Source organism: Leucoraja erinacea, chromosome 21, assembly GCF_028641065.1.
Source record: "Leucoraja erinacea ecotype New England chromosome 21, Leri_hhj_1, whole genome shotgun sequence".
Taxonomy (NCBI): domain Eukaryota; kingdom Metazoa; phylum Chordata; class Chondrichthyes; order Rajiformes; family Rajidae; genus Leucoraja; species Leucoraja erinaceus.
The window spans coordinates 7,508,072-7,652,250 of record NC_073397.1 but is presented as its reverse complement, the minus strand read 5'-3'; the positions used below and the strand labels follow the sequence as shown (position 1 = coordinate 7,652,250).

At 43.2% G+C, this 144,179-nt stretch overlaps 2 protein-coding genes across 3 annotated transcripts; both read right to left on the bottom strand.

Annotated features, from left to right (window-relative positions):
• Positions 1 to 335: 335 nt before the first annotated feature.
• stx16 (syntaxin 16) lies at positions 336 to 34,254 on the bottom strand. Of its 2 annotated transcripts, none has more exons than XM_055652031.1 (8): positions 33,591 to 34,254; positions 16,975 to 17,082; positions 12,588 to 12,728; positions 10,045 to 10,207; positions 6,008 to 6,096; positions 3,197 to 3,340; positions 2,512 to 2,592; positions 336 to 744 (listed from the first exon to the last, which is right to left on the bottom strand). In XM_055652031.1, exons 1-8 carry the CDS (start codon positions 33,711 to 33,713, stop codon positions 640 to 642), a joined length of 954 nt encoding a protein of 317 aa, XP_055508006.1. In that variant the 5' UTR covers positions 33,714 to 34,254; the 3' UTR covers positions 336 to 639. The 2 variants fall into 2 exon arrangements, with proteins under 2 accessions (XP_055508006.1, XP_055508007.1); XM_055652032.1 differs by having other exon boundaries at positions 33,633 to 34,253.
• A 25,779-nt stretch (positions 34,255 to 60,033) lies between these two features.
• Positions 60,034 to 143,952, bottom strand: vapb (VAMP (vesicle-associated membrane protein)-associated protein B and C). Its single transcript, XM_055652030.1, has 6 exons — positions 143,800 to 143,952; positions 101,468 to 101,620; positions 70,197 to 70,300; positions 68,967 to 69,047; positions 61,965 to 62,138; positions 60,034 to 61,181 (listed from the first exon to the last, which is right to left on the bottom strand). Exons 1-6 carry the CDS (start codon positions 143,855 to 143,857, stop codon positions 61,023 to 61,025), a joined length of 729 nt encoding a protein of 242 aa, XP_055508005.1. The 5' UTR covers positions 143,858 to 143,952; the 3' UTR covers positions 60,034 to 61,022.
• Between the last annotated feature and the right edge of the window lie 227 nt (positions 143,953 to 144,179).

Genomic DNA, 144,179 nt, shown 5'->3' with positions numbered 1-144,179 from the left:
CATTGATTGCTGTGCAGTCAAACACTCAGGCAACATAGCAAGCAAGATGTACAACAAAGCCAAACAACACATACCTGCTTGAAATACTTTCCCCATTAAGTCCCAAATTATTTTGCTTTACATGATCTACATTTGATGCAGTTTGATTGCAAGCAATTTTCTCTTGGAACGATCTCATTATTCAAAAACAGAATTTAGTTGTAATATATAGAGCAAAGGAAAGGAAAGGAATGCAGAGAAACCAGCCGTGTTGTAGTTTGAGAGTCTCTTGTCCAGACTTGACTTCATGCCATTGAAATTGAGAAGGCTTTTTGTAATCATGAGCCTGGTCTTCATTGTGTTTTCTTTTGGGTACAGGCCACAGGCACATCATCAGCTGAAGGTAGAAACTGGAGAGAAGCAAATCCGAGTGCTGCTCACAACGACACAAGAGAGCACACCTTTCCCTTGTTGTTCCTTACACCACCCCACACTCAATTTACAACACAGCAATCACAATATGTTCCTGATTTTTGATAGAGAAAGAATTCAGAGAGGTCTGACCCTGTTGCCTAGCCTTCCCTTAAAAGACAATATTTCTTCACCAACCCCGTTGAATTTTCCTCACGGTTCCCACCGCAGCAGCAAGGTTCCAGCTGATCACCTTGATTTGACTCCTATTAGCACAATGATGAGAACCACCACTATCACAAAGAGGATCACAATGATCAGCATCTTTCGATTCTTCTTCTGATGTTGCTCGGCCTGTAAAGTTAAATATTATTACACCATATGGTTTAATAAACTTACATGCACAGCATCCTACACTTCAAGTCACATCATTCTATGCATTGTGCTCTACAATAAAACCACACACTCACGTATATACATTGAATGGAGTAAGGATCAGCCTTATGATTTAATGTTAGCAAACCAGGAAGACCATATTTCCTTGAAAGCCACGCGCTCCTGAATTTTAAGGAGTGACCCAAATAGACTTTTGCTTCCACCTTCCAATTAAATCGAGTTAGTGATTAGTTGACAGTCGATTAGGCAGGCAGACCTGGTATATCAAACAGTAGGCAAGGTGTTGATAGGGAAGGAACAATTGAAGATTGCAGAATCTAATGGAACGGATAGGAATAGAGAACATCAGAGGCATGCATTTGGCAGGAACAGATGATCTGAATAGCTGGTGTGCGTGGAGGAAAAACACATGGTTAGGGCCGGGAATGGGAGAGGGGGTGCATGGTAAATCTGACACATCAGGGCTGAGGGATTGGAGAGAAATTAGAAAGTGGCTTGAGGAGGAATGAAACGCACAAGGCTTTGGCAATGTGGATGGATAAGAAGGGTTAATTAATAATAAAATGTCATCATGTTTTAGGGTGTCCAGTCTCCTGAGGTAGTTAAATCAGAATTGGGCAGAAAATTGCAGATAGTCCTTTTCTCCTTTCAATTCCCATAATTTGAGAAAAGTGGTCACGCAATGCAAAATTTCCCGTGGTAATTCATCCTGAGGTACAAGGCCTCATAATATTATTTAAACAACCATTGAGATGTAACCATTGAGAATAATTGGAACCAAGAAGGATTCGAGAAACGTAATATTCCTTTTCTCCATTGAGAATAATTGAGATGGATGTCTGAAGAAGGGTCTCGACCCTAAACGTCAAATATTCCAATTTCTCCAGAGCTGCTGTCTGACCATTTGAATCCAGTCAATAATAATAATAATAATAACTTTATTTATAAAGCGCTTTTAGACAACATGAAGCCACAAATGCTTTAAGAAAAATAGAAATTACAAACTACTAAAACCATTACTCCACAAAACAAAAAATTAAAAGAAATTAAAAGCACTGGAATGTCTCAGCCACAGTGATAAAAGTGAGTTTTTAGAATTTAAAGATGGGCAGTGAAGGGGCCTGTCTGATCTGCAGCAAGGTAGAGTGTAACAAAATCTATCCCCTCTGAGCATCCGCTTAGATTGGTGCTGGATCCCTGACGAAGGCACCGGGCAGGAGCATATAGGCAGCAGCTCAGAGAGGTAAGGCGGGGCGAGGAGATTTAAAAACTAAAATAATTTTGCTCGAAAACTGGGAGCCAGTGAAGGGAGGCCAAAATGGCGTAATGTGTCCCTGCTGGTTCCGTTAGGCGAGCGGCAGCATTTTACCAACTGAGTTTCCACTCTCGTGAGACTCCAGAGTAGAGTGCGTTACAGTAATCGGAGATGAATAAAATTACTAAAATTTGACTGCCGCTCGAAATAATTCTGGCACAAAGGTGAAAGAAGCTGTCATCCTATTTGTTTATCTAATTTACCTAACCGTCCATCATAAAACCCAGGTTTAAAACTGTTGACTTTACGAACAATTTATTCCACGAGTTCTGTGGTGCTAAAATGGCTAGTGATGTTGCTGGTTGTTAGAGCATATGTTATCTGAGTTTCCACTCTGCTCATTACACAGAGCTATATAATTAATGTTTGACAAATAACTCTGGCACAAACTGTCATCCAAAGAGTCTTACCTTCTGGAGTTGCTGCAAACCTTCTTCCGTTTTAATACAAGATTGTTCGACATTGTAATCAATTTGATCCAAGATGGTCCCCTAAAGTGGGCATAAGAGATTGAGATAGCCACCAGATTATTGAAGCTTTTGTTATAACAGTCAAGTGATGCATGCTCGGTCACAGTTTCATGCAACGTACTGGCTAATAGGAAGCGCAGTCTTCAAACAACATCTTTCTTTTTCAAGAGAGTTAGATTTAACTCTTTAGGCTAAAGGAACCAAGGGATATGGGGAAAAAGCAGGAATGGGGTACTGATTTTAGATGATCAGCCATGATTATATTGGCTCGAGGGCCGAATGGCCTACTCCTGCACCTATTTTTCTATATTTCTAAAGCAATGTGTTGAAAAACAATTACCGTAATAAGTCAAACAGATTGGGAAAATTATTTCCATGGAATGGCTGAATTTGGGGGCGATGTGTTGCCACTTCCATTCTGCTCATGATTCTTAATTGGACTTCCTGGCATCAGATCCGCCTGCCTTTCTCAAGGGAGAATATTTGGTATCTGTTCAGTCTCTGCATTTTGGAGAATCAGTGGTCTATAAAGGAGAGTTTGTTATGGAGTTGGTGTGGAAGAATGCACATGGCTCTTCTAGTTGCAAAAGGACCTCATTTTAAAACATTACTCCAAATTACCCACCTGTTCCACTATCATGGTCGCCAGTTCTCTGAAGATTTCATTCAAGTCTGAGATTGACTGCATGATTTGTCGAATCTCTTTCTCTCGTTCTTCCACCATCAGAGTATTCTCTTCCACCAAAAGTAACTGGTCACTTGTAAAACCCTGTCAGAACAACTGAGAATGAATAAAAAGCCAGTACATGAAACTTAAACTCACACGTTGTAGCGAGGCACTTTTCTAAACATGCAGTTTACTGCTTGTTTAGTACTTTCTAAACATGCAGTTTACCACTTTTTAGTACTTAGTACTAAAGGTAGTACTTTCTTTAGAAAGGCTTCTTTCTTACTAAGAAAATACGTAAGAAGTTATGTACATAAGACTACCTTCCAAATTATTTAAACAGCAAGGTTCTGAAGGTAGTATCAGCAGTGTACACACATAGGCACAGCTTCTATTAACATCACACTCATTAACACAAACTGAAGATTCATCCAAAAGTTAGCACTTTTAGTCTAAGTTCACATTGAGCAACTGAGCATTCAAGACAATCCTAAAATTCACATCTACTCTGACAAAATTATGAGTTATCCAAAATTCTGAAGGTCGGACTTTTGAGCAGATTTCTCCTGAAGCCGCAAAGTGCATTACCTGAACCTACATTTTGATGATTTAAGTCTTTGTAAACCTGACAGACATGCTAACCCTATGGAGCATTACACAGTCTGCCTGAATGACCAGAACAATTATTACAATGGCCACACCAACTTTATAGTAGTTTTACGTCACCACCTCAGCTTTCTCTTTTCAGGTCCAAATGCATAGGACAGGTGCGCACTGAAGACAAGTTGTTTGGGATTTGCTATTCACGATGACTACAATTTTACTGTATTTTGTAAGTAGCCAGGTTTTGCAAAGCCCACAGCTCTATTTTCACAGCAAGGCAGCAAATCAAAACATGATGATTGCAGAACTCATCTCAAACAACATAAAAGCAGCCAAGTTTATGAAAACTCCATCATTACACAGACCCTTGCCACACAGGGTCTCTGTCATGGCACTCAAAGAGCTGTGTCAGCAAGTGTTGCTAGCATTCTCTCTTCCTTATCATAAAGTTGCAGGCAACTCTCATTCAACTTGAATATGAAACTCAAGCCAACACCTCGGTTCATTATTGAGAGAATACTGCATTGACAGAGTTTCCATCTCTCAGTTGAGGCATTACAGGAAGAACCCATCTGTTCTCTCATGGGCACAAAAAATCCTACATTTTGGCCCAATAGACCCTTGAATAGCACCATGGTCATTATTGAACTGCTATGTACAACTTTACTGTGCTCAAATTAGTGGCTACATTTACATCATTACAGCAATGTAATTAAATGGCTGCAAATTGGATTGTTCTAAGGGCCAGCACACACAATGAACTGAATAGCCTCCTACGGTGCAAAAAATATTTGAAAATATTTAGGATGTAGCATGTTGTAAAAGGAATAGGAATGGTGTGCATAAATCCAAATTTCTCTCTTACAGAAGGCAGTGGAAAATTATGTGTGCAGGCCTTGGATGAGATTTGCTCATTCTACCCAAGTTAAAAGTTAATTGTTGAGGTCAATGCTTACATAGAGTATTTTACAGTCACTTCTTATGCAAACACTCCCCGATTTTGTAAAGGTTACGTTTCGTAAACCCATACCAAAATCAGATTTTTATGCAAGTCGGAATCATCTTAAAACAAGGTAGATATAAAGAACTGCAGATGCTGATTTTTATACAAAATGACACAGTGTTAGATGCTCCGTGGATCAGGCAGCATCGCTGGAGCACATAGATAGGTGATGTTTTGGGCTGGACCCTTCTTCTGACTGATTCATGTTGAGTTACTCTAGAATTTTGTGTTGTTTCACCTTAAAACGAGGCACCGATGCCGCTGGTCTGCACTGGCGAGCCCTTCGTCACCAGCTGCTGCGCCGTTCGGTTGACACGGCTGTTGTAACGGCTCATGTTGTAGGCCTCGGTTGACAGCGCATTCTTCAGGACACTGACACTGAGATGATGCGCTCAATCATCATGGGGCCCTCTCCCCTCTCACCAGCTGCCACTTCTTCCCGTCAGCCGTCACTTTGTCCGCTTCCCCCCCCCTCCACAGTCACCTCCTCCTAATTCACCCCCACTGTCACTGACATATTCCATCTTGGAATATGTTTGTGTCTCCAAGGGAGGAGGAGGAGGAGGAGGAGGAGGAGGAGATGGTGTTGGAGGGGGGAAGCGGCGGAGCAGCAGAGTGGATAAAATGATAGCCAACAGGAAGAAGCAGCAGCTGGTGAGAGGGGAGGGAGCCCCACGGTGACCAAGTGCATCCTCTCAGTGGCAGCAGGCTAAAGAAAGTGTTGTCAGCCGAGGGCTACGACATGAGCTGCAACAACAGTCATGTCAACCGGACGGTGCAGAAGAAAGGCTCTCTGCTTCTTGTGGAAGATGTCGCGACTCAGCAAAAACCTCCCTCTTTCTCACTCGCCTTCCCAATGTCGCACCGACAGTGGCCAAAACTAGAAGGCTAGAAGCCCTGGCAACGCTTTTATACCTATGAGGTGGACGGGAAGTTCTCACCATCCTCCCATTTCAAGCACACGGATTATTCAGGAAACGGGACCACCTACTGTGAATAGTTTACGCAAGTGTGAGTTTACATAACACGCCTATTAAGTAGGCCGGGGAGTGTCTGTATAAGCTTTCTTATTCACAGATTTTTCTTAAAACTGAACTCAAACACTTGACCAGCGCTGATGGGATTTGAATGTACATACTCTAGATGATAACCTATAGGCCCACCTTGTCATAAAGGCTGTCGTCTTCATCATCCATTAGCGGCACCGATGTGTCAAAAAAATGTTTCGATCGTTCTTCTCGATTCTTCAAACCTATGGCATGAAACAAAAATCCTGTTACTGGAATTGACCAAGCTGGTAAAACAAAAGAAAACATGATGATGCAACTCCAAAGGACTTTGGTTAGGCTGCATATGGAGTATTATATGCAGTTTGGTCGCCCCATTATGGGGAAGATGCGAAGGCTTTGGAGAAGTGGTTTACCAGACTGCTGTCTGTATTAGAGGGTTAGAACTACTTAGACTGGTTGGATAGATGGACTGTTTTCTCTGGAACCAGAGGTTGAGAGGCGATTTGATAGAAGTTTATAAAATTATGAGAGGCATAGATATGATAGACGGTCAAAACACTTTTTTCCTGTGTGGAATTTCCCAACACCACTGGGCATAGCTATAAGAGGGGGGGGGGGGGGGGGGGGGGGGGGGGGGGGGGGGGGGGGGGGGGGGGGGGGGGGGGGGGGGGGGGGGGGGGGGGGGGGGGGGGGGGGGGGGGGGGGGGGGGGGGGGGGGGGGGGGGGGGGGGGGGGGGGGGGGGGGGGGGGGGGGGGGAGTTTAATAGAGATGTGAGGGCAAGATTTTTTTAACTTACAGAAAGTGGTGGAGGCCTGGAACACATTGTCAGAGGTGGCGGTGGAGGCAGATACTATTGTGGGGTTTAAGAGGCTTTTAGGTAGACACATGGAGGTGCAAGGGACAGAGGGATATGGATCATTTACAGGCAGATGAGATCAATTTAACTTGGCATCATATTCGATACAAACATTGTGGGCTGACGAGCCCATTCCTGTGCTGTACTGTTCAATGTTCTATATGAAATTAGGGAAGAAATTTTGGGAATTGCTGGCATGTGAAATATTCTCTGTGGAGACAGAACTGTCAATATTTTATGTTAGTGACTTTCATTAAGACTGAAAGCATTTCTGCACATTAATTTGCTAACATTTTCAGACTTTATATTTAACATTTCCTGCAAAGGCATTTTATTTGTTTGGAACCTATTTCATCCATTTGATGAATCAGGCCAGGACAGTCTGAAGAAGGGGTTTCGGCCCGAAACGTTGCCTATTTCCTTCGCTCCATAGATGCTGCCGCACCCGCTGAATTTCTCCAGCACTTTTGTCTACCCAAAAAAAAGAGCACTCCAGACTCCCCTTGTTCAAGTACAGTAAACCCTTATTGTAACGGACAATGGGGCGTGGGTGGGGGTGGTAATGGTGTCCGTTATTGCCGATTGTCCACTATAACCAAGTACGTTATATCACTATGTGTGGTTGAAACAAAGAACCATAAAATGGCTAATACACAAAGTGCTGGAGTAACTCAGCGGGTCAGACAGCATCTCTGGAGAACATGGAGAGGTGACATTGGGACCCTTCTTCAGGCTGATTCAGTCTGCTCAGTTAGTCCAGCACTCTGTTGTTTCACCTTCAAACTAGGTGCCGATGCCGCTGGTCTGCACCGGCGAGTCCTTCTTCACCAGCTGCCGCACAGTCTGGTTGTTACAGCTCACGATGTAGCCCCTGGCTAGCAGCGCCACTACTAACAGAACACATTCGGTCACCGTGGAGCTCCCTTCCCTCTCACCCGGTGCTTTGTCTCCTCCCAATCCACCACCTCCTTCTCTACCACAGTCTCAACATCTTCCAAAGTGGAATATGTCCGCAACTCCGGTGCAGAAAGAGGTGTTGGTGATGGCTGAGGTGCAGAGAGGCCAAGTAGACAAAGCAATGGCCAACACAGTGAAATGTCAGCTGGTAAGAGGGGAAAGAGCCCCTTGGTGACCAAGCACGTCCTGTCAGTAGCGACGGCCTGAAGAAAGCGCTGTCCCAGGGGCTATAACCCGAGCCGCATGAACAGCCATGTCAACCGGACATGACAGTGGGTGAAGGAGGGCTCGCTGGTGGACCTTACGGGCTGGTGTGTCGTCAGAAGCTGGGGCTGTGGAGAGGGTGCGAGCCTGGGAGGCGTTGGCAAATCCATCCACTATATTCAAAATCCGTTATAAGGAGGTCCATTACAACAAGGGTTTACTGTATCCCCAGCTCACCCAGAGAAGCTCAGTATTTCCGAGATATAAATGATGGTGTCATGCAATCCCTCACCTGTTCTCATGTGCAGTTGAGCGATACATGTCGGAAAATCATTCTACTGAAAGCTGCTTCATAGACAAGCTTATTATGTCGTTTGTCAACTACATACACAATCTACGGAAGGCAGTGGATAATGAAAAATGCAGACCTTCGCTGCTATTTCCTGCCCACCAGCTAAATCCAGGGAAGTACGAAATCAGAGGCTTTCACCACAAGGATAAATCTCCAGACATGCCTCATACCAGATGTTATTAAAACACAGCAATAATTGTGGGGCTGGAACACACTATCCCCATCACTCCTACAGATTTTATTCAAAACCCCAACTATGTACGTTGGAGTCATGGGATTTAGAAACTGAAGAATGGAGCATCAAAAGCAAAAACAATGTGGTATCACCATAAGCAAAATAAAGCAAGTCAGCAAGTCAGGCAGCATCACTGCAGGGGATGGATGGGCAACGTTCCTGTGTATAAGCTACTAGTGTGAAAACCAAAAACTGCCGGTGCTTGAAAACCTGAGACAAACAGGAAATGCTGGAAAGGCGAGAGACAAACAGAGAAACAGGCGAGGTTTGTCAGGCGAGAGACAAACAGAGACAGATCCTTCATCAGAACAGCTCTGACAAGGAGACCTCTGACTTCAGGTGTTTCACTTTCCACTGATACTACCTGATCTGTTGAACGTTTCCAACATGTGTTATTGTCATTGGCTGGAGCAGTATGTTTATTGCTGGGCATCAGACTTTAAGTAGCCTTGGTGACAGTACAAAGCAGACATATATGAATGGGCGGATAAACAAAACTTCAGTGGAGAGATTAAATTTGTTTAGATTATCTAGCCTCGTGGCAAAGATTTAATGGACAAATCAAATGATGGTTCACTAGCAAGAGATCGGAGATCTGCAGCTGGGGAATAAAGATGTAAAATAATGAGCAAAAAACAGATGTAAAGGTGAGGGGCACTTATAATGATTGTCCAAAAAAATAATCAGCACGGTCAAAAATACCTCCTGAAGACAGAATATTTTAGTTAAGAAAACAGGACAAATTAATTTGGCGTCTGCTTTAGGATTCAGATGCCTATAAAATCATCACCAGTCCACAGTAATAAATATGGTACACAGTGGTGGCAGAGAATACCACGTGCTACTGCTGTGCAATGAGTTTAGTGCTACAGATCAAAGATGAATTTCACAGCATTTGCCAATGCCAATTCACCTTGGAAACTGTTAAACTAAATAAAAGATCTCACTAAAGCATTTTGCCTGCTTGTCAACAGTTGGGCTAACACAATCAACCGCAGCCAATTTCTAGTCTACAGGTGACATTTGGCCATGCCTCTATTCTGAGACGAAATTCTAGTCTACAGGTGACATTTGGCCATGCCTCTATTCTGAGACTGAGAAATACCAGTGAATATCATCCTTCGTATTGTTTTAGTAGGCATTGTTTGCACTTTACACAACAAGAGGTAAATTATATCCAAAAAGTGTTATTTGGATCAAAGAACTTAGAACTTACACCAGTACAGTGGAGGAACAGACACTTCAGCCTATGATGTCCGTATTAAACAGGGTCAAATTCTGCCTGCAGATGTTCCATATCCATCCATTCTTTATATATTCACATGCTATCTAAAAGCATCCCAAACTCCACTATTGCATCTACTTCCACCACCACCAGTGCATTCCAGACACTTCTGCATTCTGTCTAAAAAAAACTCTTTTAAACTTTCTTCCCCTTACCTGAAGGTAATATTTGACATTTCCACATTGGGAAAAGCATTCCACTGTTTACCCTATCTATTCCTCCCACAACTTTGTAAACTTCTCTCAGGTTTACCCTCAGCCTCTGACACTCCATCGTATTGCCCCATCTTTGAATGCTTACGTTTGAGGTAAGAAGACTGGGCATGTCGAAAGGTGGTTGACAGATCCTGAAGAGCTTGTGCAAGAGAAGAAACAACATTTCGAAGGACCCGCTCTTCCTGCTCTGTGCAGCTTCGTCCTTTGCTCTGCAGGTTCTGCACCGAGCGCTGACACCTGTGGAACATCTATAGGGGGGCAGGGAACAATGGTAGAAGAGTGAGGACTCACACAACCCACAGATCACCATCAGAAAACGTTTATACTTTATGCTTGCACAATTGTGGCTCTACTTATTCTTTACCTCAGTTATTGAAGCATGTACATAGGAATAGGAATACTTTATTGTCACATGTGACAAGGCACAGAAATTCTTTGCTTACATACACAATGTATCCAAATAGCAGCCACCTGTGGCACTGACAAAGTTACAAAGCACGTCGCCTCCTCCTTTTGTCCCCCACCCCCAACAGTTCCCCCCACGCGGGGTCCTCCATTGTTCCTCCCTTCCTCAATGTAGTGAAATGTTACATTTTGCATAATTAGAATGCAGGTGTGCACTTCAATCTAATATCTCTGTTACACTCAATCTCTATGGGAGGTAGAGCTGTTACCTCATATCTCCAGCAAACAGGTTAAATCCTGACATCAGGTGCTCTCTGTGTAGGGGTTGCGTGTTCTTATTGTAACCATGTGGTGTCTCCCTTGTGCTCCATTTTCTTCCTACACCCCAAGGTTTGTAAGTCAGTAACTGAATTCAGTACTGTAAATTGCCATGGTATCATGGTGAGATGGTAGCAACGAGGAGGAGTTGCTAGGTACATGGGTAGAGTAATGTGGTGTTCGTGTAGTTGGTTGCTTGATGGTGGGCCTCTGCTTGGTGGGTTGAAGGGTTCCTTACCATGCCATATTACTCGATTATCCCAAAGTCGCAAAAAGACAAACCCCAGCATGACCTTGTCCCATGTGAAATCAGGTTCTCAGCATTGGTATTTAGCAGCTGGATAACAATGTAATCCGCCTGCTTTCACAACCCCACCGTTTATCATCAATTCTTTGTGTACTAGTCATGTCTCTACTATTTATTTCATTCCCCTTACATGTTTTTCCTCTAACTGCTAAATTTTTGTAAGGTGTCCTTGAGACTCTTGAAAGGCGCCCATAAATAAAATTTATTATTATTATTATTATTATCAATTAAATATGGTTTACTTATGGTATCCCAAGTACCTTTCTTGAAGGCAAGGATTGTCTGCTATTTCGTAATTTAAACATTAAAACTTGCCATTAGTAGTTGTTCAAAAAAAAAAAAATAAGCTGTTGATAATGGAGCTGATCAATATTCCCTTTTTTCTATTCACACTGTTTTTGTTGTAAATATTGTTATATTAAAGGAAGCTTTGGTAACCTTAGTGGAAATTATACAGGATATTAATTCATTCTGATGCAGTGAACACACCAACAGTTTGCTTGGTAGAAGCACTCATATCTTGTGACAAAAAAACAACATTTCCTTAAAGCTTTGTGTCCATGTCCTTTCACAGCCATGGCAGAAACGCAGGGTTAGTTATTTTGAACAAAACCCCTTTCTGCTTATGTTAAATGTTGGGGAAATATGCCATTTTATGATCCTTGCCATAATGTCCAGGAAGGTCCTACATTCAAGGACTTCCAGCGTGCAAGCTACAAGTACATCAAGCCAGGTCTGAGAATTAAATTAAACAAAATAATCACCATGAGTGACTACTACTTATGGGTACTGCCGATGAAAGGTGTGCATCTCACTTACTAATAAATGGCATAATTGAGAAACACCAGCAGCAAAATAAGCGAATTGAGAAAAAGCACAGGTATGGGGAAATGGAATATGATATAGAGATGATGATTCCACATGTGTAGATGTCCAAAACCTCTTAATTAGAACATAGAACTGTACAACACAAGTTCGCCTCACTATGTGCTGAACATGATGCCAAGACCACCTCTCATGTATCTGCACATAATCCACATCCTTACATTCCCTGCATATCCGTATGCCTATCCAAATGTCTCTTAAACGCCACTTTAGTATCTGTCTCAACCACCAACCCCGGCAGCACTTTGAAGGCACCACCATCCTTTCCTTTAAACTCTGCTGCCCTCTCACCTTAAAGCTATGCCCTCTAGTATTTGATTTTTGCCTCCTGGGAAAAAGGTTATCTGCCTCATAATTTGATATTCTTCTATTAATCCTCCCCACAACCTCTGGCATTCCAGAGAAAACAACCCAAGTCTGTCCAACATTTACCTGTAGCCAATACCCCCTTATTCATTCTGGTAAACCTCCTCTGCACCCTTTCCAAAGCCTCCACATCCTTACTGTAATGGGGCGACTAGAACTGCACACAATGCTCCAAATGCAGCCTAAATAAACTCTTATAAAGCTGCATCATGACTTCCTGACTTTTATACTCAATGCTCCAATCTATGAAAACAAACATTGACTTTTCAATTGAGGGTCATATTGTGCTCCCTTTTCTCGCCTTCTAAACATTTCCTCTCTGTTACAGCTGCCTCAGTATTCCCTACCTGAGTTATTTCTTGGGTGGTGATCTCTATCGCGTGCTCTTCTGCAGTGCTGTCATCCAATGTAGGTCGGTTCAAGTACTTGTCATGTAAACTTGCAAGTTCCTTCATCTTCTGCTTTATTCTAGTGATATCAAACTGAATCTAAAGGGGGGAGAGAGAGAGAGAGAGAAAGGAAATAAACACATCATTAAATGTCAACTCGCAGGCACTCATCCTGACAGATCCATCAGGGGCACTGAGGTGGAGGTGGTCGCCAACCACAGGTACCTTGGTGTGCAGCTTGACAGTGAGCTGGACTGGAAGAGTCATATGGAGGCGGTGTACAGGAAGGGACAAAGTCGACTGTATTTTTTAAGGAGGCTAAGGTCATTCAACATCTGCCAACCCCTACTGTGCAGTGTCTACCATTCAGTGGTGGCCAGTGCTCTGTTTTTTGCTGTGGCCTGTTGGGGAGAAGGCGCCCGCATAGCGGACAAAAACAGACTGGACAAGCTGATCAGGAAGGCCGGCTCAGTGGTCGGGGCTGAGCAACTAACGGTCCAGCAGGTGGCAGAGGCCAGAACTCTGAACAAACTAGGTTCAATAATGACCAACCCCACTCACCCACTCCACGCCCTGAAGGTGATCAAGAGCAGCATCTTCAGTCAGAGACTGATTGCACCAATGTGCAAAACGGAGAGATATAGGAAGTCTTGTATACCAGCTGCTATAAGGTTTTATAATGCACAAAAATAATTTTTATTTTTTTTAGTATTCATTCATTGTATTTTAACATTAAGTATTGAAGCTATCTGTGGAAATGTGTGGTGTTATGTCTGTCTTGAAGCTGTTGTGGCACTGTAATTTCCTGTAAAGGATTATTAAAGGTTATTCAAATTCAAGATCCCCTCTGTTGATACATGTACTGATGTGAACTTCCCAAAACAGGTTTCCACTCTACCGACATACTGAAATAAGCTTTAGCAAGTGGTATTTTATACGACTATTGCCAAGGTAGAATATTTCTCCTAACTCTTCTCATCCTGCCTACAGCTTACAACTGTTGACCACACCATTCTCAAATAACCCTCCACTGTTCAGTTTCAAATATTTTTCTTGCCAAATACCATTCTTTCCCATCCACCCAAAGTTACAGTATATTATTTTTTTTTTTTTCATTCCTACTATTATATCCGAGAACCCCAGATTCGTCACTGCCTCTCTCGTTACTCACCTGCAATATCATATCATAATTCCATATCATAATTCACGAACTGACCAGGTTCCATCAGTGCTGGACACTAGTTCTGTCCCACTACCCACTCTTTCCAAAGCTTCAAGTTTGCCTTGTGTGACATGCAACAATTAATAAACAAAACCTTGTACCCCAATTATGAGAAGGGCCTAAAAATTGCACTCTCAGCAAACACTATTCTCACCACCATTCCCGTAAAGACCCTCGGGCCTCGACTTGGATTGAAATAGAAAGAATTATAAATAGAAAGACTTTCTCCAGTTATGCAAAAATCAATGAAAGCCAATGTGGAACCCTTACAGGCTGAGGCAGGAAAATTCAAATGCAAAATAAAATATGGATATGCATAATAATGAGTCCAAACATGAAACTTTTTTTGCTTCACAACTTTTTGTGTGGCACAGATATTTGTATTTTTTTCCACAGAAGCCAAATAATCTACCAGATATAGTAGGAAACCAAGGATTTAATGAGAGTAAGGAACAATTGTTATAGACATTACTGGACCTAATCATGGAAAGATCATTGGATTTGTAAGACTGAATTCATGATTCTAAAAGAGATGACAACAAATGTAATGAATGAATTTCCCAAAACTCTGGAATGGTCCTAGTGAATAAGAAGGTGGAAAGAAGGAAGTCATAAAGCAGAGAGTTGTAATACATTCAGTCTGGCAGAAATTGCCTGGAAAATAATGAAATCCATATTAATGACAAGGTAACAAAGCACATGGAAAATCGTAAAACGATTCTGCAAACAAAGCACAGTTTTACAAAGGGAAAATTGTGTTTGAATTATGTTTAAGGATCTAAATAACATGGTAAATAAAATGAGGAACGAGAGGTTTGGATTTTCAAATGGGATCTAGTAATGTGGTACAGAAAAAGCAGTTAAACAAAAAACGCATCGTGTTTGGGATAATGTATTAAAATGGGAAGAAGATTAGGAGAGGCTACAAGCAGCAGAAACTCTTGTTGACAGCGGTGCTAGCAGGATGCTAGATCAGGTCAAAGATCAGCTATAGTCAAGTTCGACAATCCTCTACTCCGATATTCAGAAATCCAAAATGATTCAGCACCTGGATCACTGGCTGGTGTTCCAGCTCCTGACTCCCTTTAAACTCACTGAGCCTCCAATTCAAGGTTCTGCTTACCAGCCTCCATTTACCGGCCTTGTTTCCTCACTTTAAACTCATTAAGTTCCCACATTTCCTTTAAACTGGAATCTCTGGAACATTGTTATTCTACCGTGTGACACGAAAATAAAACGAATTGAAAGTGTATTTTAGTATTAATGGAAATATTCCCAATCTGAAAAAAACTATGCTCAGCTCCAAAGTCATGAGTGGACCCGATTAAGGACGTTTTATTGTATTTACAATCTATATCAGTTAACTTTGATAAAGAGACTAAGTGCAATCATGCTTGCTGACAATACAAAGAAAGGTGGAGGCAAAACGACCTATGAGGATAGCATAAAGAAACTGGGTAGGAATAGAAATACGTTTAATCAACTGGCCAGGAGATGGCAGATGGAGTGTATGCGGGGAAGCATGATGCATACATTTTAATACGAAGATGTAAAATCAGAATTTTTTAAATTACATTAAAAATCCATTAAATATTAATATTCTGAGGCACTTGAATGCACATGCACAGGAAAAATTAGACATGTTCACACGGGAGGGCTGGTCCCCCAAGGCAATATTCCACCTCGCCACCAATTCCAATATTGGTGGCCAGTGGGGGGGGGGGCTTTCTGGAGCGCTAGTATAGGTGTTGTGGGCTGAAGGGACTGGTTTCCAGTGAGCTAGTATGGACAATGTGGGCCGAATGGATTCTTGGGCTGGCAGCTCAGTCACTCAAGCCTGGTGCGCTGGCAGCTTACTCACTCATGGCTGGTGGGCTGGCAGTTGACTCACCGCTATTCCTTGAAATTCCATTTCATGCATAGTGCAAGGCCAGCAAATTCAAATGCAGTTTCCTACCATTTCAAGCAGGGTGCAAGGCCACCAAATTCAAATGCGGTTTCATACCATTTTAAGCAGGGTGCAAGGCCACCAAATTCAAATGCAGTTTCATACCATTTCAAGCAGGGTGAAAGCACCATAAAACCACCATAAAGCCACACTCACAGCTCAGGCTGATAGTCGTGACTGCTCCCTCCACCATCTTGCAGAGACTGAGCCACGCCCACACGTGGTTTTTATAGTCCCTTCCCCTCTCCCACTGGAAGGGGCCTGGCCTTCATGGCAGTGATTGACGGGAGAGAGAATCTCAACATTTTTAAAACACTAATAACTCCTTTATTTTACATCGATGGGAAAATCCTCGGCACCTCTGAGTAAGATGGCCAAAAATCACAGCCGTGATAACTTTATTTCTAAAATCAATATACAGTGCAAACAGGAAGTGGTCAAGTTTAGACTTTTAATTATATGGATGTCAGCAAGCAATTATGAAGATAAATGTTATGCTTTATTTCAAGTCTGTTTAAATACAAAGGTAATGAAGCTTCCTCCAATTGAGCAGAACTTTGTGAAACCAGTCAGGTGTACTGTGTGTAATTTAGATCTCTTCAGCCAAGAGAAGGCACACTTCTCTCACATATGGTGCAATGAAAGTTATTTAGATTAACTTCTGACATGAGTAGATTGCTGACAGAGAGATCTCAGCATATATCTGTCTATATTCTCACAGGTTGAGAAGAATGAGAGAAGCCTCATTAAAATGTTGACATTTCTGAAATGGTGCAACAGGTAAAATCCTTCCTTCGCTTGGGTGTCGAGGACAGGGTGCATTGTCTCAAAATAATAGGAAGACCATTTAGAACTGGGATTAAGCAAGATTTATTCACATACAGTTGCAAATCTTCATTCATCTACCCTCAGGGAGCCGTGGGTACTTTGTCATTGAGTACATTGAAAATTACGGTATTAAAGAGAATTGAAGATCAGCCGATGAAGGGTCCACATGTGAAATGTTAACTGTTTCTCTCACCACAGATGGTGCTTGACTCACTGAATGTTTCCAGTATATTCTGTTTTTATTGAGAGATTAAGGGGATGTGGTTGAAATGGAATTGATGGATTCACCCTCCAACTTTCTTAGGAAAGCAGAGGCTGCATCAACCAGAGATGTTCTTGTTACTTACTTGCTCTGTTCCATCCACCCATTTTGGAGGCAGTCTCTTGCTGACACTAATTGCAGCCTCTGGATCCAAGCCGATTCCAGACACCAAGGCCATGCGATCATTGGCAATCTGTCAACGAGGCAAACATGCAGTTAGTGCTCTCTTCCCACACATCAGACAAACATCAGTGCTTTCCGGCTGCACATCATTTTCAGTGTTTTCGGGCCTTGGGTATTATTACTCAAGTCCTTTCATGTGCCTCTACCTTCCTTCAACCTAATCAATCTATACACAGGATTAATGGTCTCTGTGCATACAATAAGGTTTACAGCACAGAACATGCTTTACAATACCAACCACTAGCAGCTGATATACAGTCCTCAATTTCAAGATCAATGGACGAGGATAGAAATGACAAATGTCAAAACCAACCAAGTTATAAACTGCGCACCTCTCACTTCACAGGGCGGACACATTCTGTAACAGGAGCTCCTTTGTATCAATTTGCAAAGAAAAAGTGAATGTCCTATTTAAGGGAAATAATATCAGTTTTGTGAAATGGATAATCAGTGGTTTGGTTTGTGGCCAGGCATGACACTGAGTGAGAAAACTGGAGTGTGCTTTCAGAATACAACCATATTTTAATTTGGTGGCCAAGGACAGATTGGCCATACCCTGGGAACAATGTTCAATCCTCCACCTTCAAACATTTTAATTTTGCAACCTTCTCAGTAGTATAATTCAAAATGGCACTGCACTGTAACCCCAGATTCCAAGAGGCCGTGCCCTCCACTTTTCCCATAAACTACAGATGAATGTGGTATCTGATAGACCATGATATCTGATTCATTGGAAGAGTCATAATTTGGTCACCTACCAATAATCCCCAACATTCACACTTCTGTTGCACAATCATTCCAATTATAGAATTGATTTAGAAGAATCCTTGAGGTGTTTCAACCGAGTGAAGATATTTTTATTACAAGAATGCTTGCTCTTAAATTAAGATAGACAAAAATGCTGGAGAAACTCAGCGGGTGAGGCAGCATCTATGGAGCGAAGGAAATAGGCAATGTTTCGGGTCGAGACCCTTCTTCAGAATTAAGATTGCTCTTTATTAATATTTGTTTTTTCTTTCCCTTCTCTGTACTGCTTAATACAAATTCATGTCCACATCACCCAACTCTCTTCTCTCATGACTGGAGGAAGGTCTTATTTTTCATCAATACCCAATTGTCTTTATTTGGCTTTGGTCTTTTCCTCATTCTTTACAACATTTACACGTTATTTTCAAAGCAAGGCAAATACAAGAGAATTCAGAACTCCAAAACAAACCACTAAGCAATCTCTCGAAAATTCACTTCCAGTCAGTCATGAATTCCCAGACAGTTTGAAGACTCCATTATTGGTCCACCATCGATTTTCTGGCAACTGAAGGCTGAGCATCTGCTTTGATCCATACAAAATCATGAGAAAGCACTTGATATCCTACCCGAAAGTCCCACTGAAAATGTGGCACCTAGGCCGGGTAAGGGAGCCTATCTTGACCGCATGAGGACTTCCGCCCCGATGGACAGGTCAAATTTGCCCCATGGTTGGGACTGAAACTCCAGCCCGGCCAGAGCTGACAGATCCCTGAACCGACAGATCTGTTGCCATAGTCATCTTTTCAGCTGATCGGCGGGTCGAATTTGCCCCCTCCTCTGGCTCAGCCGGAACCGGCAGGTCCGGTCCCATAGCCGACTTTGTGGGCCAGTATCTCGGCTTCCGTTCCGGTACTGTTGTGCTCCTCTTGGAGGCCTTGACCTCTGTTGGTCCAGCAAAATGGATAATCCAGAAAGGCTCTGGAACCAAGGGTGCCGGAAAATCGATGGTGGAAACGTAATACACTGCAAGATTCATTTTCCCTCTTGTGCACCATTGGCTGTTCATTCTACTCAAGCACTCTTTCACCGCATGGGAGAAATAAAGACCCCATTAAAATATTGCTCTCTAATGAAAGTGCATTCAGCAAACCTAAACATCCTCATACAAGCTGGAATGTAACAACTTAATCTCAGAAAATAATACTACAGAAAGTCACAAATGTGTCATCAGTCACAAATATCAGACAAGTTAATATTCTAAGGGGAGGGTGGGAAATGACAGACTGGCAAAATAGTTCAAAGATGTTACTAGTCCAACAATGTAAAAAGGGCACTGAGGCCGAGTACGGATTCAAGAAAGCACAATAGGTCACATTGGAAAAAGTTGTCAAAATACTCTAAATAAATTAAAATGAGACTGAAGAGGATTTACTGGGGAGATTTCAAAGGGCAGAGAAAATGCAGTGCGTTAGACATAGTTGCCATTGTGGCATTGCGGATAATAAAGCGGTCTCAAGCTGCTGCAACCCCGGTTCAATTCTGAACTTGGATGCCATGAATGGAGTTTGTACGCTCCCTCTGTGATCCTGCCAACCCATTCCAATGGGACCTATTATGCTTTCTTGCATTCGTACTCAACAAGTTTCCACCAGGTGCTCATATTTCCTCTCGCATCCTGAAGATGTGCTGACTAGTGGGTTAGTTGACAACTGTACAGTGTCCTCAACATAGTTGGGTGAGATAACAATCAGGAGGGTGTTAATATGCATGTGTAAGAGAATAAATGGCAGGGGAAAAGTTGGAAGAACAGGACGGCTTGGAATCGCCATTGATCCAATGACCTCATGCATTACAAGAAAACATGAATATGAATAAATGTGAATGCAGGAGAGGATCCTGGCTACAGAATTATGATAAGTAAACTACAAAAGTATATATCTATTAGGACATCGTATCTGACAATTCCCAGAAGAGCAATATCATCAGTCCCTAATCCTTGATCTTTCTCCCCAGCCTTGCAATTTATGCTCGTTCAAGTGTTATACATTCCCTTTAGAAAACTCCGATTCAGTTTATTCTTTCTACACAGCGTGGACATAGCTGGCAAGGCAAACATTTATAGCCGATTAGTTATCTTCTCAAATTGCCATGATCACTGGAGGGGAATCGCAGGTGGTGGTCTTCCATTGTCCCCTGCTGCCTTTGTCCTCCTTAATGGTAGGGGCTGCATTTTGGGCAAAGTAGCCTAGATGAGTAGTTGCAGTGCACTTTGCGATATGGTACCCACCACAGCCACGATCAGGCAGTGGAGGGAATGCATACTTCGATAGTGGATGGATTTCGACTTAAAGCTACTGCTTTGTCCTGGATAGTGTTGAGCGTCTTCAGATGTTCGAGCTACATTATCTGGGCAAGAGAAGAGTATTATTTTGTAGCTTGTAGATGGGGTAAGTCTTTGGGATGTCAGTGGGGTGGGGGGGGTCACTCATTGCTGATACTAATCTCTGAACTGTTCTTGAAGCCACAGCATTTATGTGGCTGGTCCGGTCAAGTTCTGGTGAATGATATCCCCAGAAAGTTGGTTGTGAGGGAGTTGGCCATGATAATTCCATTGAGGTCAAGGGTAGTTAGACTTCCTCTTGTTGCAAATGGTAATTTTTCTGGCACTTTTCTGATTCAAATACTACTCACAACTTATCAGCTCATGCTTGTATTTTATCTCTGCCTTGCTGTATGCAGGCATAAAGTGTTTCAATACTGAAGGAGTTGTGAATGGAATTAAATAGTATGTGAATATAAGCATACCTCCCCACCTCAGACATTGTGACTGAAGGAAAGTCATTGATGACACATCTGAAGTTTGGACAGAGAAAACGTATCTCAGTTCTTTCATTGTTTCGGGTCTGAATCTTAGTACGTCCTGAAGAACCAGCATCCCTGGTCTATTCCTGACAGCCCAAAATCTATATTTTCTCTTCCTGAACTATTACTGACCTATTCATTGTTTTAACGGAGAATATAGAAATGTCACTACCCCTTAAGAACCCCTGAACTAGGACTGGGATGATTAACCTCCAACAACCACCTTCCATTGTCCAAGATACAACTCCAGCATAGGTCACCATTGTCTTTGGTTTTACCAGCATTCCTTGACAGTGCACTCAGTCAATGCTGCCTTGATGTCAAAAGCAGTCACTCTCACCATATGTTTGGAATTCTGCCTTTTGGTCCATGTTGGGGACAAGGCTGTGATGAATTCATGGTCCTGGTGAAACTAAAACTGGACATCGGTGAGCAGGTTATTGGTGAGTAAGTGATACGTAATGGCATTGTTCACAACACCTTGCTGATGATAGAAGTTGAAGGTGTGTCATTTAGTCAGTATTGGATACATTCTGTTTTTTTTTAACGTATTTTTCGGATGCCATTGCTGATATTGTACTGGAACAATATGGGAAAAGGTGTGGCGAGTACAGGAATACAGGTCTTTAGTACTACAGTCAAGATGTCCTTTGTCCCATTGTCTTTCCTGTCTCTACTGCTCTCACCGGTTACATATCACATGGAGTGAATCAACTGCCCGAGGACTGGTTTTTGCAGTGGTGGGATCTCTTCTGGCTGAACGTGGTTGTGAATTTTTTTTTCACACTCACTTGGCCCGGCCCCGTAATATGGATGATGGGGATACCTCGTTTTCCATTTGCTGTTTATTGTTCTTTGTTGTTCACAGCAAGATACGGTGGAATTCCATGGTTTTGTGTATTGCGTGCAGTTTTTGCAATTTAGCATGCATTCCATCAAAATTGCAATTTGGCATCTCATTTTCATGTACACATGATTCAGCCTGTCCTCCTGCACTCCTCACTGAAGCAAATGCGGAGTATGGGCAGTGGGTTCTACATCATAACCACATAGGGTAAATCTTTCTCCTAACTTTTCCCTGTATTTTTTGCACAAAAAGTTAAATCTGCACCCGGTGATCCTTGAACCATGAAGTAAAGGAATCAGTTTACTTCAATCTCGCTTAAATATAAGAGAAATAATCTCCTTTTAATCTTCTTTACTCCAAGAACAATATCAGCTTCTCCAGTCTACTCAATTTCTGAAATTTCTCATCACTTGATGATTTGCAGGCTAATTCTCAGGATATACAACCGCACAAGCACAGATTCAGGTTTCAACGGCAGAAGTCAAAGGAGATCAATGGTCATGGAACTGGTTGGAACTGACCAGATACAAGGCTTATTCAAAGTCATGCAAAAGACAGGGTGAATTTTCATCAATTGGGTACACCATTGGAAATAAATGAAATCAGACTTTACTGTATGGTATGACACTTTGACAGCTATATATAAATATTGACATTAGAGATACAGCGTGGAAACTGGCCGTTCAGCCTGCCAAGTCCACGCTGGCTAGCAATCACACTAACATTATCCTGCACTCTTGGGACAATTTACTATATTTACCAAAGCCAATTAACCTACAAACCAGTTCATCTTTGGAGTGTGGGAGGAAACCAGAGCACCTGGAGAAAATCCATGTGGTCACAGGGAGAACGTACAAACTCCGTACAGACAGCACCCGTAGTCGGGATCGAAACCAGGTCTCTGGCGCTGTGAGGCAGCAGCTCTACCGTTATACCACTGTGCCACCCTATTGCACAAATATTGCACATTATTGTTGGTGCATTGTTTCACTTCAAAGGCTATTACTGTTAAGGAAGCTGTGTTTCAATAGAAATCCAGAATCAATGTCTGAAGACAATTTAGGAATTTGTGTTAAGTATGATTTTTCAGCACAAAATTAGTTTGGGCTCTGGAACCAAAAGGCTCATTCTTTGCAGTATTAAAATGATAAATTGGACAGTACCTCATCCAACTCCTGTAGCGATTGGTAGCATCCATCAACCCAGCCAGCCAAGAACAGAGAACAGATACAGATTGTCAGATCGGGTGGCAAGAAAAAACACAGTTGACAGTGAATTAACAGATCCAGCATTCCCAACAACTGTATCACTACTTGTACCCAGTGTAATGCCAAAGGACAGGCAGTTAACATTTTCCAGAGATAAACAAAATTCCTCTGAGCAATGGCATCGATCCTGGAGCTTTATTTCGTTTCAACAGCAAAAAGGAGTGGAAAGAAAACTTTTTATGAGATTAGATGAAGTAAACTAACTAACACATTGAAGAATCTTGGTGGAAGTATGTGGTGGGTGAGAATCTACTGTAGTGAGCCAGCTGAATTTGTCTGTAGAATGAAAGCTGTGCTGATAATTTAGTCATTTGCCACGGCAGGTCTAACTCATTATCCCTTCATGGATTTTCACGGTAAATAATTACTGCTTCTGAGGGTTAACATTTCTGAAGCAACTAACACTTCTCAGAAACATTCATGATTTTTTCCATGTGCTTTTGAACTGCAGGTTCTATCATATGTGCAAATGTAACATCCATTTTACAAACATCAAGATCCATCAAAAGCCCAAGACAAATAACCCATGGAACCTATTTTCTGATGTTGATGATTGAAGCTGACATGTTGACCAGAAAATCTACATTCATCCATGGCTTTAATTATCAACTCAGGAACTCAGAGAGCAACACTCCCTCTGCAGTTATGTTTCAATCCAGATTATTTAGTAAAGTTGTTATGGAGTAACGGTAGCTTAAACATTTGCACCTTGAAGAAATCATCTGCAAACAAGGGTGCTAATAATACCAAGCTAGTGCCACTGTACTGGCGCCACTAACCCAACATCCACCATGTCCTCTGGAAAAACACTATGATGGCCCATCTCAACATCCCCATATAAAGTTTTACAATGCATCTCAGTGCACATGACAACAATAAACTAATATTAATACCATAACCAACTCTACACCTTAGACACCGACTCACTTTTCTTCCTCAGTAGACATCCAACAGATTGCTAGCAACTGCCATGGTTTATTGTTCCCGAGCTGAAATCTCCATCTCCTCTCCATTAAAAATTCTGCCCACCTCCATCAAGGCCATGGCTACCCTGCACCTTGCTCCTGTTACCATTGAGAACCTCACTGACCCTTCAGGTCCCTCCAGGCCTGACTATTCCAATTCTCCCCTGGACTGGCCACTCAACTCCTCCCAACATACATTTCACCACGTTTCCATTTACAGCTGGGCCCAACACTAGAGACATAAATTTAAAAGACAAATTAGCCCAATTAATTCAGTAAAAATATTTCTATCCAGAGTGTGATGAGAACACGAAACCTTCTACCACAATGAATTATTGAGAAAAATAAAATTAACGCAAAATAAGCAAAAGAAAAGTGGGGAAAAACAGTGAAAAAAGATGTACAATGTTTATGTGCAATGTCTGCAAATTCAATTACATACATCTCTTGCAGTGTGTGAAATCCTAATCTAATAACCTTATGAACTTGTCACTTTAAATGTTTGATGGTTGCGTTTAAATGCCTTTGAGTTCTACTTTTCCTAATTCTGCAACATCTCGAATCCCTCCATGTCCGACCTGAATACATAAGTTCTCTCGACACTGAGTTTGTGAAATTCTTCACTTCTCCCCACAACTGTCAGCATTGCAGTCAACGACATCATCTGTGCTCTCTCATCGCCAATTTCTTTCATCCTCCTTTCTGTTTCCAATATCTTCTTAAAACTCATCCCTTTTTAACACCACACCTTCCACTTCACCCTCAGTCAATGAAAGGCACAATGCTAGTACGTTTCCTCATTATCTAATATATATATCTCACAAGTACATTCCACAGCATTGCCCAGAAACCACATACATCCTTACCCCTAAAAACCCTAATGTAAAATTCAATAAATAACATGTAGTTTCATCTAAATTACATAGCCTCAAGATCTATAACAAAACCGCCTCAAGATCTTTGATTCTACCTACATTATTCTTCAACTAACAGCACTGTGACCCTCTTCCACAATACATGTTATCACCCTTCTCTGTGAAGAACTGGAGACTTGAATATAAAATTCAGGCCGAGAGGCTAAACTTCTCCAGTGCAGGGCTGAGCAACACAGCGTTGTTGGAGGTGCTGTATTTCAGAGCAGACCCATCTTGGATAGGCATGAAAATCAGGGTAGTTTTACACAAATGTTGCCTATGTACATCTCTAACACCAAAAGAGGTTAACAAAACAAGGTTAATTTCCTCAAAGTTCGATTTGGGAATTTGCTGTGCATTAACTGAATAATGTTCTTCCCCACTTTATGACCATAATTCCATTTTCAAAGTTACTTTGGGAGTGCCTTTTGGTTGTGAAAGATGTTGTGTAAATGCACTCCTTTCTTTGAAGCTCCCGTTTTCTCAGATCTGCGTAAACAGAATCCTGTGGAGTAATGCAAGAGGAATAAGCACAGACCAGACTGTTAGAATTTTGTACCACATGCACATAAATAGTAATAACAACAGCTAATGTGTTCATAGCCCTTCGTGGAATTAAATGATGAAAAGGAAAAATGTCACATTTTGAAATGACAGAAAATATACCCTTTCTTCTGCACACGGTGAGACCAAGCACAAGATTGACACTGTGAATTCAATAGATTGAGAATTTTAGTAAATCATTCAGGGCCGCCCCCTGTCAGCACCAATCCATTTTTTGTTGTTGCTGCTTAAGTGTACTCAGTGCGAGGAATGGTTTATTTCAGGCACCCAACATCAACCATTCGGTAAATTGCAGAATAATTCCCACCACATTGCCCTCGCCCACATTTTCGAGTGCCCATTACTGTCTTGGGTGCTCTGTCACCCTGACAGGCTGTGGCCTTCCTAAATGGAATGGTCAATGTGGTGACTACATTGGAGCTTTTGCCATCAGGAAATGAGTGCAGACAGTCCCAACATCATTCACGCTGGGTCCAGAACGGTGTACAAATCCCCAAACCAACACATGCAGCATTCCGTATTTACACATCACACCCCACAGCAACACATTTCAAATGGCACGCCAACACAAATTGCATTTTCCAATATGTAGTTAACTCTCCAACAAATGCAATATATAATGTCAAAGTTATGTCATTAATCGCTGCCAGTAATGATCTTTTACATTTCTCCCCATTGAATTTAACAAGCAAGAAACATGTTTTACAGCTGATGATAAATATCACATTTAAAAGCATTGAAAATAAACTTCCCCTTGGAATTTTTATAATACAATTCTCTTTTCTGATTAATTTTTGAAGAGGTTAGCACCAACCTGGGACGGCACCAGGAGTTTATATGGCTATTCAGCTCATTTGAGCTCACTGTATATTCACCAGAAAAATGTATCACTAATTTTCTCCTCTTCCTAACCCAAAGACTCCACGGCCAATGTAATGTTCCCCTTTCCATTGGTCTGTTGTGATATTGCGACATAACGAACCCTCAAAATTTCCTATTATTTGCCATGGTATTAGCTCACTTCCATGGCTGGATATTAATTTTGCTGATTATGTATGTTCATGTGAATGTGTAGTCTCATAGAAATTGTTCTGAGCAAGGTTCACAGATCATGAGGAGGGAACAATCAGCTGTTCCTTGTTTCTACACTGCACACATTTCATGTTAGGTTCTGAGCCCAGGTCCAACGCTGGAGCATATTATTTTACGTGATGCACAAGGTTGCTGCCACCAGCAACAACAAACTAAATGTTTTTACAAAGTAATTGCAGGCAAAGGACAACACGGCAATTAGAGAATATTGCAAAGGTGTGAAGTAAAGTTTCTCACAGATCCTGCACCGCCTCAAATACATCACTAATCGCTTTTCATAGCTTTAATATCAGACCCCAGCTCTAAATCACTGTCTTCCTGTAGACTTAAATCCTTTCAAACTCTCCATCGCAGTGAGCCACTCCCAATCAGAACCAAACCAAAATGTAGCTCTTCATAAACAAACATCTCAAGCGTTTTTAATACTGGTGACTGTTTCATTAATATTTATTGGGGTTTTCGTTTTAATATGGTGGTGATTATATTAACATTTTTGTGGCTTCATAGAACATTGAAAAGTACTGCCCAGGAACAGGCCCATCAGCCCATCCTGTGTGCGCCAAACATAATGCAAAGATAAACTAATCTCACGTGCATGCACATAATCCAATACCCTTCCATCTGCTGAGTATCCATGCGCCATGAGAAAACTCTTAAATACCTCTCTCATATCTGCCTCGACCACCACCGCACCTTGCAGCGCATTCCAGGCACCCACCACCCTCTGCAAAAGACGTGCCCCGCACATCTCCTTTAAGCATTGCGCCTTCCACCCTGGGAAAAAAGTTATGCGTCTCTACCCAGTCTATGCTTCTATTATTTTATATACTTTTATCAGGTCTCCCCTCAAACTCAATTGTTGCAGAGAAAACAATCCCAGGCTGTCCAACTCTCCTTATAACTAATATCCTCTAATCCAGGCAGCATTCTGGTAAACCTCTTCTGACCATCTCCAAAGTGTCCATTTCCTACTTGTAATGGTTTCTGTCCTGTTGATTATTTTCACCATTTTGTGTTTTTACGTTATTAAGACTGGTAATGTATACAGTTGTTTGCAGAACTTGGTTACATTTTATTTTAATTCAGTTCTAGGACGTGGGCATCACCAACAGGCTGACATTTAGACATGGCTGAGTCATGTTGGCAGAGAATTCCAGCATTTATATAGAACATAATAGTGGTTCTTTATATTGTCACGTATATATTGTCATGTATAGAAGAGTAAAGCACAGGTTACTGCCCTCGTCTCATGATGTCTGTGGCGAAGATGATACTGAATTAAACTAATCCCTTATGCCGGCACATGATATATATATATATATATATATATATATATATATATATATATATATATAGATATATAACTCCATTCCATGCATATTCATGTGTCTTTCTAGAAGCCTCCTAAACACCCCCAAGTGAATCCGCTTCCAGCATCACTCCTGACATTGCATTCTAGACATCTATCAGTCTGTTTAAAACATCTCCTTTAAAATTTCCTCCTCACATTTTAAAGCTACACCCTCTAGCATTTTACACAGCCAATCTGGGAAAAAGATTCTGACCGTGTACCCTATCTATGCCCCTTATAATTCTATCTATGCCCCACTGGGTGGCGCCAGCAATGGCTGCCTCATCAACAGTCTGTCTGTACCTTTGTTGTTTTTTTAAGTATGTGTTAAATGTATGTTTTTAGTGTTCTTTAGCTTGTTTTCTGTGTGGGATGGGGGAGGGGGGAGGGGGGGGTTGGGGGAAACGTTTGCTAATCTCTTACCTCGATGGAGATGCGATTTTTTCCCATATCGTATCTCCGTCCGCACTGCAGCCTAACAGCGAGGAGTTGGTGGCCTTTGCTGGAGACCGACTTTGAGAGCTCCACCATGGAAGCCTGTGGACTTACCATCGTGGAGCCCACGATCCCTTTGCCAGGGATCGACCCCTGGGCTCCAACTGCGGGGGCCTGTGGACTTTAACATCATGGCATCCAGAAATCCAAGCCGCAGGAACTTCGACCGCCCGACGGGGGCTTCGATTGCCCCAATGTGGGAGCTTCAATCTCCCCGATGCGGGGGGGCTTCGACTGCCGGCTGTGGGAGATTCGATCGCCCCGACGGATGGTTCAACTGCCCCGACCGCAGGAGAAAAATGAGGGAAGATTATTATGTATTGCCTTCCATCACAGTGAAGAATGTGGGGAATCCACTGTGGTGGATTTTTATGTTAACTTTTATGTAGTTGTGCGTCTTGTTGCTTTTTTTAGTATGGCTCTATGGTAACTCACATATCACTGTACCTTAATTGGCACACGTGAAAATAAAAGACCTTTGAAACCTTTAAAATTCTCTCATCACCCCTCAGCCTCTGATGCTGCAGATGCTGCAATATATTTACAAGTCAGCGTTATAGGTTCTTTTTTTTCAGTCACTGCCTGGCACTGAGGTGCAAATGTTATTTGGAATTGAACGCTGTTCAGTTCTTGGCAAAAAACTGCCATATCTAATCCCCATATCTAACGTGACGCGGGAAGCTGGATGTGTTCTTAATAATCAACATGGAATTGTGAGCAGAAGAGGCAGTTTTTGTTCAGCTTTACTGTGTGACAATTGACAATGGGTTGGACCCCAATTGTCACTACAGCCGATGGACTTGCTGCAACAATGCCCAGGGGCTGAGATGACTGACCTCCAAACAACCACAATAATCATCCCATGTCAGATGCAGCCAATGGAAAAAAACAATTCCCCTTGGACTTAAATTTCACGAGAGCTACTTGAACCTGCACTCAGTTAAATGCTACATTGATGCCAAGAATAGTAACTCTCACCTCATTACTGGAACTCACCCGTCTGGATCATGGCTGTTAGCAGATTTGCAGCCAAGTGATCGAGATAAAACCAAAACTGAAATTAAAACTCAAAATACTGGATGCACTTTGTGGTAATAATAATTATATTCTTGTTAACCTCTTTGCATACAGTTACTGAATGCTTTCTAATTTGTAGACAATTTGTTAAGAAAGATAACCCTATATTTTGCCTGGTATTGTTATACAAATGGAGTTAGACAGCGTCTGTTCAGAAAATTAAAGCTCAACGGCAGAAAGTGAGGTTCCAATTCCTTTTAATTGCAAATATAGCAAGTAAATGGATAATCCATTTGTAAAATCACCGCTTATCTGAATTGGCGAGATGACCAGCACATCTAGCATCAGATACCATGTAATGTTAACAAGATGGCTTTCCAATGTTATTTATTCTCAGCTGCTCAGATAAACAAAATCATCATCCCACTTAATTGATGAGCAAACAAGGAGTACCTCCTACTGGAGGCCATCAAGCCTTGCCCTAGCCTCGCTCAATGCCAGACTTACCTAATACTCTGCTTAATATAAATCCAAGGAAAACCCTGCCTGAGACATAACAACCTTGTTCCAACACCAAGCACAATACCCACCCTAAGGGAAGTCATATTATTGTGATGCCAGCACTGGGGTGATTAGCTATGAGATAGGAGGTTGGCCATACATTTCAAAAGAGACAAATACAAATCTGAATTCACCTTGCAGATCCATAATATAAAAACAATAAACTCCTCTGCTGCAAGCACTCAATCAAATTCAGTTAGGTACTTCCCATTCACAATTTGTCATGCTGTGCAAAACAAGCTGGCTCCATTACTAATAAACATTTCATGATTCAAGCAATTTCTAAGCACCACTCTGGCGAAGGGTCTCGACCTGAATCGTCATCCATTCCTTCTCTCGAGAGATGCTGCCCATCCCACTGAGTCCAGCCCAGGGGTGGGGAACCTGTGGCCTTAAGGCCACATGCGGCCTTCTAGGCCATTAAGTGCGGCCTTTTGAATGAATCCAAATTTTGTAGAACAAATCCTTTTATTTTTATTAATATGTTTTTGTTTGTCTTTTATTATTTTTATTTTAATCTTGAAATGAACGTATTTAAAATACTAAAGAGTAAAAGAAAATTCAACAAAATAATCCTCCCCGACTGACGGCCACAATTAAAACATTAGTAAGTCATGAGGGCTATTTTAACAAAATAATGTACATTTTGAAGTATATCTAATTGAAGTTTCTTGGATGTGGCCTTATTAGATTACAGCTAACTTAATGCGGCATTCCATCGTGAAAAGGCTCCCCACCCCTGTTCTAGCCTTTTATGCCTATCTTCAGTGTAAACCAGCATCTGCAGTTCCTTCCTGCACAATTTCTAAGCACCACTTTGATATGCTTCCTCATCCCTTTCTCACCTATATTCCACACAGTACCCTTATCATCTGGCTCCTTACTTTTGTCTGCACTAGAAATAACACATTTGTAAAACTATCGATCCAACTACAATCGTTCCATCTCAATGATAGACTGCGAAGAATATTGCATCACAACATCATAAAGCAAGGGAGAGAGATGTCTCTTTCATCGTCAGCTGCAAAGCTCAAAAGAACTCATGCAGAGGCCGGTACAATCAGCAACCGATGCCTATGCACACATTTATTATTAGCAACTAAAGACAACTTTCCCCCAAATTGCTTCAAACTAGAAACTATTCAAATATAATTTTTGAAATTAAATTTAACAATGAAATAATTTTAAGTATTAAAGTAAGTAGGTAAGTAAGTAAATGTTATTTATATAGCACGTTTAAATCAACTCGCGTTGAAACCAAAGTGCTTTACATAGAAAAAAATAATTACGTTTCCATACATCCATAGAAACATTTAAAGAACTGCACAGGATAGTCACAAGGGAATGAGGGAGACAGAGGCCTGATGATGTGTTAGGATTTCCACCCCTCCAGATCTGAGTCAATCCAAATCCATTTCTCAGTTCTGATGTGTCCCAACTGCACATCAGGCACCCAACAGAATTTTCATTGCCATGAAGAACTACTAAAGACAAAAAAATACCAGGATTGCGAGAAACAGCGAGTGTTTCAACTGAACGTGAAGACTTCACTGTGCAAATATTTGGTCTCAAATGTAGAGAGAGGAGACGTATACAATGCCCACCTACCCCATAAGGGGATATCAAGTTCTACAATGTCACTCACGAGAGCCTGATAGCTACACATTGTATAACGGCATCGTGCCCTCCAACAACTAAGTCATGGATGTGGAAGGAGTAGATAAAGTCCCGGTAGAAATGGGAAAGGAAGTGAAATTGTAAATATTGCAACCATTCATTGGGTCAGTCTGCATCTGAAGACACCAAAGTAGGATTAACCTTTCAGGTCAATTACCTTTTATCGAAACGAATGGAGAGGTTAAATCCTTGTTAGTGCAATGTATATATTTCACTGGACAATTTTTCAGCCACATTCCTGCACACCCTTTGACTTTCCATGTGTATATGTGGATGTTGGTGAAATAGGCAGGTAGGTAAGTAAAACTGTACATTAAAATAGATTTTGAAAAGATTGAAAGGAGGCAATAAAGCCAGTTGAAGTTCAAAGGGGTAAAAAAGCAATAACAGATTGGTCTTTATTTTCCTAATATGGGATAATTATGTAAAATGATATAAATTGGCACATAAACAATACTTTTGTTTTATGAATTATTCCTTTTAAATGTGTCCATTAACATAATTAACATTGTTTGTTACTCTGAATGAACACACTGATATTAATGGCATGCACTGCTGATGTATGAAAGTGCTGCAAATGCACACAAGTGAATAATGTGCATTTCGGCTGCAAGTGGCTGTGAAATGACAGATGAGGGGCAAGGCTGGCTCTCATTGCTCTAAAATTAACAGGTGTGCAAGGCCATTTCAGAGGGCATTTAATGGTCAACGTCACTAGAGCCACATAGCGGTTAGAATGGGAAACATGACAGATTTCCTCTCCTAAAGGATTTTTCACAACAAGCTAATAATTCCTAATCACTTTAAACAAATCTATGTTATTAACTAAATTTAAATTCTACAACTGGCAGAGTTGGTTTGGAACATGGGTCACTAGATAACCAAGTAACCAGAAACCCAGATTACTAGTCTGGTAATTCAACCACTAAAAAATGTGTCACCACCATAGCCAACACAATAATCCCAAAACCCTGGGCCTGAAGATAACGGAATACACAATAATCCCAGAGTCCAGACCATTTGACTATGCTGATTTTCAGTGGTTGAATGGTTGCTTTATTATCACGTGTACAAACGTACAGTGAAATTCTTTCTCGGCATGCAGACCAGTAAGATTCTTGCCTTACACAAGTAGAATAAGCACAAAATACCTAGAAACTGTCCACTGAGTCTATATGCAAGAGTCGCCAAGTTTTGGTGGCACTTCACAGTCCCAATTGCAGTTGGCCATAAATGATATATAGTAAACCCAGGTCACAGAACTGTTGGTGTACCAACGTGTCCCTGTGCATTGTTCCTGTGCATATATTGATAAAAAAAGAACCCCTGTGCACCAACGCAATGATATACTGATATACAGGCACACCAGAGCCCTGACCCTGGGAATGTAACATGATATATCAGTACATCAACAGTACCGTCAGTGACTTGGGTTTACTATATATCACAACACATGAATGACAACTTACTACTTCAATAGAATCCCCTGGTTATAGTCCTCTTCTTGCGTATGGCGTGCACAGCCTAAAGTTGTAAGACAACTTGTTCTATTTGATCTTATTTGATTGTGCATGCCAGGTTGATTGCATTCGTCAAAACAGGGCGGACTACATGAAGGTTGCAATCTCCCATCCCCTGGTTATAGTGATATTTAATAATTACAAACCCCTATCACAGTGAATATACTGATGTATGTATACCAGCCCCAGAGACCTAACTCTCTGGATATTTATAAGCCTAGAGCCCAGACTGTGAATATATTGATCCATAACCCCAAAACAGTCACCACGGATATATTACCTTGTAACCCCAGGGGGTTAATTGTGGATATAATGATATCAGAGCCCTGAATTTGAATTTATATTTATATATAATAACCCCTCAGGCCTGACTGTGCGGATACATTGATATTGTGAACTCAAAGCCCTGGCATTCTGGATAGATTGATCTTTAGTGGATGTGCATCTACCGTGTAAAACACAACTTGACTGTGAATGGATTAGACAGCATCTGCAGTTCCCTCCTACACATTTTGTCTGTGGATAGATTGGTGTATGTTAAGCCCAGACCCTGGTCAGACAGTCATTGCTGCTCCAGTCGTGCCGGCCCGAGTTGCTGCTCCTCTCCCGCAGTTGACGGCACTCTGACGGGGACTCACCACAGCGCCGTCGCCCAGGGCCGCATCCGGCTCTTTACTCACTTGCTCGGCCTGCAGATGCCGGCTCTGGACCGCTCGGTTGCGCATCAGCACGAACGGCTCCGTCAGGCTGCGGGTCGCCATGGCGGCGTCGCGCCTCACTCACTAGCAGCCGAGCCCCGGCCTGTCGTCAGCAGAGAGCCCCGGCCTGGCGTCAGCAGAGAGCCCCGGCCTGGCGTCAGCAGAGAGCCCCGGCCTGGCGTCAGCAGAGAGCCCCGGCCTGGCGTCAGCAGAGAGCCCCGGCCTGGCGTCAGCAGAGAGCCCCGGCCTGGCGTCAGCAGCGGGCCCCGGCCTGGCGTCAGCAGTCAGAGCCCCCGGCCTGGCGTCAGCAGAGAGCCCCGGCCTGGCGTCAGCAGAGAGCCCCGGCCTGGCGTCAGCAGGGAGCCCCGGCCTGGCGTCAGCAGCGGGCCCCGGCCTGGCGTCAGCAGCGAGCCCCGGCGCCGCTCCGGCCCCCGCCTCCTTCTCCTGGGGGAAGAGAAAGGAGGGAGAACCCGGGCCGGGCGCTATTGAAACCGTGCAACCTTCAAATCCGTCCGACTGCGAGAACTAGCGCCTTCCAGCGGCTGGTGCTGGAATCGCGCCGCTTCTCTCTTTGTCTCTGACCCTGGACTGGACTTGAAGCATTGGCTACTTCTCTCTCCACACATGCTGCCTGACCTGCTGAGAGATTTGTATAGACTGGGAAAATGCTCCTTGGATATGAGGAAGGACATTATTGCCATAGAGGGAGTGCAGAGAAGGTTCACCAGACTGATTCCTGGGATGTCAGGACTGTCTTATGAAGAAAGACTGGATAGACTTGGTTTATACTCTCTAGAATTAGAAGATTGAGAGGGGATCTTATAGAAACTTACAAAATTCTTAAGGGGTTGGACAGGCTAGATGCAGGAAGATTGTTCCCGATGTTGGGGAAGTCCAGGACAAGGGGTCACAGCTTAAGGATAAGGGGGAAATCCTTTAAAACCGAGATGAGAAGAACTTCTTTCACGCAGAGAGTGGTGAATCTCTGGAACTCTCTGCCACAGAGGGTAGTTGAGGCCAGTTCATTGGCTATATTTAAGAGGGAGTTAGATGTGGCCCTTGTGGCTAAGGGGATAAGGGGGTATGGAGAGAAGGCAGGTACGGGATACTGAATTGGATGATCAGCCATGATCATATTGAATGGCGGTGCAGGCTCGAAGGGCCGAATGGCCTACTCCTGCACCTAATTTCTATGTTTCTATATTCCCACGGCGAATTTCGGAAAATATGATGCGCTCTATGAGAATTTGGCTCCCTATCCGACAACATCTACATTCTAAAGCTGCCATCGCCATCTCGTATTCCCTTCATGACTTTGTAGGAATGTTACAACATTTTGAGATTTTGAAAATCAAACCTGTAATTTAGCCCATCAGATAAAGCACTTTAATTTGACACCTAATTCACTTTCATATCTACAGTATTAAAAAAGTTATAGCCATTTTCATAGGCGGAAATTAGCATCTTGTTCCCTATTGCTTTTCCATTGACTTCACACAAAAGCTGTGATTGAGGACAGTCAAAAGCCCATAACGTCCTTAAAAAATAAGGGAATTGAATGAAAATTACAGTTATTGTAGATTGAAGCATTCTGAAACAAATATAACACATCTTACTTGGATTACCTGAAATTAAAGCATATAATTAGTTAGTTACCTAATTGTAGCTACTTACAAAATTGACGGAAATAGTAATAAACACCCAAGCTGCCTTGAAAATTCAAAAATGTGACATTCTCAAGATCAGAACTTTAATATTATTGTATTATATGCCGTAAGTCCGTAACAGATAGGTAAATAAATTATAATTTCTAGCAATAAACCAAGTCTTTATGGAGAAGATCAGTTGCGAGCTGGTACATTGGCATATCATAATTAGTAGCATCATCATACTCCTCAGATTTCTACCTGCTAAATTTTTGTAAGGTGTCCTTGAGACTCTTGAAAGGTGCCCATAAATAAAATTTATTATTATTATTATTATTAGATTGTAACCAATAAGCAACTCTGTACACCTTGTTTTTCCTCAACTTTTCAATTTTGGCATTGTAAACTGCAGGTTTTTGCTCTTCAAACCACGCATGACATGCCTTTCTGCCCACTACTTTCCCATTAAGAATTTCCTGTAGATCACCACATTTGGAGTAGTCCAAATTCGGATAATCTCTGCGAATGCTGTCTAAATCAGTCTCTTTTGCTGGGCATTTGGATTGACAATTTTGCATTTCTTCTTCGGAGACATCTGTTTAAAATGTAAAGGTAAAATAAACACTGAACAGCATTAACAGAAACAACTTATTATTTTCAGTTTTAGATAAAAGGTAGAAATGATAAAGTTAAACGCTAAAACAAATAGTAAATACCCAACAAAAAATTCATATTCATCAGTTTCATTAAATCATTAAATTCATCTACTCAATTAAATTCATCTAAATTTAATTACTAAATCTAAACATCTATCCATTTCTTATGAAAAGGCTAAAGTTTTTAAATAGCCTAAGTATCCAAATAACAAACTAATCCCATTTACACAATAAATCACAATATAACATGATTTTTAAATCTCACTGTCATGAACTTATATGCCAAATGGAAAGAATTTAATGTTTAATTCCCAAAAATTAATCTAGAAACATCCACTCTCAATATAATCAAAATTATTATTTTTTGCACAATTCATGTCACTAAAACTGTTGTGGATATTTAGTATAAAAATATTGATTTTGGATTGACAATAACCCAAAATATAGACAATTTAGATGCTCTTATGACATGATTGTCCAAAAAAAAAAGAATTTTAATCATCTTGTAAGTGGGTGTTTCTGGAATGTGATTAATTGGAATGTTGCCGTTGCCATGAATTTTAAGCCCATATCAGCAGGCAAGACATGGCCGAATCGTTTGGGGACTAAATAACATTTTTGCTTCGTAAAATCAGACTAAAGCCACCCCAAGAAGCAAGATTATATGAGAAGGCAGAGGGTATGGAGAGAAGGCAGGTACGGGATACTGAGTTGGATGATCAGCCATGATCACATTGAATGGCGGTGCAGGCTCGAAGGGCCGAATGGCCTACTCCTGCACCTAATTTCTATGTTTCTATGTTTCTATTATATGTGAAATAAATGACTTACTGCTTGTTTTGTCCTGATATTGTGATCCGTGGCGTTGAAGGCATTGAGAGCGTTATGTCGCTTTTTACTTTAATCCAGCGATTAAATTGTCCAGCGATTTTTAAAAAACGTTTTTTTCTTCAGCGACTAGCAGCCCGAGGAAATCCCTCTCCGACAAGCAATACGAACCTGCATTTTAATCCCACCCCCGCCCCCACCCGAAAGGCTCCGAAGTCGCACACACAGTCAGTGGCAGATCTGGAGCGCTGTTGAAGGTAAGTTTTGTAACATCCCTAGACTTTGCCTCTCCCTAAGCTGAAAGTTTATCTTTGCCTTCTGAGATATCTGATCTCCTCATTAATGGCCACCCACACATTCTTAATTTTCATATCTCCTATAAATTGGTCTCCACCTTCAGTTCTCTCATCTATGCTCTGGAATTATGTCCTAAACCTCTCCAGCTTTCCCTTTTTGACAAGACTTTTTGTCGCCTGTGTCATCATCCTTTGTGGCTATTTTCTGTGTGGGATTTTCTTTGCAGGTGTGGGACTGAATGGGAATATTTTACTATATTAGAGGGATTATATAAATCAGGTTGTTGTTGAGTCATAATATGCATGATAATATTGGACTGCAGTTTCGGTTTGTAATGTAAACTACAATCTTAGTTTCTCATTTTAATTTGAATATTACTTGGTAAAAGCAGTGAAGATTGTAGTGTAAAGGGGCTGTCCCACTGTGGCGACCTAATTGGCGAGTTTAGAAACGTTTGCCTTCGACTCATACTCGCAGCATGGTCGTCACGAGGTCCTAGGAGGTCTTTGTAACTCTCCTTCATGCTCGAGAGTAGTCCTCGAAGCCTCAGCTAGGTTGCGGCGTTTTTTTCAACATGCTGAAAAATGCCCGCGAGGAAAAAAAGGTCGCCATGGAAAAAATCTATATTTTTTTTACTCGTAGGTTTAGTCCATGTAAGTCGTAGTAGGTCGCCATGTCAGTCGTAGGTAATCGAGGGTAGTTGAAGGTAGTCGTAGATAGTCTTCATCATAGTCGAAGGGAGGTCGAAGGGAGGTCGTCTTCACTCTCCAATTTTCCAATTGTCCAAGTGTCCAATTTTCCCGATTCCAACATAGTCGAAAGAGGTTGAAGGAGGTCTTCTACATAGTCGAAGGAGGTCTTCAACATGGCACTTTTTTCAAACTCTCCTAAACTCTTCTAAACTCGCCAATTAGGTCTCCGCAGTGGGACAGCCCCTTTAAGCTGTAATTTTGTTTAACAGTAGTGCACTGTGCCATTGGATTGGAATATGGATTCTAATGTTAGATTAGGAAGCTGGCCAGGAAGGGGTTAAACTGGTTGAGCCTGGACAGATGATTGTATTAGATTACAACATATGTTGGATTGTAACAAGAAACCATACCGTCCATTGACTAATTGTAACATGAGTTGCAATTAACAACCCTTGGTGAAAAGCAAGTTTTCCTCAACTCAGTTGTACATGGTTGACCCCCTTATCCAGAGAAATGACCCTGGTTCTTGTCTCCACTCTGAGGGAAGTACCTTTCAGTTTGTGCATTGTGAACAGTCTTCAAAATGTTGTATGTTCCCAAGAGACTATCCCACTTCCTTCTGAATTAAGTAATCTGTGCTTGAAGTATAGCCTTCAGCCTGGTATGTGTAAACCACACTGCCCCAAGACAAATTGGTTCTTTCACAGATATGGAAACCAAGAATGCACATGATCCAGTGGTCTCACCAAGGCTCTGTCCCATTTGGTCTAATCTAAGTCCAAGAGGACCTGAGCAAGGTTTTTTTTAATCAACATCCCAGATTCTTTAAAATAAAAACCATTAGGCCTGTCACCTTTTGAATTGCTTGCCCCGCCAGTATTTAACTTGAGACATTTCATGTATTAGTGCATCAAGAACATGATTTACTATATAGATATACACAAGAGATTGAAGATGGTGAAATCTGGAGCAAAACACAAAGTGCTGGAAGAACTCAGTGGGTCAAGCAGCACCTGGGGAGGGAATGGACAGACACCATTTTGGGTTGATTTAATCTGAAGAAGGGTCCCGACCTGAAAAGTCACTTGTCTATTCATCTCCTAGATGGTGCCCGACTCACTAAGTTCCTGCAGCACTTTGTGTTATGCTTCATTATGTACTGGCTTCTTACCATTATATTAGTATGCACAGGAACGGGCCCTTTGATGCACCATGTCTGTACCTACCCTGAAGCTAATCTAACTAACCTCATCTGTCTGCACATGATCTGCATCCCTCTGTTCCTTGTCTGTCGATGTGTCTCTCTAAATGCCTCTTAAACATTGCTATCTTGTCTACTTTATGCCACCCTCTCCTGACAGCACATTCCAGGCACGTACCACTCTATGTTAAAAAAAAGTTACCCTTTTCACCTGTTCCTAAACCTGTACCCTCTTGCATTTGAAATCTCCAATTTTGGAAAAAGCACTGTTTAACCTATCTTTGGTTCTCATCATTTTATAAGCTTGTATCAGATGCCTCCTCAGCTGCCAATGCCGCAGAGAAAATAATCCAAGATTGTCAAATACCCCTGACCCGAATCGTTACCTATCCATGTTCTCCAGAGATGCTGTCTGACCCATTGACTTACTCCAGCACTTTGTGTCCAAGTTTGTCTAATCTTCGCTTACAGCTCGTGCAGGTGATCACTGTGTTACAGTCATTCAAGTAACAGATATTCATTCTTACAGAATTCCCAAATGAATACTCAAAATTCCTCTCATTGAATTTGTGAAAAAAAAAGTAAATAAACATGTTTTTTGACACATGCACAGATGTCTTGGCTTCACATTGTGGAAATTCGTAATATAGACCGTTTTCAAGTAACGTTTCCCCCCCCTTCCATAATGTGTAATCCATAATACACTCCAATCCAGACAACATCCTAGTGAAACTCCACTGCCCCCTCTCCAAAGCCACTGCATCCTTCAGTTAGTGTGTTGATCAGAATTACACACAATACTCCAAATGTGACCGAACCAAAGCTGACTCCAACTTTTTTTATTCAAGGAAGGCAAGGATGCCACACATCTTCTTAGTTTACTTGTGTCGCCACTTATAAGGAATTGTGGTCTTTCACCCCAAGATCCCTCTAAATGTCAGTGTTCCTAAGAGCCCTGCCATTTACTGTAAACTTTCCTCTACCTACTTTGACCTACCAAATGCGTCGCCATTGATGTAAGGATTACCAGCAAATAATTTCCTGGTTTTCTCAGTGTTCCCTTTTTCAAACAAGGTAACCTCATTGGTTATTTTCCAGTCTTCTGGGAACTCACCTGTATCTAAAGAGGATACAAAGGTAACACAAAAAAGCTGGAGAAACTCAGCGGGTGCAGCAGCATCTATGGAGCGAAGGAAATAGGCGACGTTTCGGGCTGAAACCCTTCTTCAGACTGATCGGGGGCGGGGGTGGGCGGGGACAAGAAAGGAAAAAGGAGGAGGAGCCCGAAGGCTGGGGGATGGGAGGAGACAGCAGGGGGACTGAGGAAAGGGAGGAGACAGCAAGGACTAACAAAGGTATCTGTGTCGGCCTCAGCAATCTGCCCTCTTGCTTCCCTCAATGTCCTGGGATAGATCACATCAGGACCTGGAAACTTACCCCTCTGAATGTTTTTTAAGACACCCAACACCTCCTCCTGCTTAATATCAACATGCTTTAGAATATCAACTTAACCTTCTCTGATCTCGACATAATCGACCCCCAACTACTTTGTGAAAAGCAATACAATTGCTATCAAGGACATCATCCATTTCCGCTGGCACCACACGTAAATATCCTCCTTTGTCCTTGTGAAAAACTTGCACCTCAGGTCCCATTTAAAATGTTCCCCTCTCACAGTAAACCTATACCCTCTTGTTTTAGACTCTCCTCCCCTCAGAAAGAGAGTGTGGCCATCCACCATATTTATGCCCCCTCATGGTTTTTATAATGACTGGGGCCTGACCTTCTAGAAGGTCACCCCTCATACTCCTTTGCTCTGGGAAAACAGTCCCAGCATATCTTGTCTTATAACTCAAAGCCTCCAGTCCCAACAGCTTGTGAATCTTTTCTGACTCCTTTCAAACTTCCGACATCCTTCTTTGGTAAAGTGATCAGAACTGTGGAGGCCAAGTAAGTAGATAGATAGATAGATAGATAGATAGATAGATAGATAGATAGATAGGTAGGTAGGTAGATAGATAGATAGATAGATAGATAGATAGATAGATAGATAGATAGATAGATAGATAGATAGATAGATAGATAGATAGATAGATAGATAGATAGATAGATAGATTGATTGATTGATTGATTCTTGGTTAGTATGGGTGGCAGAGGTTATGGGGAGAAGGCAGAAGAATGGGGGTTAGGATGGAGAGATAGATCAGCCATGATTGAATGGCGGAGTAGACTTGATGGGCCAAATGGCCTAATTCTGCTCCTATCACATGATAGGAGCAGAATCAATGCACACAATATCCTAGATGCGGTTTTACCAATATCTTATACAATTATAACATGATGTCACAACTCTTGCACTCAAAGACTGGTCAGATGAAGGCAAACATGCCATACACCTTCTTCATCAAGTTAATCGGTGTCACCTCTTTCAGGGAAGCATGCACTTGAACCCTTTGATCTCTCTCTGCTCTCTATTCTACAACACTCTCCAGGCCCCAGTCATTACTGCGGTGACCAGAACTGCACTCAATGCTCCAAATGTGGCCCAGTTGTTGACCGTCAATGCTATACCACTGAACTGGCTGCTGCTGTTGCTTTCTCCTGAGAAACCCTGTGCTCCCCTCCTCTTCCCCCACTGCAATATCCAAAACGATATGCCTGTTAGTGTAGGGACAGCCACAAGGGGCTCCTGCACAAATGATCTGCCGCTCCTGGTAGTCCCCCATCTCTCTATCTGAACCTGTGGTCTGCCCATCTCTGCAGATCGCCTATCTTTACCATTTTGTGTCCCCTCCACGCTCAACATTGAATCAATGTTTTTAATTTTTCAAAACAAGAAGAATAATCTCACATTGTCCTGGGCTATTTTCCACACAACATCTGGAAATGCTGCACTGCTGCGGACAGGAAAGCACTACAACGGGTGGTGAAAACCGTGCAGCACATCATCGGTGCCCCGCTCCCTGCCATGGATGCCCTCCACCGAAAACGGTGTCTGAGACGGGCTGGGAAGATCATCAAAGACCCCTCACACCCCAACCATGGACTGTTTGCCCTCCTCCCATCAGGGAGGCGGTACATGAGCCTCAGGTCACGTACCAGCAGGATGAGGAAAAGCTTCTATAACAACACAATCACACTGCGGAACTCGGAGTCCCGACGATAGATTTCTCTGGTCCCTCCGTCCCCCTTTGTTTAACATTCTGTATTTCCTGGGCTATTTTTTTTCCGCAACACTACACTTTTTCGTTGCTTACTTGTATTTGTAACATGTTATTGTTGAATTGAATTGAATTGAATTTTTGCTTACTTATGTAACCTGGCTATGTTTCTTTGAGGATACGTGCTTGCTTCTCACTGTTCATTTTACCATCTGCTTTTGTGCCTTCGGCAAACTTTGGGTTTTTTTCAGCAAGACTTCTAGCGTAGCTGTGTCAACCCAAGTGATGTGGACTGTAGTATTAGCTGATATCACTAGACAATGGCATGCATTTTGCCACTATATTGTAATGAGAAGTTTGTTTAGATTGGATGGCAATGTTAACCTGCACCACGGACTGTAATTGCTTTAGTTTAGAGAAAAAGTGTGGAAACAGGGCCTTCGCCCCACCCAGTCTGCACTGACCAGCAATCACTCATACACCAGTTCTATCCTGCCCACAAAGACAATTTACAGAAGTCAATTAACCTACAAATTTGCACACCTTAGGAATGTGGGCAGAAACCGGAGCATTTCCGAGAAAACCAACAGTCACAGGGAGAATGTACAAACTCCGTACCGACTGCACCTGTAGTCAGGATCGAACCCGGGTCTCGAGCACTGTAAGGCAACAACTCCACTCTGCTGTCCCATTGTATTAGGATACAGCAAACTTCATTTCTAATCATTTTCCACAGCATCTGCTCCCAAGGTGACACATTCCATTTTAGGATATCTGAGATCTCCTCTTTCTTCAATAAATGTGATTCCCCCTCTACAATCGTAGAGGGATCCCTCACCTGTATCACCTTTGTGTCCCATAGTTCGTTTAGAATTAGTCCAAGCCTTACTACGTTAGTGCTAATCCCATCACCAGACGGCACAATGATAGTTCCCTTGGTCCTCACCTTTCACCCACCAGCCTCCACATCAGCCTTTAACATTTCTGTCCCCTCCATTGTGATCCCACTACCAGTCACATCTTCCCATCTACACCACGTTCCACCTTCCGCAGAGACCTCGCCCTCCACAACCCCTTAGTTCACACCCGTTCCCACCTTAACCACCCCCTCCCCAGGTATTTTTCCCTGCAACAACAGGAGATGTAACAACTATCCCTGTACCTCCACCAGTCCTTCCAGCTGAGACTAAAGTTCACACGCACCTCCTCTAACCTGATCTACTTCATCTGGTGTTCCCGATGTGGCCTCTTCTACATCGGTGACACCAACCATAGACTCACCGACCGTTTCTCTGAACATTTGTGCTCGGTATGTCAAGATCTACTGGATCTCCTGTTGGCTAACCATTTTAATCCCCCTTCTCATTCTCATACTGAACTTTCTATCCAGGGCATCCTCCATTGCCAGAGTGTGGCCACATGCAAACTGGAGGAACAGCGACTCATATTCGGCTTCGGTAGCTTACAACACAATGGTATGAACATTGAATTCTCCAAGGTAGACAAAAGTGCTGGAGAAACTCAGCGGGTGAAGCAGCATCGATGGAGCGAAGGAAATAGGCGACGTTTTGAGCCGAAACCCTTCTTCACCCTCATTAAATTCTCCAATTTTAGATAACCTCAAACAACCCTTCCCCCCTCCCCTTTCTTCCCCACACCTCCTCCCCTGTGCCCCACCTATACTCCCACCTATTGCTCTCATCCCCTCCACCCACATTTACTGTGGTTACAGCAAGAGAAATGACACAATGTCTTAAAGGAGGCACCCCTTAACCAGGGAGCAGCCAGGTTCAGACATGTCTTAGTTACACCCGCCAGCTGTAACTCAAGCCAACAAGAGATTTAATTAATCCACTCCAGAAATCTGATCCTGCCGATCAAACTGGATATCCAGTATCACTGTACACACAGTGTTTGTATGAGCCATGAGGGAAGGAAATACACTGGCACACAATAGGATAGTTGCTGCCTCACAATTCTCCAAGCACTGCATGTTCTTCCTGTGAATGCAAGGATTTCTCCAGTTTCCCCTCACATGCAGGTGGGAAGGATAAATGATTACCCCTAGTATTTAGGTGAGTGGGAGAATAAAACAGGATCAATGTAAATGGGTGCATGAAGGCCGGATGGACCAGGAAGCCTGTACCCTTGTTGTACGACTCCAAGACAAGAACATTTAGCCAAGATCCTGTCTGTCTTTTCAGGAGGGTATTAAAAATGTACGTGGTCCCACAGTCAGCTTTTCCCCAGTGATCTGTCCAATGTTCATCTTCCCAGCCAACTATCACCACAACTGATCATTTTCATTTTGTGCGTTTGTGTGAAGAGTACTCGCTTGTAGAGGACAATGCGGCATTCTATATTAATAAGTAAACAATGCAGCAGGTATAGATTTGCCAAGATTATCATATTAAACTGGAGTAACTCAGCGAGACAGGCAGCATCTCTGGAGAGAAGGAATGGGTGATGTTTCCAGTCGAGTCCCTTCTTCAGACCCGAAATGTCACCCATTGCTGCTCTCCAGAGATGCTGCCAGTCCCACTGAGTTACTCCAGCTTTTTTGTCTATCTTCGGTTTAAACCAGCATCTGCAGTTCCTTCCTACACATGTTATATTAATATGTGTTAAGCATTACAACAACTCCAACAATGACAACTTTGCAATCAGCTCCATATCTGAAAGTGTTACATGTGTTCAATGTGTTAGGTTAAGAGAATTCATCTTCAGTCAACATTGCTTGTTCATTGAATCAACTGTTTGGTTAAGTTGGAAGTCAAGAAAATAAAGATCTACAGGTAAACAAAAAGTTCTCACATGAGACAAGAACCACATCTTCTGACAGTGTCAGAATATGTCAATGGCAAAATATTAAAAAATAAAAATCGGACTTTTTTTCTACAATGGCTTTTTAGAATTTAGCATTGTTGCTAAACGGTGCAACAGATTAACGGTGGATGCGATCTCGCTGGCTCTCCACTCCGCTCTGGACCACTTGGACAACAAAAACTCATATGTCAGGCTGTTATTCATTGATTACAGCTCGGCGTTTAACACCATTATCCCCTCCAAGCTGGTTACCAAGCTCTCAGATCTGGGTCTCTGCACATCCCTCTGCAATTGGATCCTCGACTTCCTCATTCAAAGACCACAGACTGTCCGTATTGGTGGAAATGTGTCAGCCTCGATAACAATCAGCAGGGGAGCACCTCAAGACTGTGTGCTCAGCCCCCTGCTGTACTCACTCTATACTCATGACTGCGTAGCCAGTCACAGTGCGAACTCCATCATCAAGTTCGCTGACGACACCACTGCTGTGGGACGTATCACTGATGGGGATGAGTCAGAATATAGAAGAGAGATCGACCGACTGACCATATGATGCCAGCACAATAACCTGGTCCTCAACACCAGCCAAACCAACTGATTGTGGACTTTGGAAGGGGTAGGTTGGGGACCCACAGTCCCGTTTATATCAACAGGTCAATGGTTGAAAGGGTCAAGAGCTTCAAATTCCTGGGCGTGCATATTTCTGAAGATCTTCCCTGGTCCAAGAACACTGATGTAATTATAAAGAAAGCACATCAGAGCCTCTACTTCCTGAGAAGATTATGGAGAGTCGGTTTGTCAAGGAAGACTCTCTTTAACTTCTACAGGTGCACAGTAGAGAGCATGCTGACCAGTTGCATCGTGGCTTGGTTCGGCAACTTGAGCGCCCAGGAACAGAAAAGACTACAGAAAGTAGTAAACACTGCCCAGTCCATCATCGGCTCTGACCTCCCTACCATCGAGGGGAGCTATCGCAGTCGCTGCCTCAAAAAGGCTGGCAGCATCATCAAGGAACCGCACCATCCTGACTACACACTCATCTCCCTGCTACCTTCAAGTAGAAGGTACAGGAGCCTGAAGACTGCAACGTCCAAGTTCAGGAATAGCTACTTCCCCACAGCCATCAGGCTATTAAACTCAACTCAAACAAAACTCTGAACATTAATAGCTCATTATCTGTTTATTTGCACTTTATCTGCTTATTTATTCATGTGTGAATATATTTATATAATGGTATATGGACACACTGATCTGTTCTGTATTCATGCCTTCTATATTCTGTTGTGCTGAAGCAAAGCAAGAATTTCATTGTCCTATCTGGGACAAATGACAATAAACTCTCTTGAATCTTGAATCTTGTACTTAAGATTTGTTGTAATAGTGGGTAGAACTTGTACATGACAAATTCCAATGAGTATCCAGATGATCTTTATCAGTGATGTTGGTTGTAGAAAAAAAATCTTTTGACCTTCATAGTATTGCAAGATCTATTACATGCCACTGAGGGGCAGTTGGAACCTTGTTTTAAGGTCGATCAAATGTTACTGGTTCCAACATTCCATTAAATTAATACTACAGAGGGAATGTCAGTTTTAAGTACAAGTCTCTGGAAAGTGACTCAATATCACCATTTTTATCTTCACAGTAATCCAGCCAGCTAGGTCAAGGCTATTTATATGAAAGGAAATGACAAACTTCCTGGTCTACGGGAGCCAATACATGGGGCAGGGATCTGGATTTTGTGCGTCAATGGACTGCAACCTTATGCTTGACTTTCATCATTGTGACAAATGCCCTGTGGAATGTGTCTCCCATCAGTAACTAAGCATTCTTCGGCTAAACCAAGTAATTAATCCACCCACCAGTGTCAGCTGGGAGACACTTTTACGAATCAATTGGATTGAGGATAATATTTCCTTAAATTCCGGTCAAACCTGATTACTTGTGAAATTCACATCTAGAAGTTCAAATTTTCCTCTTGAAGTCAAACCCTTATTAATGTCAGCATTGTCGCGCTGTTTAATAACCTTTTCTGCTCTCAGCAAGGAGCTTTCTTGAATAATTCTGTTGACTTAGAGGTCAGAGTTGTTCAGGAATGACAAATAATTGTATTCAAATCCGTTATTAGATGCCCTCCCCCCCTCCTTTATGTAGACAACTGCAATTTCCTCATCTATCATAGATATTTTTCTGTACCGAATTCAACCCGATTAAACCATCTACTTACAACTCAGGACCAAAATGAATTCATTTATTTTCAAGTGGTCGGAGCAGGAGCAGCAGCAGGGGAAACAAAGCTGGGATTTGCTGAGGCTTAAGCTCTTAGGAGTTTTTACCGTGTTTTTCTTTAGGTAGCGGTAGCGGTTGTCTTAAATTCCAGGCGGGACCAGTTACAGCACGTACATTTCAAGGAGGTTGGAACAGGAGTGGCAGCAGGTGAAGGAGAGCAGGGTTTGGCTGAGGAATCAAATTTGCAAAGTGGTAAATTGGCAAATGAGGCAATTAAATGCTCTCGGGGAGCAGCCAGTCGAGGGAAGTGCCTTGTGAGAAAAGTGCGAGTCTTTGGCTCAAGCGTCTTCGGTGAGGAGGATGAGGCAAGGAGGCTACACTTGTTGGAAATTGAGACTTGTCTTCTGAGGAAATGACAGGCATGTTGTAGCAGTGTGTTTCCTGCAGGATGTGGGAAGACAGGAACACTGTTGGTGCTTCTGGAAACTACACCTGCAGCAATTGTGTCCAGGTGCAGCTCCTGAACGAACGTGTTCGGGAACTGGAGAAGCAACTGGCTCGCCTCAGGGCCATCTGGGAAAACGAGCGTTTCCTGGACAGGACCTCCAGTGAGGATGTCACGCCAAGGATACAGGCAGATCGAAGGTGGATGACTGAGAAGGGGGAGTAACCGTGGAGTGCAGGAGACAATAGACAATAGGTGCAGGAGTAGGCCATTCGGCCCTTCGAACCAGCACCACCATTCTATTAGATCATGGCTGATCATCCCCAATCAGTACCCCGTTCCTGCCTTCTCCCCATATCCCCTGACTCCGCTATCTTTAAGAGCCTTATCTAGCTCTCTCTTGAAAGCATCCAGAGAACCGTCCCCTAAGACCGAGAATTCCACAAACTCACAACTCTCTGTGTGAAGAAGTGTTTCCTCATCTCTGTTTTAAATAGCTTACCCCTTATTCTTAAACTGTGGCCCCTGGTTCTGGACTCCCCCAACATCGGGAACATGTTTCCTGCCTCTAGCGTGTCCAAACCCTTCATAATCTTATATATTTCAATAAGATCAATCCCCTCTCATCCTTCTAAACTCCAGAGTATACAAGCCCAGCCGCTCCATTCTATCAACATATGACAGTCCCGCCATCCCGGGAATTAACCTTGTAAACCTATGCTGCACTCCCTCAATAGCAAGAATGTCCTTCCTCAAATTACGGGACCAAAACTGCACACAATACTCCAGGTGTGGTCTCACTAGGGCCCGATACAACTGCAGAAGGACCTCTTTGCTCCGATACTCAACTCCATTTGTTATAAAGGCCAACATGCCATTCGCTTTCCTCATTGCCTGCTGTACCTGCATGCTTACTTTCATTGACTGATGAACAAGGACCCCCAGATCCCGTTGTACTTCCCCTTTTCCCAACCTGACACAATTTAAATAGTAATCTGCCTTCCTGTTTTTGCTACCAAAGTGGTTAACCTCACATTTATCCACATTAAACTGCATCTGCCATGCATCTGCCCACTCACCCAACCTGTCCAAGTCAATCTGCATTTTCATAGCATCCTCCTCACAGTTCACACTGCCACCCAGCTTTGTGTCATCTGCAAGTTTGCTAATGTTACTTTGAATCCCTTCATCTAAATCATTGATGTATATTGTAAATAGCTGCGGTCCCAGCACCGAGCCTTGTGGTACCCCACTAGTCACTGCCTGTCATTCTGAAAGGGGCCCGTTAATCCCTACTCTTTGTTTCCTGTCTGCCAACCAATTTTCTATCCATGTCAGCACTCTACCCTCAATACCATGTCCGCTAATTTTGCCCACTAATCTCCTATGTGGGACCTTATCAAATGCATTCTGAAAGTTCAGGTACACTACATCCACTGGCTCTCCCTTGTCCATTTTATCTAGTTACATCCTCAAACAATTGGCCAAGCATGATTTCTCCTTCGTAAATCCATGCTGACTCGGACCGATCCTGTTACTGCTATCCATACGTGCTGCTATTTCATCTTTTATAATTGACTCCAGCATCTTCCCCACCACCGATATCAGGCTAACTGGTCTATAATTCCCCGTTTTCTCTCTCCCGCCTTTCTTAAAAACTGGGATAACATTAGTTACCCTCCAATCCACAGGAACTGAACCTGAATCTAAAGAACATTGGAAAATTATCACCAATACGTCCACGATTTCTAGAGAAACTTCCTTAAGTACCCTGGAATGCGGACCATCAGGCCATGGGATTCATCAGCCTTCACTCCCATCAGTCTATCCAATAGCATTTCCTGCCTAATGTGGATTTCCTCCAGTTCCTCCATCACCCCATATCCTCTGGCCACTAGTACATCAGGAAGATTGTTTGTGTTACCTGTTCAACTCATCTGCCATTTCCTTGTTCCCCATAATAAATTCACCCTTTTCAGTCTTCAAGGTTCCAACTTTTGTCTTGACTAATGTTTTCCTCTTCACATACCTAAAGAAGCTTTTACTATCCTCCTTTATATTCTTGGCTAGCTTACCTTCGTACCTCATCTTTTCTCCCCGTATTGCCTTTTTAGTTATCTTCTGTTGCTCTTTAAACATTACCCAATCATCGTGCTTCCCGCTCATCTTTGCTATGTTGTACTTCTCTATTATTTTTATACTGTCCCTGACATCCCTTGTCAGCCACGGTCGTCCCTTATTCCCCTTGGAATCTTTCTTCCTCTTTGGAATGAACTGTTCCTGCACCTTCTGAATTATTCCCAGAAATACCTGCCATTGTTGATCCACTGTCATCCCTGCTAGGGTATCTTTCCAGTCAACTTTGGCCAGCTCCTCCCTCATGGCTCCATAATCCCCTTTATTCAACTGTAACACTGACATTTCCGATTTACCCTTCTCCCTCTCCAATTGTAGGTTAAACTTGACCATATTATGGTCACTACCTCCTAATGGCTCCGTAACCTCAAGTTCCTTTATCAAATCCGGTTCATTACATAACACCTAATTACATAACACATAAATCCGGTTCATTCCAGAATTGCCTTCTCCCTGGTTGGCTCCAATACAAGCTGCTCTAAGAATCCATCATGGAGGCACTCCACAAACTCCCTTTCTTGGGGTCCAGTACCAACCTGATTTTCCCAGTCTACCTGCATGTTGAAATCTCCCATAACAACCGTAGCATTACCTTTACTACATGCCAATTTTAACTCCTGATTCAACTTGCACCCTATATCCAGAATACTATTTGGGGGGTAAGTCCCATTAGGGGCCATACTGACTCCACATCTCCTGTTTCAATGTCGCCCTTGCAAGGGACTGAATTTCATTCCTCACCAACAGAGCTACCCCGCCCCCTCTGCCCACCTGTCTGTTTTTTCGATAGGAGGTATACCCTTGAATATTCAGTTCCCAGCCCTGGCCCTCTTGCAGCCATGTCTCTGTAATTCCCATAACATCATACTTGCCAATTTCTAACTGAGCCTCAAGCTTGTCCATTTTATTTCTTATACTTCGTGCATTCATATACAACACTTTGACCTTGGTATTCACCTCCCCTCTCACGCTGCTCGCAATTAGCCCTGACCTTGCTCTCGTATACCTTCTCGAGCTTTCCTTCCCATTAATTCGAGTCTTTTGTAACTTTTCCTGTAGTCACTTCCCCTTCAACTCCATCTTTATACCCCCAATTTGTTAATCCCTCCCCCCCAGTATTTACTTTAACCCCACAGTGGCTGTGCCAAATGGAAACAGGTACACCCTTTTGGGAGCTGTCGATACAGCGGTGGACAGGTCAGTGGCTCCATATCTAGTGATGAGACTCGACTGGCGAGACCGACTTCGGGCAGAGCTATGGTGGTGGGCGACTCCATCGTCCGAGGTGCGGACAGGAGATTCTGTGGCGGCAGGCGAGACGCAAGGATGGTCTGTTGCCTCCCTGGTGCCAGGATGCAAGTTTTCACAATCCAAATTCAGAACATCCTGGAGAGGGAAGGTAAACAGCCGGCAGTAGTTGTGCAGGTGGGCACAAACGACATCGGGAAGAAGAGGAAGCAGACTGAAAAGCAGGACTTCTAGGGTGATTATCTCTGGATTGCTTCTAGTACCTCGTGTACCTCCAGTAAAACACAGACCACTGGGATCTCTTCTGTGGAAGGGGTGACCTGTACAAAAGGAACGGGTTACACCTTAACTGGAGGGGGACCAACGTTTGCTAGTTCTACACGTGTGGGTTTAAACTAAATAGTGGGGGGGAGGGATTGACAAATTGGGAGTATAAAGATGAAGTTAAAGGGGAAGTGAGTACAGGAAAAGTGACAAAGGACTCCCAAATTAATGAGAATGAAAGTTTAACATAGAAACATAGAAACATAGAAATTAGGTGCAGGAGTAGGCCATTCGGCCCTTCGAGCCTGCACCGCCATTCAATATGATCATATGATTAAAAGGGATAAGAGAGTAAGGTCAGGGCCAATAGCGAGTGGTGTGAGAGGGGAGGCAAATACCGAAGTTAAAGTGTGTATATCAATGCGGCAAGTATAAGAAATAAAGTGGACGAGCTTGATGCTCAGTTAGAAAGTGGCAAGAATGATGTTATGGGAATTACAGAGACATGGCTGCAAGAGGGCCAGGTCTGGGAACTGAATATTCAAGGGTATACCTCCTATCGAAAAGACAGACAGATGGGCAGTGGGGGTGGGGTAGCCTAGTTGGTGAGGAATGAAATTCAGTCCCTTGCAACGGGTGACATTGAAACAGGAGACGTAGTGTCAGTATGGATAGAACTAAGGAATTGTAACAAGACACTAATGGGAGTTATCTACAGCCCCCCCCCACCATACTGCCTGGATCTAGGGTGCAAGTGAATCGAGAGTTAAAATTGGCATGTCGCAAAGGTAATGCTCCAGTTGTTATGGGAGATTTCAACCTGCAGGTACACTGGGAAAATCAGGTTGGAACTGGACCCCAAGAAAGGGGGTTTGTGGAGTGCCTCCGTGATGGAGCAGCTTGTACTGGAGGCAACCAGGAAGAAAGCAATTCTAAAATTTAGTGTTGTGTTATGAACTGGATTTGGTCAGGGAACTCGAGGTAAAGGAGCCATTAGGAGGTAGTAACCATAATATGATGTTTTAAACTCCAATTTGAGGGAGAGGGGTAAATCGGTATTACAGTTGAAGAAAGGGGACTATGGAGCCATGAGGGAGGAGTTGGCCAAAGTTGACTGGAAAGATACCGCAGCAGGGATGACAGTGGAATAATGGCAGGTATTTCCGGGTATAATACAGAAGGTGCAGGATCGGTTCATTCCAAAGAGGAAGTAAGATTCCAAGGGGAGTAAGGGGCGACCGTGATCATCCCCAATCAGTACCCCATTCCTGCCTTCTCCCCATATCCCTGACTCCGCTATCTTTAAGAGCCTTATCTAGCTCTCTGTTGAAAGTATCTAGAGAACCGGCCTCCACCACCCTCTGAGGCAGAGAATTCCACAGACTCACAACTCTGTGTGAAAAAGTGTTTCCTCATCTCCATTCGAAATGGCTTACCCCTTATTCTTAAACTGTGGTCCCTGGTTCTGGACTCCCCCAACATCGGGAACATGTTTCCTGCCGCTAGCGTGTCCAAACCCTTAATAATCTTATCTGTTTCAATAAGATTCCCTCTCATCCTTCTAAATTCCAGAGTGTACAAGCCCCGGCCGCTCCATTCTCTCAGCAAATGACAGTCCTGCCATCCCGGGAATTAACCTTATAAACCTACTCGGCACTCCCTCAAAACAATAATGTCCTTCCTCAAATTAAGGGACCAAAACTACACACAATACTCCAGGTGTGGTCTCACCAGGGCCCTGTACATCTGCAGAAGGACCTCTTTGCTCCTATACTCAACTCCTCTTGTTATGAAGGCCAACATGCCATTCGCTTTCTTCACTGCCTGCTATACCTGCTTGCTTACTTTCGTTGACTGATGAACAAGGACCCCCAGATCCAATTGTACTTCCCCTTTTCCCAACGACACCATTTAGAGAATAATCTGCCTTCCTGTTTTTGCTACCAAAGTGGCTAACCTCACATTTATTCACATTAGACTGCATCTGCCCACTCACCCAACCTGTCCTAGTTACCCTGCATCCTCATAGCATCCTCCTCACTGTTCACACTGCCACCCAGCTTTGTGTCATCTGCAAATGTTAATGTTACTTTGAATCCCTTCATCTAAATCATTGATGTATATTGTAAATAGCAGCGGTCCCAGCACCAAGCCTTGCGGTACCCCACTAGTCACTGCCTGCCATTCTGAAAGGGACCTGTTAATCCTTACTCTTTGTTTCCTGTCTGCCAACCAATTTTCTATCCATGTCAGCACCCTACCCCTAATAATATGTGGCCTAATTTTGCCCACTAATCTCCTATGTGGAACCTTATCAAATGCTTTCTGAAAGTCCAGGTACAATACATCCACTAGCTCTCCCTTGTCCATTTTCCTAGTTCCATCCTCAAACAATTGGCCTACTCCTACACCTATTATCTATTTTTAATCCAATGAGTCTTTTCTCAGGGCTTCAGTACAGGATGAATGATAGTGAGATACCTATAATAATTTTGATATAGAAGGCCAATCAACCATTGAGTTCATGTTAGCTACTTGTAGATTCAATCGGTTCCATTCTCTTCCCTATTGCTTCTCTAAAATGCTATTGATTATTTTCGCTGTAGTCCTACTGGATTCTTTCTGCGACTGCAAGTTTCCTGAAGGTACAGATTTCCTGGTGAATCCCAAGAGACGTGGGGGTTAATATTCCATTTGGTTAATAGGTTGAGTGGCCATTGTAAATTAGCAATGCAGTTCCTCATTGAAAACCCGGATTGACTCCACCCTCCACTTGTAGCAGAAGCAAATTTCAGATCATAACCACTGTGTCAAAAAGCTATCCCTTTGCATCTTTTTCCTGTTCTATGAATCAGTCACCCCAGGTTCTTGAAACGCTTGTTCATGAGAACAGACTCATTAGTCTGTTTAGCTGATCAAAAGTCATCCTGCACGCTTCCATTTGGCCTTCTTAGCTTCTCCTGTCTAACCTTGCAGCTAAAATTCAGTATCTGCAGAATTGCTAGCTTGCTCAGCCCTGAAAGTGGGCATCCATCATGCTTGGACACGATGGCCTCAAATACAAAAGGTTCGCTGACACTCAGAAGTATCCACAGAGCTGGGGCAGACATCCCAAAATCTCCCGTGTTAGGAGGCATGTCCTTTACAATCCCGCAACGATGTCAATGCAAATAAACTAGTTATTTTGGTCAGACCATTCATATTATGAGATTACCCTTTGGTGGAGCAGTAATTCATTGGTACTTTGTCCAATCGGTGGCATACTTACGATTTGATCCATGCACTCGTACTTCCTGCATACGGCATGCACAGCCTCAAGTTGCAGGACCACTTGTTCTATTTGATCTTATTTGATTGTGCACGCCAGGTTGATTGCATTAGTCGAATATAGGGCGGACCATGTGAAGGTTGCAATCTCCCACCCCGATTCATGCACTGGAGAAATCAAACTCGGATTGGGTGACTTGCTTTGTGAAACACCTCTGTTTGGGTAACCCTCAGCTTCTAGTCGCTTGCCAGTTTAATTCTCCAGCTCACTCTGACAGTTGTTTGGCCTCCCACACTCGTCCAACAATAGACAATAGGTGCAGCAGGAGTAGGCCATTCGGCCCTTCAAGCCAGCACCGCCATTCAATGTGATCATGGCCGATCATCCACAACCATTACCCCATTCCTGCCTTCTCCCCATATCCCCTGACTCTGCTTTCTTCAAGACCCCTATCTAGCTCTCTCTTGAAAGTATCCAGAGAACTGGCCTCCACCGCCCTCTGAGGTGGAGAATTCCACAGGCTCACAACTCTCTGTGGAAAAAGTGTTTCCTCATCCACGTTCTAAATGGCTTACCCCTTATTCCTAAACTGTGGCCCCTGGTTCTGGACTCCCCCAACATTGGGAACGTTTCCTGCCTCTAAAGTGACCAAACCCATAATAATCTTATGTTTCAATAAGATCCCTTCTCATCCTTCTAAGTATAGAAACTTCTGAGTATAGAAACCCAGTAAACAAAGCTTACATCATAACATGGTGCAGTCTCCTGGAGTCTAGAATACATAGAAACATAGAAAATAGGTGCAGGAGGAGGCCATTTGGCCCTTCGACCCAGCATCGCCATTCATTGTGATCATGGCTGATCGTTCCCTATCAATAACCCGTGCCTGCCTTCTCCCCATATCCCTACATTCAGACAACTGCCCAGCTCCGATGCAAGACCATACATTCACAACACCAACCTTTCTTTTACCACCGAGCCTATTAGCTTGGTAATTCAGATTCAGATTCAACTTTAATTGTCATTGTCAGTGTACAGTACAGAGACAACAAAATGCAGTTAGCATCTCCCTGGAAGAGCGACATAGAATATGACAATAAATACATCTATTTACATGCATACAGTCATAGTGGTTTCCTGGTTGGAGGAGTGTCTGGGGGGGGGGGGGGGGGGGGAGTGATTGGCAGTCACCGAGGTACATTGTTGAGTAGTGTGACAGCCGCAGGGAAGAAGCTGTTCCTGGACCTGCTGGTTCGGCAACGGAGAGACCTGTAGTGCCTCCCGGATGGTAGGAGGGTAAACAGTCCATGGTTGGGGTGAGAGCAGTCCTTGGCGATGCTGAGCGCCCTTCGCAGACAACGCTTACTTTGGACAGACTCAATGGAGGGGAGCGAGGAACCGGTGATGCGTTGGGCAATTTTCACCACCCTTTGCAATGCCTTCCGGTCGGAGACAGAGCAGTTGCCATACCATACTGTGATACAGTTAGTAAGGATGCTCTCGATGGTGCAGCGGTAGAAGTTCACCAGGATCTGAGGAGACAGATGGACCTTCTTCAGTCTCCTCAGGAAGAAGAGACGCTGGTGAGTCTTCTTGACCAGAGTTGAGGTATTGTGGGTCCAAGAGAGGTCATCGGAGATGTTGACCCCCCAGGAACCTGAAGCTGGAAACACGTTCCACCTCCGTCCTGTTAATGTGGATGGGGGTGTGCGTGCCGCCCCTAGACTTCCTGAAGTCTACAATGAGCTCCTTGGTCTTCTTGGAGTTAAGGGCCAGGTTGTTGTCAGCGCACCATGCTGCTAGAAGCTGGACCTCCTCCCTATAGGCCGACTCATCGTTGTTGCTAATGAGGCCAATCACCGTTGTATCATCTGCATACTTGATGATGGTGTTAGTACCATGTACAGGTGTGCAGTCGTAGGTGAAGAGGGAGTAGAGGAGGAGGGGGCTCAGCACACAGCCCTGTGGAACGCCGGTGTTCAGGGTGAGGGTTGAAGAGGTGTGCTTGTCTAACCTCACAGACTGGGGTCTGTTGGTTAGAAAGTCCAGTATCCAGTTGCAGAGGGAGGGGTCGATGCCCAGGTTACCGAGTTTGGTGATCAGTTTAGAGGGTATAATGGTGTTGAATGCTGAGCTGTAATCGATGAACAGCATTCTTATGTAAGTGTCTCTGTTGTCGAGGTGGGAGAGGGCGGAGTGAAGTGCCGTTGAGATGGCATCCTCCGTACTCCTGTTCTTGCGGTAGGCAAACTGATAGGGATCTAGTGTGGGGGGTAGGCAGCCATTGAGGTGTGCCAGGACCAGCCTCTCGAAGCACTTGGTGATGATGGGAGTAAGTGCAACTGGGCGGAAGTCATTGAGGCTTGCCGCAGTGGAGTGTTTTGGCACTGGCACGATGGAGGTGGTTTTAAGGCGCGTGGGGACAACTGCTTGGGTAAGTGACAGGTTGAAGATGTCAGTCCAGACGCAGCACAGGCCCTGAGGACGCGCCCGGGGATGTCGTCAGGGCCAGCAGCCTTTACGTGCATTAGTCCTACTCAGTGCCACGTACACGTCATAGGGGGTGAGTGAGAGGGGCTGGTGATCGGCAGGGAGCACAGCCTTCCTTGATGGTTGTCTATAGATTGTCCCTGTCAAAGCGGCCATAGAAGTGGTTAAGCTCCTCAAGGAAGCAGGCGTCGCTGCATGTGGGGGTGGTGTTGGAGGGTCTGTAGTCCGTGATGGCCTGGATGCCTTGCCTCATGCGTCGGGGGTCGGAGTTGTTGTTGAAGTGCTCCTCAATCCTGAGCTTATGGCAGTGCTTGGCCTTCTTGATGCCCCTCTTCAGGTTAGCCCTGGATGAACTGTAGGCTCGAGCATCGCCTGACCTGAAAGCGGTGTCCCGTGCTTTCAGCAGTAGCCTGACCTCGCTGTTCATCCATGGCTTCTGATTCGGGAATATGGCCACCGGTTTGAGGGAGGTGACACTATTGATGGCGGAGTTTATAAAGTCCAGAACAGAGGATGTGTAGGAATCAATGTCCATGTGGGAGTCAAGGGTGGCCTGGGCTGCAAACGCCTTCCAGTCAGTGTTTCCAAAACACTGCTGAAGTGTGGAGTCTGCCTCCTTTGACCAGACTTTAACTGTCCTCACAGTGGGTTTTACCCGTCTGATGAGTGGGGAGTACTTAGGGAGCAGGAACAATGAGAGGTGATCAGACTGACCAAGGTGGGGGAGGGGGATGGCTTTGTAAGATTCAGCCATGTTAGTGTAGACTTTGTCCAGTGTCTTGTCTACTCTAGTGGGGAAGGAGACATGTTGGTGGAATTTGGGGAGTACAGTCTTCAGGTTGGAGTGATTGAAGTCACCCGCAACAATGAAGGCTGCCTCGGGGTTGCGAGTCTGTTGTTTGCTAATGGCAGTATGCAGCTCTTTCATTGCAAGCTTGGCATTAGCATCAGGAGGAATATAGGCTGCAGTCACAACAGTGGAGGTAAACTCTCTGGGCAGATAGAACGGTCTGCATCTAACCAAGAGGAACTCTAGGTTAGCTGAGCAGTGACTCTCGATGATGGTGGAGTCCGTGCACCATGCTTTAATTACATAAATGCACAGACCCCCACCTCTGGTCTTACCGGAGCCTGTTGTTCTGTCCGCTATCAGGAACGTCGATGTTGAGCCAAGTTTCCGTGAAGATCAGGATGTTCATATCAGGATTCCAGCACCCATTGATTTCCAGTAACTGCTCTCCCTCTCAATGTCAGTGTTCTTTTTGGTGTTATGAATTTGCCTCATTTTATTTACCTTTGCACAAAGTCGAATTGGAATCCCAACAGACGATGGAAAATTTATGGATTGACACCCACTGGGATATACGGACCGAGCTAGTCCAGGTGGCCTTGCTCCCCCTCTCCTCCCAAGGGCTGTGAAAGCTAATAGGTGTCTCCCATTATGCAGGGCCAAAACATTATCCATGCACATAAAGATCACTGATGGAACAAGGTAAATTCATGGCCAGCTTGGCAGCTAAATGCCTCGCTGAGACCCTGTACTAAATTACACTGTTCTCCAAGGTGACATCATGGATACTGAATAACTGGGTGCCATGCTATCAAATATTAATGCGGTTAGTTGTTTCAGATTTCACAGATGAGTTGAAGTGGTTAAGCAATCGGTGGATCTCCACCTGCTGTTGGACTGGGAAGCTCATTTATCTAGATTTTCCCAATTAATTTAATCTACATAACAAGTAGTTGCACGTTTCAAAATTCAACGTCAATTGCAAGCCTTGGGCTTCAAAGTTAGCTGACGTCACTGGAAAAACCTGGCTCCAAAAGGTACTGCTATCACTGAGATTTCCCAGCAATTGCTCCAAACAGCCACTGGAACTTTAAAGCAAAAATAAAAAATGCCTTTAAACGAATGTTAGATATTTGGTACATATGCGAGAGTTGAAGGTCGCCACATACCACAAAACCTTTGGGTTACATTTGGAGTGAGCACCTTGTGCTACTATTTGAAGGTACAGTCTGAAGAAGGGTCTCGACCCAAAACGTCACTCATTCCTTCTCTCTAGAGATGCTGCCTGTCCTGCTGAGTTACTCCAGCATTTTGTGTCTACCTTCGATTTAAACCAGCATCTGCAGTTCTTTCATACACATTATGCTACTATTCATATCCGAGACCTAAAGGCCCAAACAAAACTGCTGGTCTGCAGAGCCGTTGTCCTCTCCACCCTGTTGTATGGAGCAGAGTCATGGACCACCTATAGCAGGCACCTGAGAGCCCTGGAACAATACCATCAAAGATCCTTACGAATGATTCTGAGAATCAGCTGGGAGGACAAAAACACAAAAGCCAACATGACCAGCGTCACCACCACAATAATGCAGCACCTACTTCGACGGACTGGCCATGTCATCCGCATGTCCAACACGCGTCTCCCGAAACAAATCCTGTACTCTCAATTGAAGGAAGGTCGGCGAGTCCCCGGCGGGCCAAAGAAACGCTTCAAGGACAACATCAATAACAGTCTGAAGAAATTCCACATCACATCAAGCAACTGGGAGCACATTGCACTGGACAGGCGCTCCTGGAGGAAATCCGTGCAGGAAGGAGCTGCACTTCACAAAATGGAACTACGCTGTGTCGCAGAGACAAAGCGACAGCACCGTAAGGAGAGAGAGAAGGGGGCTCGCGAACCACCAACCACCGCCAGCCTCCACTGCCCACGTTGCACCCGAGGCCTCGTCAGACATCTGCAGACCCACAAGTAGACGACCCTATGGAGCGGACAGTCATACCCGTTTCGAGTGACCGCCGATGATGATGACTATTCATACAGTTTATAGAATTGCATCGAACTTTTAAATTTTCCATTCAGGTCTACAGCATAATATTACTGGCACGATGCAGCAACTGATCCCTGCATTGACGAAGGAACGACTGCTGACAATCTCCTGATACCAGTTGAAGAAAGTTTGAAAAAATAACGAGATCAAGTAAAATCAATTAAATTTGGGCTTTATTAAGATGCTACATAGCCAAACAGAATTGGTCATTACGGCATAGACTATTTAACTACTAATATTCATTGTAATCTTTCTGATAAACAGTTAATTATATACAAAATAGTTGCCCGACTGCTGTATTCCAATGTTGGATGATCAAAGCTGATAGTACACATCTAATTTCACTGTAGTGCCTAAGGCATATGTGGAGACGACTATTCCACAATGCAGTTCTCAGCAGCAATGGTCTTCAGTCAGCCCACCTAGCTCCCAACACGGGTCGAGCCAATGGCAGGTAACAAACCGCACTGGACTTTAGTTACTCGTGTTAAGTGTGAAATGGAATACAGGAAGTCCTTTAATTATTTGTCAAATATAAGCATGGGACAACATCTTAAGGAATAAATGGGTCTAGCCATTATAATATTTTGTTGAGTTTTTGTTCTAAACCTTGACACGGGCCACTCTGAAAGACCACAATGATGGAAACTATTCAACTCTTTACCTGTCGGGCTGGGGAAGGAAAGGGCTGTTGTGGAAATATTACATGGAATTGTTCGACTCTGCCTCCCAGCCAGCCAGTCCACTTCTACACGCCAGATGTTAGAGGCAGCATCAGCATTCATACCGCGTACTTAAGAGGTAATCCTGTGACAGGTACCATTATCTAACATGATTAAAATGACACCTAGAATATGCCGTCACCACATCAAAATGTTTTGTTCTCCCTCGTCCCCCATGCCAATAACTTGAGATCTGTGTGCAACTAACTGTACAATTTTATAATTAATACAAGGTTTCTCCCAATTATCTTTCTGTACTTGTTGTGCAAAGGGGTAACTGAAAGGCAAGAACCTGTGATATGCTGTACATTAAAGTGTTTTTTTGTATTTTAATTTTCGATCATGAAATCATTTCTACCCCATGATATGGCAGATCAAACAAAAAACAACCCAAGCTAACAGATCACCAGCATGCTGCCTTCCTACAACACCAGTTTCCCTATAATTGTCCCCAGGATAAAGAACAGGACAACCATGGCAATCATTCGAGCGGCTGGTCCTTCTTCCTTCATCATGGCGTTGCTGGATGGTGTAGGGTTACCCATCTGAGGCATCCTCCTCATTCGCAGTCCGTCATCCTCCTGCAATACAAGAACACGTGCAAGGGATGAGCCACTTGTGTCCTCTGTGGAAGATCATACTCCCCATTTCAAACATCCCCAGATGCGATACAAGTAAAGCTTCCTTCAGCCAAAGCCCCCTCCACAATGCCCCACCAAACACTCCGTGGACAGACACAGTATGGGTCAGAATCAGAATATTTCTTCAACTACATGCAGCATACCGACAAACTCTTCCAAAACGAGGACAGGATGGTTTAGATACAGAGTATCGTTATTCTCAACAAACAATGTCTGTGATGGATGCGGACATGGGTTCCAATGATTAGTCAGTGTTTAAACCCCAGCAGCAAGCCGTTGCTTCCTCCCACCACTTCTCAGTACTCAAATCGCTGAGATATAGCCCTTCGATTCAGATTCAGAAGGCTTGCTTGCCCAAATGCAGGGTTAACCAAATGGGCCTTTCCCACCATGCTTTCAGGAGAGCCTGCCACAGCATCGAGCTGTCACCATGTCAACCGCAAGTTACCGCATGCTCAGAATGACCACGTAGCTGAGATTTGCGTTGGAAATTTCTCTGGCAACGAGCCTCATCAGATCTGCTTCTTCTGGTGTTCTGGAATACATTCATCCCTCTCACCTTCTCACGGAACACACTACCAATGATCACACCGATGCTGCTAGGTCCTAGCCCTCACTCGTTGTCAGTTTGCAAGTGTCTACTTCAAAATGACTACTAGCTGTTATGTGTCTTGGGACACACCAAGCTGGGTATAAATCAGGGAGCATGATGATCATCCTTACCTTTAACTGTCTGTTCTCCTCACGAAGTCTCTGAACCTCTGACTTAAGTATCCTGCAATCATCCATTACTTTCCTCATGTCTGAATCATCCAAGGAAGAACTGGTTGATTTTGACATCATGGAAGCTTCTGTTTTCAGCGAAGTGGAAGTGACTTTATTTATCTCCAGCTCATGCTGCAGAAAGTGATTAAAGTTATAAAAAGGTTTTCTACTTTAAGCCAGTCTAAAAGTGTTGGAATAGAAATGATATTCCAAGCATCAGTTCTGTTACAAGTTAGTGTTACGGGAGATGGAATTTGAACTCAGTGGTAGCATTCTCACCTCCAAATGACAGTATTGTAGGAGTTAAGCATTGGTCCTCATCTTCCTGATGGATACAATAGACCTCATTACAGTCAGCACTCCTGATTTACTCTTTTAGACAATTAAATTGTTTGCTTCTGTTTGTGGGATATTTCCTGTGCACATCAATTGGTTGGGACTTAGTGATAATTCACCCACTTTGTATATCCAGAATGTGAAAGATACTTTTTGATAACAGGGCTTTCTTCCACGGAACTAAAGGATATAATTCTTTACCTTCAGTCCTTCCAAACTAAGCATCATCAGACCATCCTAGGAAAACGGATTTCACAAGCTTATTGTACTAATCCAGAGGCTATCACAGCACTGTCACTTCCCAGGCCAGGCTCCCCGGAGATTAAGGAAAAAAAGGGGAGCCCATTAAGGGTTGCTGACTGAATAGGAAGGTTTGCTTTATTGAGGCTGAAGTTCAACCCAGGCTGTAAAAATGAAGTGTGTTCTGAAACATTCAGACTGGACACATTGATACATCTATTCACTGGGACTTCAGGGCAATGGTGGCACTGTAATAGTCCAACACAAATGACATTTAAGGTGACATTAAACGAGACTGCAAGTATATTAATTTCCTTTGAAGGTTGACGGATCTTGTGGGATGCTTCTCATATCTTGTCACTACCCTTCTGCAATTGTTGGCACTGAAAAAAAATGTTTAAAATGTTGGAAATGGCAATCAAGAACCATCAGCATCTGAAAAGGAAATGATAGGCTAACATTTTGATTGGAGTCTTGAGCAAGGTGGGTTAACAGTCACCGACAGGCTTTCGATATCCTATCGACGAACCAGAGGTGTGGGAAAATACTGGAAAGTGGAGGTAATGAACACTCGGCTGAGCGTCTTGTAGTAGTCCTGGTTAGGAGCAAATACTGGACTTTTGGTTTAGAGCAGTCAGCCTTCTTGTTTAGTTTTCAGGTCAGTTGCATGCCTTTGGTTACCACAGTAAATTAGTTAAAATTCAATTCAGTGAGTCTTCACACACATGGGAGTATACACATCCACTCATTTAGTGCACAAGATGGCCTGAGATTGTCCTTGAACGCAGTCCTTGCTCACATGCATTAGAACATTAAGTCATTGGTACATTGGTAGAGATGCTATGGTGGAGTTGAATGAACTATACTTGATGTTGCAAGAAAAACCCAATGTGCCAAAGATTAATGTTCAAAATCACATATTTCCCAAATCAATGAAGGGTTTTGCATTAGGTCAAACGATGAGCATACTTAAAACATGTTAATGAAGCTCATAGGAATAGCCAACATTCTGAATTCCCCTGATTTGATACAAAAGTGGAAAAGGAATTAAATGACTTTTTTTGTTCCTTTAAGTAACCCACTATATATGGAAAAGTTCATTTACAAGTGTGATACAGATAAGATTCCTCACACCACCAAGATCAACTACAAGGAGAGATTTCACAGTTCTAAGTATAGTTACAGGTTATTATAGTGACAAGTAATAGCAACTGGGCTAGTGGGTGAGGAATGGCTAATGGTGTTTAATGCAGATAAGTGCAATGCTTTACATTGTGGGAAGTCAAGCTGCACCAGGACCTTCACAGTGAATGGTTGGACCCTGGGGAGTGTTGAAGAGCAGAGGCATCTAGGATATAAGGATGTAGTTCATTGAAAGTGGCGTCACAGGTAGATGGTAAAGTACATTGGCCTTCGTCAGTCAGGATATTAAATACAGGGATATTATGTCACTGTTGTTTAAGACATTGGTGAGGCTGCAATTGGAGTATTGTGTTCAGTTGTGGTCATCCTGCTAGGGGATGTCATTAAACTGGAAAAAAAAGTGCAGAGAAGATTTACAAGGATGCCACCATGACTATAGGGATACACAGGGCTGGCTCGGACTTTGTTCCTTAGAGCACAGGAGACGACGGGGTAATCGTACAGAGATGTACAAAATCATGAGAGGAAGATTTAGGGCGAATGTACGGTATTTTACCCAGACTAGGGGAATCAAGAACCAGAAGACATAGGTTTAAGGTGAGAGGAGAAAGATTTAATAGGAACCCTAGCAGCAACATTTTAACTCAGAAGGTGGTGGGTATATGAAATAGCTGCCAGAGGAGGCAGGTACTACAACACGATTTAAAGGACATTTGGACAGGTACATGAATAGGAAAGGGTTAGAGGGATACAAGCCAAATATAACAAATGGGATCCACTCAGATGGGGCATCGATCAGCTGGGATGTTGGGCTGAAGGGTCTGTTTCCATGCCATATGACTCTTATTTTGTCTGGTGTGCAGGTGATGGGACTGTTCCACTGGCAGTAAAGCTAGGTAATCCCATGGTTTCAGTTAAATGAGACTGATTTATTTTGTATATAATTTAGGTGCAGCCATGATTCTGGAAAAGGTATCCTGCTTTTACAGAGCGAAACTGCGGCCATATATTCCCCTTTATTCTGTGTGTGTTACCTGCAAGTCTAACCAATTTAATGCTATGCTAGGCAAAGCTGCAGAGTTGTGGTGTGTGCCTGTGATGTTCTGCACTGAACTGCTGATTTCCCCTGGAGGCCAGGCCAGAGGAAGAGAGAAACATGACAATAATGTAAACACATTTAAACATGGCCATTTGTTAAAAATAAAACTTCTGTTTAAAATACTCTTAGTTCGTGCTCCTGTAAAAAGCATTTACCAACATATTCCATAGAAGTCAAATAGCCATGTTTGCCTAAGGTTACAGCTAAATGAGAAACAGATGGCGATTCCCCATCTCAATGACTACCGTGCCTTCCATAATGTTTGGGACAAAGACCCATTGTTTATTTATTTTCCTCTGTACTCCACAATTTGATATTTGTAATAGAAAAAAAAAATCACATGTGGTTAAAGTGCACATAGATTTTAATAAAGGCCATTTTTATACATTTTGGTTTCGCCATGTAGAAATTACAGCAGAGTTTATACATAGTAATCATGTTTAGTATTTTGTTGCATATCCTTTGCATGCAATGATTGCTTGAAGTCTGCGATGCATGGACATCACCAGTTGCTGGGTGTCTTTTCTGGTGATGCTCTGCCAGGCCTGTATTGCAGCCATCTTTAGCTTATGCTTGTTTTGTGGGCTAGTCCCCTTCAGTTTTCTCTTCAGCATATAAAAGACATGCTCAATTGGGTTCAGATCAGGTGATTGACTTGGCCACTCAAGAATTCACAATTTTTTAGCTTTGAAAAACTCCTTTGTTGCTTTAGCAGTATGTTTGGGATCATTGTCTTGCTGTAGAATTAACTGCCGGCCTATGAGTTTTGAGGCATTTGTTTGAACTTGAGCAGATAGAATGTGTCTACACTTCAGAATTCATTATGCTACTACCATCAGCAGTTGTATCATCAATGAAGATAAGTGAGCCAGTAGCTTCAGCAGCCATACATGCCCAGGCCATAATACCCCTACCACCGTGTTTCACACATGAGGTGGTATGCTTTGGATCTTGGGCAGTTCCTTCTCTCCTCCATACTGTGCTCTTGCCATCACTCTGATATAAGTTAATCTTTGTCCCATCATTCCACCAGACGTTTTGCCAGAACAGTGGTTGCTCTTCTCGGCAAACTGTAACCTGGCCATCCTATTTTTGCGACTAACCAGTGGTTTGAATCTTGCAGTGTAACCTCTGTATTTCTGTTCATGAAGTCTTCTGTGGACAGTGGTCATTGACAAATCCACACCTGACTCATGAAGAGTGTTTCTGATCTGTCGGACAGGTGTTTGGTTTTACTTCTTTATTATAGAGAATTCTTCTGTCATTAGTTGTGGGGGTCTTCCTTGGCCAGCCAGACCATTTGTGATTAGTAAGCTCACCAGTGCTCTCTTTCTTCTTAATGATCTTCCAAACATTTGACTTTGCTAAGTCTAAGGTTTGGCTAATGTTTCTAACAGCTTTATTCTTGTTTCTCAGTCTCATAATGGCTTCTTTGACTTTCATTGGCACAACTTCGGTCTTCAAGTTGATAAACAGTAATAAATGTTTCCAAAGATAATGGAAAGACTAGGTGCTGAGATCTTTCTTATACCTGCATTAAGGAGGCATTAAAACACACCTGAGCAACACCTGTAAAGCCATGTGTCCCAAACATTATGGTGCCCTGAAATGGGCGGACTATGTATAAACACAGCTGTAATTTCTACATGGTGAAACCAAAATGTATAAAAATGGCCTTTAATAAAATCTGACAATGTGCATTTTAAACACATGATTTTTTTAAATTACAAATCTCAAATTGTGGAGTACAAAGGCAAATAAATAAATGATGGCATATATGTATGAGATATATATATCCCCCAAAGGCTAAAATTCTAGGTTAGGAATGTGGGTCCAGAGAAATTATACCGCATCAGCTTCTGCGGTGAATGCAAAGAATTGGAATTGTGGTATTGAGCTATACAGTGTTACCTCCAGCTGTACTGTAATTGATATCACTAAGTATTACATGGCAACACCACAGCACAAGTGCAATGCATATCATGACATCACTGCTCAGAGCTTGTTAGGAACAAATGATCCTAACATTAGTCTTAATGTTAATCTTACAACCGTGTAAGTTTACATCAATTTCCTTACATTTCTCTTCGCGCGTAGTGGACGCCACTGGAAGATTAAGAGAAAATGGTGCAGAGTTAAACAGTCAAGTGAGCAGCACCTCAGATCTTTTAAAATTCCACGATAGTGTGCAATGCCTACAGTCGTCCACCCTCATCAACTTCCTCCACACAGTTCTGACGACTTGCGTGTAGTTACGTGGATGTTTTTCTCACAGTGCAGGTTGAGGGCACGTACTCTTGAGCTACAATTTGTCCCACTCCCCTGCTCTTCCTCTGTAGCATAGCAAATGCTTCCTTTTCAGTTGTTTAAAGGGACCTGCTACCACTGTGCTGATACATTCTTCAAAAATTGGTTTTCACCCGGGTCCTGTTGTCTTTGACACTAATCACCTCTTTTATTAAACCACAGAGGGAGGCCATTCAGCACATCAAATCTCCGAGCACTCAAAAATAATTCATAACCCCATTAGTTTTATTCCCCTCTACTCTCAATGCTCGTCAATCCTACCCTGAGTCTACCACCTCCTTTACATTAGGTATAATTTGCAGTAGCTAATTAATCTACTAGCACATCTTTGGAATATGGGAACACGGAGTAGACGGGGGAAACCCACCCTGTCACAAACATGTAAACTCCATATGGACAGCACCAGAGGTCAGGACTAAACCTGGGTTGCTGGAGCCACGAGGCAGTAGCACTATCTGCTGCATCATTGTATCTCTTTGCTTCTTGCCCACTTTCCATTCTCAAGATGCTGAATGGAGCTGGGTGTGCCAGTCACCTGCCCTTCAGTACATGGGAGGTCATGTCCATGTATGTGTACATTCCTGCAGCGTGACCAGGTACCTATTCAAATAACAGTCTCTTATTGGGTTTCCTATTTTGTGCATAGCATGGTGGTGCAGCCGTTAGTGGAGCCACCTCACAGCTCCAGGGCCCCGTCCTTACTCCTGCTGTTGTGCTCGGAGCTTTCATGTTCCATCGTCCCAAAGCTGTGCTTGTGGATTAATTAGCCATCAGAAATGACCTCTTGGTGTACCTCATTGGCAAAGAGAACCAAGGGGGAGTTGCTGGGTATGAGAGAATTACAGGAAATAAACAGGGGAATAAGGTTAATGGAACTGTTCCCCGTGGTGCTGGTACAACCATATTGGGCCGAATGGCCTCCTAAGTTGGTTGAGGAGGTTTGACAATATGCTGCACTTGAAAGGAGCCCCTCAAACGTGTTCAGTCTATAACTCTGAACCTTCTGCTTGATGACTAGGTTACAGAAAAGAGAGACACTGTGGATTGGAATAATTTGACTGAGCCAGCAAACAGTTTGTGCAACAACAGTTAAGCTTAAGATAGACACAAAAAGGTGCAGTAACTCAGTGGGTCAGACAGCATCTCTGGAGAAAAGAAACAGGTGACGTTTTAGGTCGAGACCCTTCTTCAAGCTTAGGGCAGCATATGGGATAGCACTATCAAATTTTTAAGTTTGGTTCTTTTCCACAATATTAGCAGAAGCTTGAGGCTTCCAATGTTTGCATTTAATGGGCATGATGAAGATTGTATCTATGTCCTAACCTTAGAACTTAAAAAATATATAATTTTCCAAGATTAAAATATAACCAATACATCCACTCAGAAGAACTTTCTTCACCATAATGTACAGGCATCACTGACACGCAGGTCCCATAGCTTTTCTCTGGCCTGTATTGCCCCACTTTTAGCAGCTGATATTCACCTATGAAAGCTACACCGCAGATACCAAGTCCAGGCCTGGTCGGGGAAACTCACTGAACCACATGAGCATTACTCTGTTGACGGCAGCTACTGCATTACAGGCATGCAAATACTGAAATCCTTACGTTGCAACTAGCTGTTCAAGGTTGGTTTAGCCACATCTCTCTGAGAGCCTGGAGGGAGGCCAAAGTTGCACCAATCCCCACCACTTCTGGTGCGGTACAACAATGCCAGGGTCAGATCAATTATGTGATTAGTAGGAGACACTGATTTGTCTGATCCCCTCGATAGGAAGATCAAGACTGGAACCCTCTGCCCCATCACTCAGCCAGACAAAGCCTATTCAAACTTACTGTTTTCTCATTCTCAGAGGGAAGCTCAAAGACGCATCGCAGCTTAGAATCCATTAATTCATCTGCCTTTGCTTCTTTCCACTGTAAAGAATGAGAGAAAACACATTAAGCTATTTAATCACATTCTCAATACCTTATTGACGGAGGCATATTGGAGAGCTGCTGCTGCTAATCTGTTTCTTACACACTTCTGATTCAGTAAAAGGGCTTAAGGACTTTGCATGGTTCAACGTGGTGTTCAGTGGGATCCGAGGCTCGGGTTTAGGGCACACTCAGGGCATCACTTTCAGCTAAAGCAGCTAACTGACAATTCTGCTGCAAGCTAACAATTCTGAAATACAAAGAGCAGCCAGCTCAAGGATAGCAACAGGGATGGTAATACTTTATATAAGCTGTTCCAAATACACTGATTGATATTCATATATAAACCCCATATACAATCTGAAAAAAGTTACATGTAGAAACCATTAATTTCTAACGTGGTTACTTTTGGTCAGTGCCATTTGCCTGAGGTAACAATGACCCTGCTGCTTTGCAATTGGAGTTGTCCCCCTGATTGGGTGACGTTCTATGTACGAGGAAGGGCTGTGCATCTCAGCCGACTCTGATCACTTGCTTTCCATTGTAAATCCTTTCCGCATTGGGGACTTTACCAAGTTTTAAGCTGTCCAATGCTGCGATGAAGTACTATTCACAACAATGTGGAACAGCTGAATGCGGAACTGTGCTTTCACACGGGAAAACTAAACTGAAGCTTCCATTAGGAGCAAGGGCACTTACCTTTTCCACAAGGGATAGGCACCATAGTTAAGGATGGAGAGAGTAAAGAGGAAGTGACTGGATGGGAACAACAACTAGGGCAGATGCAGAGAGGCGAGATGAATGAATGTGCCTGAGGGGACAGGGAAGATTCAAGAGAAAGTGTCGGGGACACTTGGGAGAAGGGTGATGTCAGTGGGGGAATTCAGGATGATTAAACTGTTAAGTTAGATAAAGAGAAATAATTGCTTCTGGTGAGAAGGAGTATCAAATGAGAACATGAAAGATTTAGTGCTTCGACATTCAGAAATGTAATCAGTAAGTATTTATTACAAGGTAATAGAAATGTAGAATGTTCTCATCCAAAAGGTTTTCTCTTCTAAAAGGTCCTCAGACTTGCTGAACCCTCTGTACTGAAATTGTCACACAACACTGGCATAAAATTGAGAGGAACTAAAGATGAGTACGTACTACTGCTTCCATGTCTTGGCAGTCTGCCGGAGCAAATATGGATTGAACCATAAATTTGTGCTTGCTTTTCTCATTCGGGTCATAGTCAAAAGGTTGCAGCATCACTGTGGGGAAAAAAAGGAAAAGATCTGATTAGAGGATGGCCTCGCACTGTTTCAACTATTTTGTTATACTCCCCCTTCAGGGCAGTAACTGCTCAACAATACCCAGTTCACCTCGTGCAAATATGACCCATATCCTGTTCAATTCTGCAAGATTATTTTTAGGGCACAGCGTTAAAGGATCTTCCAATTGCTTTGTCCAGCTCAATGCTTGGGCAATACACAACAGTTCATATAGAGAGAAGCAAAGTGATTAACATGTAACATGCAGACATCCTTCAAACACACGTTCAATTTTAGTTTTGAAGAGAAGACAACAACAACAACAACAAATCATCAGGAGGATGTGGAAGAAAGCAGAAGCCAGAAATATGTGGTACCTGGTGATGGGTCAGATCCCAGGAGCTTCAAATATCCGGATAAGCTCACTCATGTTCAAGGATTTAGAGAACTACTGTAGCCGTTGCCACAGATGCAATCTGAAGACTTTAATGTTTCCTGAAAAGAGCTCTGGCCAAATTTGCAAACTAATTTTGTAAGGAAAAAAAGTGGGCAAGCAAAAAGCAGAGAGGAAATGGCGCATAGACCTCTTTAAGTGACAAACACGAGCTGTGTCCCTGCAACAATGACAACACTAGCAAAACATTGGTACCGTGGATCAATGTAAGAGGGGATTACAACATTGGGAGACTATTGAGCACTCCGAGCACATTGCCTCTCAAGTATCATTGTATGACCAGGCTAATTTTTCCAATAGAGTTATGAAATGTTTTACACACAGCCAATGCGACCTTTGACAGTACAACATGCTATTGGCAATACACTGGAGTGTGGATTTGCACTATGCATGTTAAATCTCCGGTGTGGCCCAGAACCCAGAATTTACCGTCAATAGCAAGCACAATTTTACTGAACCAAGAATGATGCTTCAAAATTAATGAAAAGGGATATGTTTAAAGAGCACTCGGCAACAGGACGGAATGGCAAATGTCAGATTGGGGGGGGGGTGGGGGGGGGCACTGAGGAATACAGCAAAAAAAATCATGGGGATGGGTTTTGCTCATGATATTAAACAAATCCATATATCTTTCATTTCACAATAATATGATAGTCCAAATGAGAAGTTGCAGGTATTCCAGGTTCTAATCATTGAAATCAGAAAGGAATTAGTCACTCAAACATTACTCAAGAGTCAAGAGTGTTTTACTGTCCCCATGCACCAAACAGAACAACCAAATTCTTACTTGCAGCAGCACCAAATGATCTGTAAACACATTACTCGATAAATATAACAAAACAAACAAAAAAAATCAATAAATATAAACCCAATATAGTGTAAAAAAAAACAAAGCCCAAGTTCCTAGTGCAGTTTGTAGTTTAATTGCAATTTGTCGTGGTCAATAGCCTGATGGTTGTTGTGAAGGAACTGTTCCTGAATCTGGGCTTTACAGTTTTCTGACTCCTATAACTTCTTCCCGAAGGCAGGAGAGAAATAAGTGTGTGGCCAAGGTGGTGTGGGTCCTTGATGATGTTCACTGCCTTTATGAGACAGTTCGTCCTATAGATTCCTTCAATGGTGGGAGGTCAGTACCCGTGATGGACCAGGCAGTATTCAACACTTTTTGTAATCTCCTTCATTCCTGGGTGTTTAAGTTGCTGAACCAGGCCGTGATGCAACCAGCCAATATGCTCTCTACCATACACTTGCAGAGGTTCATGAGAACGTTGAATCCAGGAGATATTGTCAGTCTTTCTTTATGATACATCAATGTGCTGGGTCCAGGATAGAGATAACCATGCCCAGAAACTTGATATTGTTGGCTCTCTCCACCACCGACCCGTTGATGAAGACAGGTTTGCGAATCCTCGGCCTTCCTCTTCTGAAGTCAATCATTTCCATAATTTTACTGACGTTAAGAGCAAGGTTGTTGTTATAGCAACATTCAAAATCATTCACCATTCAAATCAAACGGTCGCTCTTCCTTTCTATACTTTGACTCATTATCCATAATTGATCCAACAATGGTAGTGCAGGAGCCATTTAGCTAGATATCTTACAGTTTTTTACCACACAGGCACTGAGTTTTATCCTGCACTGAACCATGTGCTGAGCTATGGATTGCAGATTTAAAGCAAGTTTATGACGTTATGTGTAATGTATATAATGTAATTAGCATATGTTATGTCTTGTGCGAGGGGACACATGTGCTAGAGGAGACTCATGGTGGCGTCCTGCAATAAAGAAGCTTGCTAGTTTACTCCTGTATCTGAGAGTTCTTTTGAGTCAGTTCCAAGTACCCAAAATACACTACAATTGGCGACGAGGATGGGATAGAGTTTGTGAACTCACCCACAGGACTGTTTTGCAACACACAGGATTGTTTAACAGTTTAAACTGTAGATACGGAGTTGTGTCGCAGTTGTTTGCGAGCGGGACAAGAGAGGCCTGCAGACCCCTCTATGCCGGGGACTGCATTTAAAACATCAGCTGTACAAGTCGGCGAGTTTTGTCAGGCTATCTCTATGTTGTGTCTACGTGGCAAGATGTCGTCCTTCGGATTGTTACTCATTTTAGACTAAGTTTTCCTTTTGTCAAATTCCTCAAGCTGAATAGTCTTTGTATAAGTTTTAGGTGAATTGTTACACCAAAACACACAACAACAGCACGACGAGGATAAAAGAACAGAAAAGGAAAGAAGGACTGTCGGAAATAAATAAGGTTGTGTTTGGAAACAAAGTGGAACGGCACCAAGCCAAAAGATTTGGCGCCAAACGGTTTTAGATTGGCGCCAAAGAAAAGCAAGGTCGGAACAGGAAGCAAGGAAAACAAGTGGGGTAGTAAGTAGATGTCACCCGAAGAAAGCAGCCGAAAGCTGGGCGCCTAACCAGCAGGACAGCGACGGTGTCAACTTACCTGGAACATTTTCCAGGGCTGTGTAGCCCACAGCCAGGCCCAGGAGCCGCCAACGACGTCGAGTGAGGGCCTAGTACCGGGTACTTCACGGACAAGTCCAGTGAAGCCACTGACGAAACGGAGTCAGCCCGGCTGGGAGAAGAGTCAACCCGGTCGAGGGAGAAAACCGGCCACGTGAGAAGCGGAAAAAAAAAAAAGCCCGGCCACGCGTGAGAAGCGGATCGGCAGAGTAAAAGAAAACTGGCCGCGAGAGAAGCGGACCGGTCGTGAAAGAAAGCCCGGTCGCAAGAGACGGCCGTGAGCAGAGAAAGCCCGGTCGGAGTAGTCAGCCCGACCGTGAGCAGAAAAGAGGGTCTGGCCGCGCAAGAGAAGCGGACCGGCTGAGGGGGAAAGCCCGGACGTGAGAGGAAGTCCGGCCCCGAGCAAAGAGTGGGTCTCAGCACTCAAGCACTTCAGCCGGTCGTGAGCAGAAAGTGGAGAAAGCCCAGCCGTGAGAGAGAGCCGGCCGAGGGAGAAGCGGGTCCGCGCGAGAAAAGCAGGAACTAGCAGCAGTAACTAGCAGTAGTCGACTTGGCAGCGAGCCAGCGGCAGCAAAAGTAACGGTGAAGCCCTGAGGAGCCAGCAAAGGCAGCAAAAGAGGAGGTCTGGCGAGGCCAGCAGCAAAAGTACCGGTGGGGACAGCTCGAGAGGTCGAGAAGGCACTGGAGTCCATAGGCCGACAAGTTGGACCGGTGAAATTCTTCAAAGTAAAAGCAGGACTGTTCAATGTAATGCGTTGGTCACTGTTCCTTCACAGTAAAAGCGGGACTGTTTGGATGTAATGCAATGGTCACTGTTATTAACAGTAAATCTGTGTGCATAGCAGAAATATGGTTAAAATGTTCTCAATGTCTATTAACATGAAATGTTGGTTAATAGTATTAATCTATTATTATAAGAATTAGTAATAGTCAGTGGGCTGGATCACTTCTTAGTGTGTAGAAGGATTAAGTCTAGTGCAGAATACACAGTGAGAGAAAAGGAGAAAAGGAGTGCACCTGAATAGCAACAGGTAACATGGCTTTTCAAATTGTAGGAAACGTGCCCCAGTTAGATTCTGGGTGTAATATTGAGAAATGGACCAAAGTCTTGGAGGCTTGTTTCATTTCCAATGATATCGCTGCAGAGGAGAAGAAGAGAGCATGGTTCATATTAGGCTTAGGAAGAGAGGGTTATCAGACCTTACGTATGTTACTGCAGCTAGCAAAGCCCACAGATAAAATGTATGAGGAGTGTAAGGAGGCTTTAATGGCTCATTTCTCGCCAAAACCTCCAAGGGTATCCAGAGGCAAGGAGCCTGAACTAAAGAGGGCAGAGTCCCTCAAAGGACCAAGGTCAAGTGCAAAAGGACCAAGGTCAAGTGCAAAAGGACAACGGTCAAGTGCAAAAGGACAAAGGTCAAGTGCAAAAGGACAAAGGTCAAGTGCAAAGGGACACGTCAAGTGCTAAGGGACACAAGTCAAGTGCAAAATGACACAGGTCAAGTGCTAAGGGACAAGGGTAAATGCAAAGTGGCAGAAGTCAAAGGCAAAGAGAAATTGTCATCCAAAGGGCAACCCTAGCTATTCAAGCTGCATTCAGGGGTATGAATGTACAGAAAGAAATCCAGAACAAACAGAAGGCAGCAACGGTAATACAAGCAGCATTTAGAAGGCACAGAGTATACCGTAAATACAAGGCAATGAGATTGGCAGCTATAATAATACAAACCCATTAAATGGAGATTAAATGGCACACCTTCAAATGCAGAGTGATCGCAAAACTTACATGAAGGTACGCAGAAGCGTTGTACTGCTTCAGGCAGCCTACCGTGGAATGCTTGTTCGAAGGCAACTGCGGGGCATGCATAAATCTGTCAAGGTCATACAGACTTATTATCAGATGTATAAACAGCGTCAGTATTTTAAGAAACTATGCTGGTCTGCCATTGCTGTACTGCAACGATACAGAGCATGCAAGATAAGAGATGTCCAAGTGAGACAGTATAAGAGTTTGAGAGAAACAGTGGTGTGTATTCAGGCCTTATACCATGGGATCAAAGCCAGAGTATTGGTAGAGAAAACCAAGACAGCACGCTGTATTAGCATTACATTCATAAGAATGTGCATTACAAGAAAGCAGTTCTTGATGCAAAAGGCGGCTGTAGTCACTCTGCAAGCTGCATACTGTGGTTACCGATTAAGGGTACGGTACAGAGCTATTCGACAAGCAGTCATTTCGATCCAGAGATGGTACAAAGCATGCAAAATAGGGCATTCCCAGTTTGTGCAACATCAGTCAATGAGGGATGCAACTATTACCATTCAAACTGCCTACAAGAGTATGGTGGTTAAGCAAAAGAGAGCTACTGTAAAAGTGCAGTCAGTACTCCGTATGAGTTGGTATAGGAAAGACCTAAGGAGACAAATAGATGCACAACAGAAAAGGCTGAAACGATAAAAAAGGCTTAAACGATATAGGAAAGACTTCCTCAAACCGATTTATACAGCAGTTGTAGTGCAGTATCACTACCGTGCTTATGTAGTAAGAGAAATATACAGAGCGCAAATCAAAGCCACTGTTGTAGGGCAAGGACAGTATAGATCCTACTTCTTGATGAATAACCAGAAAGGTAATTTAAAAAGACAAATAGACAAACAGCAAAAAAGGCTTAAACATTGCAAAGAACGGTTAAATAAATGTGTGACGATGAGCAAAAAGCTGTTAACAGAAAAGTCTAAAGAAGAGAGGCTTGTCGGTCGAGACAAAAGTATGCAGGACCGATTGCGATTAGGACACTTCAGTATAGTCCAGCATGGAGCTTCCTTCACTGAGCAATGGACAAATGTCTATGCATTGCAGAATGTCATTATACAACAAGAGCAGATAAATATGCAGCGCCAGGAAATTGAGCGACTAAAAAACGAAAACCTGCAGTCATGTGTTAGATCCCACCTACAAATAAAGAACAGAAACAGAGGAAATGTTAACTTTAGCAGAATATCAAGAACAGGATGAAATCTGCAAATTAGATTAGCATATTTAAAAAGGGAAAGAGGCAGAGATACAGGTAGAGCTGGTGATTAGAAAGATGAGTGGAATGAACCATTATAAGTGCTAAGTTTAGATACAGTTTACAGTTATGAGGATGTAATGTCAGATGACTGTAATAATATAATTTTGCAACTGTGTGTTAATCAATTATATTTAATGTAGTAGAAATGGTGTTATTCGCCTCCAAGCTAAAGGGGGAGCAGTGTAATGTATATAATGTAATTAGCATATGTTATGTCTTGTGCGAGGGGACGCATGCGCTAGAGGAGACTCATGGTGGCGTCCTGCAATAAAGAAGCTTGCTAGTTTACTCCTGTATCTGAGAGTTCTTTTGAGTCAGTTCCAAGTACCCAAAATACACTACATTATGGAACAGCAATTGAGATTGGAGTGTGATGAACTATGTCTTTGCTTTGTATTACTTTATTAAAAGCCAATGATTCAAGATTCCACGACTGGAAGACTCGTTTTGTTATCACTGAAGCTCGGTGAGTTCGTAAGCTAAAGCCATTCACAGTCACCACGGAGTTTTATGGATATCAGGGCAAGGCCTTAAGAACATTATCTATACGGCCATAATATTAAGTAAAAAACTCTTTCATTGGATGGTTATTGAGTTAACCTGATTCATCGAGTGGATTAAAGATTGGTCCCAGAGAAGAGGGACAGAAGATTGGGCTGGATCTCTGTGAGAGATTACTGCCTGAAGACTGGATTCAAGACTAATCCTGTAGAAGAGGGATTGAAGACAGCTGGGTCTCTGTAAGAGATTAGGGCTAGAATAAATAATCTAGCAGTCAGAAGGGCTGACCAATGCGGTTTTGGATCATTTGAAGACTGAAAGGCTTCATCCATCGACAAACCGTGAGTTTTAATGGCCTTTGGCATATTTTATGCTGCAACACCAGAAGCTGTTTAATCAGACATCGAGATAGCTGCAAAGCTAGAGTAAAGTGACTTTGACATCCCATAACTTGAGCTGATGTAGTGAATTCCTTCTTGTATAGAAGATTGGTTTTAAGAACGATTGATTTGTCGTATTTGAAAGTGAAAAAAATGTACTTTGAAAAGCCTGTGAAGATTTTGTACGGCTATTGAAATGTGTCTTGGGGCATATTTGAAGATAAGAGATAGCTCCAAGCCATGGATCTTGAATTGTCTTGGAAACTAATTGGATGTTATGGACTTCGAAGAGATATTACTAGATAATGAATGAATGAATGTTTACATTAAGAGCCAGCTAGAAGAATTTGAAACCTTGGAAATGAGCAAGGCATGAGATACAGAGAAGGGTTGACCCGAAACATTGCCTATTTCCTTCGCTCCATAGATGCTGCCTCATCCGCTGAGTTTCTCCAGCATTTTTGTCTACCCATGAGATACAACCGGTTTGTTATTGAACAACTGTTGCATAAGCGAGAAAACAGAAGCTGTTTGAAAACAGTCCCGCTCGTCTGCTAGCAGGTGCCAACGACCTGTTTAATCCATGGAGCAAGAAGGAGCAGGTGAGCCAGAGGAGCCACAAGGTGGCGGAGAGAAGCCAAGATATCCGAAGAGACAAAATAAGGTAACCGAGATGATAGAAGAAGCCTATCTGGAAAAATTCCAGAAGGAGAGAGACAAGTTGTGGAGAAGGGTGTCCAAGAAAATCGAGAGCCTGAAGAAATTGATGGAATCCACAGAAAATGTGACGATGGTGCGATCTAATCAGGAGTAATTACTGAGTCTTTGTCTGGAGGTTAGAAAAGGCAAGAGGCATTGGCGAAAGGGCGACTGCATGGGGAAGAGCTTGAAAGACACACCCAGTTGTTTGACGAAAAGGTGCAATTCTTCGATGAATTTGTGGAGTTTATGAAGGATTAGCTCTTGAAGCCAAAGAACCTATGGACCCTGCAGCCGGAAGTGCCATGCAAGAAAGTGTCAAATTGGCTGAACAGATTACAGATCAAGATAGTGTATCAAATGTCTCAACACGAAGACCAAGACATAAATCTGGTTCTGTAGCCAGTTCAGCCAAGGGTATCAGTTCAAGTGCAAGCTGAAACTGACATAGCTGCTCTTTCGTTAAAAGTTAAAGTGATGGAGAAAATGCATGAGCTTGAGGAACAAGAAATGCGGCTTAAGAGAGGCTGAAGAATGAGAAGGGCAGTTTAGTAGACAAAAAGAACAGCTGGAACTAGCCACAAAATTGGCAATTGCCAAGAGTACGGCAGAGATACTGGAAAATCGAGGTTCGACACGCGTCTTGCAAGTATCAATGCATTTCGTTGTCTCTGTAGCTTGAAAGAATCTGAATCTGAATCTGAGTATCTCAGAAGAAGAGTCCCTCAGTCCAAGAAGGGGCTGCTGAGCCGGTGCCCACTTGGGTCTCGCAGCTTTGAACACACACTAAAACTCTGGTGGGCCGACAAAGCTTTATCTCAACAATAGGATGTTAAACCGAAGCAACAAATTCATGGGGCTTGATGGGGCTCGTAACAAACCACCAATTCAGTATCCTTTTCAGTGGCCTGTTATACAGGCTCAAGCTGGCCAATATGGGCAGGTGCCTGCCTATCAATCATTTGCACCCAGACAGGGACAAACAGCTAGCCATGGCGCTCGTGATGAAGCTTACCCAAGACAGTACCCTTCACAGATGCCTGTTCAATATCCATCTGTGCTCAACCTGGGACCTCCCAATGAATTGGTCTAGAATCAAATGACAATTAACGAGTCTCTTGCTCAACATAATATCTCTTCTACGTTACTGCAAATGGAAATTGATAAGTTTGATGGTGATCCCTTGCGATATGAGACTTTCATAGACCAGTTTGAGAAAGGAGTGGAAAGGAAAACTACCGGTAAACAAACATTTTCTAACATTTGTAGCAAACAGAATCTCTTATGTAAGGGGTGCTACTAATGGATCACAATGGAAATATGTTAACACAAAGGAAAATCCTGCGGGTGAAGCTTCTAGCAGACCGCTTCTTAAGCAATAAGAGATGGATTAATGGACCAGAGTTTCTCTGTAAGTCAGACAGAGAATGTCCAAAGCTTGAGCTGGGATTCGAAATCTCTGCTGATGATCCGAATGACCTGGAAGCACTTATACCAAATCATATTCTTCTGTTGAAGAACAATCCAATACTACCACCTGGGCTCTTTATGAAGGAAGATTTGTATATGAGACACAGGTGGAAGCAAGTACAATATATGGCAGATCTTTTTTGGAAAAAATGGACACAAGAATATTTGCCTCTAATCCAAGAATGGCAATGATGGTCGAAGGTTGGAAGAAATTTTGTTCCAGGTGATATTGTTTTGGCGGTTGATTCTACTGCACCACAAAGGTTTTGGTTGATGGGACAGATACTGGACATTATGCCGGACATTCAGGGTTTGATGCGTACAGTACAACTTCAGACTAAAGGGCCTATCCCACAAGCATGCAACCTGCATGTGGCAAACGCGACCAAACCAGAAGCGGGGGCCGCGCGGAGGTCGAGTGAGTGACGTGAAGTTCAAGCGAAGTCCGCTGGAAGTTCGCGCGTGACGTACGGCATCAAGACGCTGCGCACGCCCATCGAGGCGGTGCGTACGGCGTCGAGGTGGCTGCGGGCCGGCAGGCCGTTGCCGCGCGGATTTTTTGAACGCGGTCAGTTTTTCGGAGCCCCATGCGACGTCGGGACCAGCTCCGCACAACTCCATACAGTTCTGGCGATCGAAGTGGGACCGGCCCCGCGAGGCCGTACGGCTCAAGCGACCACGTTAGGTCACGCTTGCGCATGGAGTCGCATGCTTGTGGGACAGGCCTTTTAGAACGATGTTTTGGTAAGACCAATATCCAGAATATGTTTGCTTCTAGAGGGCAAAGATGAAGGCAAAATCGCTAAAGTCAGAATGCTGATATATTTACATATTATTTTTGTTTTGTTGATATATGTTCATCTTTCATAGCTCCCTTATTTTGGTTACTTATTAGTAATTGCCTCGTTATATACTCAGAACAATTAGTGGCCATTTAGCTATGATCAGCATTTTATGAATTCTGTCTAGTTGCCTTTAATTGTTATCAGCATGCTTATGTGCAGGGGTGTGGCTTTCGGTGGAGCTAGGGGCTTTTCAGGTTAGTTGCATTTTAAACCTTGTGGGATGGAGTTGTCTTAAAGACCTGTCCCACTTTTCCGAGTTACTCACGAATTCTCCCGAGTTTTCCCCTCGATTCAAACTCGGAGAATGTCCGTGACGAGTCCGTAGGAGGCCATAGGAGTCCGTAGATTTATCGTAGCGGCTCGTTAGGCCAGCCGTAGATACTCGGGGCATCAGGAATGTCGGGACGGTTTTTCCAGCAAGACAAAAAGACCACGAGTAAAAAGATAGTCGGGAGGAGGAGTTCGTAGATCACAAAAATCTTGATTTTTTTTTTTAAAGGTCCTTTCAACTCGGCTGAGGACTCGGGAAAGTGGGACAGGCCCTTTACAGTTTTTTACCACACAAGCACTGAGTTTTATAGTGCACTGAACCATGTACTGAGCTATGGATCACAGATTTAAAGCAAGTATGATGTAATGGAACGGCAATTGAGATCGGAGTGTGATGAACTATGTCTTTGTTTTGGATCACTTTATTAAAAGCCAATGAATCAAGATTCCACGACTGGAAGACTAATTTTGTTATCACTGAAGCTCGGTGAGTGCGTAAGCTAAAGGCCATTCACAGTCGCCACCTTGATAGTTTTATGGCTATCGGGGCAAGGCCTTAAGAACATTATCTATACAGCCATAATAGATAGTGTTGTCAGTGATTCTAAAGAAGGTTGTTTAAGAACGAACTGCAGATGCTGGAAAATCAAAGGTAGACAAAAGTGCTGGAGAAACTCAGCGGGTGCAGCAGCATCTATGGAGCGAAGGAAATAGGCAACGTTTCGGGCCAAAACCCTTCTTCAGATTCTAAAGGTGGACTTGGAACTGCATTAGAACTCAACTCAAAGGTGGATAAGTTATTATCTACAAGCTACCCAGCCACTAAACTGTCCTTCAAACTCACCATACACTATGGTATCAGGCCCATCCCTGATTCCGACTTCATTCCTACTACAACTTCACATTTCATTGGAATGAAGTGCAAATTATTTTAAACATAACCAGAAGAGTCAATTTTAAAACTGGATAGACATCCAATTAAACAACAGATTAACTTCAGAGCACACCCATGTATGAAATCTTTTGATACATTTGTTAAAGTTTGCACTGAGATTTCCACCAACTTCCACTTACAGGAAAACAGAATACTTCCTCCACATGCACTATTTACAGTTCTCCACAGAGAACAGAGGAAACCAGCCTGAGTTTGTCCGAACATGTCAGCAGCTCCAATATTAGCACAATGAATGAGATAAACTGTTTCAAGTTCAGTCAGCAGTACTCAATTTCATGGGTATAATATTAAATCAAACAGAGTCAAACATTGCACAATTAGGCCAGTTGAATATATCTGTACCGCATTCTATACTACATATCACTCCATGACAAAAGGATCTGGCTGCCTAGTTTCATGATTATCTCTCCAACAACATCCCTTTTTTCTCCCGAGGCTACAGATTTTGAGCTTATTACCCAATGGATAGACAAGAGTTGATGTGGATCAGCTTTTCCCTTTGAGAATAGGGAAGATTCAAACAAGAGGGCATGACTTCCGAATTAAGGGACAGAAGTTTAGGGGTAACATGAGGGGGAACTTCTTTACTCAGAGAGAGGTAGCGGTGTGGAATGAGCTTCCAGTGGAAGTGGTGGAGGCAGGTTCGTTGGTATCATTTAAAAATAAATTGGATAGGCATATGGATGAGAAGGGAATGGAGGGTTATGGTATGAGCGCAGGCAGGTGGGACTAATGGAAAAAAGTTGTTCGGCACGGACCTGTAGGGCCGAGATGGCCTGTTTCCGTGCTGTAATTGTTATATGGTTATATGGTTAATGGTCTTGATGAAAGATTCTTCAGACTACTATTTATTAACTATAGCTCCATTGTCAACTATCTTCCAAACAGGGGCGGAAGGACGTCCCCCCCCCATGTTTTGAGAGGTGGGGGATATCCCCCCAAGTTTTTGTGATCCCGATTTTAAAATCGCCGTTTTTAGCGCTGGATTGAGCCTCCGAAGCCTCGCCGCCAAAACATTGTGTCCCCCATCCCCTCCATGTTTTGATAGTGAGTTCCGTTCTTGATTCCAACCGAACTCATCTGCAAACTCCTCTCTGCAGCTAGATCCTTGACCTCCTGACCTACAGACCAGTCAGTGAGAATCAGCCACAATAATTCCCAGCATCCGCTGCTCTGAAATGGCTGCATCTTCAGCTCCTCACAAAAGTCCCTATGCACTCACGATTGTGCATCCAAATTTTGCTCTCTCCATCTACAAGTATGCAAATTGCACCAGTGTAATGGTCCAGATCTCAAACAATGATTAGATGTGTAGGAAGAAGATAGAGTTTAGCAGCATGGTCTCACAACAACAATCTCTCCCTCAATATCAGCTAAAGGAAGCAGATGGTAATAGATTTAAGGCAGTGAGATGGAGTACACACCACAATCTGCATCAAAGGTGCTGAAGTAGAGATGATTGAGAACATCACCTTTCTAGGCGTGAATATCACCAACAATTTGACTTGGTCCAACCACATCGACGAGACAGACAAGAGCATCTATTTCTTCAGAAATGTATGGAAATTTGACACGCCTTGTGATTTTTACCAATTTCTAAAGATGCGCCAAAGAAAGCAACCTATCTGGATGTATCACAGCTAGTGTGGTAAATGCTCTGCCCAAAATCACAAGATCCTGCTGAGAATCATGAACGCAGCTCAGTCCATCGTACAAATCAGTCTTCACCCCTCCCCCTCTACACCTCATGCTGCCTTATGAAAGTAACCACTATAATCAAGACTCAGTAACACCCCTTTCAGTTATTCTCTCTTCTTCTGCCCCATCAGACAGAAGATACAAAAGCTTGCAAGTACACACCCCCAGGTTCAAGAACAACCTTATCCCCACTGTTAGCAGATTCTTGAAATGACCTTTCACATGTTAAAGGATTTTATCCCCATCTTACAATCTCCATTTACAATTTTTATTCTGCAATTTCTCTAACTGTAACACAATAATGCTGTAACACTTTATTCTGCACTCTGATATTTTTCACTTTATGCTACCTGCGTAATGGCTTGATTGTACTCATGTACAGTATGACTTGACTTGAGAGCACGCAAAGTCTTGTACTACATCTTGATACACGTGACAAAAATGAACCAATACCAATGCTTATTCTGTGCATGGAATGAACCGTTTTATAAATAAGCACATATTTCATTCAGTAGCCAGATTTCAACTGTCTATGTTAGAATAGTAATTACAAACGATTACCAACATTACCAACATTCCAGCATTTTTGTGTACCTGGGATTTTCCAGCATCTGCAGTTCCTTCTTAAACACTTTGTCTACTCCACTGCGAAATCTCCTCAAGGTATGCCTACTTTGAAGAAGAAGGTTTTCGGCCCAAAACGTTGCCTATTTCTCAAGCATTTTTGCGTACCAATAACTTTAAACCTTCTCCCAAATCTGGGAATCAGGACTAAAGGCTTATCAAAAGTTAGGCTAATATTGTTTCCAATATCCAGTGGTGAAATGGAAACGTACAATCAATAAATGAAGTCCATATCCAATATCCTTATCAGAACCCCAGAATAAATACAAACTAATGAACATTATTTGTTTGCGCATAATGTACTCTGAAACTGCCATGTAAAACAAGATGGAAGCATACAAGGACAGTTCGTATTTTCATAGACAACGAATAAATGAAGAGAGAATGGGCTTCAAACAACAAAGTGATACTTGCTTATAGTTTGGTATTCATTTCAAGCAAAGAGCTGTTGCTCAGATTTGGAAGATGTTTTAATGCTGGACTAGGGAATAATTTATCACCATTAGAACAACCAAGACAGTTTAAATGTGACTACAATGAGAACAATGATCCTTTTAAAATTAAATAAAATGGATCATTCCATGTAATAGAATAAGAATTATCCATAATATTATAAATATGAAAGTCCCGATCTTGCACCTCCAGTAGCTACATGTCCCGAAAAATTATCCCTACATTATAGAATTATAACTGAAAATATAAACTTTTAACATATAAGCACCTTGAATGCGTTAATCATAGAAAAACACTTTACAAAAATTAAATGAAGAGAATGTAATTCTGAGCTAATGCGACAGATATTTAAAAAACATAAAAGCCTGATCATCAAACTGATGTTTTCTGAAGGTCTAAAAGTAGAAATAGTTGAAGATGTTCAGGAATGGAATTGCTGCAATAGTCCAAAAGGATCACCACCCATAGTGTAATTGGAAGAAGAGCATTTAGCTTGGAGTGGGGAGCTATGGGCGGTGGGTAGGAATTAAAATTTGAATAGTACTAGGAATGCATGTAGATCAGCAAGATTTATGTAAAGCCAAGGGTAAGTTTAGCAGGGACTTGGTGTTACTTCTGTTCCCAAGCAAGGTCCTGGCCCTTTTAAACTATCTGGTGTGCAAATATTTAAAGTGTGTAGCGTTATGGTATTGAAAAGCTTTTCAGTAATATTACAACTGCAATTGGGGGGCTTCAAGATGGCGCATAAATATAATTATTCAATAAAAATGAATTTATATAAAATAACTATCCCATCACTCAGAATTCGGGCACCCAGCAGCCTCTCTATTGCCCGCATGAGGAATACAACTGGAACATAGATAACCTAACTAAATATCCTGACTGAAGAATCCATTCCAGTTTCTAGCATCATCCCCAGCTAATTCACTTAGAATTTGGGTTGGATCAAGAGACCCAAAGCTCTTTCAGACATTTGTTACACATTAGTATATTAGTGGTAGCTATGAGCAAACCTCATTGAAGAATGTGTTGTTTATGATGCAAATTTTAATATAGACCAGAGATCTCTCCAAGTCTTGCTGCATCTGTGATTGCAGGAATAAGGAGATTAGTGCTCTATGGTATTGGGGGTAGGGTAGAGAACTGGTTGGCAGACAGGAAGCAAAGAGTAGGGATTAACAGGTTCTTTTCAGAATGGCAGGCAGTGACTAGTGGGGTGCCACAAGGCTTAGTGCTGGGACCCCAGTCATTTACAATATATATTAACGATTTAGACAAAGGAATTAAATGTAACACCTCTAAATTTGCAGATGACCCAAAGCTGGGTGGCAGTGTGAGCTGCGAGGAGGGTGCTATGAGGCTGCAGGGTGACTTGGATATGTTGGGTGAGTGGGCAGGTGCATGGCAGATGCAGTATAATGTGGATAACTGTGAGGTTATCCACTTTGGTGGCAAGAACAAGACGGCAGATTATTATCTGAATGGTGTCAGATTAGGGAAAGGGGAGTTGCAATGCAATGAGACCGGGGTGTCCTTGTACACCAGTCACTGAAAGAAACTATACAATTTCTTTTAGGCTGCTTAAGAAGTTCAAAGTTTAACTGACTCTGCAGAAACCAACAATAAATTGTGAAATCCAAATAGCTATTACCAATAAATAAGTGTTTTCTGCAACCTATAAATTACAAACTATGGGATCAGGATAAACAGTTTACTCGTCTAAAGGTGTTCTACAATTCTAAGAGAGCACCAATCATACTCCCATCTGCTGAAGTCACGAAGGAGACAAAGATGGCTCTTACACATTTTATAGTCCACCAGAATTACAGCATGATAGTCGCTCAGCCCAGGTTATTTCTTCTGAATGGAGCTACAAAGATCCTTATAACTATAGAGGACGTGCAGGTACAACTGTTACAAGGAATGTAATGTAATTTCATGTTATATTTTGCAGGGTATAGTACAAATTGATGTTGGGCAGTATCGTAGGCAACAGGGCCCTGCCCGATAAGCTCAAGGCATTATATGCTCATTTTGAACCAAGCAATAGAAGGATATCAACCAACCCGCCAGCCTTGGGTGCACCTGTACCAATGGTCACTGTGGCAGACACAAGATCATCCTTCTCAAGTGTGAGTTTGTGGAAAGCAACTGGCTGGGATGGAGTCCCTGGCCGCATCCTCAGGGCCTGCGCGGACCAGCTAGCAGAAGTATTCACAGACATTGTTAACATCTCGCTACTCCATTCTGATGTCCCTACCTGCTTTAAGACCTTTATCATCCTGGTGCCAAGGAAAAGCAAGGTTGTGCATCTTAATGACTAGCATCCAGTAGTTCAGACATCCACCATCATGAAATACTTGGAAAGACTAGTAATGGTGTACATCAACTCCAGCCTCTCAGAGTGCCTTGATCCACTGCAGTTTGCCCACCCTTGCAACCGGTCCACAGCAGATGCCATCTCCCAGCCCTAAATTCATCTTCAGAACACCTAAACAAGGACACTTATGTTAGACTCTTATTGGCTATAGCTCCACGTTCAACACAGTAATACCATTCAAACTCATCTCCAAACTACTGGACCATGGAGTCAGCACCTCCCCTCTGCCACTATTCTCAACTAACTGATCCATAGACCACAGTGAGAATAGGCAACAACATATCCTCTGCTATAATTGCCAACACCAGTGCCCTGCTAGAATGAACTCTAATCCCCGCTATTACACAACTTATATACTCATGACCGTGCAGCCAAAATCTGCTCTAACTCCATCTATAAGTTTACAGGTGACACCACTGTGATGGGCGGGTCTCAAATATGACAAGATGGAGTCCATGAAGGAGATTGAGAGCTTCGTAACATGATATCTGGACAATAACCTCTCCCCAAAATCAGCAAGATGAAGTAGCTAGATGTCGACTTCAGGAAGCATGGCGGAGTTCATGCCCCAAGCAGCATCAACGCTACCAAAGTGGAAATGGCTGAGAGCTTCGTTCCTCAACCCAGCAACCTGTCCCAGGCCAACCATATTGAAGCTACAGCCAAAACAAGCACACCAACGCCTCTACTTCCTCAGGAGACTTAGGGAATTTAGCATAATTCCATTACACCATGTCACAGTTGTCCTTTGAAAAATATAAAAGCAGTAATGTTCCCAAACATTTCTAGAATCATGAATATATTACAAGAGAGTGCTGTAATGTAATAATATCTGAGTCAGGCCTCTCATTGCTCACACAGCAGCTATTGTGCAGGGTTAGCTAGTGGACTTCATGTCATTTCATTCAGTGAAAAATAGACACAAAATTAGGAGATTATAAAAATGTATGATCATTTTTCCAATTTCTTTCCCTTCCTGTCATTTCTCATGTGATCTTTTTAAAGATTCCCCCATTCCCCGACATTTTGTTCATGCCCTTATCTAGAATATTATTTTTATGTACAGACACCTTGCTTTGACTCATTTCTGATTTCCGATTCTTTTTACGCCAGGATTTAAAAAATGATCAAGCCATCCAGGAGTAATAATAGTATTTTAATTGAGAAACAGAAACACAATAAGGGCAAAACCTCATGAACAATACTGAATTCGGAGGCAAGAATGCAGACAAGAAGAAACAGCATAGGTGTGTGCGTGGGAAAGTGTCTCACAAATCTGATAAGAGCATTTTTTTTTGAAGAGGCCACCAAAAGGATTAATGAAGGCAGGGCAGTGGACATTGTCTATAGGGTGATTTCACCAAAGGTCAAATGAGCGTAGATCCCCCCTCACGTGACCGAAAATTTTAACTGGAGGACATATCTCAGTTCGGTACATGTTAGTGAATGGGGAAACACGCACTTTCCCACCCGTTAAAAACATGGAAAACGGCCGATTTTTGAGCTGAAATTTTCTGTGCTAGTCGAGGTGACCGTGAAGCACAGCGACCTAAATTTTCAGGCAAAAAAAAAATAGAAAGTAAGGTAATTACAAGAGGGAACTGAAGGTAGAAAACAGTGGAAGTGAACAGCCAACAGCCAACATTTGCCGTGGAGATTTAAAGATCCAAAATATCGGGAATTATCGCGTTTGCTCGCTGAATTTCATCAAAACTAAGTTAATAATGCCTTACTTTTGATGAAATTCAGCGAGCAAACGCGATAATTCCCGATATTTTGGACCTGTAAATCACCACGGCAAATGTTTGCTGTTCACTTCCGCTGTTTTCTACCTTCAGTTCCCTCTTGTAATTACCTTACTTTCTATCTTTTTTTTTGCCTGAAAATTTAGGTCGCTGTGCTTCACGGTCACCCCGACTAGCACAGAAAATTTCAGCTAAAAAATCGGCCGTTTTCGATGTTTTTAACGGGTGGGAAAGTGCGTGTTTCCCCATTCACTAACATGTACCAAACTGAGATATGTCCTCCAGTTAAAATTTTCGGTCACATGAGGGGGGATCTGCGCTCATTTGACATTTGGTGAAATCACCCTATATGGATATTGTCAATAAGGAGTATAACAATATTGTCAATAAGGAGTTTGCCATTAACAAGGTCACACATGGTAGGCTAGACTGTAGGGTTAGATCGCAAAGTCAGCTAGCCAAATAGGTTCAAATTTGGCTGGGCGGAAAGTCCAAGGGTAGTTGCGGATGGTTATTTTTCTGACCGGAAACCTGTGACCAAGAGATCTGCAGGGAATGGTGCTAGGCCCACTGCTGTTTGTTATATACATTATCGATTTGGGTAACAATGTAGCCAACAGTGGACAGAGAGGAAGGACATCCAAGTTTATAGGATCTAGATCAGTTGCGAAGGTGGGCAAGGAATGGCAAATGGAATTTAACTCTGACAACTGTGAGGTGATGTCACACCAAGACAAAACATATACAGTAAATGGCAGAGCCCGAGAGACTGTTGCAGAACAGAGAGATCTGGGAGTACAGGTAAATGGCTTCCTAAAAGTGGCAAGTCAGGTGGACAGTGTGGTGAAGAACATCACGATGCAACTGCACACGTTGTTGGTGAGACCTCGCGTGGAGTACTGTGTGCAGTTCTGGCCGTCCAGCTATAGAAAGGGTATTGTTGGAAAGGGTGCAGAAGAGATTCACCTAGGCTTGCAGGCTTGAGTTGCAGGGGGAAGTTGGATTTGCTCCAGGGCAATTGAGGCTGTAGTTTCTGAATTAAGAGTAATATTAGTCAGACTAAAGCTAAATCACATTTATACTACAAACACACTGCAGAAGCTGCAACCACTGTATTGAGAATCCAAACAGCAAATGTGCTCTAAAACACAAGTCAAGATAGTCAAGAGTGTTTTATTGTCATACCTCTCCAAACAGAACAACATAATCTGTACTTGCAGCAGTAGCATAACAGGTTTATCTGCACAGACAGTGTAGTAAACAAACAAAACCATTCAATAAATAAAATACAACATAGTGCAAAAACAAAGCAAAGCCCAAAGTCCCTAGTGCAACCCAAGCAGTTGTAGTTCCAACTTTAGTTGGGTGTTTAATAGCCCAATGGTTGTTCGGAAGAAGTTGTTCCTGTACATGGATGTTGATTAAAGGCTCCTATACCTTCTTCCTGATGGCAGGATTGAAATGAAAGCATTGCCAGGGTGTTGTGGATCCTTTATGATACTGGCTGTTTTTTTTTTGAGACAGCACCTCTTGTAGATCCCTTCGATAGTGGAGAGGTCAGTCCTGCAATAAGACTTTTTGTAATCTCTTTTGCTCCTGGATGTTCGAGTTGCCGTACAAGGTTGTATTGCAACCAGTCAATATACTCTTTTCTGTGAACCTAAAGTTTAAGAGTATTTGTGGGCATTCTCCTCAATCTTCTAGGGTATAGAGGTGTTGACGGGCTTACTGCATCAATGTGCTGGGTCCAGGACAGATCCTCAGAGATATGCACTTCCAGGAACTTGAAGTTGTCGACTCTCTCCACCACCGATTTATCGATGAGGACAGGTTTGTGGATCCTTGGCCATCCTCTCCCAGTCAGATCCTTGGCTTTATTGATGTTGAGTGCAAGGTTGTTGTTCTGGCACCAATCAATCAGATATTCTGACTCATCATTAACCGTAATTTACCCAACGCCGGTGTCGTGAATGAATTTGTTGGAACTATGTCCGGCTACGCTGTAATGGGTATCGAGTGGGTATAGCAGGAGCTGAGCACACAGCCTTGAGGTGCCCCAGTGCTGATGGTTAGAGGAGGAAGTGTTGTCAATTTGTTCTGTTGATGAGGAAGTCGGGGATCCAGTTGCAAAGGGATGCACAGAGACCCAGTTCTCTGAGCGTGGTAACAAGTTTAGAGGGGATAATGTTATTGAGTGCAGAGCTGTAGTCTATAAACAACTGATGTATGTGTTTTTAGTGTCTAAGTGGTCCAGTGTAGAATGGAGAGACAGTGAGATAGAATGGATATACCACAGTAACATTGACAGGCTCTTAATTGTCCCGCTATTATTATCTGCATTGTTCCTGCTGCAACCGAGTTATAAGCAGTATTTTTCAGAAATACAGGCAAATCACTAGAAGGCCAACATTTATTGTTATTCCTAATAGCCGAGTCTCACGTTGCAAGTTCACACAAGAGGTACCCCGAGTTAAAACTCGTGGTAATAACGTACGAAACACGTGGACGCAACTTAGAGACTCGTGGCGCTAACGGCAGGTACTGAAACTTGTCAACTCTTGCAAAAAATCAAACATGTTTAAAGTTTTTCACGAGTCAATTTTACTCTTGTGGTTAAGAATTGAAACATTTTAACTCGTTGTAATAACGTAGTGGCCCGTGCGTTTACCTTAGTGACTCTTGAGTCTACCGTGGGAAGTCCTGGGCACGGTGAACCCGGCAGCTGGACAGAGGAAAAACAAAAGGTGATTTCAATATCACCACGTGACCTGGGTCAATCGAGGGCGTTTCACCTCATTGCTGGTGAATCTTTTTGAGAGGAAGAATGGTAGAGATGGCTCCAAGAAAAGTACAACGAAAGGGAAGAGCAGAGCCTTACAGAAAACCTGCCAATAAGGCTTTTGTCATACAGGAGGAAGAGGAGAGGCAGCAGGAGAAGCAACAGGAGAGGTCAACACTGCCTGTGGGCTCCTTGGAGCAGGGAAACAGTGAGTTAGGAAATCTGCAGATTGCCTCCCAGGTAGCTGTGTGGAAAAATCCTCAGACGCGGATGGAAAGGGAAGATGGCATAAAGTCCTTTTTACTCTCTCCCTTCAGCCTTCACACAAGTGTCCTCGCATCACACAAAGGGCTGCTGCATACAGCACTTGAATAAAAAACATCACCATCCTGGACTCCAAAAGCCTTCTTGCAGACATGTCTCCAAATGAGCCAATTTAACCAAGGGAGGATTTTTATAGTGTGTAAAAAAAAATACATCACATCATTTGTACCATGTGATGATTTTACAACACGTCGGTAGACAATGTTTGCTCAAGATTAACGGGACAGGAACTTGTTAACTCGAGAGACGAAATTGGAACATCGCAGAAATGACAAGTAAACGGAAAACTGCCGTCTACCCGTGGGAACTCGGTTAAACTCTTGATCTTTCACTTGGTATCTCGTACACAACCACGAGTCTTTCACTCGGGGTACCTCTTGTGTCAACTCGCAACGTGAGACTCGGCTTTAACTATTTTCAAAAACTGGTGATGGGCTTTAACCCTCCCTGTTATATGCTGTTTTTGATGTTTGGTTCAAAAAAAATTCTGCATCGAAACTTTAGCACATTGCAATATCATCTTTATGATGGCCCCAGCATGCCATTCTATATTCCTCATTTAATTTGTTGATCAACTGGCTCAACTGTAACAGCCGACTGTGAGATATGCTGGGCTGTGATATTACAGATTGTGACAATGCATGTCTCTGATGGTCCACAGTACCTCACGAATCACTATATTTGAGATGCTAGATCAGAGAGTCATAGAGTGATACATTATGGAAACTGCTCCTTCATAGTAGTGAATCTTGAATTGTCTGTCTCAGAAAGTGGTATGGGCCAGAATATCACAAATATTAAGTTGTTTAATTTAGAGATACAGAGTGGAAACAGGTCCTTCAGCTCACCGAGTCCGCGATACCGACTACCCATACACTAGTTCTATCCTACACGCTTGGGACAATTTACTCACAAACCTGCACGTCTTTGGAATGTGGGAGGAAACCGGAGCACCCAGAGGAAATCCATAGAGTCACAGGGAAAATGTACAAACTCTGTTAAGACAACGCCCACAGTCAGGATCCACGCAGGTCCCTGGCTCTGTATGGCAGCAACTCTACCGCTACGCCACTGTACTGTCCTTTAAGGTGGAGATAGATAAATATTTGAAAGATCAATTGAGGGCAATGGGGGACTAGCACAGAAGAGGAATTGAGGGCTGCATAGGGCAACCATGATCATATTGAATGCGGGGTAGAGGTCTGGTGCCCTACTCGGGCTCCTATTTTCTATTATATTATCAGCTGATATAATGTTGGCTAAAGACATTGAGTGAATATACAGACTCTGGCAGTTAATCAGATTGAGAATCCATCCATTACTGCACACTGTTCTCTGAGGACAACTGAAGATAGGAAAATAATTGCATTTTTCATTGATGCAGACAACATTTGTAACACAGCTACAGTCTGCAAATGTAATACGAAGAGAACAGTAAAAACCACAGAGCCATATTGTGCCCAGCAATTCCCACTCTCACTAAATCTTAGTCACAGAGCTCAGCAACAGGTTCTTCAGCCCATCTCATCCTTGCTGACCACTGAGTACCAAATCTCCTTTCCAGTACTTCGTCTTAAGTCAGGATGAACAACAACTGATATCTGTATCCTTTCTATTTTAGACACAAAAAATCTGAAGTAACTCAGCAGGACAGGCAGCCTACTCCAGCTTTTTGGGTCTATCTTCGGTTTAAACTGTCGTTCCTTCCTACTCCTCTCTATTTTAACTGGATAATGCATGTTCTCCCAAGTCCAAAACTACTCTAAATTTCTAATCCTTGTCTATCTTGAGATCTAAGTAATCAGTAATCGACTCAAGTTAACAAATAGTAGCCGTGTGACTTTGGAGCTCTTATCAATAGTATTACCCAATGATCACACTCCAAAATCAGTACCCCAATGGGTGCTGGCACGAAGGGCCGAATGGCCAACTCCTGCACCTATTTTCTATGTTTCTACATAATATCTGAATATTTGACAAGCAAAGTGAAATTATTATATAAATAGAAAGGCGTTTTGCTTACATCTCATGAACAAAAAAATCACAGAATCCAATATCATCTCTTAATGGATTTTCCAAATCTTACTTCCTACCTTTACAGTGCTTCAAGTACAATAGGCTGTTATTGTTTAATTCAAATGGTAACTGTCAAAAGCAAACTGAACTGATTGTGATGTTTAAATGTATTTGAAAACCAAACTAACTGCCAGGGACACTATTTATTAGACTTCACAATGGATTAGAACATAGAACAGTACAGAACAAGAACAGGCTCTTTGGACCACAGTGTCTGTGCCAAACATGATGACGTGCCCATCACTTATCGACCTGCACACTGTCCCATTCCTTGCATAACCATGTGCCTACCCATAAGTTTTTTTAAATGCCATTAAAGTATCCGCTTCAACCACTGCCCCAGGCAGCGCTTTCCAAGCTCTCACCACTGGGTTTAAAAAAAAACGCCCCCCCCCCCCCCCCTCTACATCACATTTAAACTTTGCCCCTCTCATGTTAAAGCTAGGGCCTCTAGTATTTGATTTTTCCATCATCGAAAATTATTCTGACTGTCTACCCTATCTATCCCTCTCATAATTTTATATACCCATCAGGTCTCCACGCTGTATACCTTGACAGCTTTCCTCACAGTCCACGACCCCAGCAATCTTGGTGATATCTGCAAACTTATAGCCCTGTCCCACGGTACGAGTTTATTCCAGGGGCTCTCCCGAGTTTTAAAAAAAAATCAAACTCGTGGTAAGCACGGAGAATTAACGTAGCGGTTACGTCTGAGCTCGGGGAAGTCGCTTAGCGGCTCATAACGTGAAGGGCAGGTACGCAGGAAGACTCGCTAACGGCAGGTAAGCTAAGCACGGGAAGACTCGTGAAGATTTTTCAACATGTTGAAAAATGTCCACGAGAACCCTGAGTACCAACGAGTGGCCATTACTGTAAATCTCCTAGTTCTAATCAGGGCAAACTTGGGAGAGCCCTTGGAATGAACCCGTATCGTGGGACCGGGCTTTAAATCAACCTGTCTACATTTACGTCCAAGTCATTTATATATAACACAAACAGCAGCAGTTCCAGCACATATCCCTGAGGGACTCCACTGGTCACAGTCCACAGCCTGAATACTGTACTTTCATCACAACCCTCTGTCTTCTACCAGTAAGCCAGTTCCAAATCCATAAAACCCAGCATAATATTAATCCTGTGATCTTCTGAAACAGCAATGGTAAAAAGACCCTGATGGGGTATTAAATCAAATGCCTTACTAAAATAGATGTAGACATCCATCACACTACCCTCAAAGATCACCTCCTCCCTTGAGCCTCACATCCGCCATGTCATTAAAACCTCCTTCTTTCACCTCCGCAACATCGCCAAAATCAGACCCTCTCTCACCCCTCCCACTGCTGAAAGACTCATCCATGCCTTCATCTCCTCCGACTGGACTACTGCAACTCACTTCTCCTTGGCATCAGCTCCACCTACATCACCCGACTCCAACTGGTCCAGAACGCACCCTCCCCCAACTGATCCGCAATTCCGTGTCCCTCAGCATCTTCCAGTCCCGCCTAAGACCCATCTCTTCACCTCTGCCTATCTTAGCAATGTCCCCCTCCCATTTTCAGAAGATGCATTAATCCTCATATGGTGTTTTGCAATTGAAACAGCTTTAATTTGTGTACTAAGACCCTGATTTATTTCATTCCGCTTACACGTTTTTTCTCGACTTGCACAACTGTTTGTAAGGTGTCCTTGAGAATCTTGAAAGGCGCCCATGAATAAAATGTATTAGGTGCACAACCTTTTATCCGAAGATCCAAATAACGAAAACCTCCGAATAGCGACATTTTTTCGGTCCTTGACATCGCCAAAACGTTCACCGACCGGCCCGCAGAGGTCTCGGAACCTCCGGTCTGCTCCTCGAAAAAAACTAATCCCCATTCAATCAAAGAGAAGGTGAGGTATATTGCGCTGGAGGGTTAACTTCTCCTTGGCATCTAGCTGCCACCGAGTTAAAAAGTCCCACTGAGACTCCATACACAGTGTATCGTGAGTCTTGCAGTGGGAACTTTTTAACTCAGCGTGCAGGCAGCACCAAATTGTCGCTGGCTTCACATTTCACTCCACCTACCTCCCTCAACTTCCCGGCCACTGGCTTCCCCTCCCCTCTCCAGCTCCCGGATCACCTACAAACGGGGGCTTTGTACTGTCTTCACGTACAATGCCTAGCAGCCAGTGCCAGTCCCCCCCCCCGTCATATCTCACTGAACACCGACCCCCAGGGCCCACCCCAAGCACGGAGAACCCAGGGATCCACAGCAGCCAGCAGCCCAGCCCAGCCCCGCTCCAACTCCAGAGGAACACGTAGGGGCAGAAGCGGATGGTGTGCAAGGTACGAATTGTTCTTGGGGTGGCGCAACTCGGGCTGTGGGCAAACGGCCACTTGTCGCCGTAGCGGCCCATCGGGGAGCGGATTCCCCTGGAGTTGGAGGGGATCCGTGTTGTTTGATCCCCCACCATCTTCCATCCCAGGGACAGGGAGACACAGCGGCTTTTTAGACCCATCACTTCAAAGTTCTGCCTATCCAGTCAGCCCCACGTCCCCCTGCATTTTCATACAAGCTTTATTCTGCCTCAAAACGTGTTTTGAACTCAAACTCTGTCCGAGTAATTGCCGGGATCAAGTCGCAAACTCGCGACCTTGCGGATATGATTTCACTTCCGCTGACCAGCCATTTTTCTACTACTAAAAAATTTCCATTCCGAAGACCGACAAATTCTGAATTACGAAAAGTATCTGGTCCCAAGGCTTTCGGATAAAAGGTTGTGCACCTGTATTATTATTATTATTATTATATACAGGTCTCCGATCAGTAGCCAGGATGTAGGGTACAAATCAGGAGATACAATCGGCATGTAAGAAAGGCAACATTAGTGGTCATGGGGGATTTCAATATGCAGGTAGACTGGGAAAATCAGGTTGCTACTGGATCCCAAGAGAAGGAATTTGTAGAGTGACTACGAGATGGCTTCTTAGAATAGTCAAGCCCACTAGGGAAAAGGCAATTCTGGATTTGGTATTGTGTAACAAACCGGATTTGATTAGGGAGCTTAAGATAAAGGAGCCCCTATGAGGTACTTCACTAGCACCCACTTCATCAGCAAGTGCGTGGACGACTGTGTGTCTCCAAAGTAAATTTGAGTGTTCCCCAACCATGGATGAACCGCAAGGTACATTCACAGGTTAAGGCCAATGATCCTGAACGATACAAGAGCCCTCTATGATCTCCGCAAAGCCAACAAAGATGCCAAGAGACAATACCAGGACAAACATGAGTCCCAGTGTAATCACTCGACACATGGAGAAAATGTGCAAGGTTTGAATAAGATAACTGGCTGTAAAGCGAGGTCAGGCAAAATCATTGGTGATAGTGATAGTGCGACCCTACCCGATGAACTGAATGCTTTCTATGCTCACTTCGAGCAGAAGGCCAATAGGGTGACGACACCTGGCCTTTCAGATTCAAGTGTGCCTGTCCCCATGGTGACTGTTGCAGAGGTTAGATCAGTATGCTTAAGGGTAACGCTACAAAAAGCAACTGGCACAGACAGAGTTCCTGGCCGTGTCTTTGGTAACTGCGCAGACCAGCTAGCGGGAGTATTGGCAGACATTTTTAATCTCTCCCTACTTCATTCTGAGGTACTCGCCTGCTTCAAGACAACCACCATCCCAGTGCCGAAGAAAAGCAAGACCTCATGACTAAACGACTACTGTCCAGTGGCCTTGACATCCACCATCATGAAATGTTATGAGAGGTTAGTTGTGGAACACATTAAATCCAGTCTACCCAGCGGTCTTGACCCACTGCAGATCATCTACCGCCACAACAGTTGGATCAGCTCAGCTCAAAACTGGATTCAGATGGCTGTTAAACTGCTGATGCAGATTGACAGATTATCTCCAAAAAAGAGTCAGTGTCAACCAAATATACATCAACTTTGTAGCATGATTCTTTATTTTTTTTAATATAGTTCCTTTTTTTTTTTTTTTTAAAGGCTAGATCTGCCCATCAACATTTCAGATTTTCATATAATTCCAATCTAATCTTTAATACAATACAATTTATTTGTTGTCATTTGAACCCAGAGGTTCAAACGAAATTTGGTTTCTGCAGTCATACAAACAAGAAGAACCAAGACACAACACAATTTACACGAACATCCATCACAGTGAATCTCCTCCTCACTGTGATGGAAGGCAAAGTCTTATCTCTCCCCTGCACTCCTCGTTCTCCTCCCGATGTCAGAGTCAAAGCCCCCGGCGGGCGATGGTAAATAAGTCTCGCGGCAATTATAAAGCCACGCCGGGTGATGCAAGGCCGCGCTCCGGGTCTTGGTGTTGGAGCCCCCGGCGTGCGCTAACAAGTCCCGCGGCCATTTAAAGCCGTGCCGGGTGATGTAAGGCCCTGCTCCAGGTCACTTTCAACCCCGCAACTCGGGAGGTCGCCGTTGCGGAAGCCCCGAAAAAGCGGTCTCCCAGCAGGGACCCGCGGGCTCCCGGTGTCACCGTCCACCGGGCCGGCGGTTGGAGCCTCCGAATCACCTGGGTCGGGTCGCAGCCGTGCGCCACCACAGCTCCTCCCGCTCCGAACTCGGCAGCTCCACGATGGTGGGTAAGTCCGCATCTCTGCGACTGGAGCCCCAGGTCGTTCCGATTGGAGGCCGCTCCACGGTGCTCGGCCCAACAGAGAAAAGGTCGGGTTCTCCGTGCAGGGGATAGATTTAAAAAAGTTTCCCCACCCCCTCCACACACATACCCAGTTTAAAAATAAATAAAAACTACATTCAAACGAGACAAAAAATAAAAAAACGACAGACGGACTGCAGAGGCCGCTGCCACGTGAGTCGCGCCGCCCACGTGTTTTAAAAGATTTAAGACCATATTCTCTTTCTGTGCAGGAACACAATCATCCCTATTAGGGCTTAATTGTCGACTAATGACGATCTCTAGAAGATGCCCATCAATCTTCAGCTAAGGTACCCAAAATGCAAGAATACAACATACTCTGACCAGTTATACTCTATTCATTCCAGTTACCAAAACATTTTTTGGCTGAAATAAGCCTCTCCAAGTTTACTTATAATAACATATTTCAAACATTAAATTATATGAATTAGCAATTGACAGTATGTGGTGCAGCAGAAAATGATGGAGTAACTTGTTAATTTACTTCACAATCATTAATTAGGCCAACCTGATGAGTTAGTTGCATGACAATTTCAGAGCTAGAGAAGGCACGTTGATGAAATAAAAAGATTGAAGAAGAACATCCAGAGGCTGAGAGGATAAATGCCTGCACAATGAGATGGTCCCACGAGAAGGCAGAAGGAAGGTGAGCCACAATGGGGAGCGTGAAGTCCCCACAATTACCATGTAGGTGGGGACATATAGAATTTTGGACAGGTGTTGCAGGAATAAAGGTTGGAAAAAACAAATGGAACTCCGAACTACATAGACTTGGGGGAACTGTTTTTGTCTTTGCACTATTATGGTTTGTTTATAAACCATAAAAAAACTCCTCTTAATTACAATCAAGTGACCGTCAATGCATTTTGCACTACAAACTGATTCAGACTTTGCTGTAACATTCTTGCTCTATCATACACCCAAATAAAAACATCTCCTCTCCTGAGAAAATAAAATTATTTGGGTCCCATCAACAGTCATTTTAATAATGGACCAGAGTATAATTTTCTTCACCTTTATTCATAATGGACCAGGCCGATGTGGATTCCTTCTATCATTTAACCCCAAAATGATCCCATGGACAAGCATAGTAGTCTCCACACTTATCACATTGAACTTCATATGTGTTCTATCTGAAATCCTTGAGTCTGGAAGTTTGGAAATGATTGTGTTACGGCTGGTACATAAAAATGCTGGAGAAACTCAACGGGTGCAGCAGTATCTATGGAGCGAAGGAGATAGGCATCTATGGAGCGAAGGAGATAGGCAGCTGAAGCCCTTCTTCAGAATGAAATAAATGTCATCTCCCGTCTGAAGAAGGGTTTCGGCCCGAAACGTTGCCTATCTCCTTCGCTCCATAGATGTTGCTGCACCCGCTGAGTTTCTCCAGCATTTTTGTGTACCTTCGATTTTCGAGCATCTGCAGTTCCTTCTTAAACACATTGTGTTACGGATGTTACATACCAACAAATTATGCCAATTTAGAACATCTAAATGTTGGATTATCAGCAAACTAATGTAAAAAGAAATTTAGTGTCTTGATATTAAATAATATCCAAAGCGGCCCTTTGTGACATGAAGCGTATAGACTTAGGACATGGTCAAACTATGAGCAGAATAACATTGTGCATCTGACATAGTGCGAGCAACCCAGACTCAAACACCGCATATTTCACCACATTTTATAATATATGGTGAAATTCATTGCTGCTAGCGACGATATGTTGCTTGATTGTATTATCCATGTTATTTGCCGCCAGTTTATCTTCATTGATTAGCAAATTGGCGGGACGGTAATTGTCTGGATTGTTAATCACAGCTAATTCACTGGTTAGTTATCTGGATTTACATGAATGGTGACTAAGCAATTCTAACAAATTAACAAAGAGCAAAATATGATAAATTACCTGCACCAAAATGGCTAACCTGTAACCAACACTTGTGTTCTCCAGAAAATGTCCTCTGTAAATAAAATTCAAGTTTGAATGGATACAAACTATTAAACTGCTTGCAGTTTTCAAAGTGAACACTATCTTTTTTACATCATGTCTTTGTGCATTTTGAGTTCTAAACAAATGTTGTAATTCTTGAAGAAATTAAGAAAAATTATTAACTACAGATTATTTAAATCAATATTCTTTAGATTTTTTGGTTGGTTTTCATATCTGATTAAATAAACAAAGTTTGCTCAATAGAATATTTTCTGGAGAACACATGAGTTGGTTATAGGACAGTCCTTTTGGTGGAGATAATTGAATGAGCAATTAAAATTGAATTACAAAAAGAATATGCTGTAGATTAAAGTCATGTGTAGGCCAGGTTAGGTACAACAGGCCGAGTTCCTTGCCTAAAAACCAATTAATTAGACATTTATGAAAAATAGATCACATAACCAATTAGACAATCAACTTAGACAATGTAAGGTACATTCTCCAAATTGCTGGTCAAGTTAACATGCCTTTATATATTCTTTTTGTTTACCTTTATATTTTCTCTTTGCTTCAGCATTGAAGATGGTCTTTTCATTGAAAAGAAATTCATAGATTTTAAAAGAAAAGTTTTTCTTTGAAGTGTTTTGGAGTCATAGAATACAAATGTAGCACAAGCCAATTCATTCTTATTGGTCTTCTGTGGACTTTCTCCTGGGAAATCTCATGCTCTGAAGGAATCCATCTGGAATATTCACTATTGGAAGAGGATTCTTAGAGCGTTCATGAAATCTTACTAATAGTTTGGAAATAGGATTAAAAATAAATCTATATTTCTGCTGATTTCTCAATCATGTGCATCGAACAATGTTTAAGTCAATGCTTTACTAAACAAATCGATTCATACATCGATATGAAAACCAAGGAAAAAAATCTGCAACATTTTGTTCTAAATAATCTGTTTCGTGTTATATCTTACAACGTTCAGATTAAATTATTAGAATAAAGAATGGCGGTACACTTCAAAAACATATACAAGGCATTCATGAGTTGAGCAAATCTTCCATTGTCAATTCCATTAATATTTAAAAACCAAGGGATTATATGGTTTCTAGCTTTCTTGATTTCTGGTTAATACCAATAAAGTAAAAATTGGCTGAGCCAAGAGGAAGGTCTTTCCTTTCCTCATCAGTCACATCCCTTGCCACCCTCAAAATTTAAGTCTGAAAATTGAAGATCCTAACTTTGATTTTTTTTTTAATCTGTTAGTTTTCAAGTTTGGCTATGCAGGACCAAAATCAAACAATGATTAGGCAACCATAAAGTTCCATTGTGTAACTGCAACATGTCATACCTGAAACATTGATTGAAGTTCCTGCGTCAATAATTCCACTGTTAGGCCTGACACAATACCTACGCGGAGCTGTAGTCTTCACTTTAAAACATACATTTTTATCTGACGGGTTACCCAGTTTCAAGTTTGTGGTAACAACATCTGTGAAAGGTCCTGCAATCAAAAACAACAGTTAAAACATTAACAAGTGTACTAATAGTATTCCATTTTTTACTAATCTAACAGATTTCCCATAACGGGTGATGATGTGTACCTCTCACCTGGCAGCTCTTTTAAATCCATTGCATACATCTAGGTAATTGCTTATAACAAATTGTTGAATATTTTTTATTTTCTACCCACAGAACTTAGTGCCGGCAATAAATGTCAACAATGCAATATTCATGTTTCTATCCTTTTTTGATTTAAAGATGTCAGATGTGGCTTTCTAAATACTCGCATACACGACTGACCAACCCAATGTGTTTGATCAATGTAAAAGACAAGAAAAAGAAAACTAGAAACATAGAAAATAGATGCCAGGAGTAAGCCATTTGGCCCTTCGAGCCAGCACCGCCATTCAATATGATCATGGCTGATCATCCAAAATCAGTACCCATTCCTGCTTTCTCTCCGTATCCCTTGATTCCATTAGCCCAAAGAGCTATATCTAACTCTCTCTTGAAAACATCCAGTGAATTGGCTTCCACTACCTTCTGTGGCAGAGAATTCCACAGATTCACAACTCTCTGGGTGAATAAGTATCTTGTCATCTCAGTCCTAAACGGCCTACCCCTTATTTTTAAACTGTGACCCCCTGGTTCTGGACTCTCTCCACATCGGGAACATTTTACCTGCATCTAGCCTGTCCAATCCCTTAAGAATGTTATATGTTTCTATAAGATTCCCTCTCATCTTTCTGAATTCCAGCGAATACAAGCCCAGTCGACCCATTCTCGGCATCGAGAGCGTCAGCTGTGCATTTGTTTTCCAATTGAGAGCATTTTAGCAGGTGTTCCAATGTTTGTGGTTTAGTACCACATTTACAGGTGACATCGTTGGGAGTTATATGCCCACTTGTTTAGAGACACCTCGGCTCTGCCAACACTAGTTCTCAATCGATTGAGGCGTTTCCATCTGGCCCAACTTGCATCTCTACGTATTTGCCTCATTTATGTTGAACAATTATTGTTCCATGTGTTCACTGGCACCACCACCCCCCTCTTTCTCTGCTACATCGCACCCATCCTGCACCCATGCAGAATGTGTTGGTTTCTGTAGCTTCACCACTAACTTCCACCCTTTTCTCAAATTCACCTGGACTGTCTCCACCACCTCTCTCCCCTTTCTGGATCTCTCTGTTTCATCACAGGGAACAGACTATTGATCGACATCTACTACAAACCTACTGACTCCAACATTTAACTGGACTACACTTCCTCTCACCCTGCTTCTTGGAATGATGCTATCCCCTACTCCCAATTCCTGTCTCCGCCACATCAGCTCACAAGATGTGGCTTACCATTTGAGGACGTCCTTTAGTGAACGTGGTTCCCTACCGCCTGTCATATACGGATCCCTCACCCATGTCTCTTGTGTGTCCTGTAGTTCTGCTCTGGCTCCTCCTCCTCCCTCCTCCCCCACTCCAGCAACAAGGATAGAGTTTCCATGGTCCTCACCTTTCACCCCACCTGCCTCTGCATCCAACAAATCATCCTTCGACATTTCCGTCACCTCAAACATGATCGCACCACGACTCACATCTTCCCATCTCCACCCCTTTCTGTCTTCTGCAGAGACTGTTCCCTCTGCAACTCCTTGGTCACTCATCCCTTCTCACCCAAACTACCCCCTCCCCAGGTACTTTCCTCTGCAACCGCAGGAGATGTAACTCCTGTCCCTTTGCCTCCTCCGTCCAGTGACCCTGACAGTCCTTCCAGGCAAGACAGAGATTCATTTGCACTTCCTGGAAGGTTTCTCTTTGCACAAATATTTAAATGAACATCAGTAGATTTGATAAGCTCCGAAGAAATCTAATGGATCTAATGGACCTAGTGAGCAATTTAATCTAGCTCGGCATGGCACGGGATTAATTCTGAGGGCAGAAATCTGAATCTTTCCCCAAACTTTTTTTTTCCTCCAGTCAGGTGGGCTCCTCTTTACAGATTCAGTTCTCAACAATGCTCCGCTTCATACGGTAATTTCTAAATCTGATGGTGAGCTAAAGTTTGATTGGTATTTGCAGTCTTAGTAGTCCCTCCTCTAAGGAAAATAAGATTGATTTGCCATTTATAATTTCCTGAATTGTGCTTAATTGTATCTGCAATGGGAGACAGGAACCCTGTTGTTCGTTCTTTGCCGTGCTGTTTTTTGATTTTGTGCAGGAATGTAATTAATGCTCTAGTTATCAGATTGATGTATTTTTTCCTGTGGGAAGCTCTGTTCATCATCTGAGCACATTCCGTAAAGCTCAGAGTGAGGGGGTGGAGTTGGCAGTGGTGAGGGAGATGATGGTAACATATACTATTATACATTTTACTCAACACTAAGAGGCCTTTCGAGCCTGCTTCACATTCATCAAGGTAATGGCTAATCCACTACCTCAGCCATGTCTCTTGATCCCTTTATCCAAAAATATATTGAACTTGTTTTGAATGAACTCCAGTAAATGAGCATCCATAGCCCTCCAGAATGGAGAATTTCAAGGGTTCTTCACATTCTAAATTTTCCTCATCTCAGTTCAACCCCATTATTATTAAACTGTGCCGTCTCATCCTAGATTCCTCAGTCAAGAATCTTGCACTCTGCAGATTCGTAAATTATGATACGGTATTGTATTTTTCTAAACTCCAGAAAATAGTCATCCGTGGAATCTATTATAATCGTGTTACAATTTGCCAATTATGCTAAACAATTAATTTATGAACTGTGTGGATGCAAAGCAAATTATAAGCAAGTTGGAAGAGGGGGCAAAACAGGAGAAATAATATAATGTGGGTAAATGTGAAGCTATCCATTTGGGTTGGAAAAATAAGTTGCCGTGTTATTGAACTAGTGCTCAATTAGACATTTTGATTTTTCAAAGAGATTTGTACATCAGTCAGTGGAGGCAAACATGCAGATGAAGTGAGCAGCAAATGCAAATGGCATATTGGCCTTTATAGCAGGGGGATTGGAGTACAGGAGCAAGGATGTGATGCTTCAATTATACAATTATCCACCCCCTCAGGGCATTTCAAGCTGAGGCAATGCCAATTAATATTTGCAAAATTGAAATTCCCAAGCAGTACAATCCTATTTTTAATCACATCTCTGCTATTTTCTACATATCTGTTCCTCTATCTCTTGTTGAGTTTGGGACGATTGCAATGAACCCCCAGCAAATTGGCAATACCTTTTTTGTTATCAAGTCCACATCACAAGATTAGATAGTTCAGCCAGAGGCAGTTCAGTTTAGTTTATTGTCACGTGTACAGAGGTACAGTGAATAGTTTTTGTTGCGAGCTAATCAGTCGGCAGAAAGACAATACATGATTACAATTGAAACATTCATAAGGTACAGATATGTGATAAGGGAATAGCGTTTAGTGCAAGATAAAGCCAGTAAAGACCGATCAAAGATAGTTCGAGTGTCTCCGATTAGGTAGTAGTTCAGGACCGGTCGCTTGTTGTGGAAGGATGGTTCATTTGCCTGATAGAGCTGGGAAGAAAAGCTGTCTATTCTGCAGCTGACAATTTAAATCTGCCTCCCATCCCTGACTAGAACAGGTTGTCAATGTATATGGGGGTCAAACAGCAAAATACTGTTGTTTTAGCAAACAAAACAAAAAATTAAAATATCTCAGATATACTCAGCAGGTCAGGCAACATTTACAGAAAGAAAAAGTCAACGTTTAAAATTTATGTTGATTTTCAGAATTGGACAGTAAAGAAGTCTGAAGAAGGGTCTCAACCCGAAACATCACCCATTCCTTCTGTCCAGAGATGCTGCCTATGCCCCTGAGTTATTCCAGCATTTTGTGTCTATCTTTGATGTATAACCAGCATCTGCAGTTCCTTCCTACATACAGTGACCTCCATAATGTTTGGGACAAAGACCCATCATTTATTTATCTGCCTCTGTACTCCACAATTTGAGATTTGTAATAGACAAAAATTACATGTAGTTAAAGTGCACATTGTCAGATTTTAATAAAGGCCATTTTTATACATTTTGGTTTCACCATATAGAAATTACGGCAGTGTTTATACGTAGTTTCCCCCCCCCCCCCACACATCCCATTTCAGGGCACCATAATGTTTGGGACACAGCAATGATATGGGAATGAAAGTAGCCATGTTTAGTATTTTGTTGCATATCCTTTGCATACAATGACTGCTTGAGGTCTGCGATTCATGGACATCACCAGTTGCTGGGTGTCTTCTCTGGTGATGCTCTGCCAGGCCTGTATTGCAGCCATCTTTAGCTTGTGCTTGTTTTGTGGGCTAGTCCCTTTCAGTTTTACCTTCAGCATATAAAAGGCATGCTCAATTGGGTTCAGTTCAGGTGATTGACTTGGCCACTCAAGAATTGACCAATTTTAGCTTTGAAAAACTCCTTTGTTGCTTTAGCAGTATGTTTGGGATCATTGTCTTGCTGTAGAATGAACCGCCGGCCAATGAGTTTTGAGGCATTTGTTTGAACTTGAGCAGATAGGATGTGTCTATACACTTCAGAATTCATTATGCTACTACCATCAGCAGTTGTATCATCAAAGAAGATAAGTGAGCCAGTACCTTCAGCAGCCATACATGCCCAGACCATAACACCCCCACCACTGTGTTTCAGATAAGGTGTTATGCTTTGGATCTTGGGCAGTTCCTTCTCTCCTCCATACTTTGCTCTTGCCATTCACTTTGATACAAGTTAATCTTCGTCTCATCTGTCCACCAGACCTTTTCCCAGAACTGTGGTTGCTCTTTTAAGTATTTCTTGGCAAAATGTAACCCAACCATCCTATTTTTGCAGCTAACCAGTGGTTTGCATCTTGCAGTGTAGTCTCTGTATTTCTGTTCATGAAGTCTTCTGCGGACAGTGGACATTAACAAATCCACACCTGACTCCTGAAGAGTGTTTCTGATCTGTGTGACAGGTGTTTGGGGACTTTTCTTTATTATAGAGAGAATTCTTCTGTCAGCAGCTGGGGAGGTCTTCCTTGGCTGCCAGTCCCTTTTGCGATTAGTAAGCTCACCAGTGCTCTCTTTTGTCTTAATCATGTTCCAAACAGTTCATTTTGGTAAGCCTAAGGTTTGGCTGATCTCTCTAACAGTTTTATTCATGTTTCGCAGTCTCATAATGGCTTCTTTGACTTTCATTGGCACTACTTTGGTCCCCATGTTAATGAACAGCAATAAGTTTCCAAAGATGATGGAAAGACTAGGCGCTGAGAGCTCTCTGAGACCTGCATTAAGGAGGCAATTAAACACACCTGAGCAATTACAAACACCTGTGAAGCCATGTGTCCCAAACATCCCCTGAAATGGGCGGACTATGTATAAACACAGATGTAATTTCTACATGGTGAAATCAAATGTATAAAAATGGCCTTTAATAAAATGTGACAATGTGCACTTTAACCACGTGATTTTTTTCTATTACAAATCTCAAATTGTGGAGTACAGAGGCAATAAATAAATGATGGGTCTTTGTCCTAAACAATTTGGAGGGCACTGTAAAACAGCATGTTTTAGCTGCAGGGAGTGGCTGGGGTGAAGATAACAAAGGGAATATCTGCAAAAGGTGGGACCGAGGCTGTCCAAGTACACTAAAGATGTTGGAATGCTCACACCAGGAAAGAGTGCTGGAAATACACAGGTATCTATATTACTAAAACTCTGTTCTTGACCGGTTTCGGCTTTCTGTGCTGCGGTTTCCGAGAGTACACCGCCACCCACGGCCATCATTTTTGGCCACCTCGCTCAGAGCCCCCCTCCGCCGCGTGTGTGCTGAGGATTTTTCCCATCGCGATATTAGATATTAATGTTTTTACAACATTCCCCATTCTCTCTGCTGCCCCTGCTGGCGGCAGGGGGGAGGGGCTATAAAACCAGGAAGTGGTGTGCCTCAATCAGTCTCTGCAAGTGGTGTGCCTCAATCAGAGCTTTGAATGACACTGACAAATGTCTACAGCACTGTGAGTACCCTTAATTTGGTTTGAAAATGAAAATATGGTTAGAGGTAAAAAAGCACTGCCTGCAAATAGTTGTTTTTTGTTTGGGTTTGGGTTTGAAAGTAAAAAGGCTCTCTCTCCCCCCCCCCCCCCCCCTCTCCCCCCCCCCCCTCTCCCCCCCCCCCCCCCCTCCCCCCCCCCCCCTCCCTCTCCCTCCCCCCCCTCCCCCCCCCCTCCCCCCCCTCCCTCCCCCCTCCCTCTCTCCCCCCCCCCTCCTCCCCCCCTCCCCCCCTCTCCCCCCCCCCCCTCCCCCCCCCCCCCCCCCCCCCCCCCCCCCCCCCCCCCCCCCCCCCCCCCCCCCCCCCCCCCCCCCCCCCCCCCCCCCTCCCCTGTTGTTCGAACATTGTTCTATTTTTAGTGTGGGCCTGTAACCATACAAACTCCAAAAATTAGCTGCAGCATAATTGAATCATCAGGGATTTCAAAATGAGCTCACATTCGATGGGCCGAATGGCCTAGTTCTACTCCTGTGTCTGATAAGCTTAAAGTGTGCAATTTTTAACCACAAAGTAGCAGTACGGGTGATCATTGGTTGACGTAGATTCGGCAGATTTAATTGAACCAAACTAAGACCAGAATATACTGGAAAGACTCTGCAGCAGACAGTCTCAAGTTGAACATCCTTCACCAGAGGACAGTGATCATGATGGAAGCTACTAAAAGCCGATGTGGCAGGGTCATGGAGGTTATAAAGCCATGAGGATGTACTGTATGCATTCAAGAGATGCCATGCTATTAATCAATTCCCCACTGACATACTAGTGTACGCAAAACTATATTTAGAAGCCAGATAGCTGCCATCACAGCGCAGTGATTGCAGTACAAAGACAATCAGATGCTTCATTATTAGGTAGCTCCACAGATGTTATTTTTCCTCAAATAATAAAAGTAATACCATCTTGATGATCTTATTTTTTGTTTTGTTTTTAACAAATCTCCCTCTTCCATTAAGGTGTCGAGTCTAGCTGATGTGTAGACATGTGTACATTGACACCAACACTTATAGGAGTGTTTATTACTTGAGGGCGGCAGCTCAGGCTGATTTTCTCCTTCCAAGCTATGAGGCACAAACCAACTTGTGTTTCAACTGGTGTTCGGGCTGAGATCAGCTAATTTATCAGATAGTCAGGGTAACACAGTTTGGAAACAGTCGCTTGGTCCAACTCTCCATGCCAATCAAAATCCGCCTATCCTTCTAAACTTTGCCTAATTATGTACCCATCCAAATAGCCCCAGAGGGTTATGAGCTAAAAGCAAGCAAATGAGACTAGCCAAGAAAGGCAACCTGGTCAGCATGGCCAAGATGGGCTGAAGGGCCTGTATAGCTCTATGGCTTCAAGTGTTGTTCATGCACTTGCCTCAACCACTTAATTTGGCAGCTCATTCCATATACAAAGCACCCTCTGTGTGAAGTTGCCTCTCATGCCCCTTTAAAATCTTTCCATCTCAGCATCAACCTTTTAGTTTTTGATTCCCCTTGCTGAGAAAAGAAGTGTGCACATTTACCTTATCTATGCTCCTCACGATTTTTTACAGTTCTATAAGGTCACCCCTAAGTGTCCTACGCTCTAAGAGAGGAGGTCATACTCTCTCAATAACTCAAGGCCTCAAGTCTTAGCAACCTTGCAATTTTTACAGCTTATTGACGTTTCCTATCAAAGGGCAACCAAATCTGTACACAATATTCCAAGTGCAACTTCACCAATGTCTTATACCAGGGGTCTCCAAACTATGGCCCGTGGGCCACATTCGGCCCCCCACAAGGTTTTATCCGGCTCGCAGCAAGCTCTTTATACGTTGCGTGCGGCGGGCTATTTAGCGGGTTGCGTGGTAGCGCGTCAGTTTGCCGCAGGCTATCAAGTTGAGGCTTTATGTGCAGCTGCTGACAGTTTTCGTCGATGGCCCCGGGGAGACGGTGATGATCGGCAACCGCGGTATACCCTGTGAGTGAGTGGGTGGGTTGGTGTGTGTGAGTGTGTGTGAAAGTGTGCGTGAGCGTGAGAGTGTTGGTGTACGGCCTGCAAAAATGTGCCAAATATATAATGTGGCCCTCATGCTGAAAAGTTTGGAGGCCCCCGTCTTATACAAATGCAACATAACATCCCAACTCCTGTACTCAATGCCCTGACTGAAGGCCAACGTGCCAAACACCCGTTTCACTACCCTGTCCACACATCACACCAATTACAGGAATGTATGCACTTGGGACTTCTAGGTCCCTCTGTTCCATAACACTCACAGCCCCCATCATTCACTGTGAAAGTCTTCGCTGGTTTGACTTCCCAAGATGCAAGACCTCGCTCTTATCTAAATTGAATACTACTCAGCCCAATTATCTGGCTGATTAAGACCACATTGTAATTTCTGATAAATTCCTTCACTTCCATACCTCCTAGGTTAGTGTAATTTCCAAACTTACGAACCGTGTCTTCGAGATTCTCATCCAAATCACTTGAATAAATGACAAACAACAATGCATCCAACACTGATCCCTGCAGCACACCACTTGTCATAGGCCTCCAGTCCAAAAACAACCTTCCACTACCACCCTTTGCTTCCTACTATCAAGCCAATTATGTATCCAATTGACTAGTTCTCCCTGGGTCCCATACCATCTAATCTGCCAGAGTAGATTACCATGCGGGATCTCGCTAAAAGACTTTGTTGAAGTCCACATAGATGATGTGGATTGTGTAGATCAATCCTCTTGGTTGCCTTTTAAAAAAAAAAAAAGATTTGTAAAGCAGATTAAGAAAGATTTCTCATGCAGAATTCCATGCTGACTGTCTCTAATCAATCCTTGTTTATCCAAGGGCTGGTAGATCCTGGAAGACAGCATTGTAACCACACTAAGAATGCAGGGAGAAAGAAACAATGTGATCACACTGGAGGAGATTCACCTGAATGTTAAATGGGATGGCATGTTTCGGGAGAGAGAGGAGGGGGAGGGATGTTGCTGAGTCAAGAATGATAGAGGGAAGCTGTGGTTCCCATAGTTCTACTTAAGCTTTGGAGAAAGTGAGTGTAGTAACAATGTTGATCAATACAAGGATGAGGTTGGAACTGGAGGGCACCAGGTTAGATCTTTCAAGGAAGAAGTGAAGGGCTCTCAGGCCATCATGTGGTGCAAAAAGAATAGATGCTCATGAAGATGAGCCGGTTTGGAAAATGGGGCCTGTCTAACTAGCAGCCAGCATGAGAGATGTCACAGATGCAAGTGGAAAGGGACTTAATAGAGGAGAATGAACATAGTACAAAAAAATAAAATTGGGATAAGAACAGTCTGAAACCATGAATCTACTAGGAAGACACGGATCTTGGGTAGGAGCTTGAACAGAACTGTACAGACTTGTAGGACTGTAAGGTTGGAGGTTGTGGATAGAAAATCTGAGAGACATAGTCCAGTGGGAGACACGAGGAGGCTACCATTCAACTCTGAAAGTTCGAGCACAGTTTGCCAAATCATAACTGCACCATCCTTAGATTAGATTATTATCTAAATGGTGGCCGATTGGGAAAGGGGGAGATGCAGCGAGACCTGGGTGTCATGGAACACCAGTCATTGAAGGTAGGCATGCAGGTGCAGCAGGCAGTAAAGAAAGCGAATGGTATGTTAGCTTTCATTGCAAAAGGATTTGAGTATAGGAGCAGGGAGGTTCTACTGCAGTTGTACAGGGTCTTGGTGAGACCACACCTGGAGTATTGCGTACAGTTTTGGTCTCCAAATCTGAGGAAGGACATTATTGCCATAGAGGGAGTGCAGAGACGGTTCACCAGACTGATTCCTGGGATGTCAGGACTGTCTTATGAAGAAAGACTCGATAGACTTGGTTTATACTCTCTAGAATTTAGGAGATTGAGAGGGGATCTTATAGAAACTTACAAAATGCTTAAGGGGTTGGACAGGCTAGATGCAGGAAGATTGTTCCCGATGTTAGGGAAGTCCAGGACAAGGGGTCACAGCTTAAGGATAAGGGGGAAATCCTTTAAAACTGAGATGAGAAGAACTGTTTTCACACAGAGAGTGGTGAATCTCTGGAACTCTCTGCCACAGAGGGTAGTTGAGGCCAGTTCATTGGCTATATTTAAGAGGGAGTTAGATGTGGCCCTTGTGGCTAAGGGGATCAGGGGGTATGGAGAGAAGGCAGGTACGGGATACTGAGTTGGATGATCAGCCATGATCATATTGAATGGCGGTGCAGGCTCGAAGGGCCGAATGGCCTACTCCTGCACCTAATGTCTATGTTTCTACGTTTCTATCTGTCTCATTAGGTTTGATGATTATGTTAAGGTTGATACTTTTGAGTGGAATGCTGAAATGCAGGACAATGTATATTGGAGCGAGAGAATTGGCAGTGGGAGAATTGAGACGGTCATTGTTGCAACAGCAGTTAACGATGAATGGAATACAGAGATGATGGTGGATCTGGGTGGATCAGGAAAATGCATACATTTTCTGGCACTCCTAGCCAAATAAATCAGTCTGCAGGTGATGATGATGGAACAGTTGAAATCCTATCATTCTCAGAATTTACTGAGATGGGAAAGTAGAGCGATGGAGCAGAGACCTCTGCTGAGGTCTGATAAGTTCAGGATCAGACAGGGGCAGATCAGGGGTATATTGAAAACAGTATAGGCTTTAGGGCAAGGGATTTGGTTAAAGGAAATTAAGGGATGAAAAAGAGCCGAATAGATTTTTGGAATTAAAGAGCTGTCTAAGTATTTCAGTACATGTGAACAGACTATGAGTAAATTCTTTAAAATCATTAGAATAGGATGAACTAAATTCTTAAAATACTGTCTTGTAGAAATTATTGATAATCACCAGCTGGGCCGTGCCATCACTGTTTAACCGTATGCAGTAAATGTAGTTTACAATGCTGTGCATGCACTCTAACCAAATTCAGTTCATGTATGTGTATTTAATCAACAATATCACCATTCAACAACAAGGATGCATCTCCCAATAATCAAAAAGCATACTCGCTGATTTTTCACTTTGCCATTTCATCGTCACACAAGTAGTTTAGCTTAGCATGTGAAGTAACATTACCTGCCTTAGAAGTCATTAATTTCTTGACATTAAAGAATACAATTAGACATTTATAAATGTGTTAAAAGTTTCAGATTGAAGACTCTGTATGACCATGGCCTTCTCTGTCATTGAATTTCTAATGACATTTGTTGAATGCCTATGAGATGGCTTTTTAGAGCAGCTCATGATCGAGCCCACCAGGGAAAGGGCAATTTTGGATTTGGTGTTTAATGAACTGGATTGATTAGGGAGCTTAAGGTGAAGGAGCCCCTGTGAGGCAGTGATCATGTCATGGCATTCATCCTGCAGTGTGAGTGGGAGAAGCTGAAATCAGATGTATCGCTATTATTGTTGAGTAAAGGTGACTACAGAGGCATGAGGGAGGAGCTAGCTAAAGTTGATTGGAAAGGGGCCCTGGCAGGAATGACAGTGGAGCAGCAATTTCTAGAAGTAATTTGGAAGATTAGAGGATCTTTTCATACCAGAGAGGAAGAAACATACCAAAGGGCGAATGAGGCGACTGTGCTTGCAAATAAAGTATGACCGGCAGGCATAAAAACAAAAAAGGCATAACATGGCAAAGATTAGCAAGAAGTGAAAGGATTAGGAAGCTTTTCAAAACCAACAGAGGGCAACTAAAAAGCAATAAACGGAGAAAAGATGAAATATGAAAAGATGAAATAGGGTGGCAGGGTGGTGCAGCGGTAGAGTTGCTTACAGTGCTGGTGACCCGGGTCCAATCCTGGCTACAGGTGCATGTCCGTACGGAGTTTGTATGTTCTCCTCGTGACCACGTGGATTTATTTCCTAGAACTTGGTTCCCTCCCACTCCAAAGACGTACAGGTTGGTAGGTTAATTGGCTTGGTATAAAAATGTAAATTGGCCCTAGTGTAGGATAGTGTTAATGTGCGGGAGTTGCTAATCTGTTCCGACTCGGCGGGACGAAGGGCCTGTTTCTGCACTGTATCTCTAAATTAAAGATAAGCTAGCTAGTAATATAAGAGGATACCAAAAGAGAGGCAAAAGTAGATATTGGACCACAGTAAAATGACACAGGAGCAGTAATGGGGAACAAAGAAATGGCAGACAAACAGAATAACATTTGTGTGTTAGTCTTCACAGTGGAAGACATCAGCAATGTGACAGAAATTCAAGAGCATCAGGGGGAAGAAGTGAGTGCAGGAGATGCTTGGGAAGCTGAAAGGTCTGAAGGTGGATCATTCACCTGGACCAAATGGACTAACCCTATGGTTCTGAAAGGGGTAGCTATAAGGAGACATTAGGAGTTATCTTTCAAGGATCACTAGAGTCAGGAATGGTTCCAGAAGACTTGAAATTGCAAATGTAACTCCACTGTTTAAGAAGGGAGCGAGGCAAAAGATAGGACATGATAGGCAGGTTAGCCTGACTTCAGTGGTTGGTACGATTTGAGAGTCCATTATTAACTAGGGGTTTTGGAAGCACATGATAAAATAGGCTGAAATTAGCATGGTTTTGTTAAGGTAAGATCATGTCTGACAAATCTGTTGGAACTATTTGAGGAAATAACAAGCAGGATAGACAAAGGAGAGTCAATTAATGTTGTTCACTTGGATTTTCAGAAGACCTTCGATAAGGTGCCACACGTGTGGCTGCGAAACAACATAGGAGCCAATGATATGAGAGGCAGGATACTAGTATGGATAGAAGACTGGCGGAAGGCAAAGAGTCGGAATAAAGGAGGCCTTTTCTGGTTGGTGACTAATGGTGTATTGCAGAGGTTGGTGCTGGCTCTGCTACTTTTCTCGTTATATGTTAATGATCTGAATGATGGAATTGATGGATTTGTGGCCAAGTTTGCAGATAATAATAATAAATTTTATTTATGGGCGCCTTTCAAGAGTCTCAAGGACACCTTGCAAAAATTTAGCAGGTAGAGGAAAAACATGTAAGGGGAATTGAATAAATAGTAGAGACATGACTAGTACACAAAGTAAATACAGAATTCAATACAAAACACAATATGAGGCAATTAATGCACAGATGAAAAGGGAGGGGGACGTGGGGCTAAGAATAGGCAGAGGTGAAGAGATGGGTCTTGAGGCGGGGCTGGAAGAAGGTGAGGGACACGGAATTGCGGATCAGTTGGGGGAGGGAGTTCCAGAGCCTGGGAGCTGCCCTGGAGAAGGCTCTGTCCCCAAAACTGCGGAGGTTGGACTTGTGGATGGAGAGGAGACTGGCTGATGTGGATCTGAGGGACCGTGAGGGTTGGTAGGGGGAGAGGAGGTCAGTGAGATATGGGGGGGCCAGATGGTGGAGGGCTTTGTAGGTGAGGATCAGGATTTTGTAGTTGATCCGGTGGGAGATGGGAAGCCAGTGAAGTTGTTTGAGGACTGGAGTGATGTGATGCCAGGATTTGGTGTGGGTGATGAGTCGGGCGGCTGCGTTCTGGACCAGTTGGAGTCGGTTGATGTAGGTAGAGCTGATGACAAGGAGAAGTGAGTTGCAATAGTCCAATCGGGAGGAGATGAAGGCATGGATGAGTCTTTCAGCAGCGGGAGGTGTGAGAGAGGGTCTGAGTTTGGCAATGTTGCGGAGATGAAAGAAGGAGGTTTTAATGACATGGCGGATGTGAGGCTCAAGGGAGAGGGTGGAATCAAAGATCACGCCAAGGTTGCGGGCCTGGGGAATGGGGAGACAGTTGTGCCGTTGATGGTGAGAGTGGGGTTATTGATTTTGCTGAGTGTGGCTTTGGAGCCTATGAGGAGGAATTATGTCTTATCGCTGTTGAGTTTGAGGAAATTATGTTGCATCCAGGTTTTTATAGCTGACAAACAGGAGTTGATATGGAGTTGATGGGGGGGATTTGGTGCCGAGGTAGATCTGGGTGTCATCAGCGTAACAGTGGAAGTCCAGGTTGAAGTGGCGGAGTATCTGACCAAGGGGGAGGATGTAGATGATGATGAGGAGGGGGCCGAGTATGGAGCCTTGGGGAATGCCTTGAGTGACTGTGGCAGTAGCAGAGGTGTGGTTGTGGAGAGAGATGAAGTGGGATCTGTTGGAAAGGTAGCAACGGAGCCAGCTGAGTGCAGAGCCTTCAATGCCGAGGTCTTTTGAGTCTGGTGAGCAGGATGTTATGGTTCACTGTATCGAAGGCTGCGTTCAGGTCGAGGAGGATGAGGATGTTGAGGGAACCAGTGTCAGCAGAGGTGAGGAGGTCATTGAGGACTTTGAGGAGAGCAGTTTCTGTGCTATGGAGGGGGCGAAAGCCAGATTGGAGGGGTTCAAGTAGGTTATACGCAAGGAGGTGGGAATGAAGTTGCGACGCAACGATACGCTCCAGGGTTTTTGAAAGAAAGGGGAGGTTTGAGATTGGGCGGTAGTTAATGAGAGGGTTAGGATCAAGACCAGGTTTCTTTAAGATTGGTGTAACAGCAGCAGTTTTGAAAGCGGAGGGGACAATTCCTTGGGACAATGAGGAGTTGAAGAGATTAGCGAGGTAGGGGCAGAGAACGGGGAGGCAGGACTTCAGCAGGGGAGTAGGGAGAGGGTCGAGGGAGCAGGTAGTGGGTTTTTAAGAGCTGATGAGTTTGGAGATTTCAATAGGGGTGACCAGGTCAAACTGGGAGAGGAAGCAGTGTGGAGGAGGGGTAAGGAGGTCAGTGGAGATGTTGAAAGGAGGGGCCTTGGTAGGTGGTGGAGTAGATGCTGGGGAGTCGGGTACAGGGGATAAAGATTGATAGATGGTGCCGATTTTATCAGCTAAAAAGTGGAGGAATGAGTTGCAGAGATCCGGAGTAGAGGTAGGGAGAGTGTTGGCTCGAGGCTTGAGGAGGTTGCCCACTGTGGAGAAGAGGGTTCTGTGGTTTAGGCAGGGATCGGTGAATATGGAGGAGAGGTAGGCAGATTTTGCAGCAATGAGGGCATCTTTGTAGTCAGTGAGGTGGAGTTTGTAAGCTTCAAGGTGGACTGTGAGAGATGATTTCTTTGTGAGTCGTTCAAGTCGGCGACCAGTCTGTTTCAGTTTACGAAGTGCAGGTGTGTACCAGGGTGAAGATGTGTTGAAAGTTACGGTTCTTGTTTTGAGGGGGGCCATAATGTTAAGGGATGATACGAAGACAGGTGGAGGGGCAGGTAGTGTTGAGGCAGCAAGGAGTCTGCAGAAGGACTTGGACAGGTTTGGAGAGTGGGTTAAGTGGCGGCAAATTAACTACAACCTAGCGAAGTGTAGGGTCATGCACTTTGGTAGAAGGAATAAAGGCGTAGACTATTTTCTAAATGGGGAATGGATTCAGAAATTGGAGGTGCAAGGGAATTTTGGAGTGCTGATGTTAATTTGCAGGATGAGTCAGTGGCAAGGAAGGCCAATGCATTGGTCGCATTCATTTTGAGGGAACAAATATAAAAGGATGTAATGTTGAGGCCATATAGGGTACTGGCAAGGCCACATTTAGAATATTGTAATCAGGTTTGGGCCCCATATCTGAGGAAGGACGTGTTGATGTTGGTGTTGGAGAGGGTCCAGCGGAGGTTTACGAGAATGATCGCAGGGATGACTGGGTTAATGTGCAGGGAGAGTGTGATGACTCCAGAACTCCACCTAATTTTCAGCTATTTTTTTGTCTCTTGAACAATCATCCATCTTCCTATTTTTACACACCTAAAACCATGCTTGTTTTCTCACTATTCTGGTGCTGCTGTCTGGTTATTGACCTGAAAAAACTAACTGTCTCGTCAAAGGCACCACCTGACCTGCTAGATTTCTGCAACATTTTCTCCTTGTATTTACATACATGTTAGTGCAAGCCAGCAAACAGGCACACCAAGTGTAGTGTGCAGAGTAACTTTTTAAGCTGTTCACAATTTATGCACAATTTGACTTTGCTGCAATGGGAAGAAAACAATCTTCCCTTTGTTGGGTGCTCATTCCTCCTTTGCTAAAATTCTTTTGCCCTTTGGACTTGCATCTTGCTGATTTCCAAAACAATTTAATCAAAAACAGGAGCATAGCTGATCTGAACTCAACCATTGAAGAAATGCTGCAAAAGTATATCACATTACTTCTGGATTATTGTTTTGCATCACATAAGTGTCCAATCCCTCTATTAAAAAAATCCCCAGGTAAAATTGAAGTATATTTTGATTACTTTCCCTGATTTATTCATAAAATTATACTTACATTAAATTACCCTGCATATTTATAAACAAAAGCTAAAGCTGTCCCAATCAGCTAGCAAGGTTTGGAGCAACCAACAATCCCATGGTCTCCACCTATACCAGGACCAAACTCACAGGATGGTACTTCAACATAATCTTGCTTAAAATAGGCATCGCAGAACACAGACAATGTACAAAGTTGACAATGGGATATCATTGGCTTTGACATGTTCTGCTCCTATGGGAGTTTGGAGTCCAAGCTGGCCTGTAAAGAAGACAAGAAACCAAATACAAGTCCAGATGTTGCAGAGTTAAACATTATTATTTCACACTGACACGTTGAACCCAGGCCAAAGGAAAAAGGGAGAAAAAAAAGTTATTGTGGGTTTTCCTGACCTGAATTCCATAATCTACCAGTGGATAAGAATTTTCAGATTGCATCCCCCAAAATTAAATGTTTCAAATAAAAATCTTAACATCAAGAAGAAATGCTGAGTGTATTGAAAATGTTTAGATCAATCAGTATTTGCCAAGTTAAGTCTTGGGTTAAAAGCCTTCTTGAGAACTGAGAAATAAAAGGAAAGGAAAAAGTCCCAAAGGAAGGGGCAAAAAAAAAAAAAATTAAACCAAGGCTTGCTGCACTATTCTACAGTGGCTTGCAATAGTATTCATACCCCTTGAACTTTTCCACATTTTGTCACATTACAACCACAAATGTAAATGTATTTTATTGGGACTTTATGTGATAGACCAACACAAAGTGACGCATAATTGTGAAGTGGAAGGAAAATGATACATGGTTTTCAAATTTTTTTACAAATAAAAAACTGAAAAGTGTGGCGTGCAAAAGTATTCAGCCCCCTTTACTCTGATACCCCTAAATAAAATCCAGTGCAATCAATTGCCTTCAGGTCACCTAATTAGTAAATAGAGTCCACTTGTGTGTAATCTAACCTCAGTATAAATACAGCTGTTCTGTGAAGGCCTCAGAGGTTTGTTAGAGAACATTAGTGAACAAACAGCATCATGAAGCCCAAGGAACACACCAGAGAGGTCAGGGATAAAGTTGTGGAGAAGTTTAAAGCAGGGTTAGGATATCAAAAAATATCCCAAGCTTTGAACATCTCACGGAGCACTGTTCAATCCATCATCCGAAAATGGAAAGAGTATTGCACAACTGCAAACCTACCAAGACATGGCCGTCCACCTAAACTGACAGGCCGGGCAAGGAGAGCATTGATCGGAGAAGCAGCCAAGGTAACTCTGGAGGAGCTGCAGAGATCCACAGCTCAGGTGGGAGAATCTGTCCACAGGACAACTATTAGTCGTGCACTCCACAAATCGGGCCTTTATGGAAGAGTGGCAAGAAGAAAGCCATTGTTGAAAAAAAGCCATAAGAAGTCCTGTTTGCAGTTTGCCACAAGCCATGTGGGGGACACAGCAAACATGTGGAGGAAGGTGCTCTGGTCAGATGAGCCCAAAATTGAAGTTTTTGGCCTAAATGCAAAACGCTATGTGTGGCGGAAAACTAACACTGCACATCACCCTGGACACACCATCCCCACTGTGATGGGTCTTTGTCCCAAACATTATGGAAGGCACTGTAATTCTTAGAGGCAGAGGCACCAGCACTAGAGCCAAATGTGGGGCAAAATTTCAATGCAAGTTTGAGAACTCAAAACCCATGAAGCATAAATTGCCAACATAATTTTACATGTATAGGTATCAATGGACTTTTGACTAAAGATATTGTCCTCAATTTACCTTCCATAATTAAAGTACATTTTGATTCTAAAGGCATTAGCCTCCTGCTTGCAATGACGTACTGATTCATAGCTTGGCAGACCCAAGAACAATCAGCTATCAATTTTATTGAATGAGTCACAATCCAAACTAGACTTTCAGACCTTTTCCCAAGAAAAAACAGCACACCATTCAGCCCTCATGACTGCTCTGTCATTCAATTAGATCTCCGCCCGACAATTTCCAGAATCACCCCATGTTAGTCAATGCTTCCTCATTATTCATTGTGAAATATAGATCTATCAATTGAATAAAATGTTGTTAACTGGAAGTTTTATTGCTGTCGGTCTGATGGAATGAAAAGGCACCCAGAGCCAACACCGACTCCTGGGGCACCTCTCTCAAATGTATAGCATTATATCTGGTTAACCACTCCTATTGGCAATCAATGAGTACACAAAGATTGTGACGTGGCACTGGCTAAACGATATTCTGCAAGCTTGACAATGACACCTGGTTGTTTGATTGACCTGCAGATGCTGGTTTAAACTGAAGATAGACACAAAAAGCTGGAGTAACTCAGCGGGTTAGACAGCAGCTCGGTAGAAAATGAATTTTTCAGCTCGAGACCCTTCTTAAGACTGTCTGACCTGCTGAGTTACTCCAGCTTTTTGTGTCTATCTAATGTCATACGGTTGTTTGATTGGTCTGCAGGCTAACTTCCGAATTAACATTCCAGTCCCAAGAGGAACATTTTGGAATAGGATTTATTTTGTCATGTCTGAATCAAATGCTGAGGATATGCCAGTCCAATTGGTACTAATATCAGACAATCATGGAATTGTTGCAGCACAGAAGGTGACTGTTCAAGGCTATGCTGGTGTCAAGAGCAATCACATCAATGGTGTTCCTCCACAGCTTTCCAATTTATTCATTTATAATTCTCATTTGAAAGCTGATTGATGCTTTTCACCATCTCTTCATGCAATGAATCTCAGAATGTAACTACTCCCAGTAAAAAAGTTTGGCCTCATCAACTACATATCTTTTGGTCTAAAATTTTCCATCCACACCCCCTGGTCCTTGAATCATCTGCTGATGGGGAAAAACGTTTCTTTAAGTCCAGTTATCATCTTGTATACCTCTATTAAACAATCTTACTAAGCTTCCTTGCTCCAGTGGGATGGAATTGCCCTGCTGGGTTTATAATTGATGATGAGCAAGGCAAAATATTGTATATCCCTTATTCACAAGATGCAGAGGTACCCAACAGCACTAGCAGTCATGACCGACCCTACAAGTTCTTGTGAAAACGAAGCACACCTTCACACCAAGGAGCCATCATGTGGCACATCCACTATGTTAAATGGGATAGATTGAGAACCGGTATAACAGTTGTTCAAAACAGGTAATTCAAGTCATCCTTTGGTCAAATAGCAATAGTAGTATATATTATCCAAATCTGTAACTGCGCAGCATGACACATCCCTCATCAGATGGCAAGTAATTGCACCACTCCCGTTCAATGTGCAGAAAGCTAAGCCACGAGCAGCATCGGGGTTTCTAAACATTAGATGTCAACCTGTAGAATTTACACAGAATTATACAGATGCTGAACAGTGGCATGTTATTAGCATAACTAAAGGGCCTGTTGATGAAGCTGAATTTTAGTAAAAAATATAAGAAGATATTAAATTGGTTTCTGGGCTAGCTTACAGCTTATATTTAGTGTCAAATTAGGCTTTCCTCAGGTTGCGGGGTGTGTGAGATAACATTGTCTCCCAAGTGAAGGAGCTAGAGAGATATCTTTGAAGTGAGATGCCATAAACCAAATGACCAATGTTTATGGGGGAGGATGCAATAAAGCAGATGGCCTATGTTTATGAGGGACCAAGTGACAAAGAAGATATACAATGTTTTTAGTATATCTTGTACCATGTAAAAAAAAGGTTTGATGTGATGCATTCTGTGGAAACCTTTTCCAGTACTTCTGACCATGACTAATGTCTGTGGAATGTGATAAGGGGACAAAAAACCTATTTAAAGCAATGTAATTCTGTTGTTCAGAGAAGGTGGCTGAGCACAGTCAAGTGTCTGTGTTGGTCACTTGACTGGAGTTCTCCCTCCCTTCCATCGGCCGATGTTAAGTAAAGTTTTGAACTGGTCTACCAAACAGTTTGTGTGGTGTCTGTTTATTAAGAAGCGAACCTGGTTTAGTAGTTAAGATAAGTAGCTTTTTCACTGTCCCACTTGCCGATTTTTTCGGCGACTGTCGGCATCATTGACTGATTTATTGACGCGCGGTGTCTCATCAAATGACGCAACATTTGTCGCCGCTGGATTTTGAAATGTTCAAAATCTTTCACCGACCCTGATACTTCAGTCAACGATGCCGGCGGTGGCCGAAAAAAATCGCCAAGTGAGGCCCTCAATAGATCAGATCAAAACCCTGCAATTTTCCTATGTTCAGAATGAACAGTAGATGGAAATTAAAAATACAGGAGAAAATGGCTCCAAGAAAACCTTCACACACAACACTGGCAGAGTTCAGAATCTAAACACAAAAGAAAGATTGAAGCACCTGCAATCACATTTTGCCAGGATTGCCAGAAACAATGATAATGACCAGTAAATGAACATCAAGAAACTGCAGATGCCGGAAATCCAAAATAAAATCAGAAAACGTGAGAAACACCCAGCAGGTCAGGCAACATCAATACAAAGACATCCAAGAACCTGATGTGAACTAAGGTCCTACTAAAAACATTCAGCTAATTTGACTTACACTTATGATAAAAGAATACAAATATTTGGTTAAATGAATATGGATCCACCAACATGCCACCAACAGTCACGCCAACAGCTGACCAATCACATCTTTTGTTCAAATTTCTCAGGAAAGCTAAAATATGTGCAAATAATTGCATGGAGAAAATCCAAATCAAGTTGGAAATCTGAAATAAGATAAATACTGGGGATTTTCAGTAGGTCAGGTAGCATACGTGGAGAGAGAAAGTTAATATTTTAGATTAAAGAAGCAAGAAAGTAAATCTGTTTAAAGCTGCAGAGATGAGGTGCAGGGATGAGGGTGTGTTTGTAATAGGGTGGAGACCAGGGTTATCCAAATGACTTGCTTTTGGTGCCAACTAATTAATCATAGCTAATCTGCCTGGAGGCATACAAGTCGAGAGAGATGCACAAGGACAGAGATAAAACAGTGTGGCAAAACTGAGATACAGAACACATCAGCTACTGTAATTCTGGGGAAAAAAAAGAATACTTGAAATAATCAGAGGATCAGATAGCATAGATGGAGTGAAAAAGCCCTAATGTTACAAATATCAGAACTGGCCTGCTCTGACACAATCAGGAAAGGATAGCGATCTGGAATTGTTGAATTGCCATAATGATCCCCAATGTGCCTGGATGGAAGTCATAGGTAGACAAAAATGCTGGAGAAAATCAGCGGGTGAGGCAGCATCTATGGAGCAAAGGAAATAGGCGATGTTTCGGGTCGAGACCCTTCTTCAGACGGATGGAAAGTCATGGAAGTGATGGAAGTCATGGTACTGTTCCTCAAGTTCCTAGCAAACCTCACTGGAACAGTGCAGGAGGCCAACATCAAAGGTCAGTGGGACTAGGATGGAGAATTTAAGCACCGCTGCAAAAGGTAGCTCGGGGCCATTCTTCACAATACAATGGAGCGTTTCGTTTATTTTGTTTAGTTTACAGATACAGCGCGGAAACACGCCCTTCGGCCCATCGGGTCCGCGCCGACCAGCGATCCTCGCACATTAACACTATCCGACACACACACACTAGGGACAATTTTCACATTTACCAAGCCAATTAACCTACATACCTGCACGTCTTTGGAGTGTGGGAGGAAACCGAAGATCTCGGAGAAAACCCACGCAGGTCACAGGGAGAATGTACAAACTCCGTACAGGCAGCACCCGTAGTCGGGATCGACCCCGGGTCTCCGGCGCTGCATCCGCTGTAAGGCAGCAACTCTACTGTTGCGCCACCGTGCCACCCTTCAACACCATGCCGACCTTTTGCATACCCAATCTGTGTGGCGATCACACTGAGCATTGAATACAATACACTGAATTAGAAAATAGGCAGGCGGATTTTGCTTCACCTGGAAGGACTGTTTTGGAAGGGACACAGTAAAATAGCATATCCTGCAGTTGTATGAAACTGCAAATAGGAATGGTTGATAGTGATGTTTAATGTGGAAAACTCAACAGTGTCTGGTCTACGAAAAAGGAACACAAATCCAGTATAACTCTAAAAAAGGAATACAAATCCAGAATCTGACCTTCCTGTCCTCGCCCTCCTCCATGGCCAGAGTGCAGACCACCATAAATTGGAGGCGCAGCACCTCATATTTCGCTTGGGCAGTTTGCACCCCAGCGGTATGAACATTGACTTCTCTAATTTCAGTTAGTCCTTGCTTTCTCCTCCGTTTCTCAACTCTCCTTCAGCCCATTGGCTCAACCTCTTCCTTTCCTCTCCCCCCCCCCCCACCCCCCCAACACCCTCACATCAGTCTGAAGAAGTGTTTCGGCCTGAAAACGTTGCCTATTTCCTTTGCTCCATAGATGCTGCCTCACCCTCTGAGTTTCTCCAGCATTTTTGTCTACCTCCAGTATAACTAATTGGTGTGCACTGAGGCTATTGTCATTCATCAGTCAGGATACAAGGTACAAATGACAATACTATTGCCTCACGTTTGCTCAGACTTGGTCCCACAGCCCACTAAATTCCAAATTTCATCAGAGCATTGGTCCAAATATGATCATTCCAGGCTGTTAGGAGATCCGCAGTGGAATAGGCCTGTTGGAAACCAACCCGAATTACTTGTGATAGGTGCGCATTATTGGAATAGGACATAAAATAGGCCCAAAGTAATAATGTCAGATCATTGACTATTTATTGTGGCTACATAAAGATTCATACAACATCTTCTGCAAGGCAAGGGGTAGGAACAGGAGTGAACATTTTGTTAACACCACAAATGAAAGCAGCAGTGTCCCAGATTAATAAATTCAATCATGCTGTCTCGGTAAGATCAAGCAACAACTTGAGATCTGTTATTGGACATGTATGACTGATCGTGGAATGAATGCAGGCAAAAAGAGCAATATGACAACAGCAAGACATTAAAAACTAAAGCAACTTAAGTACTGCCACACTTGCTACACAATTCCTTAATAGATAAAGCACCAGGTTCTGGTATGCTATTGAGTAATAGTGACCATGCAATACATGGAATGCAATCAACGCTGAATTAGATATTCTTATGTAGAATTTGAGTGCAAGAAACTTCCATGCCTTATCTGAAGTGAGCACAGCGACTGGCCTAGACTTCCCACTCCCAACTAATGTCCAGTAACCATGTCTGGAAAGTCATACATATGACTCGTATTTTTACAATGAGGCCCTGTGGTCAACTTGTCTGGCTCTATCGTTGTATGCACAGAAAGAAAAAACATGTCTGGATACCAGGTGAGCTCAGTGGGTGTTTGATAGAGCACTTATGTAATTCCTGTTACAGAAGATGGATGAACAATGGAGAAATAAATTGTGCTGGGATACTGGAAAATAAATTATATGCAGAATATGAAATGCAAACATAAATGTTCAAGGATATTAAGATATGTCAATTTCTCAATGTACCACTGCCCTCTTTGTAAACACAAACCCTGTGGCACTTCCAAGGGACTAAATTTAGCTCCCAAAAGGATTGTAGATGTTATAATGTCTAAATTGACACCAATTAGCCTCATGACATGACTTATCCATTACAGGAAGCATAAGGAACTGCAAAATCTGGATCTTGAGCAAGAACACAAAGTGCGAGAAGAACTCAGCGGGTCAAGCAGCATCTGTAGAGAGTGTAGATGGGCAACCGTTCTGGTCAAGACCCTTCTTCAGGACTTTTATTAACTTTGACTTTAAGTATTCATTTCCTGTCTGAAACTGCTGCCACCAACATCCGAGGGAGTGCAGTTGAGAAACAAAAATTTCCTGCATTCTTTTTTTTTTTAAATTGTGTGAATCAATGCTTTTCACCACTATGCCACTCGTTATTGAAATGGGTTTCACACATCTACTCTAACAAAACTTTTCAACTTTAAATGCCTCACTCAAATTTCCCTAATCAAATTTTCAGCTCTCTACATCCTGAAATGTTTCATTTTGGGTCATCTGGTAAATCTCTTCTGTACCCTCTGCAAGGTCCTTCTTGTGCAGTGCCCTGAATAGTTTATAGCCTAAAGTCTAACCAGTGATTTTATAAAATTTTAGCATAACGTAAAAGCTTATGTTTTCTGTATGTCTATAAAGCCATAGGTTCTGTGTGATTTTCAAATAGCCTTTTACCATGTTATGCGACTTGAAAGATTGATGAATGTGAACCCTCCATACCCCCATTAAAACGGAATTGATTTTGCTTCACATCAGAATGGAATAAAGCCACTTAGAATAAATAGAGTAGGATAAATATCAGAGAGTATAGCAAAATTTTACAATTACGAATTAGCAACATTTACCAGTGAAAAGGCACAAAGTGCTGGTGTAATTCAGCAGGTCAGGCAGCATCTCTGGAGAACATGGCTAGGTGACCTTTTGAGTTAGGACCCTTCTTCAGACTGTGGTAGTGGGAGGAGAGAGGGAGTGGGTAGAAAGCTGGAAGAGAGGAGGGGCCGGACAAAGTCGGGCAAGTGATAGATGGATACAGGTATGGAGAGTTTTGACTAGGCAGATGGTGGAAAAAGGTTAGAGATGAAAAGACAGAAGGAATGAGACAAAAGGATTGAAGAGTTGCAAATTGTGAATGGGGAGAAAGGAATGTAGGTGGAAGGGGAGATGAGAAAAGCGCCTGAATACAGGTGGGACACAGGATGGAGGTTGGAGGTTGTGGGTGGGGTGGGGGGTGATTTGGTAAGTTACCCAAAATTGGATTTGGATAATACAATGTTCATACTCAAGCAGAAAATGTTACTCCAGTTTGCGTATGGCCTCACTCTGGCAACGGAGGCCCTCCAGGACAGAAAAGTCAGTACGAGAACTGGAAGAGCAATGGTTAGCTACCGTGAGATCCAGTTGACCTTGGCAGACCAAGCACAGGTGATCGGCAAAACAGTGGGAAAAGTGTATGCTTGGTCATGCCGAAGTAAAGAAGACCACGTCAGGAATACCGGGTACAGTAGATGCTGGTGTCCATGGATGGATATGAAGACGGTTGTATAGGGGCAGGTATTACATCTTGTTGCAGAAGGTGGTACTTGGCGAGGTATGTTGGGAAGAACTGCAGATCCTGGTTTAAACCGAAGATAGACACAAAAAGCTGCAGTAACTTTGGATCACAGTATCACTGTAGAAAATGAATAGGTGACATTTTTCAGGTCGAGATCCTTCGTCAGACTGAGAGTCAGGGGAAAAGGAGACAAGAGTAATAGAGATATAGAACAAATGGATGAAATTATTTCAAATGCAATACATGCAAAAAAGTAATGATGGCTTGGGTTGGGGAGGGACGGAGAGAGAAGGGATGCAAGGGTTACTTGAAGTTAAAGGAATTAATATTCATACCGCTAGGCTGTAAGCTGTCCCTGCAAAGCATGAGACGCTGTTCCTCCAATTTGCATTTGGCATTACAGGTGCACAACCTTTTATCCGAAAGCCTTGGGACCAGACACTTGTCAGATTTTGGACATTTTCGGATTTCCGAATGGAAGATTTTTAGCGTAGATTAGGTAGGTAGCGCGGGCGGCTTGAAAAGTCTGGAGCGGCTGCCTCCTCCCCGGAGACCGGGGAATCATTGTAAATCATTGCATAAATGTTAGTCAGTTAGTTTGGAGGGATTTTATGTGGCGGTGGTGGTGGGGGGGGGGTGGGGGGGTGGGGGGGGTGAAGGGGGAAACTTTAATTCTTAGCCCCCTACCTGGTCGGCGACTCCCAACATCGCGGAGCTGGGGGCTCCGTCCGGCCGCGGGCGGCGCCGGTTGGAGCTCCGACCCCGGCAACTCTACCCCTGGCTGCGAGGCGCTCCAAATCCAGCGCCGCCCGCGGCCGGACGCCCGCAGCCCCAGCTCCTTGAATGTTGGGAGTCGGCGGCCACAGTGCTCCGGAGCTTACCGCACGGCGACCCGGTAAGGCATTGCCCGCTCCCCGCGACGCCGCCGACTCCCAACATTCGCGGAGCTGGGGCTGCGGGCGTCCGGCCGCGGGCGGCAGTGGATTTGGAGCGCCTCGCAGCCAGTGGTAGAGTTGCCGGGGTCGGAGCTACAACTGGCGCCTCCCGCAGCTGGGAGTTGGCGGCCACAGCGCTGCGGAGCTTACTGCACGGCGACCCGGTAAGGCATTGACCGCTCCCCGCCTCTCCGACCAGATAGGGGACTAAGAATTAAAGTTTACCCCTTCACACCCCCCCCCCCCCACCCCCTTCACATAAAAGCCCTCCAAACTAACTGACTAACATTTAAGCAATGATTTACAGATGTTTAAGTGTCTCCCCGGTCTCCGGGGAGGAGGCAGCCGCTACAGTAGTACAGACCTGGGTTGACCGTGGGTCGTTTCGGGTCAAGTTTGGCGCCAAACGCGAGCTTTGGTGTGCAGATGACATCCTGGAAAAAATGGCCGGTTTTCGGAGTTTTTCGGTTTCCGGAACTCCGGATAAAAGGTTGTGCACCTGTACTTTGGAAAAGGAGGATGCCCAGGACAGAAAGGTCAGTGTGAGAATGGAAAAGGGAATTAGAGTATATGGTAACCAGGAGATCAGGTAGGCCCAGGCAGATTGTGGTGCTTTGTGGAGGAAGGGTGAGTGAACCAAGGATTTGTGGACAGAGTGATCTCTGCGGAAGGAGGAAAGGGGTGGGCATGGGAAGACGTGACAGATGGTGGGATCATATTGGAGGTGGCAGAAATGTTGGAGAATGATGCGTTGGATGCAGAGGCTGGTGGGGTTAAAGGCCTGGAGAAATTCTATCCTTGTTCCATCTAGGGGGAGATTGAACGAGATACAGAGGAATGAGGGATCCATCTATGACAGCAGCAGGGAAAACCATGTTTACTAAAGAAAAAGGATATCTTGGATATCCTCGAGTGAAAAGCCTCATCTTTTAGTTTAGAGATACAGCACGGAAACAGGCCCTCCCGCACATTAACACTATTGACAATTTTTACATTTACCAAGCCAATTAACCTACAAACCTGTAAGTCTTTGGAGTGTGGGAGGAAACCGAAGGTCTCGGAGAAAACCCACGCAGGTCATGGGGAGAACGTGCAAACTCCGTACAGACAGCACCCATAGTCGGGATCGAACCCGTGTCTCCGGCGCTGCATTCGCTGTAAGGCAGCAACTCTATCGCTGCGTCACCGTGACGGCCCACATCTTGGGAGCAGATATGGCGGAGACAGAAAAATTGAAGGTAGGGTGGGAGGAGATGTAGCCCTGATTATTCCGGGAGTCAGTGGGTTTGTTGTAAACATCAGTTGATAGTCTGCCCCCTGTGATGGAGACAAAAAGTTCAAGAAAGGACCATCTCTGACACCTCTTGCCCCTTTTTTGATCTGAAGGGGTTTGACCTGAAACGTCACCCATTCCTTTCTCCAGAGATGCTACCTGTCCCGCTGAGTTACTCCAGCTTTTTATGTCTATCTCTGTCTCCATTACAGGGAACCTTTGAGGGGAGGTAGAAGTTAGTGGTAACGTCAATGAAATCAACGAGTTCTACACAGGTGCAGAAGGCAGCCCCAATGCAGTCGCTGATGTAGCTAAGAAAGAGTTGGGAGATAGTGACATAGCTGGGGGCCATACAAGTGCCCACAGCTACACCTTTAACTTGTAGAAAGTGAGAGAAGTCAAATGAGAAGTTATTGAGGATAAGGACAAGTTCCGACAGGCTGAGGAGAGTGTTAGCAGAGGAAATTGATTACCAGCAGTTAGCCCGCGATTTTAAATACAAATAGCAAGGAGGAATATTACTTAAACTCGCAGGATATTCCAAAACAACATAGAAGGCCTCCATTTGGACAACTGAGTCTATGCTAGCTCACAGATTAATTAATTTCTCCCACTAATTTTCCCTGTAACCTATATTCCCAACCTATATACCGCCCACTTACACAGTAGCTCTAGTTAGAATCTGGTGTTCCAGACCTATACCTTGACTCTGGCTGCACTCCAGACCCTTGGATCTGAACACAGATCCCTCTTGATCTCTGCATCCCCGACTCGCATTCTAGACTAATGTACATACAAGATGCCAGACCATCAGGATTGGCAAACAAATTGACACAAAATTATCAGAGTTATATGCCTGTTACAACATAATGATCACCATCCATCCTTAATTTAAATGCACAACGGTTCTGACATCCCACCTCCATCATGACACTAATGCCGAGACTGGAGAGCTTGAATTTTTGGGAGAGACTGGATCGGCTAGGCCACTTTTCATTGGAATAAAGGAGGTTGGCATGTGATCTCAAAGGTTTCTACAATCATGAGGCACATCGACAAGGTAGATAGCCACAGTCTTTACCCCCAGGATAAGGAAGCCTACAACCCGAGGGAATCAATCTATGATAACCTAAAGATTTAAAAGGGATCAGAGGGTTAGGTTTTTCACAGTGGTGTGTATTTGGAAGAAGCGGCCAGAGTAAATAATAGAGCAACATTAAAAAAAACTTTGGACAGTTACATGGATAGGAAGAGTTTAGAGGGTATGGGCCTCTTACAGAGGGATATGGACCAAAACCAGGCAAATGGTACTAACTCAGCTTGGAATCTGGCTTGCATGGATACTTTGGACAAAGGGACATTGCCCATGCTGTATAACTCTGGCTGCCTAGTATCATACATTACAAATGGCACAGCAGAAATCTTCAGATAGTATGCTCTTATTTTAAATAGAATAATTTCAACAACATTAAATTCCCTGCCAAGGTAAGAAATGTACTTCTTTTTATTTACCACGATGTAAAATCTTATTTTGCTCTGTTAAGTTCAAAAGATTTTACTGATCTCAAGCAGTGCAACTAAAAACAACTTCCTTCAATAACCCATGATATCATTTGAGTAATTGTACACTTCAAAATAAAAGAAAATATCCTTCCTAAAATACTGCTGGAACTGAAGGTAGTTCTAGCGGTCTAACATTCTGATACCATAACAAATTTGCTTCATCAAATTCGTTAGTGGAATAAATACTCAATTAAGAAAAAGGAAAATTAGCATAATTTTACTTTTAAATGTATATTTTTTTGTAGTATAGTCTCCAAGTGGATCAATGCAATACTTCTTGTTTTGGTCTACAGGCCAGATCAAGAATGAGCGGCAGGCCTGCACCATTGATTACGTGGGGAACAAATTTTAGAAAAGTTGGGACCTCACTCACAAATCTAATTAAAACAAAATTTGAACTGATATCCCATACAATTGAATTATATTTTCTCATTTTTTAAGCTATCGTTCACCTGACAGGTGGACCATCAGCTGGTTACTCTATTTCAATTTCAACACACAACCTCTCTGGCAAAACACCAGTGCACCGCCTTGATCATGTAGTTAAACGTTTTGGAGTAGATCTTGAATTATAACTTTCTGACACAAATACATGGGCGCTAACATTTGAGATCATCTTTTGCCATAAACATTTTTGTATTAAGTAGAATGTTATTGTTTTTTTTCAAATTCAGAGGAACCAGGTGAAGCACAGCATTTTCAAACGGGGTTATGATCCAAGCCAGGCTAATGAATGTCAATGAGCTTTAGAGTCCAGGTAAAGCAGTCCATAACCAACTGAGCATAGGCCAGGATGGTAGCCAGCATTAATTTGGTCTCAAGAATACCAGTGGAAAATAACAAAAATACTGTAGTTTGAGAGGCTTAAGCTAGCAGAGGTGTTATATTGTGGTACAAAATACAAGGAGTTTCACTCTGTCAGCCCAAAACTGAAAATTTACATGGAGGGGCATAGCAGCTCAGCTGCTCAAAGGAGAATTTGGTCATTCTTTTCCTCTACTGCACAGCCTAACATTTATCAAGTTCAAAAAGAAATTTGTACTGAAGTACATATTGAAAAGGGATCTGTGAGTTTTCAACATTATATCTAATGAAACAAATTAAATAATAAAACCTACTGTTGCTAAACATACAGTGGTGGTGTGTTCTGCGGCACACTAAATGTTTGCTCGATTCTATCAAGAGGTTTTGGGTCTAATTCATTTACTCATTAAGTGCATTAATTTTGCTCTTATGCATGTGACATTATCAAAATCCACAATACTATTACACACATCTGTACGTCAGAAAACAAATAGGCTGTCTGGTGCAAGATGCTCCCCTGGAGTTAACAGAGTATGTTTATGAGAAAATACACCGGTACCCAAATTAGCATGAGCTCTCTAATGTGTTGATTCATTATACTGCTCTTGGTTCTCAGGTCCAAAACTCACCGATTTGCACCTCCTGTACTTTAAAAAAAATCATAGGTTCAAGCTGTATATTCAATGTCATGAACCGGATGCAGATCTCTGCCCTAACAGCACACAGAAACCTGGGTGTTGATGGGTCATTAACAACCTCCGAGGTCAGTGTGGAAAGAATGCCTGTGGGGACTAGTGTTTGGTGGACTGGTGTGAACAGTGTAGCCATTCAGAGCCGAGACATGGAGTTCAGGCTATGTACCCCACCTAGTAAGTGTTGGGGACTGGCAGAATCTACTCCATCACCTCTTGTTTTATGCAATGAGAGTAGCTATACCTCCCTATAAATGGATGCACAGCTCTTCCTACCTGGCTCCCAACACGCTTACTAATTTGAAGGAAACTGCAGGCTGGGGAGGGCTGTGCAGTCAAGTATAGACAGAGGGACACAGCAGCTTTCAGCATATCCAGGTGATGAGAGTCTAGGATCCGTGTGATCTGCCACAGATGCTGCCAATCCCCAGCAATGCCCTGCAGGCACCATGCTGGCCAGGGTACAACTTTGAGTCTCAGATCTCATTGCTGACCAGCTGCACTGTTGTCCCACCTAACACATATCCTCAAAGGCAGCCTCTCCCCACCAAACCACATGGTAATTCCTTGCTGGATTCATGCAAGGTTTGCAGCATAGCAGCAAACAAAAATTAGGAGGAGAGTTTTGCGGCATGGTGGCGCTGGGGTAGAGTCACTGCCTTTCAGCGACAGAGACCCAGGTTCAATCCTGATTACGGGTGCTGCCTGTACAGAGTTTGTACGTTCTCCCCGTGACCTGCATGGGGTTTCTCTGGAATCTCTGGTTTCCTCCCACACTCCAAAGACGTATAGGTTTGTACGTAAATTGGCTTGATATAATTGTAAATTGTCCCTAGCGTGTGTAGGATAGTGTAAGTGTGCAGGGATTGCTGGTCAGCGTGGACTCAGTGGGCTGAAGGACCTGCTTCTGAGCTGTATCTCTAAAACTAAAATAGGTTGCACCAGGCTCCCAGTACGGTAATGCTGTTCTGCATCTAAAATGCTATAATGACCATTATTCCAACAGCACACTCATTCCTGGAAACACATGCTGTGTGCTGATCAAAGTACCATTGCAGCCCGTGTTGAATTCATTCTTCTAAAATTGCAATAGAGAAACAGGGTGAGGACATGGATTAGATAATTAGTCACAACCCCAAGAGCTTGGATCCTAAACTAAGCCGAATAGATCAGACACTTAAGATTCTAACTCTGTTGGGAACATAGGATTGGAAGAATCCATTGTACAGATTTGAGAAGTACGAATTCAGTGATCCAAACACTGAAGAGCCTCTTGATGGATAGGTAACATTTAGAGAGAGCTCAAAGGGGTCTGTAACATTGACATCTCCATTTCCCCATTGAATACACAGATAGGACTTCACACAGATGTACATGGCTCCTCAGTCTCCATCTTCCATGAAAGATATATTGAACTAAAAGCCTGCAGCTTTCGATATTGGAGGACGAAGAGAGATCATTGGTTCTTACTCTTGCTTGGAACCACATAATGAGGAATTTGGAAACTAGCAAATAATATGAACTCAAAGGAGAGATGAACAGTAACATTGTAATGAGGAAAACCAAATATTTTTTAAATCATTCACTTCACAGAGGCACTAAAATAAAGCAACATTAATACTTGATTGAATGATGCAATAAAAATAGAAGTTAAAGGGTCTTGAAATTGAAAGATCTTTTGATCTTAATATGTAACCCATTGATAATTTGAATTTTGGCATGTTAAAATAAACTAGTAGGACACAATGTAACGTTGTATAAATTCCTGAAATACTCAAATATATGCAAGTTTCTTCTTTTTTTTGTAGCAAATTATAACTATGCAACACCTAGAACTATTTCAGCACTTTCATAAATGTTATAATTTCCTCAACAGTGTGGTTCCTGTGCTTTATATCCTCCTAAACTTCCTTCGTCATTAAAACACAGAACAAATAACCAACCGGACGGACCGAAATTAACACAGAACGTCTGTGAACTCAAAAAGGAAATTCCCTTTGACCCTTGAAACTTACTCTGCCATTCAAGATCACAACTGATGTTTCACCTCAACACCATTTTCTTGTGCTACCCCATATCCCTCGTTTCCCATATTATGCAGAAATTTACTGATACCAGTTTTGAATGAACACATTGCAGAGTCACCACCAGAGTCTGCATGAAGCAATTTCTCATGTTAAATGGCCGTCCTCTTATTCTAGGCTCCATGGCCAGAGGAAACATTCTGATGCATCAAACCTATCAAGTCCTTCAAGAATTTTTAAAGTTTCAATGAAAACTTAGCATATTCTTCAAAACTCTAGAATACAGGCCTAGTCTACTCAATCACTCATACAACAACAAAAAAATCACCTTGCCTGGAAACAATCTCATGAATCTTCACTGCATTCCCTTCGTGGGAAGTATATTCTTTTCCAGGCAAGGAGACAAAACTACGTAGTAACTCCAGGTGCAGTTTCACCAATGCCCTGTTTAATTGCAGTGACATCTTTACTCCAATTGACGATAGAACGGTATAGTACAGGAACAGGCCCTTCAGCCCACAATGTCAGTGCTAAACATGATGCCAAATTAAATAAATCTCTTCGACATGCACATGATCCAGACCCCCTCCATTCACTGTATATTCATCTAAAAGCCTCTTAAACACCACCATCGTGTCTGGTTCCACCATCAGCCTAGTAGTGTGTTCAGGACACCTACTGCTCTCCATGTAAAATAAAACACTATTGCACAACCTCTAAACAACCCCCCCCTCGCATCTTAAGGCTATATCCTCTTGTTGTATTTGACATTTCCTTCCTGTGGGAAATTTTGTTTGACTGTCTACCATATCCATGCCCTTCACAATTTTATAAATGTCTATCAAGACTTTCCCACAGCCTCTGACGCTCCAAAGAAAACAATCCAGGTTTGTACAACTTCTCCTTTTAGCTAATATCCTCTATTGCATCCTGGTAAACCTCTTCTGCATCATTTTCACATCCTGAACATCCTGTGTGTAATGAGACGACCAGAGCTGCACACAATACTCCAAATGTGGCCTGACAAAAGTTTCATAAAGCTGCAAAATAGGTTCCCGACTTACACTCAAGACAAATATACCACAAGCCTACATTATCGCTGTCTACTTGAGTTGCTACTTTCAGGGAGTTATGGATTTCAAGATCCCTCCATACATCAAAACTATTCAGTGTCTGATACGAGAATTTTCCCGAACAGTCTGTGACCCATAGCACTGTGGCTTTAGCACTACGTTTAAAGCACATAGCGCTGTGGCCGATAGCGCTATATTTAATACCCCCATAGTGCTGCAGCACGCAGGTCACAGAGAGAACATACAAACTCCGTACCGCTGCACCACCGTGACCACCAATTCCTGTAAGGACTCCATCCCCTACTCCCAATTCCTCCATCTGCGCTGCTTCTGCACCCAGAATGAGAGTGTTCCACACTAGGGCATCGGAGATGTCCTAATTCTTCAGGGAACGGGGTTCCCCTCTTCTACTATAGATGAGGCTCTCACCAGGCTCTCTCTTCTATACCCCCGTGACTCCGCTCTCATTCCCCATCCCCCCCCCACTCGTAACAAGGGCAGAGTTCCCCTTGTCCTCACCTTCCGCCCTACCAGCTGTCACATACAACAAATAATCCTCCGACATTTTCGCCACCTCCAACGTGATCCCACCACTTGAAACATCTTCCCATCTCCTCCCCTGTCTGCTTTCCGCAGAGACCGCTCCCTCTGCAACTCCCTTGAGAATTCGTCCCTTCCCACCCGAACCACCCCCTCTCCGGGCACTTTCCCTTGCAACTGCAATAAATGCTACACTTGTCGTTTTACCTCCCCCCTTGACTCCATTCAAGGACCCAAGTAGTCTTTCCAGGTGTGGCAGATGTTCACCTGCACCTCCTCCAACCTCATCTATTGCATCCGTTGCTCTAGATGTCAGCTGCTCTACATCGGTGAGACCAAGTGTAAGCTTGGCGATCGCTTCGCCCAACACCTCCGCTCGGTTCGCAATAACCAACCTGATCTCCCGGTGGCTCAGCACTTTAACTCCCCCTCCCATTCCGAAACCGACCTTTCTGTCCTGGGCCTCCTCCATGGCCAGAGTGAGGACCACCGTAAATTGGTGGAGCAGCACTTGGGCAGTTTGCACCCTAGCGGTATGAACATTGACTTCTCTAATTTCAGGTAGTCCCTACTTTCTCCCCACCTCAGCTCTCCCTCAGCACACTGTCTCCGCCTCTTCCTTTCTTCTTCCCGCCCCCCCACCCTCACATCAGTCTGAAGAAGGGTCTCGACCCAAAACGTTGCCTATTTCCTTCGCTCCATAGATGCTGCCTCACCCGCTGAGTTTCTCCAGCATTTTTGTCTAGCTTCGATTTTCCAGCATCTGCAGTTCCTTCTTAACTAATAAATCTGTTGTGTTCATGTACGAGAAGGGTTCACTGATGGGCTGAGTCGCGATCAGCGCCGCGGATCGAGGCAGACAGAGAGAGTGTACTGGTGTAAAACTGGACTCCACGCATACCGCGGCAAGTATTGTTTTTGTCCTCTCTTGCCAATAAAACGGATTTGCAACTAAACGAACAAGTCTTTTTCTGTTCTACTAGTCAGATCCTTTAACCTGTTCCATTATAACAGCGTCCTGCCATTAACTGTATACTTTCCCCTTAGATTTCACATTCCAAATTGCAATACTTCACAGATGCCTGGATTAAACTCCATCTGCCGCATTTTCACCCATATCTCTAAAGGGGCTGTCCCACTTGGGTGACCTAATTGGTGAGTTTAGAAGAGTTCAGGAGTTAGAAAAAATGTCACGTTGAAGACCTCCTTCGACTATGTAGAAGACCTCCTTCAACTATGTTGAAGATTAGCTTCGACTACCTACGACTAGCTACGGGAAAATTGTGGAGAGTGAAGATGACCTCCTTCGACCTCCTTTCAACTCTGATGAAGACTATCTACGACTACCTTCGACTACCCTCGATTACCTACGACTAACATGCCGACCTACTACGACTAAACCTACGAGGAAAAAAAGTATCGATTTTTTTCCATGGCGACCTTTTTTTACTCGTGGGCATTTTTCAACATTGAAAAATACGCCGCGACCTAGCTGAGGCCTCGAATACCCAGGGATTACTCTCGAGCATGAAGGAGAGTTACAAAGACCTCCTACAACCTCGTGTCGACCATGCTGCGAGAATGAGTCGAGGGCAAACTCGCGGATTAGGTCGCCCAAGTGGGACAGCCCCTTAACTGATCTGTGTCGTGCTATATCCATTGACAGCCTTCCTAACTGTCTGCAACCACCAATTTTTGTGTCTTCCGCAAACTTACTAACCATCTCATCTACATTTTTGACCAACCTCTAGCCAGAATGACACCACTACTCTCTGCGTTTTAATGGGTTAGGCAGTTCTGATTCCAAGTGACCAAGTCACCATGGATCCCATACATCTTAATTTCTGAATCGGCCTGCCGTGAGGTGCCTTGTCAAATACCTCACTAAGATCCATGTAAATAACACCCACGGCTCTACCATCAATTGATCTTTCATCACCTCCGAAAAATCTCAATCAACTCAGCAACACATGACCTGCCAAGAGAAAGGCAAGCTGAATGTTCCCAATTAGACCATTCTCTTTCAAATACAAGTAAAGCCTATCCCTCAAAATGCTCTCCAATAGCTTCCTCACCCCTAACGCGAGGCTCGTCAGCGGTTCATTTCCTGGACTACCCCCATTTCCCTTAAGAAAAGGAATAACACGAGCTACCCTCCCAGTCTTCTGGGACCATACGTGTAGCAGAGAGGATGCAAAGATCTTCATCAAGGACAATGCAATCTCCTCTCTTGCCTCTCTCAATAATGTGGAATAGATCCTGGAGACTCATCTAATGCTGTTAATACTGTTCAAGAGACCCAACATGGCATTCTTCTTGATCTTAAAATGTCCTTGTATGTTAGTACACCCTACATCGATCTCACTAGCCTCCATTTCCTTCTCCTTAGTGAATACCAATGCACATAATCCTTTCGCTAAATGTTGGCTTTCAGTAAAATGTGTACATAGACACCTAGGTCCCTTTGGCCAATATTGGTAGGGTCTTGGGAAATGTTGAGGAGACAGACCTCGCAATACAAGTCCATAGTTCCCTCAAAGTGACAATGCAGATAGTTAGGAACACTGATCTTCATTAGTCAGAACACTGAATACTGAAGTAGGAAGGCACTGCTCCAACGTTATAAAACCTTGGTCAGATTAGACCTCAGCTGTGTGCAGGTCTGGTCACCAAGTTATAGAAAGGGAGTAATGTCACAGAGGATGCAGATGAGAATCTGCCTGGGATGTTACCTGGAATGGAGCAGTTTAATTATAAGGAGAAACTGGAAAAGCTACAAAGCTACAAACCACATAGGTGGTTATGTGGGGATATGATAGACATATATAAGAGTATAAAGAATATCGATGGGATTGTGTGTAGGAAACTACATGTCAGATGTACGTAAAGTTAGTTTAGGGCATGGGGAAAAAAAGATTCAGAGGGGATCTTACTTCACCCAGAGAGTGGCAAGTAACTGGAACACAATGTCTGAGCGTGTTGGAGTCCAGAGATGGGTCAGTGACAGCTTTTACGTAGTGTCTGGATGACCACTTCAATTGCCTAATCATAGAAAGCTATGGACCAAGTGCAGGGGGATGGGATTAATAGGGAATGGTGCCCACTAGTGTGGTTGGCGTGTGTGGTTTACTAATATACAAACGGTCTGTTTTCATGCCGTAAGATTCTATAAATATACATATTTAGTCTCATTATTTAAAATATATTCAGCTGAAATAAATATTTAACAGTGAAGCACAGGAACAGGCCCTTCAAAACTTTTTTCACACAGAGAGTGGTGAATCTCTGGAATTCTCTGCCGCAGAAGGTAGTTGAGGCCAGTTCATTGGCTATATTTAAGAGGGAGTTAGATGTGGCCCTTGTGGCTAAAGGGATCAGGGGGTATGGAGAGAAGGCAGGAACAGGATACCGAGTTAGATGATCAGCCATGATCATATTTAATGGTGGTGCAGGCTCGAAGGGCCGAATGGCCTACTCCTGCACCTATTTTCTATGTTTCTATGTTTCACTCCACAAGGTCCATGACGAACATGATAGCAAATGAAACTAATCTCCTTTGCCTACACATGATCCACATCCTTCCTTCCCCAGCATAAACATGTACATATGTAAAAACCATCTCATTGATGTGATTACCTTAATTTCAAACAGTTGCAAGTTACTCTTTACAAATTTCTGTGGAAAGTGGGAAATTTGATCTGTTCTGAAATTACCAAAGGTTAAAATCTATTAAAACATATATTAAACAATTCTTTTCAACTCAACTTGACCGTTTCCCTAATCCTCCGTATAATTTACAGGAATATTCTCGCAACACTGTTCATTGTCACTGATTTGGAGCCCACTCTGATCAAGTAATCCCAAGAACTATTCCTAAAGGTTGATGTCTTGTCAATGCCACACAGCGTAAGGATGTGAGATTGTTCACCTTCGGTAATTGTCGTGTGTCATGACAATTTCAAAATATTGTACAGATTCATCAAGGTTAAATGAAGGAAGGGCGCTTGAATGATTGCTTGAGACCCAGAGAGGGAGCCTGCATGGGAATACTTTAAGCTGCATCTATCTGCTTACATTGGAATGTAAGAAAGCAAAGTTTGACATGGGTGAAATTGTCGTGATCCAGGCCATTTTAAGTAGTAATTTTCAGTCGCTCTTTATTTGGTACAACGAGCAGTTCGTATTGCTAGTTTGGTCTTTCTACTGAGAAGTTGAATCGGTAATCAGTGTTTATGCATCATGTTAGCATTGTATTGAAATGCAATCACTGCATACACTGTTGTGGGCGACAAGGTTCAGCAAAGGAAATGTCAGCTGACAAAGGTGGTACCAAACTGTTGCAACTCTTCCAAGTGGCCAGTGATTTAGAATGAAGCTGTAGCATCTGACTCAATCACTACTTACCTATAGAAATAGATATTTTTAATGAACAGTTAAATATTCTGGTTATTACTGCAGTTTGTTTCTTGAGACATGTCCACTTTGATCTTAAACAGGCACACACTAACGTGATTTTATTCCTAATTTTTATTGAAAAGTTCCAGCATTTGTAAGAAAAAGCAATTTAAAAAGGGTGCCTTTTAGACGTAAAACGCTGAAGTTGGAATATTGAGGGTAAATTGGTGTGTTCTAGTTAACCTCATTTTCAGTCAATTTGTGCAGTTTTATTTGAAGGTGATATATTTTCTAAAGCTACTGCTACCAGCTGGTGTCCACTTGCAAAACTGAGCTTTTGCCATATTGACCTTATTAGTGTTGTTCCCTTCTCCCTCACTTGCATCCTTCCCTTTAAATGCATCTGTACTAATCTTCTTGCGCTTCACTTTGTGGCAGCAAGCGTCACATTTTCACCATTGTTTTGGTAACATAGTTTCTTCTATATTCCTCATTGGATTTCTGCGGCTTTAATGGCAAAATCTTGGGAAGAGCCATAGTATTAAATGTTGTGCACAGCATCCAATAGAAGTAAAACAACAAAAAGGCCTGATCTTCATTTTAATATGAAAAACAGCCTGTTCCCATCCATGTTCCATTAGTGGAATGCAAGATGATGAGCTGATTTTTTTTTCCTCCTTGTATGTTGTACTGCATTCTAGTGTCTGTCCGGACTGACAGCAACTTGCTTAGAACAGGTGAGTACTAATGTAGAGCAACCTTCTCTGCAGTGTTTAGTATCCCTCTGGCTGGTGCATATTTTGACCCAGTGTCTCATGACATGGAATGTGATGCTATACAGTGGATGCTTGCTTCCGCTATTATTGAAAAGTGTTTGTATCAGAATGAGCACCTGAAAATAACAGGACATTTACAATGCATATTTTAGAGTTTTTTAGTCCATTAATCTCGCTATTTCTGTGTGGAGATTTATTTTCCCCCTCTGGCTTATTTTTGTGTTATCCCATCACCATCCCCTTTGCATTGCGAGCCTCTCCATTCATGTTATAATTCTTCTCAAGAGCTTGGTTATTTTTAGTATAACTGCCAGAAACTGTTGATTGTTACAAATGTGATTCCGCTATTTAAGAAAGGAAAAGAGAAAATTATGAACTACAGATCTGTTTACCTCATGCAGTTAAGAGGGGAAAATTTTAGAATCAATATTGAAGGATGTAATCAGAGCATCTTGATTAGAATAATAGAATTGAGCAGTGTCAGCTCGTATTTGCGAAAGGAAAATCATGTTTGACTTATCTATTGGGGATCTCTGGGGATGTCACTCCAGAAAAAATAAGGAAGGTCAGTGGGTGTGGTTATTTGAGTTTTTCCATAAGGCTTTGATAATGTCACTTACAATCAGTTAATAATGTTAGAGAACACAGGGTGGAGTTAATATTGTTGGAGAATTGGTTTTCGGACAGGAAGTAAAGAGGGAATGTAAAATAACCCTTCTCGGTTTGGTGAGCTGTGATGTGTAGTGCCACTGTGATTGGTGCTTGGACTCCAATTTTTCACAGTCTTTGATATGTTACAGATTAGGCTGAAGGGGAAATAAAATGTATTTCTAATTTTACTAATGTTACAAAATGACTGGATTTTGAAAAGGAAGGCGGATGTAAAGAGACTTCAAGGGGATTATGGATAAACTCAAGTGAGTGGGCCAGAGCTTGGCAGATGCATTGTAATGTAAATGCAAAGTTATCCATGAGTGCACAACAAAATTATAAGCCGAATCGATAGGGTAGACAGTCAGAACCTTTTTCCCCCCCATGGTGGAAATGTTTTGGACTAGAGGGCGTAGCTTTAAGATGAGAAGTGCAATGTTTAATGGAGACGTGCAAGGCTGGTTTTTTTTGTATACGTGGAGTGGTGGGTGCCTGGAACGCGCTGCAGGTGATGGCATTGGTAGCATATACGACAGTTTCACTCATCTAATGCTGTTAATACTGTTCAAGAGACCCAACATGGCATTCTTCTTGATCTCAAAATGTCCTTGTATGTTACACCCTACATCGATCTCACTAGCCTCCATTTCCTTCTCCTTAGTGAATACCAATGCACGTAATCCTTTAATACCTCGCCTGCACCCACTAACTTCAATTTCCTCCTGTATCCTTGAGTGGTCCTATCCTCTTCCTAGGTTACACAGAAAAGCTGGAGAAACTCAGCGGGTGCAGCAGCATCTATGGAGCGAAGGAAATAGGCAACGTTTCGGGCCGAAACCCTTCTCCAGCATCTGCAGTTCCCTCTTTAACACTATCCTCTTCCTAGTTACTTTCTTGTTTTTAATTTATGCATGAAATACCTTGAGCATTACTTTTTTGTAATAAACACCAACATGCCACTAGCTTTTCCATTTGCTAAATGTTGGCTTTCAGTAAAATGTGTACAAAGACACCTAGGTCCCTTTGGCCAATATTGGTAGGGTCTTGGGAAATGTTGAGGAAACAGACCTCGCAATACAAGTCCATAGTTCCCTCAAAGTGACAATGCAGATAGTTAGGAACACTGGTCTTCATTAGTCAGAGCACTAAATACTGAAGTAGGAAGGCACTGCTCCAACGTTATAAAACCTTGGTCAGATTAGACCTCAGCTGTGTGCAGGTCTGGTCACCAAGTTATAGAAAGGGAGTAATGTCACAGAGGATGCAGATGAGAATCTGCCTGGGATGTTACCTGGAATGGAGCAGTTTAATTATAAGGAGAAACTGGAAAAGCTACATATTTTCTCGCTGAAGCGGAGGTGGTTATGCGGGGATATGCTAGACATATATAAGAGTATAAAGAATATCGACAGGATTGTGTGTAGGAAACTACAGGTCAGATGAAGAGAAGGGCACGGGGGGAGTGGGACGTATCAGGGGCTGAGGTTAGAAGCATGGCATGGGCGGGGGTGGGGAGGTGGCAGGAAAGAAGAGGTCCCAGTTAGTTAGAGGAGCTAGAAAAGGTGGGGGAACAGGATAGAATGTCCCTAGGAAAGAGGGCGGGAGGAGAATGATTGTTAACTGAGATGACTAATATCCTAGTATTTTGGCTCATATCCTAGTATTTTGGGAAGAGGGGAATTAGTAATTCCAGAATGAGAAGGGCAAATTTTGGGGGATGTGGGTCGACGACTGGATTCACCCTGTGGTGTCAGCTGTTGCGGAGGGAGAAGGAGTCTTAGCTGGAGAGGAGGGAAAGCTGCTGGTCCAGGAGGTGGCTCCGGGTCCTGCAAGCATTCGGCAAGAAGAGCCAGCAGGACAGGGTGGTCAGGAAGCGGCCGGAGAAGGGTTCACTCGCCATAAAGATGGGGGATGTGCCGGCCACTGCTGGAAGAAACACCGGTGGAGGGATGGATGGATGGATGGATGGAGAGAAGCGTTTGTCGACCCGCTGGTCAAGCAACGGGCAGAGCCCGGGCACCAGGGGACAGGGCGAGCCGATGTCCTCGGAGCACGGGTCAAGCCAGGACGATGCCGCCAAAGGCGGAGGCAGCAGCGCAGCGGCCACCGCGACACCCGAGGCTGCGGCCTAGCCGCCCTCCCCGCAGAGCTCAACTGTGAAGGGCGTCGGGAACCGACAAGGAGCGGCCCGGCCGTTACAGAAGGTCGCCCCCGGAACCGCTGTCCCGCCGCTTACCTTTGAATTTGAGCTCATTGGGCGGCTCGAGTACGAGGACCTGTTCGGTGCGGGCCATGGCGGATAGAGCGGCACCGACAGAGGAGCGACCGGGGCAGAGCAGCGCCTGACGTCAGCACGGCCCGCCACCGCCGCCAGCGGCGCCAGCCCGCACTGCAGCCCGAGCGCCACTGCAACACGCCTGCCGTGTCCGTGTACACCCATGTCCCACTCCCAGCTAGCGCTGGAGCCAGCGCACGCCCCACTATAACATGCCACCGATTCAGCAAAAACGACCCCGTGCCCAGAGAGCCCCGGCACACCAGCGGAGCACACTGCAACTTGTCTTTAATGCCCATGCGGAGAAGAAGTCGCCGCCATTGTAACACGCCTGCAATGCA

Excerpts from the sequence above, each read along its gene's own strand:
- stx16 (XM_055652031.1), bottom strand. The coding sequence starts at position 33,713 with ATGGCGACCCGCAGCCTGACGGAGCCGTTCGTGCTGATGCGCAACCGA. Across the intron at positions 12,729-16,974 it reads GGGTGGATGGAACAGAGCAA|ATTCAGTTTGATATCACTAG; the intron begins GTAAGTAACAAG and ends TCCCCCCTTTAG. Across the intron at positions 10,208-12,587 it reads CCACCCAAGAAATAACTCAG|ATGTTCCACAGGTGTCAGCG; the intron begins GTAGGGAATACT and ends GCCCCCCTATAG.
- vapb (XM_055652030.1), bottom strand. The coding sequence starts at position 143,857 with ATGGCCCGCACCGAACAGGTCCTCGTACTCGAGCCGCCCAATGAGCTC. Across the intron at positions 70,301-101,467 it reads AACTTCAATCAATGTTTCAG|TGATGCTGCAACCTTTTGAC; the intron begins GTATGACATGTT and ends TTTTCCCCACAG. Across the intron at positions 62,139-68,966 it reads CCTCTGAGAATGAGAAAACA|CATGAGCTGGAGATAAATAA; the intron begins GTAAGTTTGAAT and ends CACTTTCTGCAG.